General features: G+C 39.4%; 8 protein-coding genes, 2 long non-coding RNA genes, 3 other non-coding genes and 1 pseudogene across 24 annotated transcripts; 8 read left to right on the plus strand and 6 right to left on the minus strand.

Annotated features, from left to right (window-relative positions):
- Positions 1–884: 884 nt before the first annotated feature.
- LOC120106967 lies at positions 885–3,416 on the minus strand. The gene has a single exon (XM_039120100.1). The coding sequence runs from the start codon at positions 3,414–3,416 to the stop codon at positions 885–887; it is 2,532 nt and encodes an 843-aa protein (XP_038976028.1).
- A 2,908-nt stretch (positions 3,417–6,324) lies between these two features.
- On the minus strand, positions 6,325–11,378 carry LOC103700454 (sphinganine C4-monooxygenase 2). The gene is made up of 2 exons (XM_039120101.1): positions 10,129–11,378; positions 6,325–9,485 (listed from the first exon to the last, which is right to left on the minus strand). Exons 1-2 carry the CDS (start codon positions 10,433–10,435, stop codon positions 8,893–8,895), a joined length of 900 nt encoding a protein of 299 aa, XP_038976029.1. The 5' UTR covers positions 10,436–11,378; the 3' UTR covers positions 6,325–8,892.
- A 5,222-nt stretch (positions 11,379–16,600) lies between these two features.
- Positions 16,601–29,466, plus strand: LOC103700476 (NAP1-related protein 2-like). The gene is made up of 10 exons (XM_008782417.3): positions 16,601–16,882; positions 17,727–17,849; positions 17,936–17,986; positions 18,144–18,215; positions 18,332–18,445; positions 18,543–18,604; positions 23,003–23,063; positions 23,358–23,414; positions 27,464–27,508; positions 29,135–29,466. Exons 1-10 carry the CDS (start codon positions 16,757–16,759, stop codon positions 29,186–29,188), a joined length of 765 nt encoding a protein of 254 aa, XP_008780639.2. The 5' UTR covers positions 16,601–16,756; the 3' UTR covers positions 29,189–29,466.
- Positions 29,467–30,610: 1,144 nt separating this feature from the next.
- LOC103700485 (protein HGH1 homolog) lies at positions 30,611–39,472 on the minus strand. The gene is made up of 8 exons (XM_008782427.3): positions 39,345–39,472; positions 38,943–39,266; positions 36,098–36,179; positions 35,069–35,217; positions 34,099–34,212; positions 33,035–33,166; positions 32,398–32,511; positions 30,611–31,034 (listed from the first exon to the last, which is right to left on the minus strand). The coding sequence occupies exons 1-8, from the start codon at positions 39,396–39,398 to the stop codon at positions 31,002–31,004; spliced, it is 1,002 nt and encodes a 333-aa protein (XP_008780649.2). The 5' UTR covers positions 39,399–39,472; the 3' UTR covers positions 30,611–31,001.
- A 105-nt stretch (positions 39,473–39,577) lies between these two features.
- LOC120106965 lies at positions 39,578–49,683 on the minus strand (annotated as a pseudogene).
- A 10,065-nt stretch (positions 49,684–59,748) lies between these two features.
- On the plus strand, positions 59,749–66,237 carry LOC103700495 (transcription factor BHLH062-like). The gene is made up of 5 exons (XM_008782434.4): positions 59,749–60,129; positions 60,648–60,731; positions 61,812–61,930; positions 62,802–62,929; positions 65,581–66,237. The coding sequence occupies exons 1-5, from the start codon at positions 60,017–60,019 to the stop codon at positions 66,010–66,012; spliced, it is 876 nt and encodes a 291-aa protein (XP_008780656.2). The 5' UTR covers positions 59,749–60,016; the 3' UTR covers positions 66,013–66,237.
- A 2,803-nt stretch (positions 66,238–69,040) lies between these two features.
- On the plus strand, positions 69,041–77,862 carry LOC120103677 (HVA22-like protein a). 5 transcript variants are annotated; one of them, XR_005508947.1, is made up of 8 exons: positions 69,041–69,277; positions 72,708–72,734; positions 72,844–72,966; positions 74,053–74,296; positions 75,162–75,260; positions 75,384–75,860; positions 76,165–76,338; positions 76,437–77,862. XR_005508947.1 is itself a non-coding variant. In XM_039120097.1 (6 exons), exons 1-6 carry the CDS (start codon positions 69,222–69,224, stop codon positions 75,576–75,578), a joined length of 744 nt encoding a protein of 247 aa, XP_038976025.1. In that variant the 5' UTR covers positions 69,041–69,221; the 3' UTR covers positions 75,579–76,063. The 5 variants fall into 5 exon arrangements, 1 of the variants encoding a protein (XP_038976025.1); XR_005508946.1 differs by lacking the exon at positions 76,437–77,862 and having other exon boundaries at positions 76,165–76,419; XR_005508948.1 differs by lacking the exon at positions 76,437–77,862 and having other exon boundaries at positions 76,194–76,418.
- A 672-nt stretch (positions 77,863–78,534) lies between these two features.
- On the plus strand, positions 78,535–82,722 carry LOC120106966 (40S ribosomal protein S9-2). Its single transcript, XM_039120099.1, has 3 exons — positions 78,535–78,680; positions 79,045–79,426; positions 82,307–82,722. The coding sequence occupies exons 1-3, from the start codon at positions 78,653–78,655 to the stop codon at positions 82,488–82,490; spliced, it is 594 nt and encodes a 197-aa protein (XP_038976027.1). The 5' UTR covers positions 78,535–78,652; the 3' UTR covers positions 82,491–82,722.
- Positions 81,286–81,373, plus strand: LOC113462332. The gene has a single exon (XR_003384509.1). It is a non-coding gene; the product is annotated as a small nucleolar RNA Z162 (small nucleolar RNA).
- A 5,740-nt stretch (positions 82,723–88,462) lies between the features above and the next one.
- Positions 88,463–89,395, minus strand: LOC103700551. The gene is made up of 2 exons (XR_602997.3): positions 89,148–89,395; positions 88,463–89,022 (listed from the first exon to the last, which is right to left on the minus strand). It is a non-coding gene; the product is annotated as an uncharacterized LOC103700551 (long non-coding RNA).
- Positions 89,396–106,568: 17,173 nt separating this feature from the next.
- On the plus strand, positions 106,569–109,451 carry LOC120106969. 6 transcript variants are annotated; one of them, XR_005508955.1, is made up of 5 exons: positions 106,577–107,079; positions 107,922–108,019; positions 108,171–108,350; positions 108,479–108,972; positions 109,173–109,451. It is a non-coding gene; the product is annotated as an uncharacterized LOC120106969 (long non-coding RNA). The 6 variants fall into 6 exon arrangements; XR_005508950.1 differs by having other exon boundaries at positions 106,569–107,079; positions 107,604–108,350; XR_005508951.1 differs by having other exon boundaries at positions 106,571–107,079; positions 107,761–108,350.
- On the plus strand, positions 107,230–107,314 carry LOC113461281. The gene has a single exon (XR_003383440.1). It is a non-coding gene; the product is annotated as a small nucleolar RNA Z196/R39/R59 family (small nucleolar RNA).
- LOC113461282 lies at positions 107,370–107,511 on the plus strand. Its single transcript, XR_003383441.2, has one exon. It is a non-coding gene; the product is annotated as a small nucleolar RNA F1/F2/snoR5a (small nucleolar RNA).
- A 6,872-nt stretch (positions 109,452–116,323) lies between the features above and the next one.
- Positions 116,324–118,894, minus strand: LOC120106968 (F-box/kelch-repeat protein At1g74510-like). Of its 3 annotated transcripts, XM_039120104.1 has the most exons (3): positions 118,702–118,894; positions 118,449–118,536; positions 116,324–118,336 (listed from the first exon to the last, which is right to left on the minus strand). In XM_039120104.1, exon 3 carries the CDS (start codon positions 117,949–117,951, stop codon positions 116,656–116,658), a length of 1,296 nt encoding a protein of 431 aa, XP_038976032.1. In that variant the 5' UTR covers positions 117,952–118,336; positions 118,449–118,536; positions 118,702–118,894; the 3' UTR covers positions 116,324–116,655. The 3 variants fall into 3 exon arrangements, with proteins under 3 accessions (XP_038976032.1, XP_038976031.1, XP_038976030.1); XM_039120103.1 differs by having other exon boundaries at positions 116,324–118,536; positions 118,702–118,893; XM_039120102.1 differs by having other exon boundaries at positions 116,324–118,595; positions 118,702–118,893.
- Between the last annotated feature and the right edge of the window lie 5,722 nt (positions 118,895–124,616).

Raw genomic sequence — 124,616 nt, forward strand, 5'->3', positions numbered from 1 at the left:
TGTACATAGAATTCACTTTGAACACCAGACTCTATTGTTCCCCCTACCCTCTATAATTCTGAATCCTCTTTTTGAGATGACTTAATCCTCTCAATCAAGGTAGGCTGCACCATGAGATTAGCAAGTCGTACTTGAGGATCATGCAGTCGTACTTCAATTTCATATCTCTCTAAGTCTAACAAAATGTTTCTTTGCGTAGTGATCAGAGCCGCTAATTTACTTGAAGATTTTCTGCTTAGAGCATCGGCTACAACATTTGCTTTTCCCGGATGGTAATTGAAAGTTAGATCATAATCCTTTAATAGCTCTAACCATCTCCTTTGCCTCAAATTCAGCTCCTTTTGAGTATAAATATACTTCAAACTTTTGTGATCCGTAAAAATTTCACAATGTTCACCATATAAATAGTGCCTCCATATTTTTAAAGCAAAGATCACAGCTGCTAACTCCAAATCATGAGTAGGGTAATTCAGCTCATATCGTTTCAACTGTCTAGAAGCATAGGCTATCACCTTCTCATTTTGCATAAGAACACAGCCGAGGCCCTTGCGTGATGCATCACTATAGATGCTGAAGCCTCCTATTCCAGATGGAAGGGCCAATATCGGAGCTATCACCAGTCGTCTTTTTAACTCCTGAAAACTCTGCTCACAATCCTCCTTCCATTCAAATTTTACTTGCTTTTGGGTTAGGCGAGATAGAGGCATGGCAATACGAGAGAATCTCTCAACGAATCTCCGATAGTATCCCGCCATTCCCAAAAAGCTGCGCACCTCGGATACATTAGTAGGTCTATTCCAATCAATTACTGCCTCTACTTTTTTTGGATCGACAGAGATGCCATCCTTGGAGATCACGTGCCCGAGAAAGGTGATACTGTTTAACTAGAACTCACATTTCTGCAACTTGCCATAAAGTTTGTTTTCTCTAAGAGTTTGCAATACTATCCTCAAATGTTCCTCATGCTCTTGTGGGCTTTTTGAATAGACTAGAATGTCATCAATAAACACTACCACAAATTGATCCAGGTAGGGTTTGAACACTCGATTCATAAGATCCATAAAGGCTGCTGGTGCATTTGTTAACCCGAAGGGCATAACCAAAAACTCATAGTGTCCGTATCTAGTTCTGAATGCTGTTTTCGGTATGTCTTCAACCTTTATTTTCAATTGATGATATCCAGAGCGTAGATCAAGTTTTGAGAAGATTTGTGCCCCTTGCAACTGATCGAACAAATTATCAATTCTCAGTAAAGGGTATTTGTTCCGCACTGTTACTCCATTTATCTCTCGATAATCTATGCAAAGCCGGAAACTGCCATCTTTCTTTTTCACAAATAGTACAGGAGCACCCCAAGGGGGAACACTAGGCCTGATGAAACCCTTGTCCAACAGCTCCTGTAGTTGCTCCTTTAGCACTTTTAATTCAGCTGGAGCCATCCGGTATGGGGCCTTAGAAATCGGTCCAGTGCTAGGAATCAAGTCAATGGAGAATTCAACCTCTCTATTAGGAGGTAATCCTGGCAAATCCTCTGGGAAGACATCTGGAAATTCCCTCACAATAGGAATGTCTTCTAGTTTGAGTTCTTCCAGCTGGGTGCCCATTACCATGGCTAAGAATCCTTCATCACCTTTCCGAAGGAGTCGCTTGGCCTGTATGGCTGAGATTACTTTTGGCGGAGGTAACACTTTGTTGCCACTAAAAGTAAACTCTAGGTGACTAGAAAGTTGAAATTTTACTGTTTTCTCGAAGCAGTTAACAGTGGCTTGATATGCTGCCAACCAGTCCATCCCAAGGATCATGTCGAAATTCTTCATCTCTAGGACTAGTAAATCTACTTTCATTTCTCTGCCTTCAATGTTTAAGATACAATCTTTGCAGACAGAGTTAACTAAGATTATATCTCCATTAGGGATGGAGACACACAGTTCAGTCTCCAGTGGCAAAGGAATCAATGTACTATTTCTTCTGACAAAATCAGCAGATACAAAAGAATGAGTAGCTCCAGGATCAATCAAAATATAGGCATTAGTGGATGAGATTTTAATTGTACCTGTCACCACAGTGTTAGAGGCGTCGGCATCCTGTTGCGTAAGAGCATAGACTCGCCCCTGAGTTCTAGGCCTCTGTTGTCCTCCTCGTTGTTGTTCATTTTGAGTTGCTTGGTTGGTTGGAGCTCCTTGAATAGGCTGAGATGCCTGTCGAGTTTGTTGCTTTCTACGATTAGGACAAGTGTCTGCCCTATGGCCCTGTTGGCCATATGAAAAACAATTCTCATTAAACCAGTGACAGTCTCTTCGATAGTGGGGGCCGCCACATCTATAGCATTTTACAGTATCCTTGCACTGAGTTTTATCATTCACAGTAGTTTGTTTCTTGGGCTTGGATTCAGTGTTTCTGCCCTGCTTATTTTGTAGCTCAGCTTGTCTGTTCCTCTTTTTCAAAATTCTTTCCCTCTCTTCTTGAGCGTCATTTAAGCCCCTTTCAACTACCAAAGCTTTGTTAACCACATCCTTGTAGGAAGAAAGCTCGAAGGTAGACACCTGTTGTCTGATTCGGGCTCTAAGTCCACTTTCAAACTTCTCAGCTCGTTTTCTTTCATTCTCCACCTGTCCTGGGGCATACCTGGCCAGTTCCTTAAACTTTGCAGCATACTCTGCGACCGTCATATTCTCCTGCTCTAACCAGGTAAATTCTCGAAATTTCTGCCGTCTCACGCTTTGAGGAATATACTTGTCACGAAAAAGCTCCTTAAATCCTTCCCAAGTCAAAGATGTAGCGTTCTGTCCCATCTTTCCTCTTTCCATATTCCACCAAATATCTGCTTCTCCCAGCAGCATAAATGTAGCAAAAGTGACCCTATCCTCATCAGGGCATCTCAGGGCATTAAAAACTTTTTCCATTTCTTTCAGCCAAGTCTCGGCCTCTAAAGGGTCAGAAGTGCCTTTAAAAGCTGAAGGTGCAAACTTTTTGAATTCTGCCAAACTGACATGATGCTCCTGCCGACTCGTAGCCCCCTGTAGATACTGAGGAGTCACCTGCTGTTGCTGATGTTGTAACTGTTGCTGCATAAATTGTTGCTGTTGTTCCATGAAGCGTTGTTGCATCTCAATCATTCTCATCATGTCCGAACGGAAAGTAGCTTGTTGTTGCATCATTGTTTGCATCATCTGAGAAGCACTCAGTGGTTCATTAGGCTGAATTCCAGGCTCACCCGAGGTTCCTGTCCTTGGAGTTTCCGGGGTTTCCATTTCCAGAGCACTACCAACAGGGTTGACGTGCTGTTCCTGCGGGTGCATACTCCTGGCCGGCGAGGGTGGAGCACCTTCTTGTTGTTCGGAGGGTGCCCAAGCAGCGAAGCCATCGGCAAAGTGAGTCGGCCTCCTATTACGCCCACGTCCACTCCCTCGTGCCATATCAACCTACACAAGTTACTTTTAACATTTCAAGATTGCAAAGAAAATATATCTAGAGGGTACTTTAATAAGTCATCAGATATTTTTCCCCCACTCACACTCGCCTGAACCTAAACCTTAGAATACCTAAACTTGGCTCCGATACCACTCTATCACGCCCCGAACCCAGCACCCGGGTCCGGTACGCGACCGGCCGCATGAGCCCTAGAGCAGTGCCCTAAAGATCATGCAAGGCCTATGATTAACAAAAATTCCATTAAATCCACAAGAAATTGATAATTCAAATAGACAAATCCGACATGTCTAAATAAACAAATTAGTTCAATTACAAGATCTTCAAATGTTCATCAACATCAAAGAAGGATAAACAAACAAACTAACTAATGACTCTGGTACTTGCACTCTGCGCCCATCCCATCCAAATCTATGCATCCTGCAACTCTGGTAAAGAAAAAAAAAAAGAAGAAGAGGGGGTGAGCTTTACAGCCCAGTAAGAATCCCCACACATTCATACCAACACAATAATAATATTAATTTAGAAACCACGACAAACCAATGCACATATCATAAAATCATATACCGGCTATCGAAAGCTCGAATAATCAGTATGAATATGCAAGTCAAATGTCAATAAAAGTCCAGCCACTCAAGTGTGATACGTCATACGATATCTCAAAATCTTCAATTAATGTTTTCAATGCTTTTTCTTTTCATTCTATATTAACTTGATCCGGATCAATTATCTTTCCGACTTTGGGCTACATTCCGGTCACGTTTCTGGCCCGTGACGGGGCAATCGATAGTATCACATTTCCGGCCTGTGATGGGGCAATCGATAGTGTCACATTTTCAGCCTGTGACGGGGCAATCGATAGTATCACATTTTCAGCCTGTGACGGGGCAATCGATAATATCACATTTCCAGCCTGTGATGGTGCAATCAATAATAACGAGATAAGCCCAAAGTCCCTGTTCATTTAATCAATTCACACACACATCAATTCCCTTTTCCATCTTATATCCGACCTAGACTAACCAAGGTCACGTTTCCGGCCCGTGACAGGGCAATCAATATAACATGGTTAGTCTATCCACCATATCCATTAGTCTAATTATGTAAATGTAAATTATGCTCAGGATTGTATCCATCATACTATCAATTACAAACAAATATAACCAAAACACGATTTAATATCGTCATATCATAGGAACCATACTTATAAATCCAATTATGTAGGTGTAGGTTATGCGCATACATGCATCCACTATAGAACCAGTCATTAGCCAACACGATCAAAATATAATTTAATATAAAACTATTTTTGCTTTGTCTGGATCATAGCATATCAAACATATATGGTGTAAAAATATTTATATCATGCAGGATTGGCGTACAAGGATTCTTACTCTTTATTGACAAACTCAGACAGACTAATCACCCGCCCTACGACAATCTAGGAACTGGGATGCGCAGGACTCCGCTCAGCGTCCTCTCGTGCAATAGATTGTTTTCCTACATAATCAAGTAAATATTAAAATTTACTCAGGATAAATGACAACCCAGAACTCTCAAAACACTAATCTCCCTGGATCTAAGTTTAGAGAGAGAGAACCCAACCTAGGGATAAACTAGAGAGAGAAGGAAATATAATAAGAGAAAGGGAATGGGAAGCCCCTTTCTCTTTCTCTTTTCTTCCTTCTTCCCAACGGAAAGGGGAGAAGAGGGTTCGGCAGCAGGTGGCCCACGGCCGGCGACACCCCATGGTCGTCGGCCTGTGGCGGTGCCGGCGGTGCCACACCTGGCGACGGCCGGCCGGAACGAGAGAGAGAAGAAGGCCGAATAGGGCTCGGCTTCTCCTTCAATCCGGCGACTTCCCGGCTACATTCCCAAAGAGGTAATGGCCAAAAATGATGGAGGAGGAGAAGGTGCTCTCACCTTGCCTCCGGCGAGGTCCTCCCGATCGGATCGACGGCGAACGGTCCGATCCCTCCCGCGGCAAGGTAGAACTCCAATCTCCCTTCTTTTTTTTTTTTGTGTGTGGAAGGGCCCTCGGTTGATGCCCTAGGAAAAGAAAGAGAGGAAATCTCCCTGATTTGGTAGGGTTTTATCGCCCTATAACCTCCCCTCCGATGGATTCGGAAGGAGGGGAGAAGAGCTTGAAAACAGGGGAGGGAGCCAATCGGGAGTCTCCCTCCCCGCTTTCTCATGCGTTGGGCCGCCTCGCTTGGAGGCCGGCCCAAACCACATGCGGGCCTTACACTATATGGGGACTCGATTTCCATTAAATTTAGCGTTTATATATGTTTTCCTAGTTGCCTCATTTGAATTATTCAGGTGCAACATCCAATGGCATTAATCTAATGTCTAGTGTTCATGATACATTCTGAAAGTAAGCTAATATAAAAGTCAGTAAGAACATTAGTTTCAGGTGCTTTTGCTGCACCAGGAGATGCATGCGTCTAAGTAATACTAGCCCCTTCAAATCAATCATGAAATATGACCGTCCCTCACTGCATTTCATTAAGGTAATGAAATAAGAGAAACAGAAGGTGAGGTTGGGAGAGATCATCCTAGACTCCCTAAACGGAGCATAAAAACAGCAATGACCACCTTATGTCATCTCCAAACCGTTGCTTAGAACAACAAAGAATGAATCTCCACCCATACATATCAGATCAAAACACCAAACAACCAAGACGTAGATATAATCCAGGCTAGAAACCAGAGCACCTGAAATTGAAAGAAAGGCCATGCTTTCCTTGATCACTAGAGCATGCAGGATAAGCGAGATGCCATTTAACATACCAGAGCTGCCTCCTGCTGAGAGTTTTGTTATTAACTGGTCTAGCATTTCATGTATTTCTGGTTATTGGAGGGGAATAATTTGTTGCGTTGTTTGTTTTTCAGGATCTGAATGGGCTTGATCCAACCTCTAGAGCCCCCTCTTCCAAATTTGTCCTGTACAGGAACAAATTGAGGCCCTAATGATTTTTGTATATAATAACTTACATAGTAAAGATTACTTAATATTTTTGTGATGGTATAAGAGTCTACAACTTGATTAGTCTCTCTCAGAAAACCACATTTCCCCTCAGCAATTTGTACATCTGTTCTTGTTTGCGCAGCTGCTGTTAGAGTATATGTTGCTTTCTCTGGTGTAGCAAAGTGCTCTTTTGCAGTTCTGCAGCTATTGTGCATATGATAATTAATTACATATGGAGATCTAGATTCCTTTTTCTGAGGTCTGGTACACAAGAGTTCTTGTTCTAAGGTTTTCAAGCAAGAGGGGCCCATAGGATTGTGATTTTTTGTAAAAGAAGAGGAGAAATTAAAGGGCGAATAAGGAAGTCTCATTGATTTGGCCCTCTTCTTGGAGATGAAATTCTTAAAAGTGGGTGGCATTTTACTAATATTTCAGAAGGTTGTGGAGGCTGCCTATCTCTCCTTGGGCAAGGCTTGCATGGTCTGCCTTAGGTATTGTGGTGACAGAATTTAAGGAAAAGGGGAATTTAGTAAAAGCTTGGTTAGTTTAGCTAAACTAGTCCTGAGAGGTTACTCGAATAAGCCTTTCAAGATTATAAGGAAAATGTTGAAATTGGTAAAGTTGATTTTTTTGGAATAGTCTAGATACATATTAATCTATATGCATGCAAAGATCCTTAATATATTGATGCACTTTTCCATCTTTACATCTTCCTATAATGTCTCCTCATTTTCCTATGCAGTCTTAATTACGTGTAATTAATGTGAATGCATGTACTAGAAGTCTCCATAAAGTCTATAAAATACTTTCATATCATTGTATTTGAGAACATAACCACAAGTTGATTGGTTTCTATCTTTGTATTGAGTTGCTTCAATTAATTGTTCACTCTTATTCATCTTTGGAGTTCTTTGTGTGTAGCTTGCTTTTTTCTTCACATTGTGGCCGGTGATTTTGGGCTAGTGTAACTTTGATTGCACTATTATTTCTTATAGAAAATGCCGTACTTTCCTACTTAAGTCTTAAACTATTATTTACCTTCTCTTTAAATTTATTTAAGGTATTAAATTAAATATTGAAATTAATAGTGAGATATACATTAGTAGGCAGATTTTTATGACTCTATTTTTTTTTTTGCCCTTTTAGAGAGAAAGTCCATATTTGATATTAGGGTTCACATATGCTCTCCAAGAAGCCTTAAATAATCAGTCCAGTAACCCACATTAATTTAACGCATAATATCCAATGACATTTTATAATCCACTGTCCACATTTCATAACACTTTCTCTAGTAGGTTAACATTAAAGGTGCATTTGGTTTGTGACTGAAATCGAAATTTGAATCGGAATCAAATCAAAATGGATTGGAATGGGAATTGGAATGGCCATATGCATTTGGTTCATCACCATAATTGGAATCTGAATGAGATTTAAATACTAGAAGAGAGTAGGGATTGAGTTTTAAAGAATTGGGGCATTTCCATTTTGTCCTGGAATTAGAATGGAAATGGGACTCTACCAAACCAAATAGCTAGAATGGGAGTCACTCATTCTCATTTCCATCCAGAGTCCAACTTCTTTCAACCAAACATTCCCTAAAGTCAATAAAAACATCAGTTTTAGGTGCTTTAACTATACCAAGTTCTGCAAGTTTTATTCTCACCAGCCCCTTAGATCAAACATGAGATATAACCATGCCCTTATCCCACAACCTAAACCTTAATGCTCATCGCTCATCCCTCTAAATAAATGTATGTACAAGATCTCTTGATATACTGCTATTTATTTATATGGAATGATAGACCTCAATTACATTATTTGCAGCTACAGAAAGCATGTTGTGTACAATTAATCAGCAATCCTTCTTTGGAGTGATCTGATAAAATAGAACATAATGTGTCATTAATGTATCCCAATAACTATTATGCATTGATGTAAATGTGATAAAATTAACAGTGCATTTTTTACAATGTTGCATGGCTCATTTCAACTGAATGAGCATCAACATGTAATAAACTTAAACACTTCAGGTTTATGAATGGATATATGGAAGACAAAGTGATGCCAAACAATAACGAAGGAAAACCTATGCTTTTCTTGATTATTCATTGCTAACAGTAGACACATGAAGATGCCTTTTAACACACCATGGCAGCCTTCTGACCTGAGAATGTTTCTTGTTACTAAGTCTTCCACTTCTCAGCATCAAAAGTCTATTCGGCTTCAGTCCGTAGATTTATGTTTATGTTGTCTTAGAATAGAATATACAGGTTAATTTTTCTCTGTTTTTTGGAATATATAGTAGATTCCCATTTAACAACAAAATATCACAATGGCTGTAACTGCTATGAGACTTCTTTGATCAGCATTAGAGAACACCCATATCAAAGGTACTGAGATGTATTGAACAAAGTTTTGAAAACACCAAATGGCCTTGGATTCAAGCTGGCCAGCCCAAACTTCTGCATTGGCGATGACCCTTTCCACTCCCTTCAGTGCCTTGGTTCCAACCCCTTTCCAAGTCTTTGTTTTCGTGAACAAGGCTTATAGGTCCCCAGGATCTTGTCCCACATTACAAAGAAGGGCTGGGAGTAGTTGTATCTACAGCCTGAGAGCTGGTGATGAATGTCATGATAAGCAGTATTGTTCTCAAAGACCATGTGGAATGGATTCCAAGGAAGCAATAATCCACAATGGTCATCTATGCCTTTGATAGTTGCCAAGGAAAAGAAAAGTATGGAGGTTTTTGGTGACATCCCGGAGATGAAGTAAGAGAGGGCACCAGCCACAGTCTCGATGAGGATCCCATCCACAGGGTGGTTGTATTGAGCACCAAAGGCATATGGAGCAACCAGCCGGTGATGCCAAGAGTGAAAGTGACGGTACAAGAACTTGCTGTGGTGCATGCATCTGTGCATGAAATACTGCCATGTATCGAATACTAACATAGCGATCAGGATTTGTCCCGCCTGCACCATGATAGAAGAAGGTGGTGGATACGTCGTGATGGCCACAATATCCTTGCTTGTTATCTGCAAATGGGCTAAGATCGATAAACTATTAGTTGATAAGATTTTGTTGGAAATTTAAAATGGAGTTATTGGAAGAAGGGAGACCAGTTATATGAACCTAGTCATATACAAGTTCCAATATGAGAATACAGCAGAAAGGATACTTGATAACTAAATGGTTCATTTCTTGTAAAAATACAAAAAAGAAATAACTGCATGGTTATGCTATATGCTTATATTGCAGTGGCATCAAAGTTGGGATTTTTTTTTCTTTCAAGTGAGAGTTTATTAAATAATTGATCTATCAGAGCGCATATTTACCGTGAAAATTTCAAGGTTTTCATACTTATTGTGAAGTATCGTTGCCATGAAACTTCCTTGACATTAAATTGAAGCATTTCTGCTATAATAGTTTAACAATGTGTAGCTGATCATGTTATTCAACTTTTCTTTCCTGGAGAAGATTATCTAACATATATAAGCTCGAGTTGCATGAGGAGCACTGAGACGTTCAAGTCGGTAATTCTTTCTTTTCCTTTTCTATTTAATTGCATAATTGAAAACTCATATCAATTGTTCATTAGCTAGTACTTGTTGTGATATATGTAAGGTTATATGTGCAAAGTTAATTTCAACAAAAGCCTTATTTTTGGACTTTTCATATGCTCAACTTTGGGAGATAAGTAAACATTAAATCAACTCATTAACATCATCTACCTTCATTCATGGAAAGCAGAAAATCAAGATATATAGTTAAGGTGGAAGAAGAAAAGATCACGAGTATCTTCGAATCAACCTGAAACACAAGGGATGCAATGGTGGCCTGGATCACTTGTTGAAGAAGAACAACTGGAATGACTTCACTCTTTGCAACTACGTTTTCAGTATCATCCCCTTCTGGGTGCAAACGGTGGCACCTGACAAAGCTCATAGAATACAACATCATACAGACCCCAGAATAGACCCAGTAAACCAATATGGGCACAAAGGTGGCCAAGAACTCGTCTGAGTGGAAATATTTCATTGCCTCAGATGCTCTATAAAGTCGCAATTAAGATCCTCTGAATTCAATGGAAAAAATAAATAAAAAACTGCGCAAACATCCAAAAGCTAGTATGAAACGAATTTGGAAGCCATATATATATAATTAGCTCTTCTGAGAACTAATACGAACTTTGAGAATTCAGGAGAGCAATTAGTTTTATAGGAGCGAGAGAATCTTGAGTTTGGATCCCCTACATGCAACAGTACTGCAAGGAATTATATGTACCTCCAATAAGGAGAGAGGAGTTGGCGAGAAGAGAATTAGTTTCCTCTCATGAACAGCTCTGAAAGCATGAGGTTTTCTTTGCGATCTGGGTTGGCGTTGCTTATGACCACCCGTATATAGCTTTCCTCTCTCTCTCTCTCTCTCTCTCTCTCTCTCTTTCTGATGCAACGCCCGCAGACAGCATTAACGGAACGGTTTGCATGCAAGCACCATGCTACAGCACGTGAAACGCGCCGTATTTTTTACGAGGGCCCCAATCACACTAACCAATCCAAACAACGTGGGGGCGTTGCAAACAAAGCGAAGCAACGAGGTCGTTGTTGGCCTCCTCTCCTTCGTAGAAGCCAAGAAAGCTTCAGCATGCATTTTGGCCATGAGCCAAGCACCAAAGCTGTGAGGCAAGTGATAGGGATCTCCTGCAGAACTTGGAACACGGAACTGCAAATAATTCAAAATACTCTTTAGCCATCAGGTGTCCCCTGCTAGAGCTATTAGATATCTACAAAGTACAAACCAATTTTTTTCTTTTTTCTTTTGTTTTTTTAGGAAATGAGTTCAGGTTAAATTCATTAAGTTTTTTTTTTTGAGTGAAAATGGAGGAAGTGAGACACTTCCCCATTGATTTAGTACAAATTCATTAAATGAAAACCATCTGTTCAAAAAGAGAAGGAAATACTTCATATACTCACAGATGATCAAGGTTTTTCAGCACCAATATCTTTGTGATCCAGCGGGGTATAAGGACCATTGTATATTAGATTTTATTGCCCCTAAGATAGTAGGCTAAAGAAATTTTGAAGCACAGAGGTATCCTGACATTTTGTTAGTTATCTAATGATGGATACATTGAAGTATCAGCAAATAATGTAAAAAAAGATTAAATATCTACATACCGTGTTATAAAAACTAGGGAAAAAGAAGAAGAAAAACTCTATAATTTTGATTAATGTATAAATTGCTTGAATACAATAGTATGTTTAGGTGTATATAGCTATAGGTTTTACTATAATAGACTTCGAGTGTGACAACAACTCTATTAATATTACAAGTTGGTTACATTAACAAATTTTATCATTTATAGATAAAAATCAGAGTGAAATCGGTAAAAAAAAAGAGGAATTTGAAAAATCTTATATGATCTAGTAGTATCATAGTGGTCAAGACATATCAGTCTCAATAAACAAAAATAAAAAGTGCCTATATTTTAAGGAAACATTCCTGTGAGTGGTAATACTATATATAGTATAAATAACCAATATATCTAAAATGAAACTTTCTCTGGTGTCCATGTTCGTGAAGCTCTTTGACCATCCAAAATCTCTATCTCTATTTATGATGGAAACTCTAGCTAGAATTGGTGCATGTTGAAGCATGAGTCTTGAAGAGTGAAGCCGTTGATTATTTTATTTAAAAAAAATTACACAGACACCCTTTAAGTTTGGGTCATTTATATTCAAATTCTAAAAGTTTAACACATATCAATTAGCCAACAAAACTTTAAATTTGTTGCAATGTGGCCTAGCCGTCTATTTAGATCCTAAAATCATTAATGGAGTAAGAAAAAAAATATGCTTGATTCAGAGAGGCCATCCTTTGTCATTCATCTACCACCATGAATCTCAAAGTACCACATCTTCTATGATCCATCCACTTACACAAATTTTAAACCACCTCATTCTCTATCGTTCATCCACCTACATAGATCTCACAGCACTCCAATTTTTGTCATTCGTCCACCTGCACAAATCTTAAGACACTCCATCTTGTCATTTATTTGCTAGCATAGAACTTAAAGTACTCCAGCCTCAATCATCAATTCGTGCGCATAGATCTCAAAAAGCTGCGTCCATCTGCTTGCACAGATCTCAAAGCATTTCGTTTGTGAACCTTTTTGCCTGCACGTATTTTAAAGCACATTGTTATGATCCATTCGCCTACATATATCTCGAAGCGCTCTGTCTTCTATCATCTATTCGCTTACACAGATCTTAAAGCATATACACTTTGTCATTCATATGGCTGCATAGATCTTAAAGTGCTTCTTTCTCTATCATCTATCTTGCTTGTACAAATCTCAAAGCACTACATCATCTATCATCCATTACCTGCATAGATCTCAAGTACTTTATTATTTACCATTTATTTATTTGCACAGATCTTAAAGCACTCCATCCAATATTATTGTTCATCCGCTTATACAGTTTCAAAATATTCCATTCTTTGTCATCCATTTGCTTGCGCAAATCTCAAAGTAGTCTATCCTCCATCATCCATATGTTTGTAGATTTTAAAGTACTCCATCTTTTGTCATCCATCCACCAGTGCAAATCTTGAAGCACTCTATTCTCTATTATCCATTCACATGAACAAATCTTAAGGCACTCCATTTATAATCATTCATCTGCTTGCATAGATCTCAAAGCACCCCCATCTTCTATCATTCATCTTTTGCGTAGATCTTAAAACATCCCATCTTTTATTATCCATCCACCTACACATATCTCAAAGCATTCCATCTTTTGTAATTCATCTGCTAGCACAGATCTCAAAGCTCTGCTCCCTCTCTAAAACAAGTGACTCTTGCTAAGTTAGTGGGAAGGGCAGTTATAGAATTTTACCAAAAAAAAAAGTTTATCTTGTGATATTCGTGTGCTAAAATTTTGTAAGCAAGATAGGTGGCTAGGCCATTCAGTTTTGGTTGATAATTGATACTTTTAAAATTTTTGGGATCTAGGTGTAAATGGTTTAAACTTGAAGGATGTTTCCATAATTTTCTCTTTATTCAATAGAGAAAGATGTGTTATTTTTTATTAATAGAATGGGCCTGAATAGGATGCTGTGTATTTTATTTTTGGACTTGTGCTGAGTTGTCTTCATGGCACAATGTGCATATGGAGAGAGTGAGAGGCCTCTCTTTTTTTCTTTTCTCCACCTCTCTCTCTCTCTCTCTCTCTTTCTCGCACGTGCACACTTGCTCGCTCGCTAGCAAGACACACACATAACAAGTATATGTTAGACCCTATTGAGAGAGCTTTGGAAAGACAAGAGAATACTTTTTAGAGGGTAAAAAGTATTTTCAGAAAAGATGGGGATGTTGGTGAAATATTGAGAAGGGCTTATTGGTTTTTCAAAAAGTTGAAAGTATTCTACTTAGGAGAAGCTCCATTTTGGAGCTTTCTCCCAAAAGTTTTGTTAGGCTAATGTTGAAAAGCTTTTTTTAGTTTAATAAAATTTCATTATATTACATTACATTATATTGTATTATATTATAATATTATAATATAATATTATATTGTATGATAAATAGGTTTTTCAAATTTCTAAATCATTCTAAAGGGGCCCTTCATTTTTCCGACCAATGGACGAGGTTAGCTAGCCATTGCATATGGCCAAAATACTCTCGCCATCCTCAAAGTACGGATGGATGAAGAATTTTGAAGTGATTTGAAATTTGCACGAGATGATTCTTAACTATGCTTTGAGATCTGTGCGGGAGGATAGATGAAAGTGTTCAAAATGCTTTAAAATCTATGTAATGTGATGAAACTTGGAGGACTCATTTGGAGATCCATGTGTGCATATGAATAAAGAGATTTGCAGAGCTTTTGAGATCTGTGCAGTAAGTGATCCTTCACTGTATACCTATACCAAAGATGCTTTGAAATCTGTGCATGCTGGTGAATAAAGGGGTTGGAAGTGCTTTGCAGAATTTAATGGAAAAGAAAAACAAACTTTTACCAGAAAAAATAGATTTTTTTTGGTAAAAAAATAAAAAAGATTTTACCTTGACTCTAACCCAAGCCTTAAAGCTCTATATAAAATGGAAACTTAGAATGAGCAACTTGTGGGTTCCTTACTTGCGCTCATTCTATTACCATGCTTGACTCGTACGCCATGTTCTTTCATGTTCATCATGTCCAGCTCAGCAACTCTAGCTCAAACCTTAAATACTATTAAATTAGACCAATATGGGTCGAACATATGCCTTTCCCATATTCTTTCTTTTGATTATTTTATTGGTATGTGTAAGCCGCTTTCTATTTTATTTAGATCTCACTTCTCGCATTTTCTTCTTCAAGATTGCCCAAATCATCTCATTTATGCTGAAATTATAGAAAAGATCTCTCGTTTTATAAAATTAATGATGCATGTAAAATAAATGAGCAGTTATTTTATGTTTTCTTTCAGATATCAGATACTCACAAGCAGATGATAGATGCTTTAATTGAACAGAATTTGATTCCTATCTTAAATCAAATGATATTTTTAGATTTGTGTTTGAAAGAAATTGAGGATAAAAGTTAAATTGTGGTTATGAAGAGGTAAAATGGCAGTTGTTAAGTCCAAAGGCAATTAGACTGGATTTAGAAAAGAAATATATAATTTTTCTAAAAGTATTTTAAAATGTAGGTTTATTGCTTAAAGTGGCATACATAATGATTTGTCATGCAGTGACAAATAAATACAATGATCCAAGAAGTTGACATAGAAAGCACAACATGAACAAACAAGAGAAAAATAAAAAAAAAATCTAAAAACAGACATAATCCTCTTTTAATTCTTTACTATAACTAAATATAATTTTTATTCATCCCTAAACATGGAGATATGTATCTAGAAGCTAGATGAATAAGTATGTTTAATGCTCAGATTATAGCTTAAGTACTTAAGAAATTATTAAAAATTTAATCACTTAAATTTTTTCCTAAATGTTTTATATGTATAGCAAAATCTTGATTTGGTTGCCCTTATAGCTAGCAACTTAAAATATGCATTTTTTTAAAAAAGAAAAAAGTTTGTCGAAGTTCACCGAATTTACTGTTGTATTTATATACTATTTTAAAATTTATATTTGACACTTTGGCTTGAAAACAATCATTTATTTTTATTTCTTTACCATGAATACTATGTAATATCATATAAATTGTTTTTGACTTCCTTTTAGTACAATTTTTCTAAATATCAATAATTCAATTTATAGTTTATAATATTTTTAATTTTTTTGCTCTCATCTAAGTTATTGAAGAGAATAAATTGCAAAGTAGTGCAAGCATGTCCTAGATCCAAGTTATTAGTAACAACTACCACATATATCTGGAACCGATAAACATAGCTGAGATAATTTTATCTTCCAATGTTAAAATAATTAAATTATATAATAATAAAAATATTTTTAATCGTTCAAAGAATCGCAGCCGTTTAATTCTCTCATATCTGATGAATCAGATACAAAAGAGCCACCTCAATCCACCGGCCCGAGACAAACCCCCCCGTGGAGCCCACGAGGCGGGCCCGGCCTGCACCCCGAATCCGGTCACCCTTGCCGACTCACCCTCAACCCTTTTCCTGTTCCTCGCGCCTTCCGACCGCGCCGCGTGGACGAAAAAAAGGGACGCCACTGTGCTGCGGGTGACCAGACCCTGGGTTCATCCAACACGGTTTTTTCTTTTTGCATGGATGTCCTCGTACATATCAAATTTTGTATAGATATTTTTCTAAAAGTGATATTTGCATGTATATCTCCGTAAACACTTGTTCTACCATTTTATTTTTTTTTATTCTTATTTTTGCATATATACCAGTGCCATTTAATGTTATTAAAAAAAGTAATGGTTTCAATTAAAATATCTAAAATATTCTTAATAGATAGATATATAAAAAGAAATATTTATAAAGTGATCCTGATTGAAAAAATAATAATTTTAAAATTTTATTTTATTTTTAATTAAAATAAATATAGTTTTTATTAACGGTGTGTGTCAAGAACTGTTATATTAGGGGTATTTGTGCAAAAATAATATTTTTATGAAGGTACATGAATAAATATTAGTTTGAGAGGGTATTTACATAAATTTGAATTTGTAGAAGGGTATTAATGCAAAACAATCCTATATTAAATAATACGCCGCGGCTCCGACTTTAGCAAAGAAAAAGAAGGCGCTTCGCCGGTTCTTTCTCTCCGTTGGCTAAAACCCCCCACCCTTCTCTCCTATTTAACTCTCTCTGACGCACTGAAGGCCGACGGTGAACGGTGCGGGCGAATTAGGGTTAGGGTTTGATCGAGGATTGGGAGAGATGGTGGTGGACAAGGGGAAGAAGGCCAAGTTCGCAGAGCGAGGGGAGGAGGACTCCGATCACATCGACGGCGAGCTCGTGCTTTCGATAGAGAAGCTCCAGGAGATTCAGGACGAGCTGGAGAGGGTAATGGCCTCCGTTTTCTTCGAAAGCTTTCACCTTTTTGTATTTTCTTGTTTGTGTTTTTTTTTCCTTTTTTGAAGGGAGAATTTGGAAGGAATTCGAGCACCTGTTTCGAATTTTTGATGTATCAATTGTAGATATATTGTTTACTTGTAAGAGAATTACTACCGAGATCTTATAATTTATTTGGCTCTCCGCTTCAGCTTGATGGTTGGACAGTTAAAAACTGATGATTCTTGGTAAGGAAATCTGGATTTTTTAATTAAAATTTGCTTTTTTGGATGCGTCAGTACGATGAATTTATTTCTTTACCAAGAGAATTTTGCTTAATTTCGGTTTGTGAGGGTATGCAGTATTTTAGTTGTGGCAATACGCAATGGTCTGTGTATTTTTAACAATTTAAATTATCCATGAAAGGTTTTCAGACGGCCATGAAATTGGATAATTTTGAGAATAAAATCACTTTATAATTAGTGCCCTGTTGTTGCTGAAATAAGATTTCTAATTTATAATTTCTTTTGTATGTTCTTGCACCAAAAAAAGAGTTCATTAAATTTGTAGTTTTGATATCTAAAAGTTGCCGACTTTATTCAGAAAGGAAAAACAATCATCGAGTAATGTTCTTGGGTATGTACTGCTGCTCTTATATGACCACCATCCATTTTATGATTTTTGTTTATATTCTTGTTGGTCTAGAATATATGCACTTAATGTTTATGGTGAGAGCCAAATGCCGGCCAATTTAGCATTGACTCTTCACATATGAGGGAACACAGAGGCCCAAGTACCTTAATAAGCGCATCTTCTTCCCTCCCTTTCTGCTTTTCTAACTTGTTGCGTTTTACAGGTCAATGAGGAAGCAAGTGATAAAGTTTTGGAGGTGGAACAGAAATATAATGAAATACGCGGACCTATTTACAGGAAGCGGAATGACATCATCAAATATATTCCAGACTTCTGGTTGACTGCGGTATGTTTTCCATCTGCAGTTATGTTTCAGTTGCTATTGGTAATTGAACAAATTGTCATTCAAATAGTTTTTACTCAACTTTGCAGTTTCTGAGCCATCCAGCACTTAGTAATCTTCTGAGTGAAGAAGATCAAAAGGTCTGCTGCCATTACTGAAATATTTGCAAATTTTAGTTCAAATTTTGATCATATCATCCTTAGAATTTGTTTATGGCTTATGCTATCACCCATGGAATTCGTACTGCAACTAGATGTTGATCCACATTTATCTATAACTTTATTCTTGGACATGCAGATTTTTAAGTACCTGGAATCGTTAGACGTGGAAGATTTTAAAGATTTGAAGTCAGGCTACTCCATAACTTTTGTGAGTGTTCTTTTTATTTGTCTGCTTGTGCTTTAGCTGATATTAACTCCCCTTCTGTGATCTAATATATTCAGTAACTTGCTTTGTTTCTCTGATATGGTTTTTGTGATGTTCAGAACTTCTCCCCCAACCCTTATTTTGAAGATAGAAGCCTTAAAAAGACATATTCCTTCTTTGATGAAGGAACAACTAACATAACTAGTACAACAATCAAGTGGAAGGAGGGGATGGTAAGGGCAATCTCTTCAAGAACACTATGGTCTATATTCTGACTTATAACCTGATGTGAATGTCACAACTAATGTTTCTTCACTACTATATTTGAAGAATACCGCAAATGGTGTGGCTTATGAGAAGAATGGAAATAAACGACCCTTTCCTGAGGAGAGGTTGGTTTTAATATCCCTACCTTGTTTCTATCTTAATGCAAAGCGATATTACTGAGCTTACCATTTTTTTTGTTGCAATCTTCAATGATATTTATCAATGTAGCTTAATTGCTATAAATTTTACTGCATCGATATGGTGAAACATACTTGGTATATCTGAAGTTTTGGGTTACCTTGTTTATAACTATGCTTTCGACTTTTGGCTACCAATAGTATTATACATGCTTATGACCCATGTTATTTTGTCTTCCATGGAATCATTGGATGCAAGGCTATTTTTTCATGGCAGACATCTATAAATTATATTGTTCTTCCATGAATTGTCACACATGGGGTTAGTGTAGCTCTCTATTTCTTTGCTTAGAGCTGCATGATGGGACAATTTAAACTGAAGAATTGGAAAATATGCGATAATGTATTCTTGACGTCGAAAAATTCTTGTTGTTATTGTACATTATCTACTTTGGGACATTTATGAACCTAATCCACAAGTTCTGTGGTATGTCTGATGGAGGGTTTCTGAATCTAGTCATGTGAAACTTTGGAACTTGTAGGCAGGAATCAATGCATGCTGCCCTTGTTACAAGAGTGTCTCATAGGCATAAAGAAAGTTAACATGGCCCATTTGCTGGCTTTGCCAGTGAAATTCGTGCATCATGCAAATTTCATTAACATTGGGGCAAGGCAGATTTCTGCTCATTTGTTAGGTTGATTGCCAAGGAAAGTAGCAATGGATGCAGTCTAGGCCCATTCATTGATTAATATTTGGCTGGCAACCTTTTGTATGTGGGAGATGGAACGTAGCATTCTAATGTGTTATGAGGGATGCTAATAATTTGGGACATGCTGCTAATTAGGGGCATGTGGTTAGTAATTTTGGAACCTTTTGTTTTGTGTAAGTGTCTTTGCATTCTCAATTCTCAATTTCACTAATCACCACCTATTGGTGGCTAAGCAATGGCGGATCTAGGAATGATCCCCGCATCATTTTTTGCGCGGCGAAGAAAAAGTAAATGGAAATATCTTGTAAAGACAATGGCCTCCAATGTAAAAGGTATATATTAAACAAAGGATGGAACTTATAAAAAGAACCAAAGATTTTTAAATCAACTTTAAAGAAAATGAATGGATATGAGAGGTTTAAATTTAATAGACTTATGTGAAAAGCCAAACTCCTCATTCATGATCCACGTGACACAAACAAACCAATAGAAGAGAGAGTGATAAAAAAACAAGGACATGGATTTCTTTCAAGAATGAGAGCCCACTGGAGGTGCCACCCATTAGGGAAGGGTAAAGAAATTCTTAGAAAGAAAGAAGGGCAAAGAAATAGAGTTGCTTGTGATTATGAGAAAATGCTAATCATTAACAAAGTTTAGTTGAAAAGGTCTAGGCCTTGTAATGCTGGACTCTGGGATGGAGACACATTCCCCATAGTTTGCTCTATAACCGTAGAGATGTAAGATGTAACTTCTGATAATTTTGGTCTTTTATAGAGGGAAGTTTTATTGAGACAGTTGCTAAAAGGGCTTTCATACCTCTAGTTGATCAAATCCTTGAAAGAATGACATCACTTCTTTTGAAAAGGTTGTGTGCTGGACTTCCTTACTTGATCAAGGGCAGTTCTTGGCAGAGATTTGTTTGATAGAATATAAACATATGCACCGATTTTAAAAGGAAGGGATAAGGAGTGTGGATAGGAGTGCCAATGTGACATGTTGTACCAGGTTGGGCTGAGGCCCAACTTTGGCCTAATTTTGAAAATTAACGCCCAAGCTTGTCCCAAAAATCCTAGACCCAAGCTCCACCTGACTGTGAGTGATTTTTTTTGGTTGGTTCAGCCTTAAATTAGGGCCAATTCATTGTTAGAAATGTTTCCAAGCTCGAGCCCAGCCCAAATTCATTCAGGCCCACAAGTTTAGGGCTAGTTAGCTTTAGGTAGGGGTCAAATGGATCAAATATTATCATAATCCATTTCTATATCTGAATCCATCTAGATATGAGTGCAAATTATATCCAACTACTATCTGTATTTGTATTTGTTTCCATTTTAGAAAAACAGATATCTGGATACACCCGTTCCATCTCTGAATATTCAATTTTGTTTGTAATTCCATTTAGTTTAATATAGCTCTCGTAACTCCAAAGCAAAATAAGCAACAACATAAACATATCTTTAATTTAATCTTTGGTCCGTATAGTGACATCTTTGATTTCCTACATTGCATCCTTAAATATCAGCTTAATAATCAGTTTTTTAAATCCAAAGTATGTAACGTAGCATAATTGTTGGGATCCACTAAATAAGTCAGATGATTAAGTTGGTCCGATTATGTCTTTGTTGTTTTCTTGTATGACCATTTGTTTGTTGTAGGAAAATTAATAAAAGGAGGTTAGGAAGCTTATGTACATCAAATTGAAAAAATAAAGTGGAATAAAATCTTATCCATAACATTTAACTATCCAACTTACAACTTTATTAGTGCTGTATTTGTCGATATCCAATTCGTACTAAAGCCATTTAAAACAAAATATGGATGCAAATCTGGCATCTTGTTGGTATACGTATCCATTTAAAACAAAATATGGTATCGGTTGTGAAGTTTATTTATTGCATGCTTACAGTGTTCTTATTTTCTTGTAATACTTCCTTCCATGTGGTAGATTGGAAACCCTCAACATGTCACAATTGTTGACATATAAAAAAGAAAAATCAAACATTACCTTAGTAGTTTGATAGTTTAATTCTTGGATTTATTTTTCCTCTTTCTGTAACTTCTTGAAGGAATTTCATTTTACTTATATTGAGAAAGTATCTTTGGATTATTTATCTTAAATTGAAATAGCACTAAGTTGAGACCCAAGCCACATCATTTGATTCATTTAATAGAAATACTGATCAAAACTGACCTCAAATTCTGGGAACAACACACTGTGGTAATCTAAGACCTATTATTTCCCGATGTACTTCCTGTTTTCTATCGTAGAGTTGCTATATATAAAAGTCTTGAATCTTGACAAGTTGGACAGCCAAAAAGTTATGGCTTTTATCTAGAATTTATGTTCAAGTGATACATACAAGTGGTCTCATGGCAAGATCAACTCGGTCAAGTTATTTAATATGACTAACAATGTATTATGTGTATTTGTTGATACTAGTAATTTGTGTTGTTCTTATCATTATTAGAAGATAGTTCAAGGTGCCTATGAATTTGTTTTGTAGACAAACTCAATAAATTCATCATTTTTTAGGTTCAATGATGTGAGTGGGGGTGTCATTGTAGATTCCAATATTTAGTCATTAGATCCATTTCCTGGATCTTTAGTGGTGGAAATTAGATAACGTAATCTCAGGTCTGAAGGGCTCCACTTAGTCATGATGTGGCAATTTAGATTATAATTACCATGGGACTTTTTGTTTTGCTCCTACAGTTGTGGGGTAGGACAGCAGAGCCCCATCTCATTTAGGTGTATGTATGCCTCATTCCAATCCTTTTTCAATTTTTATTTGATTAATGTTTGCCATTAAAAGGACCTATTTATTATGTGAGGTTAGAGAGAAGTTTAGGGAATAAAAAAAACTTTTACTTTTGAAACCTTGTCTGCCTCATTTTTCGTTTCACCTTGCATAACTTCTTCATCCACTTCTTTCTTCTCTCCTTGTTTCCTCAATATTGAAAAAGCTTGGATGCAACTTATATTCCAATATTAACTTTAGATCTGGTCTGAAATTAAATCAGCCCTAAAAATGCTAAAAAGGTTGGCCTCTAATTTAGAAAGGGGCTGTATAATACTACCCGAGAATCTTATTTGGTAATTCTGTTTTAATTAGGGTCATTGGTACTGGGCATTCAGTCCAGTTTGTGGTGCTGTCTCCCACCCTAAATTATGAACTTTTTCTTCATAATTTTGGTCCAGTATTTTGCCTCTAGGCAAGAACTTTCTTTTAAGGGCCCTTCTATGTTGTGGCGTAATATTGACATCCTAGACCCTGATGCTAGTCAAGAGCCATGAAATTATAAAGATGGTTTGAATCATGCATCCAGCGGTCGAACAATTCTTTGGAATAGTTGAATTATCAGTGAGGAGCATGAGAGTATTGAATTTTTGTGCACCATACTTGTGTTTGATACTACTAACATTTTTTTATGAGTAGCATTTTTTGTGCAAAGATACTATCGATGGTGTGGAGTATAGACTTTGAAAAATAAGGAAGATAGTTGACATAATATTTGAACAACTTGCAATGTCTTGTTGCACATCAGAACTTACACAGACACAACAATTGGCCTGTGGAATTTAACTATTCATACAAAAATTGATCTTGTGAGTCATTAATTTAACATATTAATGCAATTTATGCTCCTTGTATCTGATTTCTTTTATCTAATGATGCAGTTTCTTTAGCTGGTTTGGTGAAACTCAGCAGAAAAGTATCTCAGAAGGTTTTTCTGATGAGGCAAGTTTTCTAAAGATGTAATCGGGCAGATCATTACTTTCTTGTTTCTGCTTCACTTAAAACAATTTTTTATAGTTCATGATTCATGTATGATGTGATACTTAATGATAACAACATATGGGTCTACCATAGTATGATGTGCTGTCCTTCATCTTGCTGATCTTTGTTGTTAATGTAGATCGAATCAAGCCAGCTTTACCTGTTTTCTCTTTTATCTAATTTCTTGTAGGATATTTCATCAGATTTTTTTTTTAATCCAGTGTGAAAGTTATCTTGTAGCTCATAAATGTGCAGGTGGCTGAGATAATCAAGGAAGATTTGTGGCCCAATCCTTTGAAGTACTTCAACAATGTGAGTTGTTACTTATGTTTGCTTCTTTTGGTACCTAGGATTTATTTTTGTATCGGTAAGTTCATTGTATATTGTATAAGGTAGACTAGAATCCAATCAACCATATTTGAAGTTAGATCTGGTCAATCTTGAGCAAACAATGGGTGGCCAAAATCGATGATCCGAACTATTGGATGTGATCTGCTATCTTTAAATTTCTTATAGACCAAATTTTATGTGATTTGGAGAGCCTTGGCTTATGTATCGAGTGGTCAAAAATGAACAATTTAAATAAGATTATACAATGCTCTTTTTGGCCGCTCGATATATAGGCTAGGAATCTCCAATCACATGAAATTTGGTTTACAAGAAGTTTAGAGGTAGCAGATCATATCCAATTTTGCGAATCATCAATGTCGAAATGCTATCATCCGTCAAAATTGACCAGATCTGTATATATGTATGGTCGACCGTTGGATTCTAGTGTATCTTTGTATATAAGTATATATATAATACACACACATAAACTTTACGTTAACTCCTTGCAAAAGAGGAGTTTAGCAATTTTGAAGTCAATGATAGACCATCAAAATTGAAGATCCAAATCATTGAACTTGATCTATACTACAAAAAATGCCTAAAAACCAAATTCATATATTTTGGTGGTTTCTAACCTACGCATCAACTCGCTACAAAATAATTGGTGGCAATTACATGTGTGATAAAATATATGATAGGGCATATAAATTGGAAATCCAGTTTATGCAGCATGATCTACATATTTTAAAATATGGGTAGATTTGAGTTCACTAGGTTTTGATGACTAGATCATAGTAAAACAACATCTTGTTATCAAAACCATCATTTTGACACCTACATGATGATTAGGTTAGAGACCAAGAAAACACATAAACTTTGGTTTCTAGGCATTTTTATAGTATAGATCATGTTTGATTATTTTGATCTTGTATTTCGATATTCTATCATTGACCTTTTTCGGGGAGTTAATATAAAGTTTGTTGTCCAACTTTCTCTCTATGTACATATATGTATGTATGTAGGTATGTATACTTAGTGCATGTATACAAATCTATGGTAGGACACCCTGTGGGATGCTAGGATGGGGTACCATCCCAAGTGTTGGGATGGGATTGTCCGCTGTCATCCCAATTGGCACGTCTTGCGACATCTCATGGCCTAAGTATTGAGATGGGGTGGGATGATTGTTCCATGGGAAAACCAGGATGGCCCCATCCCACAAGATTTAAAACCTTATATGCGCATATGTGTGAGTGCCAATAATTTCTGTCCAAGAGTGATCTGGACCCTTGAATCTAATTGGACGAATCCCATCCATCTAAACTATCTTGTAAAGACTTCTACTTTTCTATTTGGCACTTTAGCATTCTATGCTTGCTCAAAATACCAATAAAATATCGCCCAAGTTCTCGAGTTTCCATCTAATTCCAAATCCTCCCCTCATCCAAATTTAGTTGGTCTCAAATTTCCAAAGCATCCTGGCTTTAAGCTTTTAGCCTGGTGGACTTCAGCTTCTAGACCAATGGATTTTGGCCTCTGCAAAGAAAGAGGTCAAGTAGAAGAAAACTAATAGGTGGCTTCTGTGACCAGCCTTCATCCTTCTTTACTTGGCCTTCCATCTTTACCTCTCATTCATCTCTTCATAAGAATCTAAAGGCAAGCTATTGCTTCTGCTTCTTCTTTTTCCTTTTGGTTTATTTGCAGTTCGTCTTAATGTTTTCCTTTTATGATTGATCAAATGCCTTGAATCTGACTGTTATTTTGAAGTGGAGATGAAAATTGTAACAAATTCGTTCTAGACCTGTTTTTTGATTTGATGAACTGTGGAGAGATATAAAGAGAACAAGGAATTGGAACAGCAAGAAGAAAAGAAGTCTTAGAGAAAGAAAAGAAAATAGAAAAGAAATATTAAGACAAAAAGAGTCGAATATGAGAAAGAATAAGAGAAAGAGAGGAAGGAGCCCTAAGACCTTTTCCTTCACTAATAATATGTTTGCACATGCCCAGACTTCAGAATTGCAGGCTGCAAGTCCCATTTATTGGATTTGAGACCTAATCGCCAACAGAAATCCTCGACAAAGAGATTTACTCAGATTTTAGCGACTCAAATTCTCAAATATGCATGTACAATGCACTTGCATGGTGAGGTTCTTTTATAAAAAAATTTATGAGTGAGAAGAATGCATTAAAAATGGAGAGCACACAAGATATTTTAAATATATGCAAGAAAATATTTATATTTTAACAATAATATATTATTTATTATGTTATTTTTTAATCCATGAATCTCGTTAATTATAGAACATTAATATTAATTTAAAAGAGTTCTGGATAATTGAGTATCCTAATTAAAGAAAGAAAATTGGAAAAGTATTATTTCAGTAGAATTCTAGAGAGCAGCACCTTTTTCTGTTTTTTTTTTTGGGGGGGGGGAGTGGTGGTGGTGTTGGTGATGTGTGTGAGAAAGAGAAGAGAGCGAATGATAATTTTTTGGGGTGGGTTGGGAGGTGAGTGTTTTGTGAGATGTAGCTTCAAGCCCTGAGGCTGGCCGACTCCTTTTGTGTTTTATTGTATTAGATTCTAGAGAAGTCAATTCCAATTATGAGATTCTAATGATTGGTGAGGAATACGCTAATTAATCTTGAAAAACTAAACTTGATGTGAATTAGTAAACTAATGTGAATCCTCCAATTTAGAAAGATTTTCATAGTAAATACTAAACTTTCTTATTTAGTGTTTGTACCAAATATATCGAGATAGGTATCTACACTATATATGAAAGCGCCAATAATTTTTGTCCAGGAGCAATCTGTACCTTTGAATGTAATAAAACAAATCCATTGATTTTTGTAAAAACTTAAAGTGAAAATAATTTTTATGGCCTCATTGTGTCTGGATAGAATTCCTCATCCATCCCTTCCTCTCTGGTTAACGTCATAGTTTTTGTTTTTTTATAGGAAATTCTTAACGGACGTAGTTGGGACTCTAATATTGCTCCATTATATCTTGCTTCTCTAGATCTATCTTCTATCCAGGCTTCCCATCTTCTGTATAGCATCAATATCATTTTTGTCTGGAAGCTATCGTGATCATTACATTTTCCGAGTTAATCCTAATTATTGAATCCCAAAAGTGTTTCCACCTAAGCTTTTTGGTGGGAGGTTTCCAAAGAGCTTGGATCCTCTTCAATCTGGAATCTGGATCCTCACTCGGTGTTTTTTTTTTAAAAAAAAAAAGAACAAAACTTGCACTGCTGGATTCAACAACCGCATGCCTACTATTGTACCTCATATAATTCTGGAATTATTGATTTAAAGGATCATACAAGAAGTTAGTTGTTGTCTAGAGATGGAATTGATTAATCTTAGCCATCCATCATTGAATGGCTGAAAATTATTAAGAAATTTGGAATTATTTTCTCTTTAGAATTCAAATGATGTTTGCATTAGAAAAATTAATGGAATTATCGATTTATTGATGTTTTTGGGCTCTTTATTTTGTCTTCCTCCACTCCTTTCTTTTTCCATCTCTGTTCTCTTCTCCTCCTTCCTTAGAGGGAGCCTCTCTCTCTCTCTCTCTCTCTCTCTCTGTCTTTCAGGTAACTTAGAGGGATGCTTCTCAACTGTGAGTTGGCATAAAATCCATTAAATTTAAGACCTTCCAATTGGACGCATTATCTCCACCTCTTGAGTTTGAACTGAACCTGGGGGGGATTTTTTGTAGGGACCTGTATATTTAGGCAAGTAATGCTAAATTAAAAAACTCCAACCAGAGCCAAGTAAAAGGAAAATTTAACAAACAATCCTTGCAAACATCTTAAGGAAGAAGGTTAGCATTCTAATACTTGGAGCTTAGAAACCATTTGGAGCTATGGAACCTGATAGTTAAACTACTTAGAGCTTGATTTCTCTCTCTTTATTTTAGTGAAAATAAATTTCGGGTCCAATGTGCATTTGCACATGCGAATTTCATGGGAGGGAGTGAGAGAGTTACCCCCAGATTTAATATGCTGTTATACCTTGCTGGTGCAGGAGGCTGACGAGGAGGATTTTGATGGAGACGAAGATGATGAAGAGGTAGTTATGTTTCTTGTCTCTGTGTAATTGCTACTTCTTGTTTAATGCGCTTATTCTCTTAGTCAATGGAACAGCCTTTGCTAGATTCTAGCTTCTCATGGTTTTGTAACTCTGTCAACTGGTAAATAAATTTTGGGCACCTTAAATCTTTGTGAATAAGTTTAGACATGTGCAGACTCCAGATGAGTCTTGACACTTGATGGACTATTAGTCACCTTGCATAGTAATCTTAATAAGGAATAGCTTATTCACCTTAAAATTAAACTTGAAAAAGGTAGATAAATGATAAGATGCAGCAGAATCTGTTAAATATTGTGTATAGTTGTTTTCTGTTCTCCTGTGTGAACCATTAATTATGCCTTTATATTCTGAAGCAAAAGTAATACCTTAAAAAGAACTGATCTTTCCTATGCTGCAACAAACAAAAGTGTAAATTCAGTTCAATCAAGCTAAACGCCAAATCTTATTATGTGGAATTCCCACCATTTTCTGTGATACACGTTTTTCTACTTTGTATTGCAGTATTGACTGACTTAACCTCATTAAACTATAAAAATTAAAGACTTCTTATGGATTTTTCGCCATTTTTTATTTTAAATGTTACACCTAATCTCAATCAGCTAAGGAAAAAAGAGAGGGGAAAGCAAAGTCAAACAACCATGACTGGGACTCTCCTTCAAGTCCATATCTATGATACATTAGATACTGCCCTCCATGATCTTCTTTCCATAGGTCAGTAAAAAAATATTATCTCACAGCAATGTTGCAACTGCATCTCCACCGTGAACATGCTCCCAACATCAACAGAATCTAGAATTTAGTTATCTCCAACATCTGGTGAAATAACTTAACAGGCACCCATCACCCTTTAGCAATACAATTGTAGTAGTTGCTAGTCCCTAAAAACATCCAGACTCTTTGATAATGCAATCTGAAGTCATTATTTATTTGGTCCTTCAGTATTCTATGAAGGTCAAAAGAAGCTCAATTCAGCAACTCAAAGAGTTCAATATTAGCAAATTAGTTGTCCAAACCCGCAGTTTGTTGATTAACGTTTATCTGACACAAACGTTCATGTCCATGAAATGGGGACAGATCTCAAGTACTACTATGTATTTGAAGTTCCCATTCCTTTTCAGTAACTTCCTATGAATTCTTGTAGGAGATGGTCTGATATTGGGAGACACCATATGAGACTGGTATTTTAGTCATCTTGTGTTGTATGTATCTTGTATTGCTTCCCCATTTACCATTAAGGGTGTTGAATTGTGATTCATCTTCTTATCATGAGGTAAACTTTATCTTTACTGAACTACTTGAAGTCCCTAAGCTGACTGGCTGTATAAGCGGACATCAGAATGAAGTGACTACTTAACTGGGACTGTAATGATATCATGAACTACTTACTATTGTTCGAGCAGACAAATGAAGCTTTATGTGCTGTTGTCAATGCAGAATAACGGAGTCTTCGACATTGCAGGAAACCCAAATTATTCCCCTTGTCATTCCTCTCTTTGCATGCCCTAGTATATTAGCAATTAATGTGCAGTCAAGGAACTGCTAACATCTAGAATGTGATGGCCACAGGACTGTATTTGACTGGGTTCTTGATCTATTTGTCTGTAGGGCACTGACTTTGAAGACGAGGATGATGATCAAGCTGATGAAGATGACAGCTAAATTTATAATTCATTGTTGTCTTGTATTTTTGGCTTCTTAGCATGTTTCTCTGGCTCAAGTGAAGTAGCATTTCAGTAGGGCTAGAATGTGATGAAAAGGATGTTAGCTGTCGCTCTCTTGGCTTCTATTTTGCAGACCTTAACTGAAGAGGTCTTTGCTTGCTTATGCTAAACTTGTAGATTATGATAGTAGGCTTCTTGGTTGTTCTAACCTTGCATGTACTGTGTTCTATTTTCTTCCGTAGAGCTTTTTGGTTGTTTCCTGGGCATACCAGTTAATTTTTTTCCCCCAGATTGTGATGACTAAATTTACCTCCTTTGTAAGAGGAACACCCTGGTGATCTACGTGGCATTTCAATCCAAATGGGGCGAAGAAGTTAAGCTGCTGGTTTTTAATTTGGCTTGTTAGAGCACTTCCTTTTACGTAACCTGTTTGTATTTCACCTACTTACCATATTGAATCATGCTGCTGCCGGTACACTACCGTCTCTATTCCAATGTTCATGCAATTTTTATGGTACGTTGAGAGCCCTGGTCGAGCATATCCCGTGGGAGCAAGCGAAGAACCTGTTTCTCCTCGGATATCTACAGAGTTCTCAAGGTTCATGGCCTGTTGCTGAATCCCTGTAAGCTTGACACCAGAGCTGTCGAACCGAGTCCATACTTCACCATGGAAGGGGTCCCTACTGTAATCAGGTCGTTAGGGGACTTATGGAGGAGAGATTGAATGACGACCTGCTGGATCCCATGAGCATGAGCAGGTGAAGTACGGTTTTGCATTAATTTTCTCCAGTAACGCATGGTTTGTTTGAGAAACGGTAAAGTGTACTTTTAGTTAAGATTTCATTATCTGCACGAGCTGAAGTGCATGTTACGTACCTAACGTGGATGAAGCAAAAGTGAACCCAGTTTCATGTTGCCTCTGACACGTTGCAAGAAATAATCAAAAGATTATGAAGGTAATTCGTTGAACAAAAATTTTATCACCCTACTTGACCCCCCACCGTGCAGGTATTTTGGCAGTTATCTTCTACCAAAAAACAGAAGGAAGCTTAAAATTGAGAAACAAATACACGGTAGGAGGCATCATCTTCAATCTCTCATATTATTTTGTGTAATTGTTAAACTCAAAACTTAACTTCAGTAATTTTTCGAGAACTATGATGGACAGGCCCTGCCTATTCGGTGAGGGATAAACCTGAAGTCTCTCGGATCAACAAAGGCGACTTTACCAACTCAAGTGGCACGCTCAACTAATTTCAATAATTATTTTAGGTTTATTAACGATATCCATGGCAAAATTAAGAAAAAGACAATGGAACCAAGGTGTTCAAAATTGCTCATTATGAAACTGTTAATGCTTTGACTTTACAAGTACTTAAAAGCCAGACAAAACCACGGAGAAGTCTAAGGTGCCTCAAGGTGAACGGCAAGAACTAGTGGTGGCAAAACCAAAATATTATGCAATATAAACCTTTAAGAGGAACATAAAACAAGAGAGAGAATTTTACATGGTCCTCTGCAAGCTGTACACAAACATATATGGCATGTTTGGGAACCTTCACTCAATTCATGCAGTTTACCGCAGCAAATTTGATGGGAATGGTCATATTGTTGAAAGATAAAATAAATAAACATGGATACCCCATAATAAAAATACACCAAGCAGTTTTGCATCATTAATGATGGACAAGAAGCAGATTCTGGCATCATGGCATAAACCACTTTATCATTTCTTGACGGCTCCGCTAACCAGCAATCCACAAGAATCCTTATATCAACTATTATTCTCCAGCTCATCTTGACATCTCAAGTCAAGATTGTTCAACTTCACCATTACCAACCAGCTGTTAGCATAAATTAAAAACAATGTCAACAGGAAAGAAATTGATGTTTTCAGACAGAATTAGAAATATAATATTTAAGTGATGCACATTTGGAAGTGGCATGCAGTAAAAAAGTACTACTAATCAAGATGCATACAAGCACGCATCTGTTAGCAAACTTCTAATGGCAATGGCATTACTTCTTCCATCTGGCAGTATAATAAAACTTTGTGCAAAGAAAGGCTTCTTTTGAGCAAAGCAGTGGAGAGTGGAGTACAAACAATCCCACAAAAATGCAATTATCTTATTTTCCCTGAGGCACATGAATCAGGGATTCTTCCTTAGAACAAAAAAATACCAGGACAAAGTATCATGAACAATATGATTCTAAGAAAGAAAGATCCAGTTCACCTTCCTTGTTAACCTTCAAGACAATTTTGTGAATTAATTCTGAGTCATATTATGAGTTTGTACAGCTTATTGTTGGGATGGTTGATAATTTATACAAGTAGAAAATATTGCAATAAGTGACCACAACAAAGAAACATAATATCTAAAAATCATATTCCAACAATAAGCTGTACAAACTCGAAGACATGATGTTGAACCAGACCTAGCAACATGATATGTAAAAAGCAGAGAAAGGATCAACAAATTCCAGCATCAAAGGAAGTAAGAGTTCTTATTTTCATGTGCTAAAGTGAGAGTAACAGTAATATTAAAGAGTTAAAAATGTGTTATCTCCTTTGCCAAACCTAAAGAATGCCACCATTTAGAGAGGATCAAATATAAAATCATAGGTCATAAGATGATGTACATGGTTTATGATCTCCTTAAGTTTTGATGAAGGTTCAGTAGAAACATATGAAGCAAGCCCCACAAAATTTGTTGAAACCAAATATATCTGAATGAACTCACCCATTTAAAAGTACCAAAATAGATTATGAAGAGAATTTGTAATATAATCCTATTTGGGAGAAGCCAAACAAAGCAAAGTTATCTGCCATTCACTTGGGAGCAATTTTGTGTCATAAAGATCTTATAGATCCATCAGTACTTGAACTTCCAAAGCTAATCAGCTCATTACAATACAAGCATATACAAGGGAACTGCATAGCCTTCAATGACTTCTAAAAAGTAATAGAGGAGTATTTTCTGGGCAATATGGGATCAACTAGCAATAAAGACTTCCACAAAAGATTGTAATTTATCCTAGCATCCATGTTGCATATAACAAATTCTTGTTATACAAAGGAACTTTCACAATCATTTTCTACTTTTTTTTAGATTTTTTATTTTCTATAACAAGAACATTCCAATCGAAAGAACAAAAATGAACTTTGATATAGGATTCACTGCAATCAAAAGTTTGAGTTGTAAATACCAGAGAACCAATCAATTCATATGCTTCCATTACTTTTGGATCTTCCTCATCTTCATAACCGACTTGCAGTATCCTAGGGCCATTAACAGACCACAGAGCTCTTCGTCCAGCTTCCTGAAAGAAATTATAAACAAACCAGATCTTTTTTAACTGAGTCATCCAAGATGAGACACGAATGAAGTAAACGATTTTGAAGAATGAAGCATAGCTCTGTTAAGCCTTGTCTGAAGTCTCATCCTACCGGACCTCTTCATTTAAGCAAATTTCTTAGACTAGCAATCATATAAAATTTCAACTATCATTTATTAGTTCGCATATCTACCAGTGCTTTCTAAACAAGACAACTCTTGGTGTCCATTCACATGTGAAATGGCAAATGTGGCTATGTTCAAGTAGGACTGCTTCATTAAGCCGCGATAAAAATCAGACAAAACTAAGTAATCGTTCTAACAAAGTGGAAAGCAAGAAGGTCCACTTCAGAAGTTTGAGAAAATTTCATGAAAATTGGCTGAGATGTGCAGACTAATCAAAAATCAGATCTTCTAAAGCAGGCATGGAGGTTACCCATAAACAAGTAGCATATTATGATTTTTTTTTTTAGCATAAATTATATATCCATCAAGATTAGTAACCTGACCTGCAAGGAAATCAAGTAAATAGCTTCCAATGCTTGTTTACGGATTTCTGGATCATCAACTTGTTCCCGCACATGAGAAAGTGCATTACCAAGCTCCAGAGGCATTTTTGACCTATCTTCATCACTATAAACCTGTTAATTCACAGAACAAGACATAAGATGAACTGCAATCAATATCACATGATCTAAAATTTCAAATAACCCAGACTATAAAGAAGTTAACCATAAGCATAGCTATTTATATGAAAAATCAAATTTAATTTAAGAAAAAACCACCAAAAGAGCAACAAGATCAGGAACCAACAACATCATCAAAATAAAGGAACAGGTACAAGTGAACCCAGAAAAAAATCACATAGAAGCAAACCTAAGACCACAAAGAGTGTTTGCTTCATTGAAAACACAATAATTTCCGAGGACTTCCCTAACTTCCAATAAAACTGGAAGAACCACTATGGAGTTTGTAAAGGCAGTTAGAGAACTTGGAAAGCTAAAGCATCTTCTTAAGGAAGGATTTTTGATAAATTATATCCTTTTGACTTTTGAGTTTTAACACAAGTGCATAAAAATAGGAGTGGGGTTGATAATACCAGCATTGAGCAGTAGTTCTATGGCTCATTAAAAACATGAATGAGATTCAAAGGAACTTTGAAACTTCACCAGTATTCTACCAACATGAGATTCCAAGTTGACTAGAAACTGAAAATCATAAACGATTTACACTAGCCTATGTCTATTTCTGACACAGCAATAGGTAAGAAGTACATCTCATTGCCACCTTACACAGTAAATTAGGTTTCAGGAAGCAATGGCTGGTTATTTATAGCTTTTCTAGTAATGGCTGGTTATTTATAAGGATATCTGAAGCTGAGAGAAAGGTTTCTTAGTATTTCACCTAGTTACCTTTTGTAACTACTGATTGAAGATATTTTCCAACTCCAGAAATCCTTTCAAGACAACTATAGACAACTAGAAAAAGTGAACAAACTTCATGTTTTACCCTCATAAAACAAGAAATCTCTCACAAGAAAATCCACAAAGAATCTAAGTTGACAAATATTTACCTTATTTCCAGCTACAGGCAGAAGCAGAGCAGGCCATAGAAACTCTGATATCAAAAGCAGATTCTGTAATTGACTATCAGCTTCAAAACAACAATTTCTGATGGTTCCAGATACCTGCAGGATATTATACACAGTATGAGAATCAAGTGGGAAAAAAGAAAGAAAACAATCATTTAAACAAAATTTAAGATGTTAAAATGACTAGAGAAAAGAATGCATCAGTTAAAAATCAATAGCCTTGAACTGATGCAGCATCATGAGAGGCATTTACAATAATGGCAAAATATGCTGAAACTGCATGTTGGTAGAATAACTATTGTAATTGGAGGACTAGAACAAGTTCCCATGTTTTAGAACTATTTCAGCATTTTATGAATCAAATTTAGTGGTGTGATAAAGGACCAAGGTACTGGCATGTACTGCTTAGTACATATCACACTGGCCCAGAACTGGTATACAGCACCCCTTGGGGCAGTTCTACCCTAGTTCCATGGTACATAATGTGTCGATCTTCTTCTTCTTCTTGGGTGCTCATTTCTGGTGTCGGCTTGTGCCAACCCAGTACTGCAGTACATACATACTGACCAGAGATCGCTATGAGTCCATACCTCGATGTTTAAATCCTTGGGTGTGACCTTACTGAACATGAACAAGGAAACTGGCTCAAGAGGATTACATGAAATTTGGGTTCAATGAAAATATCATATGCAACAGTGGGAAATGGAAATAATTCCGCCAACATTCCAAGCATATTGATCACATAGAAACTAAAGAAGTCAAACAATTTCCCAAGAAAAAAGGTCTAAAATCAGATGAAAACTAGTAAAAATTATTCATGATAGAAAACCTGAAATTCCAAGGATAACCAGTCTAAATTGTATTGCTGTTTGCATATGTAACTCATTCAGAACTACATAAATGCAATAGATTTCTCATTATGTTGAACAGGTCCAATATTCCTTTCTCATACCCCTTTTTTTCTTAGCAGATTTGTTGAATCAAACTGACGAATGACCTGTTTCAAAAGACCACGCTTGGGATCTAATAGAACCTTCCTTCCAGCTTGCACTTTTGAGATGTTCACAAGTATCGAAGCGACATGCTCGAAGGTATCTTCAGCTATAGATAAAGTTTAAAGCAACGAGGTCACAGTTTGATTAGCACAAACAAGATGTTAAAATAAAATGAAGACAATTGATGCAGGTCATCCCTTGCCCACTAGCTCACCTAAAATGGAGTATATAAAACTTTATAGAGTAGATGAAACAGATAAAGTGTGAAAATAACTTCATAATCAGCAAAAGCATAGATGAGCTAGAAATCAGGACTACACTCAAGGTAAAGAGTTCTGTAATTCAGCACTAAGGCCTTGTTTGCTTCCTAAATAATTTGAACCCAAATATCTGACTATATGTCATTATTCAGATAAAATTATTTAGCCCCTCCCATCCAAATAGTTTTAACCTCGTAAGATGAACAAGTACCAAAAAGGTGCTCTATGATTTTTCTGATATCTCCAAAGTAGCCCTCATTGTTGGAGCTATATTCAAGTGCATGACAGGTGTTTAGCTGAATAAACCTGAATAAAGCTAAAAAAGTGAACTTTATTCAGGAACCAAACATAGCCCTAATTCCACATATGCACAAGAAATGATAACAATTTATATCTCCAGAGAAGATTCAAAATAGAAAGCTAGTCTCTGATTCCCATCTTCAGAAATTTCTTTTCTAGTTCTCTCGAGATTAAGTCCTCAAAGAACATCTAGATTGTTACATATTGTATATATCCAAAACATAAACTAATGCTGTCAAAATCCATCAGTAGCAACAAAACAACCACAGAGAGGAAGAGACCCATAATTCTTGGTATATATAAGAAATGGCATATTTCCATATATTGTCAAAATAAAACTCATAACTTCCTTAGACCATGATGCAGCAGCAAAATTAAAGATTTGCCAACAATCCCAATAATAACATGACAACAAAGACAACATACCTGTTGACTCAACAGAAGATGACCTACAGAATGATCTAACAAGCTTCGAGATGTACAACCCTTCCATCTTATCATCTCCAACCTAAACAGGAGTATATTGTGCTTCAGTATATTCTATAAAGGACTGCTGCATGTGGAATGCTATGTGTGCATGTTTTGTGCCAGTTCAACAAAATTTCAGGGAATAATGGAAAAGAAACACAATAAATTATAACATTAAAAAATAAAGAAAAACATGAAATATGTAGTAAAACAGTAGAATCCAGAAAACCTAGGCCCGATTTGCAATCTTCATTAATAAAAAATATCAGCAAATATAACTTCAAATGGGAAAAAATACAATAAGATGAAAGACATGAAAAATTTATCAGTGTGATGAAAAAAAAGGTAAAATGCTGAAAGGTTCATGAATAATCCTAAAACCATGTGTTCATTAACTGATGATAATAATTTTATTTCCTACTGCTAATGCAAATGCATTTATCCCTCACTGTAGAGTAACCCCCCCCCCCCAACCCCACCCCGCGCGAATATATAAAAAAAGGAAAAGAAGGATACATGTGCGCTAAGTTAATATAGCTAGAAATTATACCATTACTAAAACTCCACGGACATGCTTGGCAGCCTAAACAGTCTGGCTATGTGATTAAGAAGGTCTCAAGAAATAAGTCTTAACAAGAAGGGCTGCAACTAAAAGAATTTGAAACAGGTAATGAGAATTATCTTCCATTTTTCTTTAAGGAAAAAAAAGAAAGAAAGCAAAAGAAGACTCAATATAGTGCAACAATATTCCAATATTCAAAGATGTTAGCTTTCACCCTTTAAATTTCCTTAAAGTTTAAAGTATCCTTACAAAGAATGCCTTATAATCCTCGATTTCATAATTTAATTGATGCAATCTATATCCCTCATCAACCCCTCATAGACTTGTAAAAATGAATGTGCAAATACCTTTCACATGTTCTTTGGCCTAAATATTTGATTCAAGCTCTTAGACACAATTCTTATATGTTCAAATCATCTTAACATTTTTGATATCTTTATTATCTTCTATCCAATGTAATTTCTTAGAACATGAACTTTTTTCATGTATCTCCATTCAGCACCAGAGAGAGAAAGAGGGGAAAGGAAAGAAGCTTATAATCTTTGTTGTGGAGCACCTTCTGATTCCAGTTTGAGTATTTAACTGAACAGAGCTACAGCCAAGATAATGTTAAAAAAGAAAATTTTTGACTTGAAAAATATAGAAAAGCTAAGATAGTCCATAATAAAGCATCTTTCTACATGAGTTCTCTTAATCAGGCATGTTATGGCTATTTGGTAACCTACAAACACATACACTAGATAGAGGTGCTAAATAGCAAGCATCAAATAAAAAAAACATTTATACGTGAACTTGAAATATTTTGACATTAAATGCAAATCCGTGCAAAACTCTATGTTCGGAGCCAAATCAAACAAATCTTTTTCACTTCATATTACTAAAACAAGTTATACCCACATTCGTTTATATAATTAAAGACTCCAAAATCAAACCACATAAAATAAAATTCCAAACCAAATGCTACGCTTAACATTCTTCATAGTTAATCAGCCAATTCAACATCTTCCCGCTCCACATCATCGATCAAAAGCCCTTCCTACACATTCTAAACTCTCCAATTACCCAAAATTTCAATTTTCAGACATAGCCCACTCTCCTCTTCCAAACGGCCCAAGGAAGGCCCCCAACCCAGCCACATTTTTTTTTTATTCCTCCATAAAGCTCTGCAGACGGGGAGTGGGTTTGGGCGGCGACGTGAAAGGCTGCAGACGGGGCTGACGGGGAGTGGGCGGTGGCGTCTGTGGTCTGGCAGATGGGGTCTGGCAGAGGGTTTTCCTCCCCGGCTCCCCCCTTCTCTCCCCCCTTCTCTGCCTTTTTAATGCCGGAACCTTCTCCGGTTCTCGGCAGAATCAGCTTGCAGAGTGAGAGCGGCGAGCGCAAAACCCTCTCTTCCTCGCCGACGTCGCCGTCCTTGGCTCCGAGCTCCGGTCCACCGTGCGTCCGTGACTCCGTGCAGTTCGTGCTGCCTCCTCCTCGGCTCCGAGCTCCGGCCTCAGCTCCGACCCTCCGGCCTCCCGTCCTCTCCTCGCCGACTCCGAGTCGCCGTCCTCAGCTCCTCCGACCTCCGGGCTCCGCGACGACCGAGGCGGCGAGGCCTTCCGAGTTCCGAGTCCCGACTCCCGAGTTCCGACTTCCGACTTCCTCCTCAGGCTCCTCGGCTCTTCCGACTTCCGAGTCTCCGACCGACTCCCGAGTCCCGGCCCAGGGAAGCCCCCACCCACGGTCCTCCGCCGCTCCGACCTCCTCCCGTGACCCCGTCCTCTACTCCTCTCCTCAGCTCCTCCGCCGCTCCGGCCTCCTCGGCTCCTCGGGGTTCCCGGTTCCCGAGTCCCGACATCCTCCCACGGTCCCACCTCCCGACCTCCTCCCCTGTTCCCACTTCCCAAATCCCACTGGCCATTGATCGCGGCTCCCACTAATCCAGACCCCGGTTCGAATCGGCGGTTCACCGTGAGTGTGATTGTGTGAGGTAGGTGAGTTAGTAAGTAACTGTAGTTACTTAGTTTATTAACAAAAAAATTTATTATTTAAATAATAATAAAAAAAAGGCCTCTTCTAATGAGTTCGCCTAGGGCCTCCAAATGTATTGGGCCGCGCCTGGCTAATATGTTTAGAAAAAAAAATCACCGACTATTGAACGACCAAAACTAATCAATCAAATTGGACGAAAAAGGTAATGTCAATAAAGAGCAAACAATTCTAAAAAACTGGATTTTTATTCGTGGAATTTGAAAGTAGTACCTGAAGGAGGGCGGCGCTGCCAGAGTCCACTTGGGTGAGATTGGCGAGGAGCATGATGAGGGGCCGAGCGACTTTTTGATCGGAGTGCTTGTAGAGAGCGTCCATGGCGGTGGGGACGGCGCCGAGGGAGACGAGCTTGTCGGCGAGGGTAGGGTTCTGGGAGAGGTTGATCAGGGCTTCGGCGGCGGGAACGGACAGCTCCGGGGAGTCGCGGATGAGGCGGGAGAGGGCGGGCAGGGCGACGTCGGCGCGGGCGGCAAGGGGAAGGAGGCCCTCGTCGGAGCCCGTCAGGCCCCGAACAATGTCCACCGCCGCCTTCTTCACCTGGACCAATTATACTCATTAGAAAGCTTAGAGACAGAGAAAGAGGGGGGGGGGGGGGGGGAGCGAGAGAGAGAGTACTTGGGGGGAAGGGGAGGAGAGAAAGCCGAGGAGTTCGTCGAGCTCGGTCGCCATGGGAGTATGCGGAGAGGAGAGGGAGAGCGGCGGCTCGAGGTCTCCAACTCGTAGCCCCAAAGAAACTATTTAAAAGGAAAATTGAATTTTTTCAATACTAGTACTTAGTATTTTGTTTCAATAAAAGGTGCAACATAAATCCGCGGTCGTCTAGGCAACGGAATAATTATGTTTTTTTCTAATTTACTTTTTCCTTTAATTTGAAAAATTGGAAAAAAATATGCCCTCCCTGAGATTTAACAATTGATAACATTAGGTATAAATCTAGTGTTTTCCACTTAATCCTAGCTACACAAATAGGCCTTACAACTAAATGCAATGTCTGAGCTCAGGTAAATCCATTCAATATTTTTCTTTTATATTTTGTCCTCATAGATCTTGACAAAGATTTTTCCTTGTCCCTCTGGTCTATTATCCATCTCGTTTTATTGGTTAGCAGGCGGAAAACTACATTAGCCTCTTTTCCACTTGAACGACATGGATGCAATAACATTGTAACAATATTCTTGTTTCAAAATTCATGACCACTTATGCTCATGCAAATGGGGTGCTCTTGTTTGTCACCCAAGCTTTCTCATACAATAAACTAAGACCATCCTTCATGTCAAGCATTTGTCACCCACATCTTAACCTTGCATTAAAAAATGCGGGACCCTATAGTTTAAGACTGATCGAACAAAAGGCGAAAAAGAACAATACCATCAACAAGCAAAAATGCAAAATTCAACTAACTCTTTCTGCTTGGAGGTTGAAGGGAGGGCCGACCGCTTAGAAGAAAAGCCAGTCCTCCTACCAAGAGATAACAGGTAGTAATACCATCCAAGCAAGCGCTTAGTGGTAGGTCGCATACAAGTTTTCCTGATCCATTCAGACCCCAATCGTGAGGAGACATGCATATATGAAGTCTAGGCAAGATTTCGATACAACCGCCTATCTGCCTTATCTCTTTCCAAGAACTCACAACGCAATGAGAGGTTTGATCCATTTCTTAATCACAACAGGATTCCATCAGAAGCAGGGTTGCAACTGCTTTGTGACCTCTGTGACAATGCTGCTGTGGCATCCTGGATCTGAGGTTTTCGATCTTCCTCCACACTCTGGCGAGTCTCCTGCTTCTCTGGCTTTGATTCCTTTAGTGCACCACAGTACGTATCCTCATCTTAAAAAACATGTGAATTGTCATTGACATAGAAGACATCATCCTCAGATATATCCTTGCTTATGGGATCCCTACAAAGAAACATTTTTACCCCTGCTACCAGCAAGAGATTGAAGACATCGCCTCAGAACTGCCAATGGGATTTCAGTAGCCTGATTTATTTCTTAGCAGCTTAACTGATCAACTGAATTGAACAGCATAGGAATACAAATTTGGGAAGTTTAAACATTCAGCTCATGCTTCTGGCCCTCCCAAAAGTTGCCTTCAAATCAGCAGTGAGTCAGCGACCATGTTTGTTTGCCATAATAACATTTGCCCAGTGGGAGTTCTGAGATAATATAACCGAAATTTCTCAAATATACCAAGCAGCTGGAAGATTATATGGAGCACTGGGTTGCATTGGCCAATACCCCCGCAGTCAGAACTTGGACCGTCCAAGTAGGGCCTTCTCCAGCCTCAGAAACTTGACTAGCATAGAAACCTTGTATGGTATCCTGGGAGATTTTCATATCTGTAAACATACCATCAAAGTTTATTAGTAAACTGATGCCCACACTGTGTCTTAAGCTTAACTATCAGACTTCTATCTGCATCAATGAAAACCATCCTTCCAGAAAGGAGCCTCTTTGCAAGGTGTTGCTTGTAATATTTTTCAAAGACATCCTTCTCTTGCAAATACTGGAAAAGCTTCAGCACTCTGTTGAGGACAATCTCTACACGCTCTTCACTGACCCCTTTCAGGCCTTCACAGAGTTTATTATCAACGTACAAGAAAATGTACTCTGGCAAACTGTTATTTAGATAAATGAAATATTTGAATGAAGAGTTCAGAGCATTTTGAAAAGTCGTCATTGTTGAATGCAGTTCTTATAATCTTGTCGTGCTTATCTTATTCATTCAGAAGGCGCTGAACAAAGTCCACCGGATCCTTTAATCTCTCTGGATCAATTACTAATTGCTTTCCAGTTTCTCGAAAGTGAGAAGTCATCATAACTCTTATTGTTGAAAGACCCATGCGAACATGGAAGAACAAGTAGTGCAGTCTGCTCAAATCTTCATATTCATCATCCACAAGCCTGTTAACAGGACCCGAGTTTCTCATGTGGACCAATCTCCACGTGTGGTTTACAATCACCTCCATCTCCACCACGTGTCATTTTTTATTCTGTTCTGGCATCCGATCCAAGTAGTGAGAAACCCTCTCCATCTCTTCGTTAAGCTGCCTCTCAGCCTTCTCAAGGTGGTTGCCACAATCAAAGCATTTGATAAACTGCTGGGACTCGTCACTACAAAAACTAGCTGAAACCTCCGGAAAAGGCTTTTCAAAATTTTCCCGATATACAGAAGATCCCAGATCCCAGATCCCAGATCGACTAGCATCTTTGTTATATTTCTCATCAACCCTTGATTTACAACTTCACCTGTACATTCTTTGTGTACGAGTTCAAGGAATGTATTGAGTAGCCAATCCTAAATTTTGCTGGAGTTGATGATATTATCTCTCAATAGGTTCACCCCTGGCCCATGAACAGGTGACTTGTGAGTACTAGGAACAAAAGTCCTGTCCATGTACACTATATGTCTCGGATCATCTGCAATGCCTTATCGTGATCCCCTCTTTTTTTTTGTGTGTGTTCAGCTCCTCTTAAAAATAAACCCCCCTAAGCAGCCTCAATTGATGTCAATATTTCTTTTAGGTGCCAAGTCATAGTCATTACAAACCTGGACTACTGCTTTTCTCCATATTTGTACAGCACCATATTGTAAGCATTCCTCGATCAAAAGAAAAGTTCAAACATGAGAATGCTACATCCCAATTTCCACCGACGCCCATGTGAAGACTTTTTGCCTTCTAACAGAACCTCATAATATCCAAGGGAATCATCATAGCATGTCAATTTGAAGCCACAACCTAGAGATAGATGAAGAGACCTGGTCTGTTAGGTCGCAGAATATCACTTCTTTTGCAAACAGGCCCGGAGGTAAAAAAGTCAAATCAGGATCTTACTATGATGACAGAGAAAATGATATCTGACAGCGCTCTCTGTATGCTCTTACTGCTTCAATCTTCAACTGGCATTGCAAATAAAATCATAAAAGATGAAACCAAGTGACAATTTTCAAATATTATGATGTTGCCTACTCTCACTCTGCCTTAAAGTCAGAGAGACATAGTTGACCAGAATAAATGTTTCAGAAGGTTTGAGCGCTGCAAGATTCAGGGCAAACTTAAAAATCTTCCAGAAGCCAGCATGATCATTCTACTGCTTACATTATGATCACAAATGACAAGCCTGAATATGGTACTAGGTTATGCCAACCATAGATTTTATGGACCAATCAATAACAAGTTCAAAACAAAATAAAATAGCTACAGGAAAGCATTACCAAATCCAGCCCATGTAGGTTGGCATGTATACATTCTGTTATTTCTTCTATTTTCCTACAGTAAATATGGTATTGTATGTAAATGAAAATAAAAAATTTGAAAGAAATAACAGAACAACTTTCTTCTTATACAAAAACAAATAGAAGCTTATACGCACAGAATGTATTTCCTACCAAAAGCCCTATGTACAGTGACAATCCTGTGTGAGTAAATATGTTTTGCATAATTTCTTGATGAGACATTGAACTCCATGCTTGCTGTTTTAGCTTCTCATACAAGACCTAAGCAGCGAGTGCATGATGTGCACTTATGGAAGAGAAGCAGGTGGAAATGTTTTGGAGACGAAGATTTAATGCAAGCATTTGTGTTATTGTAGTATGGTGCGGACACCAGTACCGGACCGCCTGTTACGCGGTACCACGGTCGTCGCAGAAGGACGATCCAACCACTTTCGTTGTGGCTAGATTGATTTATTTTATTTTATGTTGATTAGGCTTATTTGCATATTGTCATTTTAGGGCCTTTATAGGATTGTTTTTTTTTTGTAGGGGTCTTTTTGTTATTTTGTGACCTTATATATATGAGTCCATGCACTTGTGTAGGGTTATGGAATGATTGAATGAAAATAGCCTCCTTTTCTCTTAAATCTTAATATGAAGCCATCGCCAGAGCTAGGTGACAAGCCTGGTTCTTCTTCTTTCCCCTCCTCTTCACTTCTTCCTCCTTCCTTCTCATCTCTGCAGTTGTCCTACATCAACTTTGGTATCAGAGCAGGCCCGGCTTTGCCTCTATTGCCAAAGCCCCGAGATCCAATTTATGGACGGACCACCCTTGATTCCTTTTTTCCGCCTACCGCATGACATCGTTGCCTAAGCCATCGCACCGCGGATGCTAGATCGTGTCAAAGGCCATCGCACAGCGTGCGTTGCAATGGGAAAGAAAAATTTTATTTCCCTTTTCTCTTCCCTCTCTCTCGGCTCTCACACGAAGAACAGGGGAAAACCCCCTTCGGCGGTTCCTCCCCACCCATCGTCGCGCCCATGCCCACCACCACCACTCAGGAACTGTCAAAGGGGGTTTTTCCCTGTTTTTCGTGGGAGAGCCGAGAGAGAGGGAAGAGAAAAGGGAAATAAAATTTTTCTTTCCCTTTGCAACGCGTGCTGTGCGACGGCCTTCGACACGATCCGGCGTCCGCGGTGCGATGGCTCCACCAACAATCTCGTGCGGTAGGCGGAAAAAAGGAATCGAGAATGGCCCGTCCATAAACTAAATTCCGAGGCTTTGGCAATAGAGACAAAGCTGGGCCTGCTTTGATACCAAAGTTGATGCAGGACAACTGCAGAAAGGAGAGGGAAGGAAGAAGAAGAGAAGAGAAAAGAAGGGGAAAGAAGAAGAACCAAGCTTCTCACCTAGCTCCGACCATAGCTTCACACCAGAATTTCAAAGAAAAAGAGGCTATTTTCATTCAATCATTCAATAACCCTAAACAAGTGCATGGACTCATATATATAAGATCACAAAATAACAAAAAGATCCTACAAGAAAAGACAATCTTATAAAGACTCTAAAATAACAATATGCAAACAAGCCTAATCAACATAAAATAAAATAAAATAAAATAAATCAATCCAACCACAATGAAAGTAGCTAGACCGTCCTCCTGCGATGACCGTGGCCCCGCATAACAGGCGGTCCGGTACTGGTGTCCGCACCAACTAATGATTGAATGAAAATAGCCTTCTTTTATCTAAAACCCTAGTGTGAAGCCATGGCCAGAGCCAGGTGAGAAGCCTGGTTCTTCTTCTTTCCCCTTCTCTTCTCTTCTTCCTCCTCCTTCCCTCTCCTCCCTACAATTGTCCTGCATCATAGTATAGGATGACAGTAATTAACAAGTCTGTTCATGGAAAGAGGCATGACAAGTTTCTAAGCACAGGAATTGCAATAATGGTTTCAATTTCACAGATGATAAATTACATAACGAGACAAATAAATAACTCAAAAAAAAACAAGATTTCTGTGGAGGGAAAACGGTTCAGAACTAAGAAGTACCAATATCCAAATTGTATGACCTAATTTACATGTAAAATTGAATAAATTATCAATCTATCTTTGATAACATCTGAGTGTTGAACCTAGTATTAATTCTAATTCACTATGATAATGATGACAATCATCGCCATCCAAGCCTTATCTCAACAAAATGTGGTTAGTGAGGAAGCAAAACTCAAGTAATTATGGCTCCAAGAAGGACTAAATAGGTTTTTCTTTAAATTCATTGCCGAACTAATGTTAATCTTGTATCTATTAGAACTAGATTCGAAGCTAATACAACTTAAGGTGAGAGAACGCCTTGCCATGAAACCTAGAAGGGTAATGACGAGTTTGAATACCTACCATACTAGTTGCAGTATAAGCTCATTCAACCAAAGACAAATCCTTCTAAATCCTCCAAGACATGGTGCTTAAATAGTAGAAATAATGTGATGTTTGGTGTATGTGTTTATATCTGAGCAACCCAGTGTAGGCCATATCCATAAAAATAATAATCGAGCCTTTTCCAATTGTTCTCGATCTACTAAGTTAATCCTTATCTGCCAATCTTTGATAATGTGGGAAAAAAACTACCTTCTGGTCATCCTTCTAGGCCCTTTAACATATATTCAACTATCTACCTTGATTGATTGGGTTTCCTCAAATTTTCATTATAAATGTCCATGTCTTCTTAACCAATTCATAAACAAGTTGTCATCAATCAGTGCCACTTTGGTGCCTCCTCTAATACACTTGTTCCTCACTTTATGGTTCCTAATTTACCACACATACATCTCAATTTTCTCGTATTAATTTCATCTTCATCATGTTTACATGGAATTTCTTTTATATCACATACAACCTCACAATGATGGCGCTTGGACATGGATACGAGAATCAGATTCAAAAAAGTGTCCATGTGTCTGACTCAGCAAGAGGCAAAAAAATGAGATGCATACATACAAAAAAAAATCTAACTAATATACATATACATTTTGAAATTAGGTATTGTATAAAAGAAAATATTGAAAGATATTAGTCATTCATCTTTCTTATCCAAACTTTCCAATTAGCTTAAAGATTATAGAAACATACATTAGTAATCTTAATGCCTACATTCAGACCAATCTCCAACAAAATAAAAATCATGTTTAAAAGTTGAAATTAAAAAAAAAAAGGATTAGTATTCACGTGTCTCATGTGTATCAGATTCAATGCACAACTGAAACAGATCGTAGGAGTTGGATGATAGTGTCCATGTAACATATCCTAAAAATCACATAAGAATGAAAGCCTTATTTCCATTCTACGGTAAGTTGTCAAGGCACACATCAGTCACATGACACCCTAGAAGCAAATCTCCACTTCATCGACACACCTTTATTTATATTAAAAAAGTCTCCATCCACCTACCCATAATTTTTTACAATCGGACCTAGATGTCTGAGCTAACAAAGATATAGTATCATATGGCTATCAATTCCTATTAGGAAGTCTTATTCTCTTCTATATACCCTCTTGTTGTCCTAATTATAGACCCTTATCTTCTTCTCCAAAATATCAATTAGTATAGGACCTTTGTCCTCTCCCCATCAATCAACACCACATCGGATGTAAATAGCGTACATCGCAACATATCTTCCTAAATATTACAAATAAGAAGCATCAACTTATGTATGTGAGGAAGCCCTAATTAAAGATTAAGTGAGAAGCAGGTTGGAGGGGAGAGAGGGAGGGATGGGGGACTAACACCACAAACCCATCCCAAAATTTAAAACATGACAATATCATTCTCCCTAACACTGCCAACTATGGTTCGCCGTACCAGTCCGAACCGGACGGCACGGGGCGTACCGTATCAGTTCGGTACCGATATACTGTACGGAAGGTATCCTGACACTTGGTACACCGAAAATATTCCGTACCGTACTGTACCGACCAAGGTCCGCCGTACCGATACCGGTCGGCGTACCGGTGGCCGGCCGGTACCGGTACCGTACCGGCCGGTACGCGGTGGTTTAAAAAACCATAGCGCGAGGCGCTGTGGTTCTTAAAAAAAAAAATCGTACGGTACGAGGCCGGTACCGGCCGGTTCGGCTAAAAAATTGGAAAATACCAGTTCTTTTGTGGTTCCGGTACCGGTCTAGGACCGGACCAGTACGACATTCCATGGTACCGACACTGTGCTAGTATAGCACCAGTATGGGATCTGGTACCAAAACGGCGAACCTTGCTGCAAACACTTGTTTAATCTCACAAAACTTGCAGCTCATCTATAAGTTTACCTACAAAGATCAAACTTAATATTGTTCATTTTCTCAGCTCCATAACAAACAGCATGACTCAGCCTAATTAAATAGTCAAAAGTTATACCAAACAAATGATGTTCTATTATCTTCCACATCAAATACCGGAAAGAAAAACAAAGGGACTAAAGCTAGATTAAATGAAATAAACATAACCATGAAGCATACTGAGCATAGGCTAATGAATATCGGATGCTAACAAAGCAATCCAAGGCATCCTGAATAGATCAGACTTATGTGGTAGCAACTATAAGAAAATAAAAGCACAATAGAGGCATTGATAGTGAAGCAAATGAGTGGATAAAAACAAGAAGCATTTGCTTATAACTAATAAGTTAGTTCATTTGAGGGGCATATTAGTGAAAATAGAAATGGTAGTAGAAATCCAACTAACTATCAGTATTGACAAAACTCATAGACAGCCTAGTAAGGGAGGAAATTTGGGTCTTAGTTCACATTCTGAAAGGAAAGGTAGAACCAAAGAATAATGGTGGAAATGAGAAGGGATGAAGCTGCTCGCTATGGGAGATAAGGCTTCCAACAAACATAGCTGTTTCACATAACTGTCTATATTGATATATAATGACAACAAAAATGCCTAAGACATGAGAAAACATGCTGCTACTCAAAGTTGTAATGAATAGGCACTGCCAACAAGAATAAAGCAAATAGCAAACATATGGAACAGTATGAACAACATTTAACTTGAAAACATTTGACTTGAAACTCAACACTCTCATACTTCTCCTCTAGCAGGACTCTAGATATTCATGCATCGAAGATTGTAAAAACATTTGACTTGAACTGTTTGATTCAAAGGCTTAGTAAACATGTCAGGCACCTTGTTCACAGGCCCTCTACTTCTCCCTAGAATATCATGGTGTTTGCCGTACAACCCACTGGCCAATTGCCATGGTACAATTATACAAGACTTTAAGCTTTAAAAATCATTACTGCAAGGAGGGGTTTCAGCAATAAGAGTTCATAAACTCTGTTTAAAATTGATATACAGCCTCCCTTTGCAATATCTTATTGATCTCCGAGTAATAGGGCCGGTCTAGCCAGCACAAGAGAACCCTAAATACAAAAGAATCATTCTTCTTATTTAAGGTGTACCATAGTCACAACAAATTCTAAATTTCTGAGGATCCCAATCATCAATGTGTTAAAAAACAGTGGGCTGCAAATGGGCAGCTAGGAGTACAAATATATATAAATATTGCCCAAGTTTGAACAAGTCAACTAGTCATCGTCAATTAAAACCACCAGTAAGCACGCTACAATGCAGGAGATGAGTATATATTTGCTCTCCATCTCTCTTCTTTCAACACAATTATTCACAGGTATATTAATAATAGCACACTAGAGGCTAACACAAGAGGGCATTTTATATGGTCCAGTTATGTATGCATAGCAAAGGCAAGAAACTACCTTCCCTAGAGCATTCAGGTCAAAGTCAAACAATCATGAAAGGAATGATCCACCTAACAAAATGGCAGGCAATTCTATGAATAACCAGTGTAAAGGCCAAAAAATTTAGTAAAATAAGTGTATGCCAATTAATACTAGATCAAACAACAGCCACCGAAAATGATAGCAGGCTACAAAATCAGTCTATAAATTCCCGACAACCCAAGACTCCATTAAACAACGCCATCCCACAAAAACTCACCAAGCAAAACAAGTAGAGACTAACAAACAAAGCAAACAACAACCAACCACACTTATAGTATCGGCATTTCAAAACAACTTCAAAAGCATCGAACGAGTCGCCGGGGAGGGAGGGAAGAGGGTACCTGCAGAGCTTCTCGAAGCTGAGGCCGCTGGCGTTGTGGTTGTAAATGTTCATGACTCGCGCGCTCGAGCATCTTCCACGTCTTCTCGGCGTACTTGGGATCCACCTCCACCCGCCGATGGAACGCCTCGATCTAGAAGTTCCTCCCCTTCTGGGCGCGGCGCTCATCCTCCCGGCCCCGGATCGACCCCTGGAACCCGAAAAAATCGATCGAACAGCGACCCCCGGATCGAAAGGAAAGGACGGGGATTAGGGTTTGAACTTTCAGAGAAGGGAGAAGGCGGAGTAAGAGAGAGGAAGAGGAGAAGCCCTCGGCGTGCGAGGATGGGGGCGTCAACGGTCTCAAATATTGAACGCTCGTCTGAGAATTTCTTTCGTCTTAAGAGCGCAGGACATTGATCTAAGCCGTTCGATTGATGCGATTTGCCCATGTGGCATTGTTTAGATGACTGAATGTTATGGGATGAGAATTTCATGAAAAAAGGTTCCAGATTGAGCATGCATAGAAGGTAAATGAACTCCGACGGGCAGTTTGAGAGGATATTATCTTTGCCAAGACCATACTAAGAATGGAGTGGGTGCACCTAGAAGGAGACACTACTATAGTGAGGGGTTGCAAAATGTTAGGGCGACTGGCATCCGCTTCTGTATGATGTATATGAGATGGTGCGAAAGTTTGTGGTTTTTTGGACTATTCATATATTTCGAAAGGTAAACAGTGCAAACGGACTGGGCTAACTCATTCATAGCACACCATGTAGGAAAAGTTTCTCTGGAAGAGTTTTGAGTCCACATTTTTCTCTCTTCGTCTTCTTCTTTTCTATGACTCTTATGAGTTCCCCCGCGCGGGTAAAGCGTGAGGCACTGTTGTATCAAAAAAAAAAAAAGGCGCCTCGGACAAGAGGGTTCGGGTTGTATCTTTTGCATGGGAGAATGATTGTTTTCTTTCACGATTCCGGCTGTTGGATTGTGCTCTGCATGAATCTCGAAGCGACAATGGGGCTGCCCAACGGTGGATTCGCTCAAAGGAACGGGAATCCTTCTTCCGTGCGAAAGGTACAACCGTAATTGAAAGTTTATCGAGGGCTTTACTCGTCTAGATGGGACATTTCATGTTTTGTCCAAAAACTCTAAATTTTGATTCCTGAGATTATCGTCATATATACTCTAATTATACCTAAATATCATTTGATCATAAAAGGGAAGAAAAACTATTGTCATCTCAATTCTATCTATCTTATCTATCTGGTGATTTTGCTTCGTTCCCAACTCCATAGAATTATAATACTCTCCATCTTTTACCAAAAAAAACTTTTTTTTAGCTTAATACTAGCTCTTTTAGTAGAAGTTCAATAATGAAAGAGGTTCTCAGAATGCGTGTACACACACATTTATATAAGAAAAAGATGTTATTAAATCACCTTTTTTTTATAGAGTTATTAAATCACCTTCATGCAAGAACACCCTTATCTATCAATATTCACAATATCTTGAAACTCCCAGGCTATTCGTGACTCCAAATCCGAGTGCTACCATGATCGGTGATATAGCTTGCCAATTAATGTTCAATCCTATGCCTTGTCTAAAAATATGGGATACACATTATGCCAAAGAGACAATAATTATAGTTACCCTTAGTCGTGTAGTTTTCAAGTTACATGAACACTATAAAATAAGAAATATTGTATAAAAATTACAATAATACATGCTTCTGTTTGCATACATCAAACATGCCAAACCTAGTGAATGGGAGAAGGAAAAAGGAGAATTAGATGTGTTGGGGGAATACGGTTTTCCCCCAGCAATATAGTAACCCCGCCCCTGAAAAGCCGCATAGCCGCCGACCTTGGACAACCGAAGTCGGCGTCCGACCTCGGAACGTCCGACCTCAGAACCTCCGACCTGGAGAATTTCCGACCCCAGAGGTCTGTCCTTGTCGACCACCTACTACGGCCGTACCCCTCCGAAGCCCGGCCGAGGGCCATATCCTGCCACTGCCCCAGCATTTATTGCGCATGACCTCTGCAAACCCCTGATTCACTCAACAATTAATGTGAATCCCCGGTTCACTCAACAATTAATGCGAATCTCCGGCCTACTCAACAATTAATGCGCATGGCTCGTATTATCTACGGACCCACGGCTCTCCACGGCAAATCAGCTCAGCGGAGTCCAGTCAACCGTGATAAGTCTCTGATCCTGGCCTTACCCCCGACATCAATGCAATGATTCACCTGATCGCGTGCCAGCTCGGGTCGTACGACGGCCTCATCTCCGACATCAATGCAATGACTCACCCGATCGTGTGCCAGTCCAAGCAACATGCCGAGCCATACGAAGGTCTCGCCCCATCACATCGCAGGTAAACCGACCCCCCTATAAAAGGGAACCTTTGCTTCTCAAAGGGGGGTTGGAGACAGAAAACTCAAAAGATACTGTTTTTCTCTTTCTCCTTTAAACACAGATTGCCCCCCCCCCCCCCCTCTCTGACTTAAGCATCGGAGGGCCGGCGCCGAAAAACCCGGCCACCGGCTTTTCTGCAGGCACCCCGACGGAGGACGCCGCCCGCCGACGGACCGCCACTCCCCTGTGTCCACCTGCCGCTCCCCCTCCTCGACCGACGACCGCCCCCGGGTCCAATTTCCAGCAACAGTTGGCGCTAGAGAAAGGGACTGAAAGTGGAAGACCTGAAGGCCTTCAGCGATTCCCAGCTGATAGTGAGCCAGATCCAGGGAGACTTTGAAGCAAAAGAGCCATCAATGCAAAAATATCTCCAAAAAGTGCGGAAACTCACGTCTGCCTTGGGCTCTTTCAGCATCTAGCACATTCCCAGAGCGGAGAATCTCAGGGCAGACCAGTTGTCCAAACTGGCGACCTCCCGCATGAGCGAGCTTTCCAAGGAGACAACGCTCGAGTATCTTCAGACACCCAGCACGGAGGAACCCGAACCCACCATGTGCATCGACTTCGAGCCGAGCTGGATCGACGGGTTCGTCCGCTATCTTCAGGACGGAACCCTCCCTCATGATGAGACAGAGGCTCGCCGGATCAAGCGCCAAGCTTCCCGGTATGTCCTATATGAAAACAAGCTCTATCGTCGATCATTCACTTCTCCTCTTCTCAGATGTCTCCGCCCCTCTGAGGCGGACTATGCCCTCCGAGAAGTCCATGAAGGAATTTGCGGAAATCACCTGGGAGGTCGGGCGTTAGCCTATAAGATCCTGCGGCAAGGATATTACTGGCCCACGCTCCAGAAGGATGCGACGGACTTCGTTCGGAAGTGCGACCGGTGCCAACGGAACGCCAACATCCAACGCCGACCTTCGGCCCTGCTAACTTCAATCATCGCCCCCTGGCCGTTTGCCCAGTGGGGGATTGACATTCTGGGGCCCTTTCCTCTGGCCACCGGGCAAAAAAAATTTCTGGTCGTCTTCATCGACTACTTCACCAAATGGGTTGAAGCTGAACCTGTAGCCCGGATCACCGAGCAAAAGATGCGGGACTTCGTGTGGAAGTCCATAATCTGCAGATTCGGACTCCCCCGAATCCTTATATCTGACAATGGTCGGCAGTTCGACAACGTCCACTTCAGAGAATTTTGCTCCGAGCTCGGCATCGACCACCGCTTCACCTCAGTCACCCATCCCCAGACAAACGGGAAAACTGAGGTAACTAATCGTACCATTTTGCAGGAACTCAAGGCCAGGCTTGATCGATCCAAAGGACAGTGGGTTGAGGACTTGTACAACGTCCTCTGGGCATACCGGACCACGTTCCGATTGCCCACAGGAGAGACCCCCTTCAACCTAGCGTATGGCACAGAGGCTGTCATCCCGTTGGAAATCGGCCTCCCTTCTTCAAGGGTGGAGCACTACGACCCCGACTCCAACTCTTCCCGACTCAGGAGTAATCTGGATCTCGTTGAAGAGACACGAGAGGTCGCCCGGGTCCGTATGGCAATATACCAACAGAAAACGGCCCAATACTACAACTCCAGAGCCAAGCCCAAGCTCTTCAAAGTAGGGGACCTCGTCCTCAGGAGAGCCGAGGCTTCTCAGCCAACTGAGCAGGAAAAGCTCGTCCCAAATTGGAAAGGGCCGTATCAAATCGTCCGAGTACAACGACTCGGAGCATACAAGTTGAAATCCCTCGAAGGGACTCCAATTCCGCGAAGCTGGAACTCCGAGAATCTACGAATGTACTACCAATAAAACCCCTAGGGGTTCAAGACAATCGGGAACATGGACTCAGTCTCTTTTTTACAAATGATTCGTCCATTCCAATAATTATGATTATTTCTTCTAATGTCGGGTCGTTTGTGATCCTCAGATTCCTCGATTAAGATCGGGATGCCTCGAGGCTCGACCGTAGAGTCCCAAACTCCCTCGACCTCGGAAGTATCGCATGACGATAAAATATCGACTTGACGCAAGATTCCCTGACAAGGTCGGGATGCCCCGAGGGTCGACCGTAGAGTCCCAAACTCCCTCGACCTCGGAAAGCGTCGCAGGTCGATAGAGCGTTCCCAGACCCATCGACCTGACGTACGATTCCTCGACTAAGGTCGGGATGCCCCGAGGGTCGACCGTAGAGTCCCAAACTCCCTCGACCTCGGAAAGCGTCGCAGGTCGATAGAGCGTTTCCAGACCCATCGACCTGACGTACGATTCCTCGACTAAGGTCGGGATGCCCCGAGGGTCGACCGTAGAGTTCCAAACTCCCTCGACCTCGGGAAGCGTCGCAGGTCGATAGAGCGTTCCCAGACCCATCGACCTGACGTACGATTCCTCGACTAAGGTCGGGATGCCCCGAGGGTCGACCGTAGAGTCCCAAACTCCCTCGACCTCGGGAAGCGTCGCAGGTCGATAGAGCGTTTCCAGACCCATCGACCTGACGTACGATTCCTCGACTAAGGTTGGGATGCCCCGAGGTTCGACCGTAGAGTCCCAAACTTCCTCGACCTCGGGATGTATCGCAGGTCGATAGAGCGTTCCCAGACCCATCGACCTGACGCAAGATTCCTCGACTAAGGTCAGGATGCCCCGAGGGCCGACCGTAGAGTCCCAAACTCCCTCGATCTCGGGAAGAGTCGCAGATTAATGGAGCATTCCCAAACCCCTTCAACCTCGGCGGGCGCCATCGGGCCCATGAGAAGCCCGAGTTCTCCGAAAGTCAAAGAATGATTCCGAAAAGTTGGCGAGGAAATAAGGCAACCTACTCCGCTACGAGGAGCGCAATTTTGGAAGTGCAAAAGGTACATCCCACTCGATGCTCGCCTTGTTATATTTATCCGCGTGTTGCCAGCAAAATCTCGATTAAAGTCGAGACCTTATTTTGGCCAAGGTCGGATTGCTCCTACAAGTCGGTTTAAGACTAATCTCTCACTGACCTTATGCATGCTCCGTCTACTGAACCTCCACGACAACTTATGTAAGTCTTTGTAAACAAGGGCCCAATTCGGCCCCCATACACAGACTCCAATATCGACCTATGAAGATAACCTCGACCGCGGGCGTACTGATCGAGCTCAAGAAAACCGAGGTATCATCTACAAGTTTCGACTCCGCACGCCGAAACCTCGGCTGGGTCCGAGGGCAATAACTATGAAAGCCCTGGCGTCGATTTGATTATCGGCTCCTCTTCGGGGGACAACACTAACCCTTCTATAGACCTATGGTCCAAAAGCCGAGCACGAAAGCTCGGCGAGACCCCCAGATAGCGGCCTATGCAAGTCTAGCACGGCCCCGCTCGGAGGCCTGAGGCCCGAGCTCGGTGCCTCAAGAATCCAAAAGCCAAATATGGCGACCTCTGTAATCTTTAAGTCCGAGCTGCAGGACTTAGGAAAGTTTCCTAAAAATCTAAGCTCAGAGCTTCCTCTGGCTAGTGTAATCTGAACTCAGGAAAGCGGAACATAATCAAAAAAGAACATGCCTTTATCAAGTAGCTCGGTAAAACAATAAGTTAAAATCCCGGCCTCGTTTACAACAAAGAAAGACAAAGAGAGATAAACATGAAGTGACAAAAGGAATTTTTCATTGATGAAATGCCAAAAGGCTAAGTACAGAATTGGAGGTCGACCATTCAAAAACTTGAAGGCCGACCACGATTACAATGGAAAGAAGAAATAAATCTAAGTCCTAAGGGGCGGCGGTCGCGTCGGCGTCACCCTCGGGGTCATCTATGGCGATGACTGGAGGGTCTTCGGCGGGCACGGGCTCGGGGTCTGCGGCAGGGGCCTCGGCGGGTGCCTCGGGAACGCCCTCCAACTCGGCCACCGCCGTCGCAGGCTCGGCTGCGTCCAACTCAGCCGACTCCGCCTCGGATGCCAGGGCGGCGGGAACGTCGTCCGAATCGGAGCTGTAACCCAGCCTCATCCTCGGACGAATCGTCGAAAGATCGAACTGGGGGCAGATCCGGGCCATCTGCTTTCGGAAGTTGTCGAAGCCCCAGAGGAACCCGTCGACGGTTTCCTCCTCTAACATGTCGCGAAACTCCTCCGATTCTTTGAAGGAGTCTACGGCATGTTCGGCCCGCTCGAGTGCCCTCCTTTCTCGAGCCTCCAGTTGCTCGATCTTGAGGCGCAGGACCCCGCCCTCGTACCTGAGGCCCGCGATCTCGGATTGGACCTCCCCCAGGCGCGCCTCCGAGGCGCGCAGAGCTGACTTGGCCAAGGAGTGGGCAGCCCTTTCTTCCTCAAGCACCTCGACCATAGCTAAGCGCCCGGCCTCAGTGGCCTCCCTCCGCGCCTCGGCCTCGGCCAGCGTCGCCCCCAACTCGGCAATCTTCTTCTTAGCCAGCTCCAATTGCCGGCTGACTTGCCGAGTCTCTTCTTGACACCCTTGGGCAATGAATACCAGGGTGTCGACTTCGTGGATATGCTGCAAGAGAAAAAGGGTAAAGTGATTACGAGTTGAAAAACATAACATATTCGCCAGTAGTCTAAGAAAAATTGGGAAAGTAGCTTACCCGAGCGGTATTGCGGTAAGTACCATCGACAACCTCTTCCAACGGCAAGTTCCGGAACTCGGCCCGGTCCGCTGGAAGCATCGCACGCCGAAATACGGCGCGTGCGACATCGGCGTCGTGGATGGCCGAGCTCCCCTCGAGGAGTGGGGATCCTGGCTCGGCCGACTCCTCCCTAAAAACCCTTGAAGAGCTCGGCTCGTCCGAGCTAGGGATTTCGGGGCCTCTGGTCGGCTCAGGCCCCGGGCGCCGTAAGCGAATTACGGTCGGCCCCTCCCGCTGGGCGACGGGGGCGGGACAAGGAGGGGCCGCTGGGCCCACGTCGCCGGCGGCCCGTGTCCACCCCTGATCAATTGTGGAGGCCCCCGCCTCCAGGCCTCCCGTCCCGGCCGATGTGGAAGCACCGGCCGACCTCGACTTCTTCCGAGGTTGGGGAATAGCCCCCCCGGCCTCGGCCTCCCGCCTCTTCAATCGAGAGAAGAGGGACGTGTTGCTGGTCGGCATGTGGGGGATGTCTGAAACCAAAAATTTTCTCAAGTGTCAGACCAATGTTAGTGAGAAGAGAAAACAGATAAAAACAAAGCGATGCGACTACTCTTACCCTCGGGGCGCGTCGAACTCAAGCCCACGCTCGCCAAGGCGTCCTCCCGTAAGAGCTCGGTTAGGTTGAATCCCTTTCCGAGGGCCCGTAGGGAGTCCAAGACCCTCAGCTCCCTCCCCGAGGGCTCGGAGAGCCTATTGAGAGCCTTCAACCGAGGGTGCCCCCACCTCGGGTTGAACCCCCACGGCACCTCGGACGCAAGAAAGAAAAATTTCCCCTTCCACTCATGAATAGAGGAAGGGGCGCCCTGAAAGAGTGACATACCGCCCCGAAAGGCGAAGTATAGCCACCCCGCATCCGTCGGGTTTTTCTTTAATAAAAAACACCGGCGGAAAACACTCACCGAGGTCGGGATCCCGTGCGTAAGACACAAGGACAAGAACCCGATTATGGTCCTCCACGAGTTCGGAGCAAGCTGTGCTGGGACAAGTTGATACTCTACCAGCAAATTGTTCACGAACTCGTGAACAGGGAACCGCAGGCCGGCCTAAAGCGTCTCGCGGTGGATCGCGATCCGACCTGGGGGCGGCCGCGTCGCTCTATCCTCCGGTCCCGCAGTTTCGAGACGAAACCCGGGCTGGAAGAAGAACTGGAAGCGGATTAACTCCAACTCCTCCCCCGACAAACTCGACCCTACTTCCTCTGGACCGAGACCCATTTTACAGAGAAATGAAATAAACTAAAGATAAAGGGAGTAAGGAGGAGGAGGAAGAGGAACCCTAGCTAACACAGGGTGGAAACCTACGGAAAAGTCGCCGGAAATCGCTCCGGGCACCGCCGGCAAGATTTGGTCGAAAGGTAGGATGAAGGAGGAAATGGCAAAATGAAAGGCAACCAAATGGAACTCTTAGGGCAGATTCGTGGGGTTTATATAGACCCTCCTAACGGCCCAGATCGGCGGGTTCGGTTCCCACCCCCCGTCTGGATGGCGCCACGTGTCGGCCTCGGAAGCCGAAGCACCGCATTCGCTCCAGATCAATAAGTCGGGTACAAAATCGAAGCGCCGTCCCATCGGATCTCACGGCCTCATCATGGGTCCGCAAAACCGGACCACCTTGAAAGACGAGCGGACGCCACCCCCGCTTCCTTCATTTAATAAGCCTCAGGGACACGTGGAACGCCGGTATAACCTCAGCCTCCCTAGATCCCTATCCTACCAATACGAGATCAGAAACATCCGACCTCGGATCATGCCGCGTGTTCATTTTGAAGCGCAAAACGGCATACCTATTTATAAGGGGGGCCTCGACCACGAGATCGAGGCGCCGCCCCATTGGGCCCAGGGACCCTCATCATGAGTACGCCGTACGACGCGATCTCGGAGATCCAAAGGGCGCAATCCTCGTTGTAGCTGCTTCGAGATGCGTAAGGACGCAGACCCCGTTATAAGTTTGCCGTCTAAAGCGACCTCGAAGTGCCAAAGGGCGCAGACTCCGTTATAAAAGCTCCAAGACGCGTAAGGGTGCGGACGTGATCCCCTTCGACCTCAATAACCACAATGACAATTTCTACTTCCCGCGTCTGAGCTCGCAAGCTGCTCGAACTCGAAAGTCGGGGGTAGTGTTGGGGGAATACGGTTTTCCCCTAGCAATATAGTAACCCCGCCCCTGAGAAGCCGCATAGCCGCCGACCTTGGACAACCGAAGTCGGCGTCCGACCTCGGAACGTCCGACCTCAGAACCTCCGACCTGGAGAATTCACGACCCCAGAGGTCTGTCCTTGTCGACCACCTACTACGGCCGTACCCCTCCGAGGCCCGGCCGAGGGCCATATCCTGCCACTGCCCTAGCATTTATTGCGCATGACCTCTGCAAACCCTCGGTTCACTCAACAATTAATGCGAATCACCGGTTCACTCAACAATTAATGCGAATCTCCGGCCTACTCAACAATTAATGCGCATGGCTCCTATTATCTACGGACCCACGGCTCTCCACGGCAAATCAGCTCAGCGGAGTCCAGTCAACCGTGATAAGTCTCTGATCTCGGCCTTACCCCCGACATCAATGCAATGATTCACCTGATTGCGTGCCAGCTTGGGTCGTACGACGGCCTCATCTCCGACATCAATGCAATGATTCACCCGATCGTGTGCCAGTCCAAGCAACATGCCGAGCCGTACGACGGTCTCGCCCCATCACATCGCAGGTAAACCGACCCCCCTATAAAAGGGAACCCTTGCTTCTCAAAGGGGGGTTGGAGACAGAAAACTCAAAAGATACTGTTCTTCTCTTTCTCCTTTAAACACAGATTGCCCTTTCTCTGACTTAAGCATCGGAGGGCCGGCGCCGAAAAACCCGGCCACCGGCTTTTCTGCAGGCACCCCGACGAAGGACGCCGCCCGCCGACGGACCGCCACTCCCCTGTGTCCACCTGCCGCTCCCCCTCCTCGACCGACGACCGCCCCCGGGTCCAATTTCCAGCAACAAGATGATTCTAAATGAATGATATATTTATCATACTTTGATGGTTGGAATCATGGCGATTTATCCAATTTTCTCTCTTCTTAAATAAATCAGGCAAATTACTCTCGTAAAGGGAAAGAAAAAACAAACTCAGCACAAATGATTCCTTCTCGGGTATGCATCTTTTTATCCCAAAAAAAAAAGGGGATAAACTTAACTCAATGGTATTTAAAGAGGATACATATAATGAGGAAACCTCCATTAATATCAATTGGAGTACAAATTTCTTACAACCAAAGATGATTGGTTTTAAATTTAAAAAAAAAATTAGCAGTAGGGATTTGGTAGACTAGTGTATCGGACTTGCCTATCACCTGTATGGCTCCACATACTATACCAATCTTCGTTTGTCGTGAGAGATTGGTGCGTTGATTACTGGATAATAGAACTATCAGCCGGAGGATTTTCACCAACTTGGGATCATACCAAGTTCGTTGCCCTCGGTCAGAAAATTATTACATAGATCAGGTTCAATGGACCGGTCTAAATTCCGAGACACACACACACACGTGTGTGTGTGTGTTATATAGTTATAGATAACAGGCACCCATCATTCAAGCCCGAGCCACGTGGCAGCACACGCCGAGAGTCCGACGGCTGATACGGGGGAGGGTGTTTGCCACACGCGCGTTCGTGGTTTCTGACTCCTTTCCACCGTCCCCCAATCCCCAACACTTCCCCCAAAACGCCAAAATACAGCACCCAGTTTTACCAAAAAAAAAAAAAAAAAAACCACCACCCAAAGCTACGCCTACCCGAACAAGCTCCCCAAACGATGTCTAAGCCCATGAGTTATGACGAGTCGCCGGGAAATAGAGCCTCTTTTAAAGTCAAAACACCCAAATCACCTTCCAGAGTTCTTGAATAAACCCGGTCTATATGTTGTCGCAATTTCTTTCGGGGTAGACAATGATTTCGAAGCAGAAATATAAAACCTATTGCTCCCCGAGGAGCTCAGGCCCAACAACAAAAAATCTGATCTCCTCTTCTTCGACTCCGACGCGATCTCCGAATTCCTCGAGGTATATGCTGATCTCCACCTTCGTGTGCTCTAATGGAAGGAATTCTTGTTCTCTTTTTGACTTAGGGTTTTAGAGTGAAGTTTGTGATTCGATTTAGGGCAGGGAAGGGGATAGATTTGTCTTGTTTTCATGTTTTCTCATGCAGATCTAATGCATAATTCTTATGATTTTTCCCCACGGTTTTTCCTCCCAAATTTTGATGCTTTTTTTTACTTAAAATCTATTTCTTTTTTTAAAAAAATAAATTCGGATCATGAAATCGTATTATCTGGGATTTAACGAGATTATCTTGCCTGCTTATTGGAATTTTGCTATAACTATGAATTTTCTCTTCTTCTTATATTGATCTTGGTATATAGTTCTACCGGAGTGTGTTCTTGCAATTAAGTATATTTTTGGTGTTCAAGTAAATGACAGTGCTTTGGATTTATTGGGTTTTGAAAAGCAATTGGTTGACTTGGTCTCCTGATATGCCTCGGGTCATATGATCTAATTGTTTAAAGGTTGGATTGATTCAGGGATAGCAGCTTGAGCATGGTCTCGAAGTACCCCTCTTCAATGGCTAACGAGGCAAACGTCGCAGCTGAGAAGCCAGTTGACGGGTTTGTTATAATTAATTACCATGCATTTCATCCATATTGTTTATTATATCATGTTAGAATCTGCATGAAGCAGCAGACCCGTGTTTTTTTAATTCTAAAAGGATAAAATTTTTTCTTGATTTTCCACACACTTGTTCGTCAAAGCTATTTAAATGACAAAAACCATTGGTCAAGCTGGTCTTACCTGGATTTTAAGTCAGTACCTTGCCTGGCCGAGATATGGACAAAAATTTGAGGCTTATTAGATTTGGACAGTAAGGCTTTGAGTTAAGTGTCGGTTCAGGACTGCGATGCTTAACCAGGTGATTTTGTATAGGACACCAAGTTAGTATTTGCATGAGTAACATCTAGTGCAAATTCTGTGTGGAAAAGATGTTAGCTTTCTAATTGGTCGCCAGATTCATGTATCACGAGACATTCTCTAGGTGGAACAATCTCAAAATTAGAGTTTGTGACATAAGGGGAAAAAAGAAAGATTATCAGAAACTAAGAGGCTGTGACATAGTCTAGGAACTGAAATTAATAATTGAGTTCAAGATACTTTTTCCCTTTTTTGAAAAAAAGATGCTAACAAATAACTCATTTTTTGAATTTAAGGAATTCCCTAACAAAAAAAGACTGCTGTAATCTAAAAAAATTGTGCTGCTACATATATATTTAGACAAACTTTGGTTCATCTTGTCATAAAGCAGCAATTATAAGGCAGATGCTATGGGTACAATTTTATTTTGTCCTTGATGCAGCTACGCCTTTTTGCTGACCACAACTAGAAATATCTGCTTTCATGCTCTAAAATTTTAGGCTTGCTGCTCCATATATTTGAATCTTGATTGCTTGTAAATGTAAAAAGCAAAAAGAACTGGCAGAACGACTTCCATTTATCAATAAGTTAAGCATGCAGTGAGTTCTTTAACTGGTTATTGATAAATCTTGCCAGTCTTTCCTGTTTTGTTCTGTTTTCTTGGCTATGTTCAGTGATGGCATCTTATATTCATCATATTCATGCTGACCCATTATGTATTTGCTGTTGTCATATCATTGGTTATGGTATATGATAATCTGATTTTTTTTTTGGTGTAGGTCTCTCTCTAACAAAAAGAATCAGGGAAGAATTCCAAAGAAAATACACAAATCTGAGAGAGAGAAACTTAAACGTGACCAGCTGAATGATCTCTTTCTTGAGCTGGGTCATGTTCTTGGTACGCATCACCCATTTCAATTGCTATTTTCTGGATACAATGTACATTGTGCAATCCTGTTCTTATCAAAAGCGGTTATGTTCCATAAAGTGAAATATGCATATTAATTGGAGGGATCAAAGTATGCATGGTAAATTTTTAATGATGATCAAATTTGTGTAGATGAAAATTGTTGACATATAACCTTCATCTTTCCTATGTCATTTGTAATGCAATTTGAAGTCCGATATCTTGATTTTGTATGACATGGCCGTGCTATGTAGATATTTTAAGATGGAAGCTTGCTGGAAAGTTATCCTGTTTGCTTCGTGTTTTCCATTGACTTCATGAGCTACCTGGCAATGATTATGATGTCAATATTAAGTATGTTTATTGATTTTGATGATTTGAGATTGTTCTGAGCCTGGTCCAATTCTATAATCCTTCTGAGGATAGAAAATGCATGGTGCACACTACTTTGTAAAACTACTGTTGTTCCTTCTTGGGTGCTTCTTTTGATTATGATGGAAATGCAAATTAGGAGAGTATCTCGGGATAAATTAAGTCTAATATCTCATATAGTGCTTTGTTGTCAGCATTTAATATTCACCAGTAGTCAGCATTTTAGCCATGTTATTGTACCCACTGGGGAAATGCTAAATCTTCCACCATGGGAGTTTGCAACTTCTGCTGGCCAGTTAATGCAACCACCATTTAAACAGTGGACTGCTTGCCGTGTTGCCTTGTGTCTGGGAACATCACCCAAAAAAATGGTTTCTGAAAAATGATCCTCTTTTGTTGTTTGACAATATTGATGTATTTGCTGTTGTTCTTGATCTAAGAAGCAGTTTTTTGCCAACTTTTTAAATGAACATAATGTCTCTATTTACAGAACCAGCTCGACAGAACAATGGAAAGGCGACCATATTGGGTGATGCTTCTCGGATACTGCGAGATCTTCTTGCCCATGTGGAATCTCTTAGAAAGCAAAATACTGCTCTGCTAACTGAATCTAGCTATGTAAGCTTCTCAAACCTGGCTTTTGTTTAGCTTATGTCTAACAATAATGCTCTTTAATGGTTCTTGTGGCCTTTGTTTGGAAAAAAAAACAATAATCATATAATATTAGTACTCTATTCAGTAGTCCCTTTCAAAAGAAATTTGAACTTTGCTGTTTCTAGAAAAGAGAATAAGGAAAATCCATGAAAGAAAAAAAATATCTGCAGATCAATGTATACAAAATTTTCAAATATGCTACCAGTGGGAGTTTCTGCCTCCTTGATTATATCCTCTAAATTTAAGATAAACTCCTGCTTTAATCATTAGAACATGCTGAAATATCTGTTGTCTACAGAATCTTTTATTGGTCATTGTTTCAGATCTTTCTTATTAGACCAATCAGAACAGAGAGTTTGGGAGACAGGTTGTATTTTTATTGCGTTTTTATTGATATGCATATATCAATGCTAATATAGTTTCTAAATCAAGCTTGAGTTCTTTACCAAAAAAAATTGGCTTAAGTTTCATTGTTCAGCACTGCTTTTTTATTTTCACAATGGTACTTTGAGCCTGTATCAAATTTGTGAGTGGCACATGATTAGTAATAGCATAGCTGGTTGGAGGTAATTACTGCATATCTGCAAGGAAAGATTCATGTGATGGTCCATTTCATATATCAAGTTTTTTTTGTTTACTCACATAATACGCTATCTAACTTTAATTCACTGGTCTGGTGAATTTTAGGATTTTGGTATCTGACAGTGATCAGCACAATGCCATATCATAACCATACCCATAGTAACCAAGCCTTGTATCAAATGAAGGGGTTTGCACTGATTGGCTTTATGGATTCTTACTTTCCAAAGATTCTAACCAAGTGCTTCTTGGTGTTACCAGAAGTTTTTCCAAATTCGTTTCCACAACTTCCACAAGCGGTACTTCCTCTTCTAGACACTTTGTCACATCTTTGTGCGCCTCTCTTTGCTGGAATCTCTTTATATTCTCATTATACATGCTCACTCCATTTCAATCAATTCTACATTATTTTATCCTCAATTTGTGCATCAAATTATATCTTTCCTCACTCCACTTCCTAATTTTGCTGCACATCTATTTCAATTTTTGTCCCTGCCATGTTCATCTTGATTCCAAATTCTTCTTAATTTTCGATCCTTAAGAATAGGAAGAGGATCTTTCAATTGGCACATTCACAAAAATGAACTTAGCGGAACACAGGACAAAATTATATATTTCAAATAATTGCGTTTGTAATTGGAATTTGAAAGGAAAAAACATTGTAGGTTAATCTGAAAACCAAAGAAAAAGGGGATGAATGTGAACGCAATTATGAATGAGATTGTGATTGAATTCTTTTAATGTACATTAAAAGTTGAGAGGCTTTGGTGAAAACATCTTATTGGAAAGGGCCACACAAAATTCAGCATGTAACTACTGGCAGAAGAAGACATCAAAGGATATGCTAAAAGTCAGCTATTGGCTGTCGATGATATGGAGAGCTAGGAACAAAATGTTTTTCAGCAATCTTTGAACAGTGGCTAATGGGATCATGCTACAGGATGATGAATTCTTGTATAAGGTAAAAGTAGGCATACTTAGAAGGAAATGGAAAATGGATAGCTGCTAATGGAATTGAAGTTACCAAGACAAAGCTGGTACGAAATCGGTATGGGTAGATCATACTAAACAAACAAAGGATGCTGATTGGGGCAATGCAGTGCAGAGGGCAAAGTTTAGCTCTTTCAAAATGTTGCCATACTGATTCTGTCCAACTGGTTGAATTTTTGTTATTAGGGAGGTTTTGCAACCTGCTGTTGCAGGACAGAGTATCCAAATCATGGGTGGATGGTTCAGTATGTAATGGTGGGTAGATTTCGGAAATTGAATAGGGCCAGCAGAAGTGGAATGATCCTTGCAGAAGTTGGGAGACTGCTGAATCAGTTTATGGAAACACAAAATTTCGACAATTTTTAAAGTTGTTCTCCACTATTGTGGGTCTTCCAACCTGTAGGATCCCCTGCTGATTTGGCTGCATCATTTGAATTGTCCCTAGCATTCTTATATCTTCCTCTAAATATATTTGAGTCTCTTGCCATGGATGGCGATTTAGGACAAGCTTCTTTTGTGGGCAGCATATTAGCTTGAGGCACTTCTTTCGGAGATCGAACCCTTCGTTGAATCATTTTTTTGCACCAGTGAGAAAATCCTGCCAGTTTAAAAACATGTCTTCTTATCTATGAATTAATCTCCACCATTCTATACAAATGCAGATTGTACATGATAAAGTTGATGACGGAGCCCTAAGTAAAATATCCACTTTGCAGATTCATTTATGCTTTAAATGTTTTCCTGACATTCTTTATGCACTTTCCTGTTCCTACTCTCTTATAAACTTGATCAGAAGACATGAAACTAATTTCTGCCCTTGGCTTGGAAGTGAACAAATGATCAATCTCTTTACTTTTTAGTGCTACACATTTACTGAATTCAACTAATTTTTATTGCCGTTCCCCCCTTTTATTTGCAAATTTTTTTATTTATTAGAAATGCTTGCATTACAAGGACATGAATAATACATGGTATTATTCTTTAGTAATTTTATCTAACGATGTCTTGTATATGTTGGATTCCTAATTCTGCCGAATATTAAACAGGTTACTGCCGAGAGAAATGAACTTAGAGACGAGAACACTGCCCTCCAGGCCGAAATTACAGATCTTCAAAATGAGCTGCAAGTGAGACTGCAGTCTGATTCTATATGGACCAACAGCATGGACATGGGTCCTCCCACTCTGCCACAGCCTCTAAGCACCATGCTGCCGATGCTGCAGCGGCCGCCTGTTATCAGGCCGGTGTACACTGCCCCCATCCAAGAGCTCCAGCTCTTTCCAGAGTCCAGAACGACACCAACACCGTCCCTACCTTCCTCCAATGTGAGTAGACCACATGCCAGATATCCAACTCCATCTGACTCCTGGCCGGGGCAGCTCCTTTCCAGTCTTCCAAGAACAGCACAGGAAGACCATCTAAGCAGTACCAGCAGCATCAGCACAACTAGCAGCAGGGAAGAAGGCTCAGATAAATAATGAGAGATACCGAGAAATGTACCAGTAAATTTATATTAGTCTTCTGAATTAATGTTCGGATGAAGAGTCTCAAAGGGCATCAACTCAAAAATGATGGTGCCATTAGCAGTCCATGAGCTATCAGAAAAAGGAAAAACAGTGTTTATGACTTGAGAGTGGCATTCTGCTGTTCATTATTGAATGCAGGTTTCTGTTAATTTGAGTTCATGATTTCATTCTACTAAATATGCTGTAGTTTTTGTCTTATCCTTCTGAATGATGTGCTGCATTGGTACCTCGCCCATGGAGTTGCTGAGATGCAAATCCAGCCTTATGTAATTCCAACCGCGGTCTACTGCCCCACTATCTCTGTGCCTACCATCGGATTCCATGCGGCTGGTTTCCCATTTACTATATCTGATCTTTGGTCACCATTTTCTTGTCCAATGTTCCTGCTAAACTTTGCCCAGCTTCATATGTAACCTTCAATGAAAGTTAATATGTTTGGTCTGGGTGGAGATATTGCTAGAGGTAGTTTTCAAATTTTTAGAGTAATAAATTATAAATTGACAATTCTGCTTGTCCGCTTACAAAAGTAGTGGAACAGCATGGTAAGGCTGGAGGTAGGCAGGAACTGCAACTTGATCATATTCTTTTGCTTGGCAATAAGATATTATAGGTTCAAATCTTGAATGATTCATTTTTGAATTAATTATAATATAGTGAGCCTCTCTCGGGAAAAATGTTGTTATAAGGATAATATCTAATGCATCCGCCTTTATAAGAAATGGGAGCGAGCCCTTTCAAATGACTCTATTTTAGGAACAAAAATCATATGGGGTAGGTACTATACAAAAAATTATAGGATGACTTTCCTATTTTTGCTATGTTTTCCCTAATGACCGTCTTAAAAAAAAGAAATCTAAAAGCCGGTGACTCTCCTACTAATGGAGTTGTAGGTCTCGAGATTAAAAAGACCAAAAAAAAAAAAGAAAATCTCACAAGACTTTTTTTTTTTTCATTTTCAGAATATACTTTTTATTGATATTCAGAGCCAAGTAATATACATTAAGTAAATTAATCATCTAGCAAGCTAATATATATCTCTAGATAAATTGATATATAGTTTTTAGATATGATGTTCTCAATATACAATACACAGCAAGGTGATGCACACTCAATAAATTAGTCATCTAGTAGCTTAATACATACCTACAAGCAAATTGATACACGATTTCCAAAACATCCTATTCACCAATACAAACTACATGACCAGATAATATACACTCGTCGACTTCTTGATACATACTAAAAGCTTCATTGATACATACCCAGCAGTAATCCGACACACCTCTAAATAAATCTACACAGTTTCTAGAAATTACTATATACTACATGACCAAATAATACATACCAAGTAAATTAGTTATTTAGCAAGCCAATATATTCCTTTAGGTAAATTGATATATAATTTCTAAAATATAGTGTTTATCCGTATCACTACATAGTATTTAATTTTTTAGTTTTGTCTAATATAAAAAATTATATACATATCACATCTTATATTCTATGAACTCTTAAGTGTAAAAGTTCTTGAAAAAAGAAAAAAAAAATTGGAGGAGGACTCAAAAAAGGATAAGGAAATTTTCATGGACAGAACAGACAGCTTGATGAAAAAAAGATGAAAAAACTTGACGTGAAAAAAAGGGTGCCGCATATAATTATTTTTTTATTATTTGTTTAAACATTACGAGACTGATGACTTAGTTGGTAAACAAAAATTGCTGACTCAGGTTTGTTCTTCAAGATGGGCACTAAGAGATGCAAAATAACAAATCTGCCGCATATTTTTCTTCTCCAGCGTCCGTCCCATATGATTTTTGCAGAGTACACAGCAAAAGCCAACGAGAAACCAGGCATCACGAGCCAATGAGCCCCAATGACAGCTGTCAAATGCCAAGCCAAGGGGTAGCTTAGTAATAGTAGGAAGAAGGAGAGGCATATGCGTTTTCGCAGCAAAAAAGCACGGGGGGTTCTATATACACCCCCCCTATTGCTAAGGACACCCCCCAAAAACCAAAAAAAAAAATACCCAAACTAACCTTTAGTGTAATTACCATATTGTCCTTGAAATTTTCTCAGTACACCCCCCCTTCCTCCTCCTCCGTTTCGTTTTGAAAAGAAAAAAAAAAAACACCCCTCAAACCCCCCGATCCATTTACATCGTTTAGGCGATTTTTGAAGGAGATTTAAGCCCCATTCGAAGCATGGACAAGTAACTAGTGATTTGGGACGAAGAATCGGCCGCAAAGGTACGTGTTCCACCTTGTTTCGAATTTTTTTTTTTTTTTCACGGTTCGTGCTCCGTTCGGCACTGAATCGCCGAACAAAAGGCTTCTGTTCGGCTGAACAGTGCCGAACAGAAGCCTTCTGTTCGGCAACCCTCAACCGAACTCTTCTGTTCGGCTGCACAGTGTCGAACAGAAGGCTTCTGTCCGGCACTGTGCAGCCGAACAGAAGGGTTCTGTCCGGCTCTGTGCAGCCGAACAGAATGCCGGCGACGAGAGGGAGAAGGAGGAACGGGGGGGTTTTGGGCGTTGGCGAGGTGCTTTGGGCGGAACAGTTCAAAGGGAGACGGAGGGGGTTTGGCCGCCGGCGAGGTGCTTGAGACGAGGTTTTTTGGGCGGAAGGGAGAAGCCGGCGGGTGTTTTGGAGGGGAAGAGCGGGGTGGGGGGGGTTTGGGGGGTGTAGAGAGCAATTTAGGTGAGGGGGTGGGGAGGGTGGGGGGTAATTTAGGAATTTTTAATTTTTTAGGGGTGTCCTTAGCAAATGGGGGGGGGTGTAGAGAGTATTTAATTTTTTTTTAATTTTTGGGGGGTGTCCTGAGCAATAGGGGGGGTGTATATAGAACCACCCAAAAAGCACCGGCTACGGCTACTGCGCTGCCTCATTTCACCGATTAAAGAATGAGAAATATACTCTTTTTTTATTTATTTTGACAGTGATAGGTAAATACCCTTTTCGGTTTTCCTCTCTAAAAGCGAAGGGTGGGCTCGTCGGGCATTAGGACCTGGGAGGTGTTTTCGCGGAAAAAAGGGCGTGCATTTGTCGGAGATTCCGCTGTGTTGTCGCTCTGGGACTGAGACCGAGAGCAAGTAATCGCTTCTATTTCTCTAAAGAAGATCTCTAATAGAAGAGAGGAAGAGAAAGGGAGGAGAACAGAGAAGCAAATGGGTTCTGGATCTTTCCTTAAGGTCGTGGTCAAGAACTTCGATGTTCTCGTTGGGTACGTATTACGCTCATAAAAGAAAACGATCCATTTGTTTTCTTGTGTGCTAAATTTTTATTGTTTGAATCCTGTTTCAGTCTCCTCCATTGCTTTTTTCTCCCACTTTTAACAGAAAAGTTTGCATTTTTTAGTAATATAGCTCAAGTAATCTGGGTTTTGTCTTTCTTCTGGGTTTGTGAAGTATCTTTGATGCCTTTTCTTTTTTTAATAAAATTGAATTAGAGAAAGAGTTATTTAGCTCCTCCTTTCCCCCTTCTTTTTTCTAGAAACAATGGTGATCTCTGATGACATATAGTGGAAGACCACTGATCGGTTCTTTCTTCTCGATGGAGAAGGCCGAAATTTAGGTGTTCTTTTTACTTTTATTTTTTTAAACAGGTAAAGGTCTCATTTTGTTCGTTTCGTTGTGCCAAAAATTGAATTTTTGGTTATCTGTTGTAATGCCCTTGGCAGAAAAAAAAATGTCTCAATTGTTATACCTCAGGCTTGTCCCACGGTTCTTCTACTTTAGTACTTTAGCCTTTATTGTATTGCTCGAAATAATGAACTTTGATTTTCTGAATACTCTTTTTATTTGTATCTTCTATGCATAAATATGTTTTTCCCCTCCTGCAAATTTGGAACTGATAAATGATACAAAGCCTTTGATGTTATTTTTACTTCTTTTTTAATGCAAATCAAGGGTAGATGACCTAGTAAAGTGACTTCTCATGGAAGCAATTCATGATGACTTGCTATAATGCATAAAATCTGCCTTTAACACTTTAACTAAAAAGAAGAGAGTTTAGGAAGTTACACTAAAATTTCATCAGATGAAGTTCTATGATCATATGTCCACCGACTTAAATTTTCTTCACCATATCAATCAAAGGCTTTTTCCTTCAAAATCGTTTGACCATAGAGCACAACTGAAAGACCAAGACGTCAGCTTTACATTAACCCTATATGTATCGGTGCTGGATTCATTGTGAAGGCAAATTAAGGAAAAGAAGAGCTTGCAGTGAAACATAGATCTTGGTTGGTGGTTTGGGAGGAATACCTTATTATCCATACTTTAAGCTCATGCAGTCAAGAAGCAGCCTTTCAAAATTTCCATAGACTTGGAAAGAATCCAAACAAGGGAAGATGGCAATATCTTATTATTACCATTAAAAGATATGAACCTTTTCCTTGTTAAAATTGACTCTGAGAAGGCATAGGTAAGCTAATGATATTTTTTTTTGGAAGATGGGTTTTGGTGTTAGTGGATTGAGTAGGTCAGAGAATTTAGTACTTCAGCCAACTTTTAAATAGTCAAGTGGTATACAAAACCTTGAAGCTGGCGATAGGGCCTTAGGGCAGTGCTTGACACTCCAGGTCGTAAGTTTGTATCTCAGCATAGAGTATGCTGCAAGACATATATAGTCTCAGAGTAAAAGTAATGAACCTGTCATGATTTGCTTTCAGATGCCACCATTCTTTTCTTTTGCCAAAATGGGGATAGAGCATGAATCCAGATACTGAACAGGTATTGGGCATACAGGTTGATTCTTCTTGTACTGTCCATAACTAGTTTGTTATATCCTAGTTGATGGTTTTGGTTTTGGTATGTTTGATTTGGTTTAGGATGGTATGGAGTGCTTTGAGCTAATTTAGGTTTCTAGAATGCTTTAGGTTTTATTTAAGTGCCCTACTTGGGTCGTCAAGCTTATTATTTAATTGTTAGATGACATTTTGAGTAACATGTGAGTTTCTCTTCCTTTTTGAATATCCAAAGAAGAAGACAAGGAAAGAATAGAAGAAAAAGTTGGGGAGAAGAGCAAATTAAATAAAGGATTCTTGGGATGTATATAAATGCATATATAAATATATGCTTTTCCTTTAAAAATAATATTATTATGATAGTGCTAGGTGCATGTAATGCACGCGAGAAGCACACATGGCTGTGATCTCCTGTATGATTAATGCACACCCAGTTTTAGCTGGTTCATTTCTCTAGTTTTTTTCATGTTAAGCAATAGTTAAACTAATTGAGATGTACTTTTATTAAAGAGGGGTATGTACAAAGCATCTTGCATATGGATAGACTGTAGCACATCAGCATGGGGAGAGGTTTGGGGACCATGGGCAATGGTATAAAGTAATTTGCATATAATAGCAAAGATGTTTTCAATTTTTAGAAAAATGTGCAATTTTAATAATATATAATGATTAAAAATTAGAAATTACCATTGTTGCGTAGTTTTCTTAGGTGTCATCTATGCAAGGAAAGAGGGCTTGATATTTTAACTAGAGGACAAAGCTAAGTTTTTTCCTTAAGACTTGGACTAGTTTTTAAGTTTTTTTCTTAAAAAGGGCTACCTAGTGCATGAGGCTCTGGTCATTGCAGAGTCTAGGGAGAGTCAGATGTACATAGCCTTACCAGCGTGTGTAGAGAGACTGTTTCTATGTTCCAAACCAGTAACCTCCAGGTCAGTGGAGCAACCTTACCGTTGCACCAGGACTCACCCTCTCAATATTTTCTACTTTTTTGACCTAATTTTTCTTACTGATTTATTCGATATATTTCCTTTTGTTTTTATTTGATCAGGATACTAGCAAGCAAGATTCACAATGTTGGTACATAGGATCATAGTGGTACATTAACTGTTCAATATGGTACGATATGCATCCTATATCGAGATAGCTCCCACCATTTTTTTTCTCACTCCCAATGATGGCACCGCCTGAAACCAGGCAGTATAGATTTGTAGCTAGCAGAATTGGGTGATTTTGCTTAGTTAGACCTGTTTGGCCCGAGTTTCGAGCTGAACCAGCAAACCAACAAGTTCTACACTAGTTTGGTTTAGTAATAGCCTGAACCATTTAGCGTGGGTCGGTTTTGTGGACCTTGCTAGCAAGTATTAATATAGTACCAAGTATTCGTTATGACTTGTATGGTCTCTGAAAGCGATATTTATCCTTTGGGACAAACACATTGTTATAGGTGTATCCTGGGTATTAAAAGTTTAAAATCAACATTTTCACAATCACATGTTTTCTCCTGCTTGTTATTTACCAAAAGGTGTTTGCGTCCCAACCCATCTCATCTAATGAATGTATGATTCTTTTGAACTCTAATGATGATGAGATGTGGGCTGGTTGGAAGCTAACTATGTGGATTTGATGCTGGAATGATAGTATGATTATTTGATTCTTACTGACTCATGAGGATTGTCCATGTTGAAGAATCTCAAAAAGTAGCAGTCAAAATGGTAATTTCAAGGGGCATCTTTCCTATTTTAGCGATGTTGTATTCTAGCTATACAATTTATAGATCATCATCTGAAAATTGCTTTTTTTTTTAAAAAAAAAATTGTTATAAATTAGCCTTTTAGGAATTTATCTGTTATCCATTTATTTTGGTTTTCTAATATTTTGACTTTCTTTTTACCTGTTTCACATGCAGGCCTTTGGTCACACTTGTGTATCCTTTGTAAGTAGCATTCCTATATCTATTCATGGAAGATGTTGGAGTGTTTTGTTATACTATTCGTCAATTTATCTGGCATGAGTATGCAATTAATCTTGTGGGATTTTGATAGGTATGCTTCAGTGAAGGCAATAGAAACTAAGTCTTCTGTTGATGATCAGCAATGGCTTACCTACTGGGTGTTGCATTCTTTAATTACACTCTTTGAGCTCACTTTTGCAAAAGTCATTGAATGGTATTTGCTCTTCTGATGTTGCCACAAGTTTTTGCTAGACCTGTATAACTAAATTTTCTTTGTTCCTTTTTCATTTTGGTTTTGTTGATGCTTGATTTTGCTTGACATGTTGATATGATGAACAATCCAAACCCCAAATTTGTCACGGATTTGCATGACAGCTCAGCCCTTTATGATGTTTAATATATAATTTACATTTGTAAACCTACAGAAAGGAGAGGATTATTTAGCGGAATCAGTAGACAGAACGGCGAATTAGCATCTCTTTGTTATTTGGATCTCTGTTACAGGTTAGAGATGGAGATTGATTAAAAGTTCATTTTGACAAATTGCTGCGATTTGTAACGTCGTATGAGTGGTATTTGTTGCTTGAGCTTGAGGCTAAGTGAAGGCCACAAAGGCACAAATGTTGATGTGGCCAGTCATGTAACAACTAGCATAGGCAAGAATTTCGGTAATTTTTTTAAACAAAATTTGTTAACGAATTGTGTGGCATTCACAACGTACCAAGTTTTTTCTTCCTTTCTTCCTTTTTTTGTGCTGCATTTTTTTTATTGAATGAATGATAATGTTGATCTTATTGGATGATAGGTGGAAGAATAGAATAGCCTGTACATGAATTTATGGCACTGTAATATAACTCCTAATAATATTTAATTTTATAGATCTTTAACTTATCTTTGTTTTCCTTTTATCGTAGAAGTGTGGCCCTTCATATACATATACATACATATATATATATATATATATATATATATATATATATATATATATATATATATATATATATATATGTATGTATGTGTGTGTGTGTGTGCGCGCGCTTCTAAGGACTTTGCACTGAAAAAAATGATACATTATGAATGAATATTGAGGGAGCCAACCAGCTTGGTAAAGTCACTGGGTGTTGATACCGGTGACCTGGGTTCAAATCCCACCCTAGCCTGATCTGGTGGCATCCTCATTCTGAAAATAAATAAATAAGTAATAATAATTTTTGGTTCCAATCAGTTACATCCCCATTTATGTTGCGATTATGCAACAATTTACTATGTTGATGTTGTTCTGTATGGTTTTTTGGTACAGGCTTCCGTTTTGGGCTTATGCAAAGCTGATCTTTAACTGCTGGTTGGTCTTACCTTACTTCAGTGGTGCGGCATATGTTTATCAGAGTTATGTGAGACCATTGTTTGTAAACCAACAGACAGTCAACATCTGGTATGTCCCTCGAAAAAAGGACATATTCAGCAGGCCCGATGATGTTTTATTAGCTGCGGAGAAATTTATTGAAGAAAATGGACCAGAAGCATTTCAGAAGCTCATTAACAAGGTATGCCATCATACTCCCCTTCTTTCAGTGCTGAAACCAGAGGTCCTAACTTAGGAATGCAAATGGATTAAATTTGCTTATTTTTGATCCAAAACTTGACATGATGGGGTCTAGTCTGAGCAAGAATCATTTGGATGTTGCTAGGTTCCAGAGAATTTGATCTTGTCGTAATATATATTGATATGGATCACATGAGACCTGATCCAAATCCACCTGACTTCATAAACTGATACTACCATATAATTTTCATACTCATCTGGACCCTCCTCAAACAGTTAGGAAAAGTTTTTTATGTAAGTCATCATCTATTTGGATTGTTAATCACAACTTAAATAGCTTCATGTGGTTGTTAATTTATACAATGTTTGTTAAATTCTTGCATGGTTTCTTTACTGTATTATTAACTAACTTGATATGTACATATTTCTTATAGATTGTGTCTGACAAATTGTTGATCCAGTCTGCCTGAAAAAAAGAACCTAATTAATCATTGAATCTTAAAGCAACCTGATCTGGTCTTAATAGATGTGTTGAGATGCAGTTTCATTTTTTATTTCGAAGTTTGATTCAAGCGAGGATTAGGCTTGTATCATGCCGACCCAGAGTTGTAATGTACAGAAACATCTTCCCTGTTCCTTCTGTAAAACATTGAATTACATTGCGATCTACTAATTTTATTAAGATTTTCAATTAACCTCATTTTAGTCTTTTAGCTTAGGCATCTTGATTAGATCACTTATCTTATTGCCAATGAGCTTTCTTTCCTCTCATCTATCACTTCTCTATTTTCAAAATGATCAGCAGAATGTCTTTTTGATGCTCATCAGCAAAATATTTGCACCAAATATTTTCATGTTATCTGCAGACTGAAAAAGTAACAAAGCCCAAGAAGAGCAACAAATGTGTGACATTCGATGATAGGGTGGCTGGGAAGGAATCCAAGCCTTGGGGGAGCGATAGTCACGTGAGCTTTCTTTCCTCTCATCTATCACTTCTCTATTTTCAAAATGAACAGCAGAATGTCTTTTTAATCCTCATCAGATAACTAGCAAAATATTTGCACCAAGTATTTTCATGTTATTTGCAGACGGAAAAAGTAACAACGCCCAAGAAGGGCAACAAACGTGTGACGTTCGATGATAGGGTGGTTGTGAAGGAATCCAAATCTTGGGAGAGCAACAGTCACATGACATTTAATGAAGTAGAGCTTGAAAGGGATTCAAAGTCTTGGGAGAACAGCAGTTTCATGATCTTTGATTATGATAACCGATATTGGACATAGAACTCTAATTCTGGTCACTTGATGACCTGCTATAGATCAGTCTCTCCATGTGGCCATCAGTTATCTGGAAGGTTTTTCTTCTTTCTTGGTGGTGATCGATGAAGATATTTGAGCACCTGGGAATGCACTTTAATCTTCGTCTCTGTGGGAGGAACACCTGCATTTTAAGGCTTCAAATGTCATCAGTTTGTCCAGGATTGTCAGTGCACTTTAAGATAGGAGGGGTTGCACCCTTCATGATGTATGCCAATCAATTGACAAACGTTGCCTTCTCATACTAATGTAAGTATATAGTTTCTATCTTTTGCAGGTTTATTTCTTTCGAGTGTTTGGTCATGTATGTAAGTTGACACTTGGACTGCATTGCAGCATGAGCTAGTATATATTGTAGCCTCTCTAAAGTCATAGATTTTATTTCAATCTATTGCTCTAGATGATATATTTGAAAAAATAAAAAAAACGTGATGATGATATATTGATAGTGATAGGAATGATGTTTCCGTTCATTGTACACAGAGGTGCTTTCAATTATTTTGTGCGCTTCGTTCTGTGCTTACGACAGTCATTTCTTTCATCTTCACATCAGCTGCTTTTGTTTGCTCGATTAATGCTCAGAGCACCCAAACAAGGAACGCAAGGACTTCTTTTGGTTCAAGTACCTGTAAGCAATAATATTGAATTCATGTGCTCCTTAGTCTGCATCAAATACCTCGTCGTCATGCCGAATGTATAAGACAGGCTTCATGTGCTGAGAGCAATGGTTGCATTGCTTGTATTGTTTCTTTTTGTGCTCCACATGATCTTCTAGTTTGTGACCCTTAAAAAAAAACATTCATTGGCCAATTGCAATTTGTGCAGATAGTTTTCGCCTGTGTTCTCGCATATATTTAGTGTTTGGCTCGCATACCAAAGATATCGAGCAGGTATCAAGCAGATTCATCAAGGGTTGCTCTGTGGAGAGCGATATCAAGCAGGTATCGAGCTATGCAACTGTTAATTCTATCTGATCTTAAAAGAAATGGCAGTCGGGATGGGCCGGAGCAGGTATAGATCGGATTGGATGCAATATTGTTCTAAAGACTGTAACTGAAATCCGATCAGATCAAAAATTTAGATCCGAGCTTGATGATTTTATGAAACAAATAATCTAACTTGACCTGTAATAAATTGGATGTAGTTGAATAGATTAAATGGTTGAGCATTGCCGCTTCTATTTTAGAATTTTTTTGCAGAGGGAGCTTTTTCTGTTAATTTTTTTTTCTCTCCTTTTTGTTTTTTTTTCTTTAAATATCTTGTGCCACAGATATGTAGCTGATTCCACTGAAATGCTTTCCTGGTAATTGTGCTTTTTCTCAACCCGGTTTTGTCCTCCTTTTTTTTTTTGAGTCTTCCTTCAATTTGATACCAAGTTATCATGGAACCTGTACATTGATAAACCGGAGGGTGCCATATTTTCTACTTGAATTCTTCTTGATCATAGGAATATTGCTCATTAGGACATCAACCTGAAGATTTTAATACTTGTTTTCAGGATGAGTCTGCAGTGATTCTGCATGCAGAAAAAAAAAAAGAGAAACAACATATACTAAGTCATGTCTCAAAAATCATGTGTGGGAAACGTACTGTAAGTTAATGTATTATATTATAAAGTTTCTTCTTGCCTTGCTTGCATATGGAAGTTCTCACGCATTTCTTCACATTAAAGTACATATGTCAATATCTGGAGGCATCATCTATAAAACATATAGCGTATATTTCCCTTCTCTAGTCATGGTATTATATGTCTTCGTGTGTTAGCTCTAACAACGCATGATCTCTTTCAATATTCTTGAAAGGTTTGCAATATCTGTATTTCCTTGCTCAATGTCATGATGTTTCGTAAACTAATTGCGACATTGCATATGCCACACTCTGTTAACTAAATTTAGAGAAGACTCCTGTAATTGCAAATGTGAAGTTGGATTGCAAAAACAAAGCATTTGATTATGTCTTTTGAAGCACATAAAGATCACCTCTCTCTCTCTCTCTCTCTCTCTCTCTCTCTCTCTCTCTCTCTCTCTCTCTCCAAGAAACACCTCGAAAATCCCATTTTCCCATCCCATCACGAGTAAGGGTGTGTGTGTAACATATGCAAAATACTTGTATATATAATAGAAAGGCCATGAGACCAACTTTATGCGGCTAGTCTTTAAAGCATGAAATTGCAACACTAAAACCACTTATCCTCTAAAAATCACAATGTACACATCCCTCCATTCCTCCCACATATCTCTTACTTCATCATCATCATAATCATAAATATATATATATATATATATATATATATATATATATAAATATAAAAGATGTATGCAATCTTATCCCTATATGCAAAAGGAGGACTATTTCTGTAGTTAAAATCCGTGACCTATAGGTCATAATAAAACAACTTTATCTTTGTAGCAAGGCTTACTTTTATGAATATACATATATGTATATATGTATATATATGTATGTGTGATGTGTGCATGTATGTATATGTGCAGTTTTCTTGGCATATTTTAGCCCAATTGTCTCACCTCCCTAGTGCCTAGCCCCGTGTCAACTAATCACAATATGTGTTGCACATGCTGGAGTTTTGCATACATAATTTATATCCAGGGTACAAACTTGGTCATTATTAATATCTTTCTAATGTTTTATCCATCATCATTATCATTATTTGTTGTTATTGATGAGCATGTTACCGTACCATTTGGAAAATGCAGCCCAACAACCTTACAGCTATAACTAATAAATATTTTTAATTGCAAATATTATATATCTTGCTCCTTTTTATATGGTTAAGACTCTATACATAATATTGCTCATTTTTGTTACATGCTATACTTAAATTTCTGACATTATTAGAAAAAGGCTGTCTGGGTTTGGGTCATTGGGCCGCCCAGCATTCCAGGGAAGACTGGGCCGGTCCGAGGAGTCCATTAAGATCAGACAAAAGCCTAGGCTTAGGGTTTTGGTCCTCTATATGAGACCTCCATCTTCGATCTCCGGAGGCCAAGGCGGGAGACGGCGAGGGCGAAGAAGAACCCGCCATGGTTCACGTCAGCTTCTATCGGAACTGTAAGTCTTATTCTCTCCTCCCTCTCTCTTCCCCTCGTTTCAGTTCCAATCTCTATTCGGCGATCTCCCCTTCGTATGATCTTTTCTAGTCGATTCGAACTCTTAGATCCTATTTTCCCTTTTAATCCCTTCTTAATATTACTTGAATCGATCCGGACTCGTAAATCAGGGTTTATGAGAAAAAAAATTGCAATTTTAGAGCCCTGAGTCAAGTTTGCCATAAAAGGATTTCCTTTTTTGGTTTCTGAGATGCTTTGTTATCTCATGATTCAACTATTACTTCAGTGTAATCGGTTGAAACACTAGTTACGATTTTGGTTGGGATGTGAATCTGGGAATCCTAAAGAATGTGAGGTGTTCGCAGATGGAAAGACCTTCAAGAAGCCCCGCCGCCCCTATGAGAAGGAGCGGCTCGACGCCGAGCTGAAGCTCGTGGGTGAGTATGGGCTCCGGTGCAAGAGGGAGCTGTGGAGGGTTCAGTTCGCTTTGAGCCGGATCCGGAATGCGGCCAGGGAGCTTCTGACACTGGATGAGAAGAACCCTCGCCGGATCTTTGAAGGAGAGGCCCTCCTCCGCCGGATGAACCGGTACGGCCTCCTCGACGAGACGCAGAACAAGCTTGATTATGTTCTGGCTCTCACTGTGGAGAACTTCCTCGAGCGCCGGCTCCAGACTCTCGTGTTCAAGTCTGGGATGGCGAAGTCCATTCATCATGCCAGGGTCCTTATCAGGCAGCGCCACATCAGGTTTGCTCTCTGACTTCTGGTTATTATCATTGTTATTTTAGTTAATGTTTGGGAATGCTAATTATTTGAAAATAATGTTTTTATATCATCAATTTGTTTGATTTCATACATTCTCAGCATTGTATGTTATATGTAAGTTCATGTAGAAAGAAGTGTCATCTGATGGATCAATAATTGCTTGCAGCCCAAATTAGTTTGACTTGGATTTGATGGATTAGCTAATGTCCTACTGTGGCATGGTTGCTTTCTGTCGAACATTTTATTATTTTCTCTTAATACTAATTTGCTAGTTATGTTGGGACCTTCTGCTTTCATTGATTTGGTTGTAGATTTATTAAAGATTATAAAAAAAACTTAATATATAAATAGCTTTTGAAAAAATAGAATTTAAATATAAAGTGGGATTAGTTAGATTAGACACCAATTTTCAATTCATATTGTCGCTTGGTAAGATTTCTTGAACCAGATTTTGCATTTATGTCAAAATAACAATTCTTTTAAAGTTTCATTTAGAATTTCATTAGAGTAATCATGGTTGTCCTTGTTCTTTTGCAAGCAAGATTCCTACAAATTTATGTCACTTGTATAACTTAAAAAATGTTTTAAAATATTACATTTCCGGTTATATTCTGTCCTAGGACGCTTCTTATGCTTTCAAATCCGCTCGAAACATGCACGGTTAGACATCTATCTTATGACAATGGATCCTAGAGGCTAAACTTGTCACCACTCATCAAATTTAACCACTCCCACCCCTGTGCTTAAAATGGAAAATATAAAAAATACCTGGAAAACCAAGCTAGTAACTCTACATAAGGCCATATTATCTATAACAGGTCAGTTTTAACTGTAATCACTGAAATTGTTGAAAACCAGATTGAAATTGTTAGATACTACCAAAAGTGACAGCTCAAGCTGTTCTACATCAGTTTTGACTGAAACGTCAGGCCTTGGTCCCCAGGTTAAAGCATTAGAAGGCTAAATCTTATGAACTCAATTAAAGTCTAATTTTATATCCCATTGTGATTTTTTTCTTTCCTTTTCTTTTTTCTGCAGCACATCTCAACACACCATCTTTTCCTTACTTAAGTTGTCTATTTTATATGATATGTTTGTGTTGATGTGGAAGTAGTTATGCAATGGGATAGGTTATGAATATCTCATGATGGTTACCTGAGACACCTGCAATTGTTGTTTAGCATGTTGCAAAACTGTCCTGTCTCACCAGTGCCTTTTATCTTTGTCTTGTCTTCTGTTTTAACGTTGATGCAGATGTTCCCTACATCTCCTTATAACAGCTGTTAAATATACATGCTTGGAAATGGACCATAACTGGCTTGAGCTATTGAAACCGCTGAATCCTGAGCAATTTCAAATTGGTTTTCTCTGAAACTCTTTGGTCCATAGGGTAAAGCATTTGAAGGCTAAATCATATTTGAAATCAAATTATATCTATTTCATATCCACAGTTATTCTCTCTTCCCATCAGCATATATCAGCATGCTTTCATATTCTTATCTTTGAAAATATCCAGCTTGATTCTTTTAAGTTGATGTCAAATAGGCCATATGATGGGAACAGGTTGTTAATATCTCATGATGGTCATCTGTGATATGGATAATGGCGTCTAAAATGATGAAAGAAATTCGATCCATGATGCCTGTATTTTCATCTATTCATTTCGTCTTAAAACAGAATGCATCTCCATTGATGTAGTTAAATTTTTGATATTATCATGACGATAATTATTTTTCTGGGCAGTTTCATAAATGCAATGAACATACAATGTACTTGTTTTGAATTCTCTGATATTTTTAGATTTAAAAGTTCGCAAGTCTCTTTGTGCATGTATTCTGTCACTGGGCGCAATGAGGAAGTTGTTTCATTTTTGAGTGAGGTCAAAGTCCAATGAGGAAACATATTAGTCCTTTTCATTCTGAGTGCCCAGCTATATGCATGTCCATGCACAAGTTTTCTTCATGTGTCAGCTATTGTTCTTCCCCCCTGAATCATATAAGCCCATGATCATTAATATCTTTCCCACCAACTTGTGGCAAGCCTAATTGGTAAATACTGGTATGGTGTTAAGGCACAATTGTTTATGAGCATCATTTTGAGGGAATTTTTATAGTTGGTTATTTAAAGCGAATATTTATTGAAGTTTTTAGCTAGCACATAGGGTTGTTTTTACTTGAGCTCATCAGCTTGTTGCCTGCCCGAGCAATAGAATGTGCCTCATATTTGATGGCATTCGATTCTGGAGTTAATTCTTTTGCAATAGAGCTCATTAGTATGCTTTTTTTTTCTTCTTTAAAGCAAAGCAAGGTTTATTTGCCTATTAGTTCTTGCATGTCGTGAAGCACAATCATAACTTGTATGCATTATTTTCTTGTAGCACAATGCTGTTATCTCAGCTTGGTGGCAAACAATGGTCTCTTCTTTCCTGAATTTTTTGCTGCTGGATTTTTGAGTGGAGGCAACGAACATGTGATTCTTAATTATCCATATGGTGCATATGGTTTCCTTGTAAACTTTGGGAATCAGTATCTCTGTGCCATGTACTAGCTTGGCCTTGCCTGGTAGAGGTTGGGCTTCCTTTTTAACAAGCTTGGTGTCAGGAAGTACATTCTAAACTTTCTGGTGGGAGTCGTGGTTCTAGGGTTTCTGATGGGAGTTTTTTTATCATTTAAAGCACTTTGCTGTAATTCTTTTACACAGTGTTTGCTTGTACTTGCAGCAACTTGACTTTCATTGTAGTATTTGAACTACTATCCTCTTAGGTTTTACTTCCAGATTCGCCTGGTTTGTATTCGCTATTATTTTGCTGAGTATCAAAAGGTGTGTATATCTGACTATCTATTTTCCAATCTCTCCTTTCAGAGTTGGTAGGCAAGTGGTCAACATTCCATCATTCATGGTGAGGGTGGATTCAGCGAAGCACATTGACTTCTCTCTCACAAGTCCATTTGGTGGGGGCTGCCCTGGTAGAGTGAAGAGAAAGAACCAGAAGGCTGCATCAAAGAAGGCAGCTGGAGGCGATGGTGATGAGGATGATGAGGAATGAGTGCTTTTACTTTCAGTTCTCCACAGTTCTGGTAGTTCTCTTTGCTTTGTTAAAGTTAGCTATGTTTTAAGCAAAGATCTTTCTGTTACTTGTAGAAGGATATTTGTTGATTATTTTTGTTTGAAATGACCATCTGATGATGGATTTTGGGATTTTTGGTTATATGTAGCGACTTTGAGTGGATATACATGTGGATAATCTTTGTGGATGAATGGAGTAAGTTGTGGTAGAAGATTCTTGTGTGGAAAACCTATATAGATGACTATGTCAGACCTATAACTGCGAATAATTCCTTGACCAGTGGCTGATGTATGTACTGATTCTCATGGTGGTTTATCTGTTTCATCACTATTTATCCTGTGTTAAACATTTGCATCTTTCGTCATGTTCCTTCATCCATTTCCATGCAATATCCTCATCCCTAACTACTGATGTCGTTATGGGCTTCTTCCAGTTTGTCTTAATTGAGTTTAGGCGTTAAAAGCATTTCTTACCCATTTTCTTTGTCCAAAAAGTAGATTTATCAATCCTTTTTGTTCGTTTGATGGTTACTCCATCTCACTGCACTCCTATACGAGGTTTTGTATATTGCTTTTGTCCCCCTGTGGTGGAGAAAGTTTAGTTCTTTTTATTTTGCTTTGAATGAGAAAATTAAACGAGCCCTATTTGTGATTTGTTTCTCTATCGGTCAGATGGAATGTGCTAGACCTTGTTGGTTTCAGTCCACCATTTAAGTCTGTGCAAGAGTTTAAAGCGTTGGTGTTTCTCTAGCATAATAAATCACTTTGGGTGTTTCAGTTGGTTTTGTGTCTTTTATGTAATTTAATCTTGGTTTCTTGTCTGATGACTGTTATGGAACTCAAGCGAGTAACTCTTCAGTCTCAACAGATACCTTGGGAGTTAATTTAACGCACAGCATGTGCTTGCTGGAGCTGTTGGCGCGTGTGGTGGAGCTGCTACTTCAATGAAGAGTGCAGGGGTGTTAAATGTTTTAGTTGGTAAAAGAAACCATAGCTGTGTTCGCCCTGAAGTTTTTTCAGCCATCACCTGGGTCATCATAATTTCACTAGACCAAGGATCTCACTGGACCTTGCAGCCACAATACTATCTGAGATACATAATAGATTGATGTATCATCGATCAATTGTCTCATCAGGCTGGAAACGTCTGATAAAAGGCTCAAGGTCGAGCAGGTTATGTTGTACATGGTTTCTTGGAGTCGACAGTATGGAACATGAGGTGCCTCAGCTTTTGTTATTGCACATGATTATTTGGCTGCCATATGATCATCATGTAATCTTTTCATGTGTTTGAAGTGTTCTTAAATTACTGTTTCTACAACCTGTTAGCTTGAAGATGTTGGGTCCATCATGTTACAGGGGCACCTTAGCAAAATTAAATGTTAGGCCAGCTCGGTGATTGGTTATGAGCTAATCAGTTTATACTTTCAGCCATATAGTTTTTCCTTGGTTCTATAGATCGTTTTCTGCTTGTGGTAATTGGATTATAATGTGAATTATTGTCTATTGGGAAGTAGTTTTAAATATTACTTTCAACATCTGCTGCTCTACATGATTTGCTGCTCAGACTTGCTAGTCTGCAATCTAGATGCTATGTGGCTTGAGCAAGGGAGTATAAATGTGGCCTGGTAGGTCTTTATTTCACCATTTTTTAACTAAATTGAGTATGTTCTTTAATCCAAAATAAAAGAAAGAAAAGAAAAAAAAGAACAGCTAATTGAGTATGTTGGTAACAGAGAATACATGTGCAATGGATGATGAATAATTGTTCTTTTGTATTCATTTTTTTTTTCAGAATACAATTAAGAAAGATGTGGTTACTGAAAATGATTTTTTATGTTAAGAAGAGATGATGAGAGATTTTGATCTTTCAAAATTCACTCTCTAGAAAATGATGTTTATGTTTTTTTTTTGAATAGAAAAAATGATGTTTATGCTAAGAAGGAAGACGAGCTTGGACATCATAAGTGGTTGGATGTAATAACTTTCATACACAATAGATCTATGTATTCTTTGAAGGGCAGTTGTTGGTTCGTCTACCTCCACAAATAAATTGCTGTAGTTGTCTATTAGAATTACCTTGGTCAAATATCCGGGATCAACATAGCCAGGATTTAAGGAGGGGTGCAATCACTCCAGTAGAATTTAAGGAGGGGTGCAAGGGTGTTTTCTTTATTGTCCTATACGTAATATTGAATTTATGTAATTACATAAAATTTGGTAAGATAGTTTTGAATTCATCAGAAAAGGGAGATGGAATAATCTATTCTCTTTCGATATAATATCAAGATAATAATATAGGAAATGGATTCATTAATGGATTTATGTTGGGGGAAAAACCCCAAGTCATACCACCACGGAGGCGCTCGGCCGAAAAGCGCCGACCGGAAAGGTGCTCGGCCAAAGAGTGCCGACCAGAGAGCACCAACCAGAGGGGTGCTCGGCTAGAGAGCGCCAATCCGAAAAGATGCTCGGCCCAAGAGTGCCGACCGGAGCGCCAAGAGGTGCTCGGACCAACCAACACGTCCCAAGTAGGGATGCTCGGCTAGAAAGAGCCGACCAGAAGAACGTCGACCAGAGAAGCGCTCGAACTAGGAAGCGCCGACCAGAGACAGCGCCAAATAGAGGCGCTCGGCTAGAAGGTGCTCGCCCAAAGGGCGTCGACCAGAGGTACTAGAAGCAACCCCGCCACAGGGCGCCCCTCTGGGCGACCAGCTCGGCTCGGCACCCTTGCCGAGCCGATGCCTTTAACTAATACTCCTCCCCGCCAAGCTTTCTCGAAAGGTCCGGCGGCTATACACGCGACTCTACTATAGCCTGCCACTATCTCCAAGCCATCAAGGCATAAGATCTCTGCAGGTATTCGACACGACTTGCCATTAATGCATGAGACTCCCTCAAGTCTCCGATGCACCCAGTCATTTAATGAGCACGGCCCAAGACGATCTCCGGATCACTGAACCATCAGAGCGTATGGCTCTCCCTGACCGCCGGTTCATTCGGTAATAAATGCACTTACCATCCACGGACCCCAGGCCCACCACAGCCGGCGGTTCAACCACTCCAACAGGTCCGATCGACCGTAACAACTCCCTGATTCCGGTCCGATTCGGTCCCGTTCTCCACTACGCCATTAATGGGCCAAATCGTGCCCAATTATTACAAAAGAGGACAAACCTCCTGTCACCTCCCAGGTAACAAAAATCCTTCTATAAAAGAAAACCTGGGGGGAAAAGGAGGGGAGCCCCCGGACAGAACCCTCCTGGACCGGGTGAAAAGAAGCAAACAGCACAGACACAAGGGAGGATATCACCCTCTTCATCTTCTTCATCTTATCCAAATATTCCTGCTGTCTTCTCCATATACTCTCTTCCTTGCTCTCTACACATATCTACCCCCCTCTGACTTAAGCATCGGAGGGCCGGCGCCGGGGAGTCCGGCCACCGGCTTTTTTGCAGGACTTACACCCCTCCAGGAGGACGTCACCAGTCGGCGCGCCGCCGACCACCGTCCCTGCAGCGAAGCTCCTCCTTCCCCGGCTTCGCGGTAGCCCCCGGGTCCAATTTCCAGCAACAGTAATCATGGTGTCTGGTTCCTCCATCACACGTGTTGTCCGGTCCATATCAACGTGCCTCTATGACTATCAATTCATAGAGAAGACTCTCGTCTCCAGCGAGCACCGAATGGAAGGACGGTGGTGGGGAGGCATCGTAGCCTCTCATCAGACGGTGGGGTCGATGAAGGCATCAACATAGGTCTGATCGAGTTCCATTCATGGGTTAAGCTTTTTCCTTTTCTCTCTGGCACCATGTTCCTCGTTTTCTATCGTCCTTTGATTCCTTCTTTAAAGCTTGCATATTTCGCCGAATGTTTTTTATTATTATTATTATGTAAATTCTTCTTAGATCCGAGCAATCTTTCCCCCTGATCTCTCCCATCGAATCCAAATTTCTGACCAATTGCACCATTCCAATTGTTTGGTGCGCTTAATCCATGAGTTGAATTTATCAAAAAATTAATTTTGGTCAGTATTACTACATGGTTCGGAATTGTGCAGGTCCCCATCAAGCTTGGATCAAGTTGGAGTGGAAATTGGTCAAAAATTTATGTGGATCATATCGCATAGACATAGTCTAGAATGAAGGCACGATCCTTCCGAGAGCTAGGATTGGATAGGCGCCATGTCCATGTCCATGTTCATGTATCATATCATGTCACATGATGGTACTTCAATTTTTTTTTATGCGTAATACTTTTGTGGAAGCTAAGGTTTTCCACAAAATAATAGTAACCGGCACAGCACCACTACTTACCCACATGCAACTCTGCAGCTATACATGCACCTAAGAATGTCATATCAAACCTTTACTTTGTACTCTTGCTTTGATTATTTATTACAATATGCAGACTCTTCTTTCTGTACATATTAGCAACTCTATATTTACAAAATACAAACTATTTTTTGTTAAAAAAAATCATTTTTAAAATATCATAAACAAGATAATATGTATTCTGGTATAAAAAGATATTTAAGTATTACTATTACCAGATAATATTAATCAAACTTCAGGCTTTTGATCAAATGCTGAATGCTGATGAATGTTGATTGTTTTCTTTGTTTATATGTCCCATTAAACTAGTTATAATTTGTAAAAAATTTTGTCTTAGGAAAGGCTTTATACAGTTCATTTATCTTTTAACTATAGTTAATATAGTTTGAACTCTTAAATTTTGAAAATATTTATTTAAAAATAAAAAGAAAGAACGAGGTCATCCATATCCGAAATGAATTAAGGCGGTCCCTAGTGACCATTGCAACCCAAAAATTGGGAGAAGATTTGGAAGATCTCTATGAGATTGCCACGGTTCCTTGTGTGAATTAGAGAACGAGCACAAGATTTGGAGAATACTTGGAGAGTTTGACACCTCTCGTAGATTGGAGAACAAGCGGAGCGCACGGGTGGCTTGTCGCTCCTCTCTTATCTTCACTTGATTGGTGACCAAAACCGGATATATTTTTTCTTTTGACACTGATTTGAGGGTAATTTAATAGTTGAGATCCCTCTTGCCGTCATACTTTTTAGAGCCTTAAAAGGAGGAAACAGCCAACGTACGTCATAGATGCCGGACACAGTACCGTGATATGAGGGGGTCCACCTATCGGGCGGTGAGGACCACCTTATCACACTGGGCCGGGAACAGCCTACGGAGAGCCGGGTACGCTTTAATACTCGTGTTCCCCCGGAGACCCACGTACCGGACCAACTTGACCCGCGTCGCCTGCCGTTGGATCAAACTGGGTCCCACCTAGTGGGCATGGGACCCACTGCCTCGACGTCTTCTGTCGCCTGGCGCCGCGCGTCAATCGCGCCTTTGTCTCTGCCCCGAGCCAGAGCCAACCTCTTGCGACCGGCTCCATTGCCCGGTATGCCTTTTCTCGCGAAACAACCCATCTATTTCTAGAGACTTTTCCCGAGTGCCGTCACTTCTATTTTGATGAATCTTCTGATAACTGGGCATTGGCCTCGTATTGAGCTCCCAGTCTCCCGTGAAGCAGTTTTCAAACTTGGATGGATATATCACACTTCCTTTTTTTATTTTTTGGGGGAGATACGTTGGATCGAGCCATAGAGTTTGACACCCATGCGGAGGAATAAAAGATTTCTCTGCAACTCGAGTGCTTTAGTACATTCCATAAATATTTTATATGGAAGATTTTTCTCGAAACCGTACTAGCTAATTAGTATAACATACTTTGCTCTTTAACTGGTGCAACTTCTACGCTTTTCTACGTACGCTGCTCAGTTCAAGCTAATTGAGCAGCCATTTTTATTTTGTTATGCATCTCTCAAAACATTCTCGTACTCATCGTAGCTCACTTGTATGTTTTCTATATCATGTACAAATTATAGAAGAGCGAAAAAGGAAAAGCTATATATATATATATGTGGGTACGGACGTACAAACTGGAAATAAAGTATTAACTGCAGCACGTAGGAAACGTAATTACATGATATTTTCTCCATAGTGGTCGGTCGGTTGTCATGGAAGAAACAACTCAAGCCACACTAGAGAAATGCAAACGTAGTGGAGGGCAGGGAAAACAGTACTTGGCCATCAGGCAAAGATACTGTTTCCTACTAGCTAATACATCAGTTTATATGCTGGTACTAAATGTACAAGGAAGTGGAGGGTAGGGAAAACACAACTACGACATCAAGCAAAGATACTATTTCCTACTAGCTAGCTAGTACATTAGTTTACATGCTGGTACACCATATATGACCCCTTCTCCTAACCAGTTCCTCCTTAGAGAGTACTATAAAGGAGGTAAAACGGCAGCAGACTAACTGTTCCTAGGGCCTGAGGAGGCTCCTTATGATCTCAGCCTGTGGGCTGTTGGAGTCCATCGTCGCCAGCAGGTCGGACAGCCGGTCGCTGAGGTCGCCCACATCCCGACGCAAGCTCTTGATGTAGCTGCACGTCTCCTTCAGCAGCTTCGACGCCGATGCCTTCATTCGTATGCAATAAATAAACGCACAATGGCAGTGTCAGTGCCTTCTGAAAAATACTGAAAGGAGCTACGATATCACTTGAGCCGTTTGGCAGGAAGGTCTAGGTGGTGTTGTTTCCTTACCCTGCTTGTGCTCGGGCGACGGGACTCAGGGAGCAGAGCTCGGAGCTTGGAGATGAGCTCATTCATCTCCTCATCAGTGATGCTGCTCTCCCGGCTCGACATCTTGATGGAGCTCCTGGTGAGAAGAGATGGGAAGAAAAGGGTGAGGGAGACGGAAAGGGAGTGAATCTAAAAACAATGGAGAGGCAGGAAAGGAGGGGAGGCGGGGGAGGGAGGAAATAGCTGGGGAAGGCCTCTGAAAGGCAAGCGGGCGAGAACGTATATTAAGGGAGGCTAGAGGCCCCACATGTTCCCCCTCGGTTCTCGTGGCGGGCCCTCTTTTTTACCAGGCCCATGGGCTCTCAAGAAGCAGGCGAGCCTACCCAAAAGATGCCTTCTCTCTTCTGTTTTTAAGTATTTGCCGCCCTCTATTGTCCTTGGTACCTTGTCGTTGTAGTATTCGTCTCCTTCTAAACTTTCGGTGTCAAGCACAACTAGAAGGCCCCCAAGGAGGGATATTAGAGAGCCTCTTGATTCAGAAACACCATGCAGTTTAGAGTACCTAAAGAGGAATTAGAGAAAAGGAGATTAGGACATGATCTCTTTGATTTAGCATCATTAAACCGACCGTGACTCATGTCTGCTTGCACACCAAGCATGACACGTGGCTGCAATCTGGGTCGGCTCTGGATCGATGACAGGATGGTCCGGTCCCCGATCTCCGGGACGACGTCGCGGCATGTCGGCCACCACGGACCGGGTCAATGTGGAGGCCCTGGATTTATCCACGTGACCGGCGTGAAGCTGCGGTGGCTTATGGGCCCTCTCCCCCTGTTCAATGGGCCGGGATGTCTGGCCCACGAGATTTATTTGTCCAGGTTCAGCTTAAGAGAGTGTGTGAGGGGGTTTAGTGGCTGTATTGTAGGGTAGTAGGAGTGACGCTATGTCTAAAGAGAGGGCTAACTACATGCCAGAGTTAAGGCCAATTAAGGTAAATGGACTACAAGTTGGGGGACATGGCAGGGCCCTTCATTAGAGCAAGGGTCGGATTGCATAAAGAGGCTGTTACAAATAGCCAACCAGAAGGGGAATTACCACACCCTCATGTTTACTTGATACTGGAAAGAGATTCCAACTCCAGGAAAACAGGATTTCCCCTCACGAGGTTATCGGATACCCATGTGAGGAAAGGGGCCATCACATTGGTTTTTGATGGCAAGGTGCGGGAGAGGTACTCTTCCATTTACTACAAACATTACATGGGCAACCTAAGCCTTCTTCTACCACCCACCCCTCACATGCGCTTTTACTTCACCAGCTTATTTGAGAATTGGGGGAAATAGAAACTTGAGTGATGGGGCTCTGAAGAGATTATTGGAAAAACGCAGTAATGTTCATACTTCTTCGTGAGAAGTTATAAGTACTGTGAGACCAACTAACAAAGGGAGATATGCCAAAAAAAAAATAGAAGGAAAAAGTAAAAAGTTAAATGTTGAAATATCTAGAGTATAATCTGCAACTAGTTGACAGAGAAATATTTGTTGGTTTCCACAGCCGTAGCAGCTAGCAGTAGGATAGGCTGATTATCTAGGGCCTCACATATCATGCCTATCATCATACAGTGGATGTGACTTCCATATGAGCATTACTCTGATAATTACTATTTATCAACGTGATGGCACTCCTATGACCATGGGAGAGGAAGTAATAGTGAACACAAATGTCAATGGTATCTCTTCAAATGACAATGATAACTTGTAAATATTTATTTGATTCTTTTTTGAGGGAAAAGTTTAGTTATCCATATGACTAGCCATAAACGGCAATGATACTCATCACAACATAAGTCTTTTTTCTTTTTAAACATCTTTTTCATTGCAGGGATTCCCTTAATTTGTGGGTGAGCCTGTAAATCACACAGACACACACACACACACACACACACACACACACACAGAGGTGCTCGTGGACTTGCCGGCTCTCCATGAGACGTGATGCACTGCATGCCGTGGACAACGTTGCATGGGCTGCCCCCTTGCATGGGCACTCACACGTGGTCATGTCCTAATTAGTTTACCGTTGGCTTCGGCTCCCTCTTTGTTTACCAGTCAGCGATGGAGTGGGGGCGGACCTTTGGATCTCCAGGGCGGCGTGGGGTTTCCACTTTCCAGGCCAATCCAAAGCAGTAAGTCATACAAACTGCCTTCGGCGGTGAGTTTTTAATGCATTAAACTCCGTTGTTGTTTAACTTGCCGGATTAATTAGATGTCTACTGATGATGACGACCTCTAGCTGTAGCATTAATATGTAGCAGGTGATCAGAGATCAGTGGCTGCATCGATATCGGTTGGAGTCCATCGTTATCTTGACGATGCATGTAATTACCGCATGCTGACATTATTTGGATCTTTAACTATGTTGCGTGACTTATGGAATGCAACACCGCTTCAGTTAAGGGGCACACGCATGTTAGGAACCATTGCTAAGTAGATGAAAACGTGATCCACTTCATGTTTGAACTTGGCTTGGATTGCAGGAACAAGCTTCGAGGATTGGAAATCAAATTAGTTCTTCGTGGATTAATTGCACTAATCCTCTCACACCATGTCAGATTGGAAACTAGTCTATAGCTAATAGTTGCATTACGTCCCACAGCAATATTTTTGAATACGATGATGGAGAGGTGCATGAGACATCATGCAGGGTTTAGTTCAAATAAAATTTTGTCAGAAGAGCATGCATACCACCATCGAACGATGATGGAGAGGCGCATGAGACAGGTAATTAAGAACGTACGTCTACTGAAGCATTTTGTGTTGGTTGAGTCTGAGCAATGCAAAAATAAAGTTTCTATATGTAGTGGATCTGCCCTTGGTAGAAACGACTGTGGAACAAGTTCAAATTTTCTACGACTGCAATTATCGAAATGCGTACACTGGTATAACACGAAGGTACTTATGATGGTCTCTCCATTCTCATTAGATTTATTCAGGGTCGTCCGTGTTTAGTGGAGAAACCAGCAAGTCATTCATGGGATCAATTCTGTTGGATATTAAACCAAATTTAGTGGTCGTCTCACTCGAGTCAACCTGCATGGTATCTGATGCGGGATTTGCACCCCGTCATCAGCACAGTCCCAACCGATCCGCACAGCGAAAGGAAAGTGTCCTCCAGGAGGTATTGTCCGCTTTGGGTCCGATTCAGGGGTCGAGCGTACCCGGAGCCCTCCTCACGGCGCTTCACGGTTTTGCCCCACAAAAGGCGCCTCCTAAGGAAAGGGTTATTGAGCCCCTCATTTAAGGCACAGACTTTTCCGCTGAACGGTCGATGTGGGATTAAATTTGGAAACCCCCCCACAACACAGCCCCCCAGCGGCAAGGTCCTGTGCAGGGTTAGGGGCCCCTTCCTGGCGCGCCATCTGATGCGGGATTTGCACCCCGTCACCAGCACAGTCCCAACCGATCCGCGCAGTGAAAGGAAAGTGTCCCCCAGGAGGTATTGTCCGCTTTGGGTCCGATTCGGGGGTCGAGCGTACCCGGAGCCCTCCTCACGGCGCCTCACGGTTTTGCCCCACAAAAGGCGCCTCCTAAGAAAAGGGTTATTGAGCCCCCCATTTAAGGCACAGACCTTTCCGCTGAACGGTCGATGTGGGATTAAATTTGGAAACCCCCCCACAACACAGCCCCCCCAGCGGGAAGGTCCTGTGCAGGGTTAGGGGCCCCTTCCTGGCGCGCCATCTGATGCGGGATTTGCACCCCGTCACCAGCACAGTCCCAACCGATCCGCACAGCGAAAGGAAAGTGTCCCCCAGGAGGTATTGTCCGCTTTGGGTCCGATTCGGGGGTCGAACGTACTCGGAGCCCTCCTCACGGCGCCTCACGGTTTTGCCCCACAAAAGGCGCCTCCTAAGGAAAGGGTTATTGAGCCCCCCCCCCCCCCCCCCCAACACACACACACAACAGTATCCTACTAGACATCCTTTGTGGCATGGTCAAAGAGTAAATAAGTTAATAGTCTAGGTAGCATGCTGCATGGCAAGTAAAATGAATAGTCACAAATGTCTTTAAAATTTTCAAATAGTTATGTCCCTTAGATTTTCTACATAATGTCTCCTAGAGTCTAGGTAGCATTGAATGCTAGTATTTATGATGTATCTTTAATGTTTCCAAAGGGCATCTTTAATAGTACCATAAAAATTTTAGAATTTTTTATATGAATAGTCTCCTAAATATCGAATTTTGCATAAATATCCTTTTAAATTGATATTTTTTATATGTATACTCTTGTAAAATACTTGTTTTACCATTCTACCTTTTTTTATCCTTATTTTGCATATGTACTCATACCATCTAACGCCGTTAAAAAATTAACGGTTTCAAATTAAAATGGCTAAAATACTCTTAATGAGTAGATGTGCAAAAAGAAACATTTATAAGGTGATTGCAATAGAAGATAAAAAAGTAATTTCAAATTTTATTTTATTTTTAATTAAAATAAATATAGTTTTTATTAACAGTGTTAGAAGGACCATTATATTTAGGGCATTTGTGCAAAAATGGTGTTTTATGAAAGTACAGAAATAAATACAAATTTTAAGAGGGTATTTACAAAAATTTAAATTTGTAGAAGGTTATTTATGCAAACAAAATCCTAAATTTTAATAGCTGTCTCTTGGATGAGTACATTTATGTAAGAGTCGTATCAAGAGTTACTATGTGACTATATAAAAGAATGCGAGGCCTTTTCCTCCACCTTCCTATCACGATCTGCGACTAATTCACGACGGACGGCGAAAGAAAGCCATGTAATAGTTCTTCTTACTTGCAAGCAAGTAAGAAGAACTAATGGAGTGAAACCATATCAGAATATTATACTCTATCTAAAATCTCTTGTTTTCTTTCACTGTATCAATTAGAGGTGTTGGGGGAAAAATGGACCACCCCATAAAGCAAGACTGAGCTCACGCAGGCCAAGCCCAAAAGACCGAGCTCATGCAGGTCGAGCTTATGCAAACCGAGCTCAGAAGATCGAGCTCATGCAGGCCGAGCTCATGCAGGTCGAGTTCATGCTGACCGAGCTCAGAAGACTGAGCTCATGCAGACCGAGCTCGTCGTCCACATGCTGCGGCCACGTCCTGCAACAGTCTCACCATACCATGCTTTGCTTGCCGGCCACGCCACGATACATCAACCAAGGACCAAACCCTGCTACGATTATCAACAATTAATGCGCATGGTCTCCACAGATCTCCGGCTTACTCAAAATCTCAGGCCATCCACGGCAACTCATCGACTTACTCAACTACGTCCGGTCACCCACAACAACTCATCGGCTCCAGTCTAGCCCTCCACGGCAATGTATTAATTCACATGATTGTGCTCAATCATGACGGTAACTCATTTAATTCGTTCGGTCACATCACAGGTAACCCTGTATCCCTCCTATAAAAGGAAAACTTCTTCCTCTTTAAAGGGGGATTCTTCTTCTAGATCATGACTCTAAGATCCCCGTATGCAATATCTCTCCTTCTCCAAATTAAGCTCCCCCTCTGACTTAAGCATCGGAGAGCCGGCGCCGGAAGCCCCGACTACCGGCTTTTTGCAGGTCCTCCGGAGGACGCAGCCCGCTGACGTACGATCAGCACCGGAGCTCCACCTTCTCAACCAGTGGTCACTCCTGGGTCCAATTTCCAGCAACAAGAGGGATACTGAATTTTGATGCTCCCGCTATCCTCAATATAGTAGCACCAAAGCTCAAGTGTATGAGCCTTCCATGCATCCAAAACTAACAATTGGTATCAGATCCACTCAGACCCGATAAGGTAGACAAACAAGAAGAGTTGTTCGAGGGCAAGAAGGTTCCGATTGCTGGATCATGGCAAAAGAGAATAGAGAAGCTAAAAATTAGCTTCAAAAAGGAGACACACCATAATCTATTACTCAAACTACAAAATTTGGAGTAGTCAAACAAGGTTACATCTACAACCTTGAGAGCTATGGGCTGTTATAGAGAAGCCTGCATATTGCATATCAAGGAAACTAAAAAGAACAGAAAGCTTTGGAGATTTTGTAAAAGGAAGTTCATCAAGACGTTTGGAAGCATGTCAAAGATCTAAAAGCTTAAGTAAGGTATGAGAAAAAATAGATTGTATTTGCTTTTATTACAAGAATTAAGTATGACCATTGGAATACTGGTTAGCAGACTTGAAAAGGAGAGTGAAGTTATAAAAGAAATTGAAATAGTAGGAGAAAAATGGAAAAATTGAGAAAGCAGAAATTAGTAAAAAGGAAGGAATAAAATATTTGAAAAGGAGTTAAAAGAAATTGATATTATTGAAGAACAAATTGAAAATGATAAGGAGAAAAAAGAATATATCGAAAAAGAAGAAAAAGAAAAGACAAATGTTGAAGAAGTTGAAAAAAATAGAAAAGACAGAAATTCAACAAAAGAATCAACTTTTATATCAAGTCCAAATGCTTGAAAATTTGGAAAGTCCAAAACTATGCTTCGGGGTGGAAGGTTTCTTCAGTAATATAGATTGGAGATAAGTATGGGGACTTTCTTTGATCAAGAGGAGCAATTATAAAAAAAGTTCAAGAAACATGAATGGCTTGCATGCACAAAAAAGAAAAACAAGCATGTTCTCATAAAGGTGCCATGGAAGCAAGTGAAGACTTTATGCAAGCAAGTCAAGACATTTCACATGTCCTTCACATCAATGGAAATGGCCTTGAATATTGTTATATTCAAAAGTGTTGGATTTTCTTTTTTCAGTCATTGGAGAACAACATTTCCAAGCCCCTCATGTCTAGTATTTTCGAAACGCTACAATAATACATGATGGAAGAAAATTTGGATTATAGGGGGATGTGTTGGGTTATCCCTCCTATGTTGGAGGAGACTTAGCCCAACAAATGTGGGCTAAATTAATTAGTTTTAGCCTATTTGGTTGGACTATTTTTGGCCCAAAACGTGAGGCCCATTAGGGCAACCTTTTATGTTGAGAATGCAGGGTATGTGAGCCGTCTTCCATGAATTAAAAATAGAGGGAGGCAGGGGAGAAGATGCAGAATTGATATTCAGCGCGCAGTCTTGATCAAACGACGATCGGGAGGTGATCCGTGGTCCGATCGAGCTGAAATTTGGACAGCAGGTTCGCAACACGTGGTTCTTCAATCTGTACGGTGTGATCGCCATTTGCAGTCTTCTATCACAGTCAGATTTTTTCAGAAACGTGGCTGCTGTTTATGTGAGATCTTCTCAATCTTTCTCTCTTATAATTGATGTTTGCCAAGAATATTGTTCTTGAGATTATGTGGTGATATATGCCTCTAGTTTTGGCTAGAGAGAACAGATTGTATACCCATTATTTGTTGATAGTGGAAGTTTTTGGGTGGACTACGGTCCCGTGGTTTTTACTCTCCACATTGGGGAGGTTTTCCACGTAAAAATTTGGTGTTCCTTTTGTGTTTTATTTTTCTGATCAGCTAAGTATTTGCGAATGCCTTGATATATATATTAGGTGGATTGGCTCTAGTTGTTTGTTTTCTAACAGGTTTACACAAGGTGGGAGAGTTGTTGATTCCGTTGTGCTTTAATTATCTTGTTTGTTGTTACCTCCCAATCCCAACAAGTGGTATCAGAGCGAGGTTGTTGAATTGTTTTATCTTATGTGAACAATGGAAACAAATACTGCTAGAATGATTAATCTGAATGGTACTAATTATCATACATGGAAAGGAAAGATGGAAGATCTTCTCTATGTGAAAGGTTATCATCAACCGGTATTTTCTACTATGAAACCTGATGATAAAACTGAAGAGGAGTGGAAATTGCTCCATCGACAAGTGTGTGGATATATCAGGCAATGGGTAGATGACAATGTTTTGAATCATATTAGTGGAGAGACACATGCACGCAGTTTATGGACCAAGCTTGAACAATTGTATGCCCGAAAAACTGGAAATAATAAATTGTTCCTTATAAAGCAAATGATGTCCTTGAGGTATCAGGATGGAACTCCTATGACAGATCATTTGAATACATTCCAAGGGATCATTAATCAATTGGCCACAATGGGTATCAATTTTGATGATGAGGTACAGGGATTATGGCTTCTAGGCACTCTGCCGAACTCGTGGGAGACAGTGAGAACAACATTATCTAACTCAGCCCCGAATGGTGTTATCTCAATGGATTTAGCTAAGAGTAGTATTCTGAATGAAGAGATGAGACGAAAATCACAGGGTTCCTCTTCACAGTCAGATGTCTTAGTTACTGAGACGAGGGGGAGAAGTAAAAGCAGAGATTCGAAGTACAGAGGCAAGACCAGAAGTAAGTCCAATAAATTCGCTAATGTTGAGTGTTATCATTGTGGTGGAAAGGGGCATATCAAGAAGTATTGTCGGAAGCTGAAGAGGGAAAACAAGCAAAACAAAGATACAGATAAGAAGAAAGATGATAATGATAAAGATCAGGTTTCTATTATTGAAAACTTTCTTATTGCTTGTGATGTTGATGTTGTTAATCTTGCATGTCATGAGATGAGCTGGGTAGTTGACAGTGGTGCTTCTATTCATGCTACATCGCGGAGGGATCTCTTTTCAACCTATATAGCTGGTGATTTTGGGGTTGTAAAAATGGGAGATAGTGGCATAGCCAAAGTTGTCGGTGTAGGCGATGTTTGTTTAGAAACCAACAATGGCACAAAGTTGGTTCTTAAAAATGTGAAACATATTCCCGACATCCGTTACAACCTACTTTCTGTGGGTAGACTTGATGATGAAGGATTCTGCAATACTTTCTCTGATGGTAGATGGAAGCTCACTAAAGGAGCTTTGGTTGTGGCTACAGGTAAAAAGCACTCAACTTTATACTTGTTACAGACAGGGCTCTCCAGAACCACTATCAATGCAGTGGAGAATGAAGATACAGTTGAGTTATGGCACAAGAGACTGTGTCACATGAGTGAGAAAGGCTTATCGATGTTAGCTAAGAAAGGACTACTACATGGAGTGAAGAGTACTCATCTGAGAAATTGTGCTCACTGTTTAGCAGGTAAGCAGAACAAAGTTTCCTTCAAAGCATCCCCTCCTTCCAGAAAACCAAATGCACTTGATCTGGTACATTCAGATGTTTGTGGTCCAATGAAGACAATGACACTTGGTGGTGCTCGTTATTTTGTGACATTCATTGATGATCAATCAAGAAAGATATGGATTTACACTTTAAAGACAAAGGATCATGTATTGGATGTTTTCAAACAGTTTCAGGCCTCAGTTGAGAGAGAAACAGGGAGAAAGCTGAAATGTATCCGAACAGATAATGGAGGAGAATACTCAGGTCCATTTGATGATTATTGTCGAGAACATGGTATTCGGCATCAGAAAACACCTCCGAAGACACCTCAATTGAATGGTTTGGCAGAAAGAATGAATAGGACATTGGTGGAGAGAGTCAGATGTTTGCTTTCACAAGCAGGGTTGCCAAGATCTTTTTGGGGTGAGGCTTTGAGTACAGTTGTACATGTATTGAATCTCACACCTTGTGTTCCCTTGCAGTTTGATGTGCCAAACAGAGTCTGGACAGGTAAAGATGTTTCTTATGATCATCTTCATGTCTTTGGATGCAAGGCATTTGTGCATATTTCCAAAGATGAAAGGTCCAAACTTGATGCCAAAACTAGACAGTGCATATTTTTAGGGTATGGTCAGGATAATTTTGGGTACAAGTTTTATGATCCAGTCAGCAAAAAGCTTATTAGAAGCCGTGATGTCGTGTTCATGGAAGATCAAACCATACAGGACATTGAGAAAGCAGATAAGACAGAGCCACAGTATAGTGATGACATGATAGACTTGGATCCAGTTCCTATAGCACCAACACCAGTGCCAGAAAATGCTGATGAGTTGCAGAATGACCAGCCAGATGCAGTTGATGTGAATGAAAATGCTCCCATACAGACTGAAGCAAATAATGATGCTGATAATCAGTTGCAAGAACCAGATGTTCCAGCTCAACTAATTAGGAGATCTAATAGAAATAGACAACCTTCCACACAGTATTCAACTAATGAATATGTGCTACTTACTGACGGGGGAGAACCCGAAAATTATGAAGAAGCGATGGAAGATGAATACAAGAAAGAATGGATTGAGGCCATGAAGGATGAAATGAAGTCACTATATGAAAATCACACCTTTGAGTTAGTAAAGTTGCCTAAAGGCAAAAGAGCTTTGAAGAATAGGTGGGTGTACAGAGTGAAGCAAGAAGAACACTCATCATGTCCACGGTATAAAGCTAGATTGGTTGTCAAGGGATTCAGCCAAAGAAAAGGTGTTGATTTTAATGAAATATTTGCTCCAGTTGTGAAGATGTCATCTATTCGAGTTGTTCTCGGTTTAGCAGCTAGTCTTGATCTAGAGATTGAGCAGATGGATGTCAAGACTGCTTTCCTTCACGGTGATTTAGAGGAAGAAATTTATATGGAGCAGCCAGAAGGTTTCGAGGAAAAAGAAAAAGAAGATTATGTATGCAGATTAAAGAAAAGTCTTTATGGCTTGAAGCAGGCACCGAGACAATGGTACAAGAAATTTGAGTCAGTTATGGGGGAGCATGGTTACAAGAAGACAATTTCTGACCATTGTGTTTTTGTGCAGAAATTTGATGATGATGATTTTATTATTTTGTTACTTTATGTTGATGACATGTTGATTGTTGGCAAGAATGCTTCTCGGATTGATAGGTTGAAGAAGCAATTAAATAAGTCTTTTGCTATGAAAGACTTAGGGTCAGCAAAACAGATCCTTGGCATAAGGATTAATCGAGACAGAGATGCTAAGAAGTTGTACATGTCACAAGAAAAGTACATTGAGAAAGTGCTTCAGAAGTTTAATATGGACAAAGCTAAAGTGGTTAGTACTCCTCTTGCTACTCACTTTAAATTGAGCACTAAACAGTGTCCTTCTACAGATGAAGAAAAGAAAGACATGCAGAAAGTTCCATATTCTTCAGCGGTAGGAAGTTTGATGTATGCAATGGTGTGTACAAGACCAGACATGGCTCATGCAGTTGGCACAGTTAGTCGTTTTCTTTCAAATCCAGGAAGAGAGCATTGGAATGCGGTGAAGTGGATTATGAGATATCTTCGAGGTACGTCCAGTTTGAAACTTAGCTTTGGATGTGAGAAACCTATGCTAGTTGGTTACACAGATGCAGATATGGCTGGAGATGTTGATACTCGCAGATCTACTTCAGGTTATCTAATTACTTTTGCAGGAGGAGCCGTGGCATGGCAATCAAAGTTACAGAAGTGTGTTGCACTTTCTACCACTGAAGCAGAGTTCATTGCAGCAACAGAATCATGTAAAGAGTTGCTATGGTTGAAAAAATATATTGAGGAGCTTGGTTTCAAGCAAGAACACTATGTGTTATATTGTGATAATCAGAGTGCTATCCATCTTGGTAAAAACTCTACCTTTCATTCAAGATCGAAGCATATAGATGTGAGATACCATTGGATTCGAGATGTTCTGAGTTCTAAGCTGTTGGAACTTGAAAAAATTCATACAGATGATAATGGTTCTGATATGTTGACGAAGTCTTTGCCAAGAGAAAAGCTTGAGGTATGTCGATTGATCTCCGGGATGGTGAATCCCTCTACATAGTCGGGAGGGGGAGATTTGTTGGGTTATCCCTCCTATGTTGGAGGAGACTTAGCCCAACAAATGTGGGCTAAATTAATTAGTTTTAGCCTATTTGGTTGGACTATTTTTGGCCCAAAACGTGAGGCCCATTAGGGCAACCTTTTATGTTGAGAATGCAGGGTATGTGAGCCGTCTTCCATGAATTAAAAATAGAGGGAGGCAGGGGAGAAGATGCAGAATTGATATTCAGCGCGCAGTCTTGATCAAACGACGATCGGGAGGTGATCCGTGGTCCGATCGAGCTGAAATTTGGACAGCAGGTTCGCAACACGTGGTTCTTCAATCTGTACGGTGTGATCGCCATTTGCAGTCTTCTATCACAGTCAGATTTTTTCAGAAACGTGGCTGCTGTTTATGTGAGATCTTCTCAATCTTTCTCTCTTATAATTGATGTTTGCCAAGAATATTGTTCTTGAGATTATGTGGTGATATATGCCTCTAGTTTTGGCTAGAGAGAACAGATTGTATACCCATTATTTGTTGATAGTGGAAGTTTTTGGGTGGACTACGGTCCCGTGGTTTTTACTCTCCACATTGGGGAGGTTTTCCACGTAAAAATTTGGTGTTCCTTTTGTGTTTTATTTTTCTGATCAGCTAAGTATTTGCGAATGCCTTGATATATATATTAGGTGGATTGGCTCTAGTTGTTTGTTTTCTAACAGGTTTACACAAGGTGGGAGAGTTGTTGATTCCGTTGTGCTTTAATTATCTTGTTTGTTGTTACCTCCCAATCCCAACAGGATGCTGGATATTAAACCAAATTTAGTAGTTGTTAACTTAAATGGCATCATGCTAGGCATCCTATGTGGCATGGTCAAATAATAAAAAAGTCAGTAGTCTGAGTCAAAAAGAGCAATATAAGTTGAGTCATTTAATAAAGTGAATAGTTATGAATATCATCGAAGTTTCCAAGTAGTCAGTGCAGTATTCAATGCAGGTATTCATGATGTATCTTTAAGAGTGTCTTTTAGAGTTTCATGAAAGTATTAATAGTTGTCTCTTAGATGTTCCAGTACATTTATGTAAGGTATACATCAAGAATTACTATTTAACTACATAACTTATGGATCATTTTTGTAAGCAAGTTAGAAGAACGAATGGTGTGAAATAATATTAGTGTTATATTCCATTGACCTTTTCCTACTCTCTCCCACCATATCAATCAGACAATATTAGAACTTCAATGCTTCCATTGTTCTCATTATAGTCACATCAGAGCTCAGGTGTATGCATGTAAGCCTACCATATGTCCAGAACTAACAAATTCTTGCTGGCATGTTATTGTTTACCATGTTTAATTTCAACTTGCAGTAAAAACTATTATTCTGACAACTTGGATGCAGATATCGTCCCTTAGAACTTTTTTACTGTCCGGTGGAGTAAATATGAAAGTAACATGCATATCCAGCCATGCGACGATGGGCAAGAATTTTATGTTAGCTTAATTTATTATTATTATTATTATTAATGCTGGTTCCGAAAGTTAGATGCTTTCATTGCCAATGGGGAGAAGATTAGAATGTAGCTGTAACGTACAAGCATAAGTAAGTATCTTATACGTATCTCAAATAAACTACGAGAGGAAGAAAAATATATAAAAATGATGTTGCAAATGCGGATGACCTGCAGTAGTACATGCTTGCACAGGGATTTCTGGGCTCTACGCTTTGTCATGCGAAGACAGAAATGATGATGATGATGATGATGGCATGACAACAGAAATTAATTTAACTTGCAGAAGATGCAAGCTGGTTAGTCTTTTCATGGCAACGAGGAGACCTGGCCTTGAGGTGCCTCATATATATGTGAATAGATAGATAGAAAAGAATCGAGTTGCTTTACAGGAAAAGAATGAAAGGTCATGATGCCCATTATGATGGATGAGTCGCGGCATGAAAGTTTAGGGGCTTAATTAATTCATGCCTTTCATGATGTTGAGTACAAGAACACACTTAATGAATGCTATAAGAAATGCTTAAGAGCCATATTCCGATTCTTGTTTCGTGAAAAGGCCTCCGACTAAACCTATCTTGGACCAATCCAAAGCCCATCAGCCATGTTGTTATGAATATTTGCTTCAAAAAAAAATATTTATTGAATTTATTCAACTGAAATGAAACAATATTTATTAAAATATCTTCAAAAAAATCTTGATTAATAGGTTCATAGCCATCCACTAACTACTCCTTCACCTTCTCGTGTATCGAATATACCTAATACCATTACTAGTATTATTACAAATAAAAATAAATTAATTTTTTCTTATTATAGAAAGGATGAAATTTCCAAAAAAAATAGCATATGGGATATTGGAGGAACTCAAAAAGTAAATTTTCTAGATTTACATGATTAAATTAATAACTGTTGCAGATTGTGATATGATCTAGTTCTTCAATATTCAAAACCAAGGATAACACTATGGAATTTGTTTGGTTAAATTTGATGAATTGAAATATTTGTTTTTGCAAACTAGATGTGTTTTTTATTTGAAATCTTGGCTATGGAAGCACTTCTTTCGCTCAATTTTACAGCGTGCCGTTGGTCTGCAAGGTTATTTGATTTAGAATGTCTAACTTTTTTGGTTCCTAGATTGATCTTGATCATGTTGTAATTCTTAAATAGTCTAGTGTTGCTATAAATATGAATAATATAATTGTCTTTTAATTTTTTCATTCTAAAAATAAATACAAAGTTTGTTTGATTCTGAATTGGTCCTAGAATTATGCTGACTCAGGTATTGGCTTGGATCTTGATTTGTTTCGGACATGATCGAAAACCAGGAGCAAAAAAAATCTTATAAATTACAAGAATCGAATTGCTTATTTATTAAGATACATATTAACATCCATTTTAGTAGCTGATTTAAATAATTAACAATTAAAAAAATATTATTTTAAAATTTTGATAGACAAGTTAGACAAATTTAGTAGATATTTTGATATGCTGCACCATTACCTGAATTAACTAAGTCCCTCCTCACTCTTGAGAAAAAAAGGAAAAAATATTAAACCAAGCTTGAACTTGGTTCACGGGCTGAAAAATAATTTCAAAAAAATCTGAATTATGTTAGCTTGATTAAGCTTGGCTCAAGCATGAACCAAGCTTGATACAAACTTGAATTAATTTAAGCTTCATTTATGATTATCAAGCTAAATAATTAGGCTCATGTTCAACTACATTCACAGTTAAGTTTGAATTAAAAATCAAATAAGAAACAAATCAAGCTTTATCTTAAAACTTAGGTTGGAAAATAAAATCAAACCAAGCAAGCCAAGCTTGATAAGACTGGGGTCGATTAAGCTCTGCTCAAATACATTCTTATATTCGGGGTTGGGAATCACTTATATGGCGTATCACCACTCAATTGTTGAAATTTCAAGTATTTTATACTTACGTAGAGGTGAATTAGTATATTGATTGAGCTGGGAATCATCAAGCAGACAGAGCCTATAGTTTGGATTGATGATAGGCCTCTGCTTTAAGAGATTTTCTGAAAAAAAAAATATTTCTATATTATACATAAATAGTGGACTTTTTTAGACTTGATTATCCTCAAACATATGCATGTATTCAGAAGCATGTTGTAATAGTTAAAGCATTCATATTGGAGTCAAAATACATGCCAATATGCAAATGGAAATATTTATTCAGCAATCATTTTACTTCAAGAATGATCAGCAATAGGGTAGTTCAAATCAGAATGTTATTTCTAATATCATGCATCAATGAGTTATAGTCTCATTATCATCAAATTATTGAAAACATTCTTGTTGTTCATGATCTTTTTTATTAACTTGTCATCCTTTTTGTTAAATTAACTCCCCTTTATGACAGAGAAATAGTGCTACAAAAATTATATCTCATCAACTATCAAGTAATTCATAAATTTAGGAATATATCCATGACTTATGCTTGAGATAACTACAAACAATCATAAATTATCTTGATGTTATTTTTTAGTTATAACCAAACATGAGATATTGGACATTTTTGTTGCATGTTTCGGTTGGGAAAGGTGACAAATGGAAGCAAAGAACAAGAGCAATTAAAGAACTTAGAATTCTCTTCTTTCTATAAGGATGGTGGAACGAAGGAATTAGGCTATATATGGTTCCAATACTTCGAGGGTAGAGCTTCACCAATAAAGGCATTGTCACCCACTATTTGAGTGCACCAAGTGCGTTCATCAGTGCATAGATTTTAGATCCCTCATTTTCTCCATTTCTATGCACTTCCTAAATTATTAATGTAAAAAAAAGGAGAGATATTATCCAGTTAATCTCCCAATGATTTGGAATCCTAAGAAGGGTAAATCGATACATTTCTAATCTTTAATATTTTTTAACACAAAATGAATGTCCCAAAACTCGAATATGCGCTGTTGCACTTGTTAGCCCTAATCTTTTACCGGTGATTGAATTACTAATATGGCATCCAGATCACGGGTTCGATCGATCCCAAATATGATTCCTAAGTTAAACGCCCCTTTTGATGTCCAATTGCATTTTTTGAGACAACTCCTACGCACGCGGAATTTACTGACGAGTAAAAGAGAAGTAAGAAAAGAGTGGAAGTGGTGCACAAGCAAACGGGCTAAAAGTGCCGATTGGTCAGGTTTAGCTATTTCCATGCTAAAACCGAAGTAAATATGTTAAATTCCATATGCTTCAAGATGAGGTGAAAAGATAAAGCTGCAAGCAAAAAAAAAAAAAAAAAAGGCACATGAAATATAGGATATGATTGGCCTGAATTTCAGGTAGTTCGGGGGTGGTTTGTCCAATGCAATAAGATTGTGAGTTATTTTCAGGACCCAACTCAGCCAAGCATTTTATTGGCATAGTTTTCTGATCCAATTTCCAAGAGTTTGTTTGATAAATACAACCACTGACTAATGATTCAGTTAAAAATAGTTCATGGTACTCCATTTAGAAACCCTTGATACAAAAGTCTCATCACTAGTCGTGGAATCTCACGGTCAAGCCAACTTGTGGAATTGGTAAGGGGTCCATGAATTATACCTGCAACAGGCCATGGGCAGCCCAAGCCTGTCCAACGGCATTTGAACCCCTCACATGGAGTGGGTTTATGGCCCGGCTTAGTATCTAGGCGTAGATTAGGGGCAACAATTGGGTTGAGTCAGATCAGATACAGATGAGTTTGGACACTAGATAGATCAAAAATTTATCAACCCGAACCCAATTTATTTACCAAATAGGTAAAAAAATTCAGGCTTGAACCTAATTTTTTATTAAATAGGTAATTCAAGTCGAATCAAGTTAAACGGGCCCATTAAGCTTGCTGCTCCCAGCGTAGATTAGCCTTGCCATCGTAACATAGGCCCAAGTGCAGAAGGCCTGGGTTATTATTTAGCAGTCCCAAAAGAGTACTCATCATTACATCAAAACATCTATTTTCTCCCATCTATATTCCATATAACAACTGACTGTTACATGTAACATGGATCAAATTATAAAACACTAATTAATGAACAACAATTCAAGTAATGTTACTTACCTATCCAAAAGTTAATGATCAAATTATCAGCTGGATCTAGCAGAGTGTGGATGGTGTGGGCGATAGCTACCCGCTACTCAGGGACATTCGGGCTATGGTGTGCAGGGGAATACCCGCTACTGGATCTAGCAGAGTGTGGATGCCGGCCCAACTCCCCGCCTCAGCCCGTTTTAGTTGCCTCGGCCCAACACACCGCGTTGGCCCAATTTAATATTTATCGCGTCCGCACAGTCTCCAACTCCAAGGCACAGTCCGTGACTTATCGATTGCCCGAGTTCCCGACTTCCCGTCTCCTACTCTTCTCCTTAGGGTTAGGATTTAGGGTTTGTGCTGCGCCGCCCGAGCTCCATTTGGCTATTCCCTCCCTCAGGTCAGGCCTTAGTCTCTCTCGAGCCTCTCCCCTCTCCTTCGGACCTTCGCCTCCACCCTCTCCTCCTCCGTGCCGACAACTTTGGCCTCCCCGTCGACGGCGATCGTGGCGGCTTGAGGACCACACTCCACCATCCGCGACCTCTCCTTAGTTAGGGACTTAGGGTTAGAGTTTGTGTGCCGCCCGAGCTCTATTCCCTCCCTCAGTCTTTCTCGAGTCTCTCCCCTTTGCTCTCCTTCGGATTCTTCGCCTCCCGAGCCCTCTCCTCCGGACCTCTGCCTCCGCCCTCTCCTCCCCTGTGCCGACAACTTCGGCCTCCCCATCGACGGCGACCGTGGCGGCTCGGATCCTCTGCTCTACCGAGGTAAGAAAGATCTATCTTTTCTTCTTTCTTCCTTTGATGTTTCAGTCTTTCCTCTTTTCTTTTTCTCAAAGAACTTAATTAAAAAAGTCAGACCTTGTTCTTTTGTTAAGGTGTTTCCAATTCGTTTACAAGGATTTTTGTCGATAGTTGTGCAATCTGTGATGAAGTTGTTGTTTATTGCTGAGTTGCAATGATTATTCATCAAATTAATCACCATCTTTCGGCTGAGATTGCATAAACGTTTTGCTATTTTTTTTATTTTTGATTTGTTAGTCCGATAGATAAAATATGAATGCCATGAGGTATCTGATGCTCAGTCTAATCGATGGCTGTGCTTCTCGTTAGAGTGGCAGATAAGGAGACGAACAGGTCTTGCGACACTGGTTGCTCTTCTTCCATGAGCTTCCTGTTACTTTTACCCTGCTTACATCTTTCTGTTCGAATCCTTTAGAAAATTGTTTGAGGTGTTGAAGAAAATTAACCAAAATCAGTAAGAATTTTGAGAAAAAAATCTTTTCTTGCAGGTAAATTTTGATGATTGGCCTAAATGTTAATGTTTCAGGATGGTTATTCCCCTAGATTTGTTCCACTCAATCTAGCAAATGATTATTCTTTACCTTTGGCTGCTTGCAATTAGATATACTTTGAAAGGGTTCTCATTTAATTTCAACATTTGTGGAGGTTGATTTGTTTGGACAGCTGCTTTACATGAGGGTGATGTTGATGCTGAACATTTATGGTGTGCTTTTTCATGATGATTTTTTCATGATTTATCTCCACATAGCTTCATTCTTATAATCTTATGTTATTCAATATAGCTATTTGATAGTTTCTTTTGCTAGATTCTTTTTTTGCACAGGTTGCTATTGTAAGTTTGTAACTTTGGGATAGCAAGAAAATTCATCTGGAGATTGCTAAGCAAAAGGAAATTCATCTTGATGTATGCAATGCTGTTTTTATTTTTATTCAATAATAGTCTAGTAGCCATCCCTAGAGGGACAAGAGGTGGAGATATTAGGTGTTCAGTTGGTCTGATGATCTGGGTCTGTGATTCTTGGTTGTAGTTCTATTAGCCTGGCTTTGTTTGTTAGGGATGCATGGAGTTGGTGCAGGCAACTGGTACTTGATATTCTTGGTTGTATGCAATGCTGTTCAGCTCTTTGCTATTGCTCTCTTGTGCCCGATATGAACTTAAATTGTGATCTGAAGTTGGTGCAGGCAGCTGGTACTTGATCTGTTCGATCACATAACTTTTGTCCCCTTATATTGAGGTACCAAACTCTTTTCTCTCCTTATCTTTTCATTAATTTCCTGACATCTATTATCGCAACTTTTCTGCGATACGAGCTCTTTGATTTGTATTAATCAAGTTGTATTAATCAACTTTTTTGCGATACAGGCTCTTTTCTACGATACGCTGCTGCTTTCTGGGTTATAGAAATATCGTGTTTTAGCAGCCACATTTTTGTCAGTGTTTATATTCTTGTGATTGAAAACTGACTACCTGTTCTCTTCACCATTTCTACAGTAAGTTACAGAGTGATGTTTTGAGGGAAGCAATCTCTCAGATTGCAAATGATTCTCGAGAGAAGAAGCGCAATTTTACTGAAACCATTGAGCTACAAATTGGTCTGAAAAACTATGACCCCCAAAAAGATAAGCATTTCAGCAGATCTTATGTTTACCTAATATAATTTTTAATGGCAAACATCATACAAATAACTTGTCCAATGCATTTGAATTCAGGGCCTGGTTGTTCTTCTATTGTCTATGGAGAGGCAGAGGAACTTGGACCTTTCTTAATACAAAAAGGCATGCCAGAGCTCAAATTCAACAAGCATTCTTGGAACCGGAGGAATTGCGACTCATCACTCGCCTATAGGCCCTATACTGGTAAGCTCATCACTTGTAAGCTGTGAAATACATATTATTGATTTAAATAACTTAGGGACAAGATCATTAAACTACATCTGCATTATATCTGTTGATGAACAATGTATGAAGAAAAATGAAAACATCTAGTAGCTCATTTTCATTAATTACAATTTGCAGCAACAAAATATTATACTAATGCTTGATTATGTCTTCTGCAGACAGAGAAAATAGGGCTTGACTATATGGATGTTGAAGCACTAAAAAAATAAATAAAAACAAGAAGCTGGTCAAAAAGCTTGCTAAGAAGTACCATGCTTTCCTAGCATCAGAGGCCATCATGTATATTGATATTTGTTCTATGTGAAGCAGATTTTCTTTTCGGGCTATTCCATATGTAAATTTGGATGATTTGACTTGTATTCCTTATCTTTGTAAAGATTAAATATTTTTTGAATATTGTTGGTATTAGATGAATGATTAAATACTTGTATTCCTTATGTTTAGCTTTTTGTAAAGATTGAATGCTTTTTTAATGTCAATGATGTTGGGACAAGATTTTTGTAATGTTTTCTAAATTTACCTTCTTTTTTTTCTTGTGCTGCTTAATGTATAAAACAGGTTGGATCGGATTGGGTTGGGCTAAGGTCTAAGGCTAAGAGCCTAAGTGGTTATTGGTTAGTGGTTACCTATTTATTAAACAGGTTTGGTTGGGCAGGTTAAATAGGTTCAAACAGGTTAAACGGGTCGGGTTGGGCAGGTTAAATAGGTTGGGTTGGGCAGGTTAAACAGGTCGGGTTGGGCAGGTTAAACAGGTTTAAACGGGTCGGTTAGGCAAACAGGTTAAACAGGTCGGGTCGGGTTGGGCAAACAGGTTACCCGTTAATTAAATAGGTTAAACGGGTCTGGTCGGGTTACCTGTTTAATAAACAGGTCGGGTTCAGGTTGTAATTTCTGACCTGTTTAATAAACAGGTCAGGTTCAGGTTTATGATTTTCTGACCCGATCTGTATCTGACCCGACCTGTTTATACCTGACCCGACCCGATTGCCACCCCTAGCAGGGGGAGTACGGGTCCCCAAAACCATAGATGATCCATCGTACCGGGCAGCAATCCCTTAGGCACACCCGTATAAAAAAATTCTATGCGTGGCACCAAAGAGGGCTAACAGCTTAAGTTTGATTTAAAGTTAATTTTAAACTTGAACTATGAGATCAGCTTAATTTGTTTACCACTATTTTGAGCTTAATTAATTTTGTTCCAAGTTGAACAAAAGATTAGCTTGATATCTTGAACCAAATTGAAATCAATTCAAACATGAATCAAGCTTGACTTCAAGCTTGGTTTAAAGCTTAGTTAAGCATGAATTAAGATTTAATTGATTCAAAGACTACAAAAAAAAAAAAGCCTTGATCTAACATTCTATTTTCTATTTAAGCATGAACTGAAATTGGTGAGATTCATAATAAGTGTAAAGTTCTCTCTTTGCAAATTACGTGTACTATAATTTCCACTCTCAATAGGAATGCAAGTGGAGCAATTCAATTTATATTAAATATGTTTTAAATCGTAATATGGCATTAACTAATTACAAATCCTTTTCTTAACTTTCTTTTATCATAAGATATATACTACATATAGACAGTGCAACTATTAACCAATATAATGAATATTAATTTTAAATTTTTTGAGCTGAAAATTTTTTGATATAAATTATCCTTGGTGGAATGGTGAATAGATATTATTGTTTGATCCAAAACTAGAAGGATCATTGTTGCAGCAACTCATGCCGCATATAAGATGAAAGATAGGGGTGTCAATGAAGGCTAATAATCCACTAACCTATTTCAAAATTGACCCAAAATATATGGCTTAGATATGAAAATAAACCGATAAACTATTTAGTTTGGCTTGAATTTCTAAATTAGACACAAAGTCTTATTGCAGCAAATTTGGATTTACACAAGTCCATAACCCAAATTAAACCTGAAACCTAACCTAAGTATCTAAATATTTACATGTATGTATATATATCCTCTCACATATAAATACATAAGTATCTAAATATTTACATGTATGTATGTATGCATGTATGTATATCTATCAATTATTTTAATCATAAAAGATAAAAATCAAGTAGAAAGTAGTAAAGCCATAACCCATCACATGTATGTATGTATGCATGTATGTATATCTATCAATTATTTTAATCATAAAAGATAAAAATCAAGTAGAAAGTAGTAAAGCCATAACCCATCGTATTCCACCAGATTCCTCTCTATGTCATTTATGGTAATATATCTATAATATATTGATTATGATTTAATATTTATATTGAACAATCTCTTTCACTCTTTATATTTTTTATTGCATGAATATTTAAGTAACTAATTTAATAATTGTACACATACATTCTTCTAAAAATAATTCAAAAGTGTAAGGAAATAACTTGCTAGATATTTGATTTTTACCTCAAACCTCGTCCCATACCGGACATTTTCTTGGATTCAATCTACAGTACGCATATAAAGTTTTAGTTGAGTTTTTGTTCAGATTTGGATCTAACAGATATATTTTGAGTTGGGTTATGGACATGGCCAAACGCAACCCAAACCACACTAAGTGATACGTAACAAAAGACTAAAGTATACAGTTGAAATCGAATAAAAATCATGATGCAACATCAAAACATTATGATGTATTAGTTTATTTTATAGCTAGATCTTGATTTTCATGCGAATATACCTTTATGAATCCATATTCTGATTTATTGGGATAATAATTATTATGTTTGCACACGTATAGAGCTCCTCACCAGTACCAGACCTCATATCAGTGCCACACTATTATAGTATCTGGTATGGTACAACACACAGAATGCCTAACATATCAAGTATTGCGGTACAATATGGTATATTCGGTATTATTCGATACGGTATGGTACAACATATCATGCTTAGGTCCGGCTAAACTCACACAGAGAGCTACATGACAATGGACTCCTGAGAGTTCAACTTCCACCGGTATAAAAACTTTTTAGAACATCCCAAAGTACGCATGCAGCGTTTGCGTTCAATCAGAAACTTTCTTTTCACCACCTGGAGCTACCACATTTCACCTTTTCATGCGCCGTTTTCACTTTTACCTTCTTTTGATTGTAATGGAGGAAGAAAATTTCCCCCATGGACCATTTTTCACTTTTACTGTGATAAACAATTATCACAGTGATCAGTAAAAGTGAGTAAAGCTGTCGTGGAAGAGGTACCACAGTTGGTTAAGCTAACAAAGCAAATAAAACCACTCTGTCGCACTCCAATTATATATTGAGTCAGCTTTATGAATAGTTCACCATCTACTCTCACCAACATATCCATAATTCATTTTCTGAAAAAATTCAATATATTTCTAAGTAAAATCCAGACACTTCTATTTACCAATGCCTCAAGCCTTCATTCAATCTGTCCTTTCTGTTTTGGTTAGTTCTACACTACTTTCTTTTTCTTTACTGCTTAGATACTAAGGATGAACAAGAAAAGAGATGGTACATAAAGAACTCCTAAAGATGAAAAACCATTCCTCATCACAAAAAAATATTCATGAAACCGGAGAGATGTCCCAAAGGAAGGAGCTTCAAACAGACTACATCAAAATTGAGTATTGGAAACAAACTATTGAAAATAAGCATCAAGTTTCTTCCAAGAAAATGTAAATTTCATTCAAGAAAAAAAAAGAGGACAATCATATTAGGCAAATAAGGGCGTCTCCCACTACAGCATTGAGGAAGGGTCAGGTGAATGCATCTTTACCCACATGCTGAGAAGCTATTTCTATATTTCGAACTTGTGACATTTAGGTCAAACTAGAACAGCCTTACAATTATGCCAAGGCTTGCCCTTTATGTTAAGCAAATAAAATCAGTTGCTAATAACTGCAAACATTAAAAAAATAATAATCTTAACTTCAAAAACATAAGCAGGTCCGAAATGTCCAATGCTTTATCATCAGTAATTTGATATTCACACGCGAGAAAAGGCGCATTGCAGATTAACTATCTAATTCTAGCTAGTTATGAAATTCATATGTTGCAAAAATGATATTAGAAAGACATCAAATATAATTTCACCACTCCCATGTACTTCCAATTGTATCCCCTACTGCATCCTTATCAAGTCAATGCTTTGAAGGTCCCATGAGATCATATATCATAGATTACAGAAAGCATCCGAGCTACGAACTCAGTTATTGGATGTATTCCTCTAAATATGATGGATTTATATATCATATTTATAATAAATACAGATACAATCTTTGCATTTCACAGGAAATCTAAGAATGAATTGGTTACAAACCACTAAGAAGCTACTACACCAATTCACTGCAAGCAGGTCAACTAGCATGAGGAAAAAAGACTTCTAGCGAGTATCTAGTTCGGACATTTAGTATCATTTAAATAATAAATCAAAGAGACCACATTGTTAACAACATATACAACATAGTAAAGTTGCCTCAAAACTTAATAAGTTGGCATTGTTTCTTGATTGATTTTCCATGAACAATACCATAATCCAAATTATTCAGAATTCAATATCAGATAATACACTTGGTTTAAGGAAACAAAGATTATTAGTAGCCAGATGACCAATAATAATATATAAAAATAAAATAGATAAATGTAGAATCTTGTGGCGCTTAGTCAAAAAAAATGCCATTGTAACCTACTGAAGAAAAAAGTAATGATCACTAAGACAATAATAACACAATTTTGCTGCATGACAACATCCAAGCCTTGCAACATCTTTTCAGGTCTGGCTTTCCAAAGTCTTCTCCATCATACAATTCAATGCAGCCTGATCCTCAATCACCATAATGTTTTTCATATTCTTTTCAAACATTTTTTTGCCTAACCTATTTATGCCTTCCAGTCATCTTTCGTAGCCATTCTATAACTTTCAAACCCTACTCCATTCTAAAGCTCACTCTCCCAATGTACATGACAGTGCAGTTGGTATATAACTTTATCTTCTCCTACTGCAGCTCCTAAATTTCCTCCAACATATTCAATGTAAAGATGATAAAGAAAAGAAAGCACCTCCATCTTTGTACAACCACCACTGCCCTGCCCTGCACTAGTAATACTATAATAGAAATATTAGATAATAGAAAAGGAGACAGCCCATGATATTTGACGACTGGCTGAGTAAGAAATATTTAAAGAATTTGGATGTTTTCTGTGTATAAACTAATATCAGCAACTTCTTTCAGCCAGTTTTGCTACCGTAGACAACAGCCTAGGACAATTCTTCATTAACTTTATACATGAATATCCATGATTCATTCTCTCTTTTAGCTAGTCTCACAAATTATGGCCTAAGCAAGAAAACAATCGAATGTGAGGCGATGACAATATTAAGTTCAACGCTTATCCATTGTCAAGCCACACTAAACCACATACTATATACTCATCATCATATCAACCTTTCAAAATTATTTTGAATTAAATGCTTCTACAGTACCACCCGATTCATTGCTAAACAGGATGTGAAAAAGGAATCTAGAAACCATGCTATACATATGTACAAGTTGATCAGACAGAATGTGTATCAAATATCATTTTTTTTTTTGCTTGAGATCTTCAGGTTATATAACTAGGTTTCTTTAGGACCTGTTTGGATGGCCAACCAGCTTGTCTGTGGGAAATCTCTGATTCAATTGGAAACATGGGAAGAGAAGAGGTGGAACAAAGAAGTTGACGGGATCATGGGATTGCAATGATCAAACAATCCCAAGATTTTTGATAACGGAAATCTCCAATAAAGATGGACTCGAGAGTTTGCCAAGATTATGACATAAAAGGATCCATTGATTCTGTCAACATCTTTCCTCCTCCTTCCTTTAGTTAGCAATGGTTGCTCATATGGGGATATCTGATGGATGCAGAGAATGGGCATCCAATTAAACTCTCACGGTAATTATTAACATCAGTGATTCGAGATCACGCTTATGATATGTGTGTGTGTCTAGATATATGCATATGTATATATGTATATTAGTATGTATGTATGTGTGTGTGTGTATATATATATGTATGTATTCATATATGTGTGTGTGTGTGTGTATGTATGTATTCATGTATGTGTGTGTGTATGTAACATATATATGTATACACACACATACATATATACATACATACATACATACATACATACATACATATATATATATGTATGTATGTATGTATGTATGTATGTGTGTGTGTATACATATATATGTTACATACACACACACACATACATACATACATACATATATATATGTATGTGTGTGTATGTATGTATATATACACACACACACACACATACATACATACATATATATACATACATACATACATATATATACACATACATGCATATATATATACACACACATACATACACACATGGATATATGTATGTATGTTAGTGTCCAAGTCATTATAAGACATGGAAATGTGTTAGAGACACATTCCAGATACCGTCACACAAAGACGCCCATCAAAACATATGATCACATAATTCATCCAATCATGAGTTCAAGCCAAGCCAATACAACATGAATTGGACTGTTGAGTACAAGAAACTGATGACAAAATGTTCACACCAATCCAAAAGGATTGTTTTCAGAACAATCTAGAAAAAAAAATTTGCTTCCCAAGTAAAATACCAGAAGTTGACTCTAGCATAAATAGAAGAAGATAAACATGTTTCAATTGTGCCAGAAACTCATTGAGGAGGGGAATAAGGGGAATAAAGGTTTGAGTACTTCAGGAGCACTGAGTATTTCTAATACATTCAGGAAAATAACATGCAAGAAAGAGGGGAACAAAGATAAAGACAGAATAAGGAAGTAAGTAAAATCTTATTATTGACATGAATCTAAATACAAGTCCTTGGACAGAAGATAGCATTTAAAAAACTTCTTTACATCAATAAATTAGAGAGAGAAATAAAGTATGAAGTATCTCAATATTGAGGTGTTCTTGGTATAAGTAATTTGCAAAGGAGATAGCAATCAAAATAGATCACTCTTTCTATCAATAAGCCGTCAAAATTGAATTTCTCTGGAGGCAGCAGAACTGCATGGGATGGGACCTGCTGAGGTTGATTTGATTATCAAAATAATTATTTCTTCAGTCAACAATGATATACTAAATGGAGAAATACGGTGACACAACTAAACATCACAGATAATACTTCCATTGATCAAAAACTAACAAAGCTACACATCATACTAATATAATCAAAATGGTGGCACCTTTTTCTTTTCCTTTTTTTTTTTCAATTTCATCACAAGGGTAGGAAAAAATAAGAATCATATAAGGATACTCTGTGAAGCTAAAAGCCCCCATCAAGGATTCAGGAAAATCTAAAAAAAATGTAGCCTCGTCAAATTATTAATCTACCATTCTCATGCATGTCCCATAACTTTGAAGTCACAAGCGGGCTTCCAAATGCATAATAAATGAGACTGTAGAAAAAAAAAGGCATAAAATTCAAGAGTTACATAGACAGGAGATCTCTAATGAATCTTCAGTCCAGTTGGAATTCCAAAAAAGATAGAAATTACCCATTAGGCACAATCAGTGATTTATGCCCTCGAATAAAGCCAATCTTTTGAATCCTTCATGTCGAGAAGTACGGTATAGTTGTCATAAATCAGACAGATCAGCAGCCCATCACAGCGCAGTTATAGACAAAACTCCCCGACTGCTTGCTGGCAATGATATTCCACTCTGGTGGCCCCTCATTTGGGATCCATGAATTGAGCTCAATTGTCCCTCCCATGGATCCCCTTGGTCCGCCAATCACAATTAGCCGCTCGCCACATGCCCTGAAGGCAAGCCCCCAACCGTTCATTGAAACAGATCTCTCAGGCAATTTACCTAGAGTGATCCATGCATTGTTCTCCTTGTCATACTTTCTTACTTCCTTCTCAGCATAATCGGCTGCATAAAGCTCATTGTTCACCACAGCTACAAGTGGGGGTGCACCACTAGCACCATTTAGCCCAGCAGACATATTTGGAATCACCGTCCAAGAACGTCTATTCAGATCATACTCTTCCCCGCAAGTCAACACCTCTGTATTGCTAGCCATTCCACCAATTACATAAAACTTTCCATCCATGAAGACCCCCGAACATAACTTTCTTGCTCGATTCATAGCAGGCAGAGTCTCCCAAGTCTGTGTCTCAGAATTGTAAAGCTCTGCTGAGCTAAGTATAGTACCCTGAGCATCGGTGCCACCAGCTATAATAGCCTTCTCTCCAAGGCTAGCAGATCCAAACAGGCATCTAGGTGAATTCATTACTATTCCAGGGGACCAGGAGTTAGTCAGCATGCTATATCTCAGTACAATGTGGGAAGTTACCTCCTTTCCAAAAACAAGGAGCTCGGTGCCCACGGCAAGGGACTCCTTATCCGAGCACATGAAACATTCATTAGGAGGCATCTTTGGAATGGCAATCCAGCGCCCACGGTAGGGATCATATGCCTCCCATTCAAGGACATTGCAGGAGAAATAGACCCAGTGCTCGGTGATCCCCATCTGCCGTCGTAGCTTATAAAGCACACCGCTCCGAATCAGGGAGCGGAAGCTCTGGTTCAGGGATGCGATGACACCATAATCAGAGCGAGAGCATCGAAGAAGGCAGCTAATTGTGATATCCCTTCCGAGTGGGTTGATGAAGGAATTTGCATCATCATAGTCTCCATCGCTGCCCTGGCGATCAGACAGATCGAGGGCATGTTCCGTGTCTGTGATATCAGGGGTATCAGGACACTCTGGTGACTTCTTCCTCTTGCCCCTATCACCTTGCTCTTGTTCTTCCGATTCCTGGCTCGGTGGGCGCTTGTTGCTTGAGGACTCAAGGAGGTGCTGAGTCATGTAAATCCACTTGGATTCTTGCTCACAGGAGCCCGGCACTGCTCTCGAGATCAAGAAGGACTGGCCGTCCAACATGTCGCCAGCTCCCAAACCAAACCGAGGGCTTAAAATTGCTGATCGATAGCCCCCGAAACTTCCCTTCCTCCCTCCTAAAGTATCAATCCACCATCCGAGAAGGAAACACGGTACACTGATGGTTTGAGCCTCTAATGGGACTACAAAGGAAAAAAAATACACGCCAACCAGACTAAAAAAATGATTCCTTTCAAACTTATTAGTGAGAGGAGATCTAAAACCCTCCTATACTGATGGAATTCATGGATCAGAAAAGCAAACAAAAGGCATAAAAATCGAATCTGTCCGAGTATTTTGACGCGTCCACCACCCAGAATCGACGAATCACTGATCCGGAAGGCCAAAAATGCTACCTTTCAATCGAATCAGATCGATCTCACGAAGGCTTCATACCAAAAAAGCCAAAAAAAAATAATGATCAAAACATCGAAAAAAGAAACCAGCTCAGAAATTTGCCAAAGGAGACGAATCAAAGGACCTCGAGGCACGAAGATTACCACAAGAAGATCTCGCGATTTCCGCCAAAAATACGCAGAAAATTAGTCAGCGAAACAGTCCATTTCCCCGAGATTGGATCCCGTAACACTTAAAAAAAATAAATCAAATTTTCAGCACCCCAGATTGAGATTAAGCCCCAAAACTACCTAAAAACAAAGAAGAAAAAGCAAAAAACAAAATCTAGCTTTAAGACCAACGAGAAAGAGAGGAGAGCACAGAGATCTCAGGGAGGAAGGAACGGCGGAGACTTACGGATTGGGTTTGGGAGCGGAGGAGAAGAAGAGGAGTATGGGAGAGGAGCCGGAGGCGGAGGCGGAAGCCCTCCCTGTTTGGGAATTAAAATTCCCTCTCTCTTCTCCTTCGTCTTCCTAAAATGCCCCCCTCCGTCTTCTTCCTCTCCTTGTCTTCCAAGCTTCGTCCCTTCGATACTCTCTCTCTCTCTCTCTCTCTCTCTCTCTCAAACTCGCGCTCGAAATCTAGAGCTTTGCGTCGGGCTTCGGGGCTTCCTCTGTCCCTTTATCGCCTCGCTTTTTTTCTCTCTCTCCTCGTTTTTTGTTTTTATTTCTTTTCAACAACTATTTTTTGTATTTTTTATCTTTTTATTCGCCCGGGGGAAGTTGTCGTATTATTGTCCTAGCAAAGCGGAAATATTTTTGTAGTTATGGTGTGAACTGAGAGACACGTACTGTTTGAAAGTAGTGCTGGGCGCCGCACGAATTGTGAGATTCAACGTGGGAGTCGGTGGACTCGGGCGGATCAAAAAGCTTCCGCTACGCCCCTCCTCCGGAGCGGATTCTAGCCGGTCTACGCTTCACTTTGGGTTACGGTTGGTCGGCGGTCCGAAGAAACGGCTTTTGTAATTATTTTTCCTTTTTTTATATTTCTATTTTTAATTTTTTCAAGACGAAGGGATTGGGTGCAGTTTCCCCTACAGCTTCCTTTCTCTTGAGTTTAGGATTTTTTTTTTTTTTTTGAAAAAAGTTTTTTTGGGGGTTAGTTTTTTGTGGGCATTTTGAGGAGGGGAACAGGAGGATATCGAGGGCGGTCCGCTGCAAGACCAGGACTGGGGGGAGGGAAAGGTTCCCCACACGTGCGCTGCAGGGCATCGGGGAATTAGGAGGCGGCTGCACCGCCGGTAACAATAATAATAAAAAAAAAAAGAAATCTTGGGCCTGGAGTTCCCTTTTCTGGGTTGGTGTGTACTTCTAGAGCGTTGTTCCACCTGTAGTGTAACTAAAATTTGGATTAAAAAAAAAAATACCATGATTTATTACTTGGACTCTTGACGTCTGGTTGGTAGTTTAGTCTCAAGTTACGGCTCAGCTATCTCTGCAGACTTTCCTGGCTTTATGTGCTTCATTTGCCGGTCTTAAATTAATAGGCAGTACAATGGGAAGGTAAAGATGACAGCAGAAATGGGTTTGTTGGGTTCAACTGTTCAAAGGTTAAGTGGATGTGGACATGGCTTAGGTTACAGCTAGAGAATGTTATCTAAAAATTGTAGGTATTATACCTGTGCATATAGTGGTCCCAAATACGAATTCAGAGCATTTGAACACATGATTGAAAATAGACAGGAAGTAGTTAATCCATTGGGCATTGAATTAGATGAGTTTGGCATCCTATTAAAGCTATTGAATTGGTTACGATGGAAATAACGCGTGGAATGAGCATTACAAAGTTTGGAAGCAACGAAAAGCAGAGATAATTTAGGAAGCTATAACATATTAGGTAAAAGGTCCTCGCAATTAAACATGTAATCAATCCATTGGCCATCCTAAACATAGCTTTCTACTCAAGAGACGAAACAGCCCAACAATATCATTGCACAATCTAATTTCTTCTTTACGATTCATTGCAAAATCCAAGTAAGAACACTTCTACTAGGTTTAATAGTTGGATGAAATGGAAAAATGACACAGAAGGAGAAGGATAAAAAGGTAATGTCACTCTGAACACTCCTAGGCCCAACCCAACAAGGTTAAGGCCATTTGCTTCCACTAAGCGAAAGAGCCAGGACGGTTAAAACCAACTGACGTCAAAATGGCGCCAGTCCAAGTGGTATTATTTAACCGCAGCCTCCCCCACGTTCGTACGGTACAAACAAATATTGTACATATCCAAAAATTCGAAGTGTCACAGCTCGCCACCTTTCGCTTTTTGTATTCTGGCGGGGTCCAACGCCAGCTACGGTGGTCCCAATGAATGACAGCGCATCAATCCGTCACCGGCCCAATCGGACGGCCACCACTGGGGACCGGCCGTTACCGGTGGACCCCCACCGCCGCTGGTGGACTTTGCAACGCCCGGGTTCAGCCACGCGAATCAGCGCGTCAAAAGATAGGATTGGTGGGTGGGATGTCAAAAGAATTACAGATGGGAATTGGTTGTATGCCAATGATTTCATGATCTATTGCATTTTTCGGATGGACGGCGGGGAAGGTCTATCACGGTGGGCAGGGAGGAAGAGGGTCCATTCAAAAGAGCACACCAATATTGGCCCGCGGTAGATCTACCGCTCCGTTCAAACATGCCGACAACTAAATGATGCCGGGTCGTATTTTTTGCACCAAAGAATCACTTCACATCCATGCAAGCATATGAGAGAAAAATTCTGTGCGAGGCCCGATCCCCTGGTTGACATCGCGAAAAAATATTAATCGATCATTCTTCTGTACGAAAGATACAACCAAAACCTAATGATGTCTCCATAATCTTTTAAGGCTCGTTTGGTTCGCGAAAGCATTTTTCCTTTTAGGAATATAATTCCTGCGAAACAAATTCCTAAGAAGTGGATGCCTAGAAAAGTACTTTTGGCATGTTTGGTTGATCATGGAAAAGTGACAAATTTGCAAAGTGCTTATGTTTGGTTAGCCATCCACTTGCCTAGAAAAGTTATATATAATTTCTATTATGCCCTTAATAAAAATTAGGTTTTTAATGCCTCTTTAATGCTTCTTTAATGCTGAAGGGCCTTTTTTGAGAAAAAGTAAAAATGGAGTGATTTCCACATAGGAATATGATTTCCACATTTCATGGAAAAGTCTTTCCTATGAGAAACATGGGAATACAACTTTTTCATCTCTCTTTTTTGCAAACTCCAACCAAACAAGAGGCATCTTATTACTTTTCCGTTGATCACACTTTTCCTCCTTCTTTTCCCACGAACCAAACGAGCCCTTACATAAATGGTGCACTTACACGAATGCATTAGTAGACGAAGCATGTCTTTATATTTTTTTGTGAATTAGATTTTTTAACATAGCTATTTTGATAAGTAGGAGCAGCGAAGATGGAGTAGATTATGCTCACCAAATCGTGCTAATGCTAATGCTCACATTTTTAGAAGAAGCACGTGTTCGGTTGCTTGGCGATTAGAATTGGTAATGTAACTATTTGATAAGTAGTAGCAGCAAAGATGGACCGCAAAGTTTTAATCCAAGAGCAAGTTAAAGTTGGCTTTAGGATTAACATTAGGACCTCAGTATAAACTACTTTTTTAATTAGTTGGATTGTCTATGTGAACTTGATTTTATATTTGATTCCAGTCGGATATGGTTTTATAATTTGAATTCAATGTGTTGAATTAGTTTTGATAAAGGTGAGTCAAAGGTGTGCTTTTGAGAAAGAAGCAAGGGTTTAGTTCCACCTTTCTGAATACAAGCCAGATCATACAAGAGGTTGATAGAATAGTTAAAAAAAAAAATAAGGGTATTTTAATGGACAAGTTCTGTTTGGTTATAGTTGTTTGGTTATATACATATATGTGCGTTGTTTGCAATCCTTGATTCAGACAAAAAAAAATCTAGATTTTCAATTACGTACAGCCGATTTATATGTCTAAGTTTTGAATATAGTTTTGATCCTAATTGAAGAAAATATTATTATCAACTCAATTTGTATCCTAGAACGTCAGACTATATTACCCTCACGAATGGAACATTTTATTTTTTTTGATATATAACAACTTTTACACATTAAATAAAAAAAATATTAAGAATATAGCTTCTTCAAAAGATATTTTCAATGTTTCAGTCAATATGAAAAATGTATCAGGGCCAATACCAACAGAGGTTTTTTATGATGAGAAGTTTCCACATGCCGCATTTTTGAAAATCTATTTGTCATGTTTGTGATGCTGACAAATGATAGAAAACCTTCATCTTTGTTTCAAACAACCCTTTTTGTGATTCCTTCATATTTTTTTTTTCTCAATTCAATTCCCCTAAAACGATCTTCACCATTGCTTACATAAGATTTTCATATTTTTGTATGAAAATAAATATAACATCCTTAATTTTGAGATAAGGAGTCATATGAAATGTTCAGGACTACTCAAACTACTAAATTAATTCCTACAGAGTCAGATTATCTAGAATAGAGTCGGTAGTTTCCTAGCCGGATCAATTATTAATTATAATCTTATACGCAGTCAAATTATAAACTCATCTATACTGTAACATGATTAAGAAGTCGATTGGATTAGTGATTGAACATTGTCACATCTATGAAAATATCATAGAGCAGTTGGTCTTTCTCGAATAACCAACATGCACAAGCTCATCACGCAAGATACAGAAGAAAGACTACAAGAAGAAGGTTAAGGCATGCATGTATGGGTAGAAGCATGATGAAAGGCTAGGGAGGGGGTACATACAAACCACCATAATAACCTGAAGAAATTCGGAGGAGCTGATAAGTGATGCATGCATGCATTTTGAGGTGGTGGACTATTAAGATCACTTAAAACATGACTACGTACGCTTACTCTTGGTCACATATATGATTCATCCACAGAAATCTAGATTGCCTGGTGCTACTTGCCAAGTTGCCATAATCCTAAGACTACTGTAAAGCGGCATATTCTACGTACACAAAGGAGTCGTACTCCTCCTTTGGCTGTAGGAGATGACTTGCCACAGTCAGCCGGCCATCCGCACTGGTGTCTTTCGGCGATCATGAGCTAAACAATTGAGTGCTGGAAGGACGTGCCCTAAGTCTAACTCGAGCAATATTGTACGTTTTGGACTAAGGGCAAAGTAGTTGCAGAAGCTGGCCAACCCGGGAGAGAGCTTCTACAAGTACCACCAGGGCCCTCAGCTTGGATACCATGGATCATCAACATATGGCAATATAGAAGCAAGACAACGGGAACCACCACCAGGAATATTTCAAAAAGCCATGGCTTTTGGCTTTTAGGTGCGACTCCAGGAGTTTGGTCTCATAGAATACAAAGAAAGCACGAAGAGGATACGGCTATCTAGAAGAAGTTTACGCATGCTCATCTACACCACAACATGACTCAAAGCAGAACAGTTCAAGTCTTAGCGGATTTGATGGCAACGTACTCTTCTTTGTTTCCAAAGGGCTCAAAGAGCTGGTCAAGCAGGCAACCTTGAGTGCAACCTATGGAAGGTAGACGACCATATATATATTGCTATATATGACCATTACCTTTACGTGTTTTCCACATGGAATAACCTTATGCTCTTTGAGACTTTTCAATAATTCAACAGTCCCAGAGAATGGGCATCCGGAAACAACTGGTGAAGATGAAGGGTTATTAGATTCATTGTTCCTGGACAAGTTAGATACCCACTAGGCTTATTCCCCGTTAGTCTGTCAAAGCTAACGACAGAATCACATTTTTGATTGATTGAATTGGCAAGAGGATCTTGTTCTCGAATCAAATGATGAATCTCACATTTTTGCAAGTTCATGCCCCATCACAAAATATTATTCTTAATTCTTTTCTGAAAAAAAAAATTCCTACCTCTGGTTAGTAGCAAAGGTCAATTTTATCTATTATAGATGTTAAAAATCGTAAAAGTTTTGTATGCATATGGCCTGTCATGATTTGGTGATTCTCTTAGTTCCTATTGTGCGATTTGTACTTTATGAATTCGTTGTTTGTCTATATAGCAGATGTTTATAAACTTATGGCAATTTGAACATTTCAAGTAGGAGTATTTAAGCATGAGATTTGTGTTAAGAAATTAGAGAAAAAGAGAGGTTGAAAGTTTATGAGGAATTTAGAAACGTAAAGCAATAATGCAATGATGTGTTCGCCGATGTCGTGATAATGAAAAAGGAAAAAAAAATGATACTATTAATTGGTACCATTTATCCTATCTTGCAATTCCCCCTTTCATAAGCCGTCAAGCATA

Source organism: Phoenix dactylifera, unplaced genomic scaffold (genome assembly GCF_009389715.1).
Source record: "Phoenix dactylifera cultivar Barhee BC4 unplaced genomic scaffold, palm_55x_up_171113_PBpolish2nd_filt_p 000713F, whole genome shotgun sequence".
Classification (NCBI taxonomy): Eukaryota; Viridiplantae; Streptophyta; class Magnoliopsida; order Arecales; family Arecaceae; genus Phoenix; species Phoenix dactylifera.

Coding starts and splice junctions, on each gene's coding strand:
- LOC120106967 (XM_039120100.1), bottom strand. CDS start 3,416: ATGGCACGAGGGAGTGGACGTGGGCGTAATAGGAGGCCGACTCACTTT.
- LOC103700454 (XM_039120101.1), bottom strand. CDS start 10,435: ATGAAATATTTCCACTCAGACGAGTTCTTGGCCACCTTTGTGCCCATA. Junction 9,486..10,128: donor TCTGCTTTCCATGAATGAAG/GTAGATGATGTT, acceptor CTCCATTTTAAA/TTTCCAACAAAATCTTATCA.
- LOC103700476 (XM_008782417.3), top strand. CDS start 16,757: ATGGTGGTGGACAAGGGGAAGAAGGCCAAGTTCGCAGAGCGAGGGGAG. Junction 18,216..18,331: donor CAGGCTACTCCATAACTTTT/GTGAGTGTTCTT, acceptor TGTGATGTTCAG/AACTTCTCCCCCAACCCTTA. Junction 23,415..27,463: donor CTTTGAAGTACTTCAACAAT/GTGAGTTGTTAC, acceptor TTGCTGGTGCAG/GAGGCTGACGAGGAGGATTT.
- LOC103700485 (XM_008782427.3), bottom strand. CDS start 39,398: ATGGCGACCGAGCTCGACGAACTCCTCGGCTTTCTCTCCTCCCCTTCC. Junction 36,180..38,942: donor GCAGCGCCGCCCTCCTTCAG/GTACTACTTTCA, acceptor ACTCCTGTTTAG/GTTGGAGATGATAAGATGGA. Junction 35,218..36,097: donor ATCTTCTGTTGAGTCAACAG/GTATGTTGTCTT, acceptor CTTTATCTATAG/CTGAAGATACCTTCGAGCAT.
- LOC103700495 (XM_008782434.4), top strand. CDS start 60,017: ATGATTTCGAAGCAGAAATATAAAACCTATTGCTCCCCGAGGAGCTCA. Junction 60,130..60,647: donor CGATCTCCGAATTCCTCGAG/GTATATGCTGAT, acceptor GGATTGATTCAG/GGATAGCAGCTTGAGCATGG. Junction 62,930..65,580: donor TGCTAACTGAATCTAGCTAT/GTAAGCTTCTCA, acceptor AATATTAAACAG/GTTACTGCCGAGAGAAATGA.
- LOC120103677 (XM_039120097.1), top strand. CDS start 69,222: ATGGGTTCTGGATCTTTCCTTAAGGTCGTGGTCAAGAACTTCGATGTT. Junction 69,278..72,707: donor AACTTCGATGTTCTCGTTGG/GTACGTATTACG, acceptor TTTCACATGCAG/GCCTTTGGTCACACTTGTGT. Junction 72,735..72,843: donor GTCACACTTGTGTATCCTTT/GTAAGTAGCATT, acceptor GGATTTTGATAG/GTATGCTTCAGTGAAGGCAA.
- LOC120106966 (XM_039120099.1), top strand. CDS start 78,653: ATGGTTCACGTCAGCTTCTATCGGAACT. Junction 78,681..79,044: donor CGTCAGCTTCTATCGGAACT/GTAAGTCTTATT, acceptor AGGTGTTCGCAG/ATGGAAAGACCTTCAAGAAG. Junction 79,427..82,306: donor ATCAGGCAGCGCCACATCAG/GTTTGCTCTCTG, acceptor CTCTCCTTTCAG/AGTTGGTAGGCAAGTGGTCA.
- LOC120106968 (XM_039120104.1), bottom strand. CDS start 117,951: ATGTTGGACGGCCAGTCCTTCTTGATCTCGAGAGCAGTGCCGGGCTCC.